A 144,179-nucleotide genomic window follows, 5' to 3' on the forward strand; every position below is an offset into this window, starting at 1 on the left:
TAACAAAAAAAAAATTAAGATGAGAAGTGTTCCAAATCTGCAATATTTTCTACCATCGATATTGGGGGTGTTCAGGATTTTCTAGGAGAGGGTAGAAGCTATGCACTTAAGGCTTCGTCTAAAATGTAGGACTTGGAGACATTGAGTATTGTATAGTTTGTGAAATGTGGTCCTCGTATCAGATCTTTAGTTAGTTAGGTGTTAGCATGTAGCTTGTGTCTTGCTTTCTTCTTTAGATATTTTTCTTTTTTTATATCTCCTTAGTTCTCATTTGCTTACGAAAACTTAGTTCTTCCAACTACATGTATTTGGCTGCTCGAGTCCTTAAGTCGTCTAAATCGAACGATGGCCTTTGTTAAAGGTTGTCCGAGCCTGGTTCAATGTTGTCACCATTATGATGCATTGCCACTTCAGGACTTAAGTTATGTATTTCCAACACGATCTTCTCGAAGCAATCCATGAAGGTTCTCAATGACTCGTCTTTCCTTGTTGGATGTTCACAAGTGTGATAGATGTTAGATGATGTGGTCGACTTGATGCAAATTATGCTTCGAACTTGGCAACAAATCATGTCGAAGCAGTCGATGAAACTTGTGGGTAGGCGTGTGAACCATCCGAGCATCATCCCTTTGAGAGAGGTGGGAACACCTTGTGCCAAACAACATTGTGAGAAATGTACAAGCCGATTTAAATTGCAAAGAAGCTTATATGTTCGTCAGGATCGATGGATTCATCATATTTTTTATATGTTTCTCATGGTCACCATGAGATTAAAGTAAACTTGGGTCCACAGTGGGTGCCAAAATATTATTGCACGACTACTCTTAATCCCACAATTCTTCTAGCTATGGTGTTATTCCTAATTTTCATTGTATAATTTTTGTCCACTCATCTTCTATGATGTCATCCGATCAGTTATATGCAAAAAGTGCTCTAACACTCAAGTAAGTGTTCGATCTTGATGAGATTAATATATACATGTAGTTCAAAAATATTAAATGTTTTACCTGCATGTCTTATTTATAATGTCCTTAATGAACTTTTACCTTTTGAAAAACTTAATTACGATGCACTAACCTTGTTCACTGTAATAATCTATGATTCGTTTGTAATTCTACTAACATGCTTACTAAATGGTTTATGAGAACGTTATCAACAACAACTACCTCCAAATCGATCAATCATATAGATAAACTAGGTGGTACGTGTACCTATTATTATGTTTATAGTTTCCATCTTTTTTTCTCAATAAATCCAAATTTAAAGTTTTCAAAATTTTAATCCCCAATCCCTATAAACTTTATCTTTACTTTTTTTTCCGAAACAAATACTTCATATATTACAAGAAAATTATTAAATAATAACTAATTTAAAAATAAAATAAATAATCATTATATTAACTAAGTTAAATATTATTTTATAAATTAAAATAAAATTTGTTACTAATAAAAATTTATAACTAATTTGTAGATTAAAGTCTTGTTACCAAAATTTCAGCTAATTATTATTATTATTAGATTCTATTAGTTTGTCACTCTTGAGAGAATATGGGTTATAACATTAAAAGAAGAAAAAACATATCTTTGATTAAGTTTGATTTTCTTAGGATCAACTCATTTTAATATTATTTTTTATGTTTTTATATTAGGTAATAAAGAAGGTAAAAATTAAAATTGAAAGAGATAAAAAGATAAACTGAAAAATTGGATTAAAATCCTATGATTGGTGTAGAGAGCTCGCATTATGTCAGCAAATTCATTACTCGAGTGTTGGGAGTTCAATTTTTAACATGAATTTTTTTATTAGTAACATTTATTACAATATAAAAGAATCAATTGAAACTCATTAAATAAGTTAAAACATGCACAGAGTTAAATTTCTAATAAGTTTTAACTAACAAAAGAGTATTTGTTCGTTAAATATTGAATAAAAAACTAATAATTTCACTAAAAATGTTTATTTTTTAAATGTGTTGATCCAAATCAAGTAATTGAAATTATAAAAAATTATAAACTTGTCCATTTTTCGAAATATATAACTAAATCACCGGCTAACTAAAACTATAAGGACAACATTAATTTGTCACATTAAATAAAACTGAGGCTTTGTCTCAAATAAATACTCACAATAAATGTAAATTAAAATTAAGAAAATCAGAAAACTACTCACAATAAATACGTTTGATTTTGTCTCAAATTCATTATCAATTGAGGACTTTACTATAAAAAAGTATTAATGTCTTTCTTAAATATTAATGTAAAAAAAGTTAAAATATTTAGTTTAATTAGTATTTTAATTTCAATATCTGTGGGACAGATATGTGATTTCTTAATTTCTTTGTTCTCAATTCAATTTTTATTAATATTCAACATAGTTTAACCATCATTTGAAATTGTCATTTTTTTTTACCTTCTTTCTCCACTTTCTCGACCATCCACCATCCTTCTTTTCTCCTTCTTTTTCTTCTCGAGAATCCATCTTCTACCATTCTTTACCCTTCTACCTTTTTCTCTTTCTCTCTTAAGGTTTCTTTACCCTTAATACTTTTTTCCCCTTCTACTTCAAGTCCCCTTTACTCTTTCTCTTTCTATTTTTTCCTCTTTTCTTTCGGATATTCTCACCTTTCAACCAAATAATAAAATTCTATTTTGAGTTCAACCCCTATCCGTAGGATTCCTTCAAAATTAAACTTTTCAATTTTCAAGTTGCTAGTGAAAAAAAGAAAAGAGAAGGTACAATGAGTGAGGTGTTAAATAGAAGAGAGGTGGTGGTAAAAGGTGGAGAAGAAGAAAACAAAAAAAAAAAAGTTTAAAAAAAATTGGAAAGAGAGACCACATTGAAATTTTTAAATAAAATGGGAAGTGAATTGATTATAAGAAAAATATAAAAAAAATGACATTAAATAAACTTCACAAATATTAAAATTAAAGTATTATTAACCAAACACATTTTAAAAAATAAAACATATTTTCTGAGTAATAAATAAATAGAACATGTAGAAATAGAAAAATTTGCTGCACTGTGCCACTAGTAATCTATAAAAATATTTTTTTAAATACTTCAGTATAAAAATATCAAATATGTAGGAGCAACTAAGAATATTGTACGATGCATGGGGTTTCTTTATTCGGAACTCAAATTTGCTTAAAGAAATAATGTAAAATTAACTTATAATGCAAAATTTAATCACTAGAACATTATTTTTTCATATAAATAGCGTTCCATATCAATTCACTGTGTGTCTTTGTTTTTACCAAATCGGGACAAAATCAATATCAAGATATTTTCAATTAAAGAGCTCTAAACTACTTGGAAACTTTTTCAATGAGGCTGACCACTAATCACGATTGAGTGGATTGTTGTAATTAAAAAATAATATGAAAAGTTGAAAAAAAATATTTTCCTCTTCTTTTTTGTGGTGCGTAATGAACAAAAAGAATCGGAAAATGCAGAAAAAAATATGCTATCATAGATTCAAGCGGCGCTTCACACTTTTACATTGATAATTATTAAGATGGAACCTAAAAGTTCTCTGTCTCTTTCGCTTTTGTTATATATATGAAAATAAATTTAATATTATTTTAACATTTTATAGATTTGTGCTTTAAAAAGCTTTGGGGAATGATTTTATTCTCTAAGAGTGAAATTAAAGAAAGAAAAAGGTTGATCATAAACTATGGTTTAAAGATTTTTTTTTGCATTATACCGGTATACATGAATGGATATTCTAGGAGGTTAGCAGCAATTTTCTGTAGTGGTAAGAGTTGGAAATTTTGCTACAACAATTCTAATTAATGTCAAAGATAATTAGTGAAGAAATGAAAGGACCATATTAACAACTTTTTATAATAATATTTTGATAATAAATTATGTGTTATTGTTTTATTGTTAAGAAAACATTTTCTGAAATGAAATATGAATCAAAATCAATTCATAGTATGAACTTTATATAATTGTAAGATGGCTAATTATTTAGTAAGAATCACAGTTATAAAAATTGTTGTCACACTTTAGGGTTTTTTTTTCATGTAAATGGGGTAGCTTTTCATAAATTCATTAATATGGATAAAATTTAAAAATCTTGTTCGGATAAGTGGAGTTAAAAAAAAATTGTGTTGTCAAATAAAATTTCAGCACTTTTATTTATTTATATATATACATACACATATATATATATATATATATATATATATATATATATATATATATATATATATATATATGAGACTTTATTTGGTGGTTTTTTTCTCTTTTATACTAGGAAGAAAGGATAACTTTTTTTTCCTCTTTAATTATGTACAGAGAAATGGTGCTTACATACACTAGTTATGTATTTATTTATTTATTTTTGGTATAGAAGTCAATGTGCCTCAAATTCTGAAACAAAGTCGTCGTATCTTCCATTTTTAGTATCTCACCTTGAACGGCAACATATGTTTCTGCTAACTGGAGTCATCATTAGCTGCTGTTTGATGGATGCTCATGTCAAGCTTTTATCTGCAGGTAGGATCGAAGTTCCTTGGGCCTGTTGAGAATATTGTACTGACAAATGTAGATGGTGCGAGGGGAACACAAAGTAAAACAACCCTACCAAAACCATTCTCTCCACTTTCTTCTGCCTTAGAAGTAACACTGTTTGAATTTTTTATCTCAGTGTTCTGTATGTTTATGAATATCATAATTTAAGAAATATATAGGCTAATAACTACATTTAATTAGCCAAACTTTGAAGGATCTTTCGAAATGAGATTATGATCACAATCACTTAAATTGAAATATTAAACACACGTTTAAATTAGATGCATATGTGTTGTTGGGTGAATAAAGACATAAGAAAAAGAAGAACAATTATATAACAAAAATTTATGGAATTACCAATAAAATTTTATTAAAAGAAATTGTCAATAAATTTAAATTATTTACGGATTTTATAGATAGATTTTAAAATTTTAATTACTGACTGATCAAGAACGACAACCACTTTCACTACTGTTACATACTATTGTCGACGATGCATTTACTACCAAACCACCTCCAGAGCACCAAAGCAGATCAGGTTGTGACCTTAGCACCCTATAAGGTTTTCCCACTTAAAAGTTGTCATTCTCATCAAAGAAACGCCGCACACCACAACACAATTTCTGGTGATTTTTCAACATGAAAAACCATAGCCACTCTTTTTTCTTTTGGGATTGAATCTTGGTTTCACTTGTAGCAAGTGGAGATTGGGTTAATTGTGTGAGGGGATTAATAGAAAAATTGGATTGTTTATTGTGTGATTGAAAGGAAGCTGTGTTTATGTTTGTTTTAATGGTTGTGAATTTGGTTGTTTTTAATGAGAAATTGCAATTTATTATGTCAAATATCGTATTAATGAGGGAAGCAACCTCAGATAAGGCTTTCTCTCGTAAAGAAAGAAATTCAAAGTTGGTGTAGAAACAAACCTTTCGGAAATCTTCAAGTACTTCCATTTCATCATCATAGCAGTTTCCCACGTTGCAGCATCACTTATTTCACTCCCAACACCAATTCATTCATCATCATCTTCACCAACCAACATATTGCTTGGAGTCCAACCTAGAAGTAAAGTAAATAATTCAGTTCAAATGGAAGAAGTGTAACATGAAAACATCTTTTTCCAAAAATAAAGCCCACACCATAAATATTTATCAATAGCTAATTTTGACAGGCACTGTCAATTACGAATTCTGTTACATGGTCAATATCTTAAACTAAATTATTAAACTAAGATTTACCTCTGAGATCATCAACCTACTACCTTAGACATATAAGCAATCAATAATATAAGACATATTAGATAACAGACGAATTAATGTGAGAAATAAGATGTGTGTTATATGTGTGAGTGTAGGAGGAGTTACTTAGCCACCTATTCTTTACTTCCAAGATTGTGAACTGTGTGTGATGTACGATTCTTATTGTGATTGCTTTCCGTTGTTTGTAATTTTGGCAAATTTAGAACACAGCACCCTTACGTTGTTGCATTTTTTTCTTGTGAAAAATTATAGCTTTACGTGGACCAATTAAGTGTTAAAATTCGAATGTACATGATAAGATGGATTTGTGATAGTAGAATGTAAAATTTACTCTACACTAATAGTTAAAAGTTAATTTGATTCTTTTTATGACTCTTAAACAGTAAAATGACTCTGCAGAAGGAAACAAACAAAGAGAAACATTTCTTTTATTAGTGATTTCAAATTTAAGGAAAATTCAAAATAATCATCGTCAAATTTTATACAGAATAAAAATTAATAATGAAAGAGGTTTATAAATTTCCATCGTTATAAATCCAATCAAAAATTTTAAAAAAATAATAAAATGATATATTATGACAGTCTTGGTAAGAACCGTCATTAAAATTGTTAGTGTTTTTTTTAATGTGATGGAAGAAACATATAACGATGGTTCACCGAGGAAACCTTCGTTGTTTTTCAATTTTAAAGTTATAATGATAGACATCTTTCAAACTGTTGTTATAACATTACACTTAATTATCATATTACCATCGCTTATTTTATTACTTCGCCTGTAAGAAAAACATCATTATTTAGTGTCGTTATTTAACATTTTTGCATTAGTGATAATTATAAAGTAAACAAATGAAGAAATTATTTGGATTATCATTGTATTATAGAAATATCTATTTCAATTTGGACAACAACTAATAATTCTTTGAAATTGAGTAGAGATAAGCATGGGATAAAGATTGGAACTAATGGTCAGTTCAAACACCTATGAACTCCAAAGATTGTATATTGTCTTTGTCCCTTTTGTTGTTTTTTATTGCTTTAACTTATCCTTTTATTTTCTTGTTTATTTTCTTGTTTATTGTTCCAATTGATATATTTGAATCTATTTGTCATATTTAAGGACCTAAAAAATGATAAAGTGGATAGTAATTCTTAAAAGATGACACTCGGTTTATTTTATTATTAAAATATTGAACAATAAATAGTTTTCTAATGAGTTTCATTTTATAAAAATTTATTATCTCTTTAAAACCACATTTAAAACATTATCAATCCTCTTTATAAACATTTGACCTCACTTTCCATCCTTTTTATAGTCAGAGACCACGACTAGAGTCTTAATAACAAGCTCTACAAATATGATTGAATAGAAACTTGAATAGAGTAAGTTCAATTTTGATATTATTTTGAGTTAGATCTTGATTATGTTAGTTTTACCTATAGTTATTGCATGTGTCATTTGTGTACTCAAAATGAATCTATGTTTTATTGAGGTCGAGTAAATGTTTAGATAATTGATTTGACCTTTTTTTGTGTTGATAGAGTTATTTGTGAGAGGTTAACCGACATAGGAAATCAACAATGAACCTTAGGAGCATCGTTCTCAAGTGAGGGAAACTAGTTTAGATTTAAATATTTATACTATGATGAGATAGAGTTGAGTAATTGTTAAATAGGATGCTTCTTTATGTTGAAATCTAATTTAAGTTAATTTAGTAAGTTGTATTGATTATAGCATGTGTTTTGAGCTATTTTTGAACTAATGATGATTTTGATTGGTTATACAACCTGAAACTACATCCAGTCTCTAAAGCAACCTATTTAAGAAATTTCATTAATCAACACTTTTGACTAACACAAGTATCAACCTTTTCAAGTTACCATGAGTAGTAAACTTTCTAGGTATCATAAGTTTAACTCTCTCTAGGAAACACAAGTATAAACTTCTTGTAAGTTACAACGAGTTTAACCTCTCCAAGTATCATTTCTCAATCACTCACTAATTTCAAGAACTTACAATCCTAATTATTAATATAATCTCTCACGTAAAAAAATATTCACAAGGTATAATACTTTACACACAACCAACATCACTGTATACAAAAATGAATATATCAATAATGCTCAAAGAGTTTGGTCTCTTTTCTTCTCTTGAATTGATTTAACAATGTTTTAGCACTTTAGTATTTCTCTCACTTTTTTTTCATCATCTAGGTCTTGGTATTTATAAGCAAGCTTTTTGCTATTTGACCGTTGATTCATACATAACTTAACATATGTTATGAACCCCCAAAATATTAAAGACAGCATATAAGGAAAAGAGGATTGCATTGAATCAAGAGTAGCAATACAATCGTTATTCCACTATTTCATATAAAGAATTGAAAAAGAAAAATGAGACTTTGACATATACAAAATTTTTATATTTATTTGAAATGATCTTTTTTTATCTTTTTAACATTTTTTTTAAGAAATATAAAAATTTAGTTTTTATAACTATTTAATTTTTGTAATGTATACCCCAATATTATTTCATAAATAAGAGGAAAAACTATAAAAGGGAAAGATGGATTTGATGAGAGAGAAAAAGTCTAGAAGTGGAAAGATGTTGGGCAGGTTTACCCCGTCCTCTGCCCATCTCTTATTCCTTTGATTTCCTCATTTTTCTCTCACCTTTAACAACTTCTTTTTGATACGGTTACTCTTCCTTGTTGGGTCACTAATTTTGAATTGCATATGAAATTACCCTCCCCATCAAGAGTGACCTTCTTGTTGGACCTCCCAAGAGTCATGAATTTTTACCTTACGCACATCCAAAACAGCAAAAAGGGGCGATCATTGGATGGCTATCAGAATTCAACAATGGAAGCAGAACATATTACGGCATAGAGCACCAATACAGCTTTTTAAGAGTGAAACTTGGAAAACAACATCTTATAAGCAACACTGCCAATGCGTTGAACAATGCGGAAAGGACCAAAATAACGCATGCCCAATTTTTCATTCTTCTTAAGATAAACTGAATGTTGGCAATATGGTTGTAACTTCACAAAAACCCAGTCATCATCAACTTTTGTCCGTTTTCGATCAGCAAGGCGCTTCATGCGGACTTGGGCATGAGAAAGGTTCATGTGTAGTTGAGCTACAATCGGTCACTCATGGAAAAAAAAAGTCAAAAACAATAATAACTAGTACAGTAGAAATTCAATCTCTCCGAAAATATGCAAGAAACACAAAAAAATAAATAGAAGACAAACAGAATCCAAAAGAGACAAATAGAAGACAATCACAATTCAAAAGAGACACACCAATTTTTAAGGTGGAACTCTCCTCAATGTAAGCGTAAAAACCACGAATCGTCCGAAAAAAATTCATTATGATCAATAATAAGGTACAAAAAGGGTTTCCAATAAAAATATCAAATGATGTTTTCAATTAACTAAACTAAGCATGAAAATTCTCCAAACCAAAGAAGATGAAAATTCTCTAAATCAGTGATGCGAAACTTTTTTCTTCCAAATTAGACTTCTGATTGACGATCCGAACGGTTAAAATGAAGAACCATACAACCCACTGTCCAAAAACCAACCCAATTCAAAGGTGAATGATTTCACAACGACGAAAATAACTGTACAGACTTTGTGTTATGTGGGAAAGACTTTCTCTCTTTTTTTTTCTCTTACTTGGCTTTCCTCTCTCTTCAAGTGACTCTTATGTGCCCTACTAATCTGATCTCTCTCCACTAAAACAAAGTGAGACATAATGGTCAACATTATTTCGGTTGTAGCTGAAGATCTTGCAGAAGAGGTGCTTGAAGCAAGATATGATTAGCAAGAGTTCGAATAACTCCACTGATGAGGTACATGTAGCATGTTTATTAACATGTGTAGAAGATGTAAAATTTAAAGAAGTTGTGCTTGATGAAAGATGGAGGAAAGCCATAGATGAGGAGATACAATGTCTAGGAAAGCTAAGTTGGATACTTCAAGAGCAAAATCTTAGCAAGGAGAACCACCATTATAGTGAAGTAGCCACTGATAAATCGAATTTTGGAAACAATAATGTTAAAGTTGCAATTGACCGTGTGGTAGCAAAGTTATTAGGAAGACAACCAGAACAAAAAACAAATTAGCAAATGTTTAGACAAGTTGGTCAAGGTCAAAAAGAGGATTACCACTACAAGAAATATTAAAATTATATACGGATTATTATATACGGATTTAAATCCGTCACTACAAAAAAGTATGGCATTACCGAAGGCCAGAAGCCTTCGGAAAATGCCAAAAGCCGTCGATAATGGGTGTTTACCGAAGGCCTATCGACGGCCAAAAATCCTTCGGTAAATTCCTTGTCGCTAACCATTACCGAGGGCTTTTGCCCTTCGGTAATTACCGAGGGCCAGAAGCCTTCGGTAATTACCGAAGGGCAAAAGCCTTCGGTAATGGGCATACGAGGGCATTTACCGAAGGGCAAAAGCCTTCGGTAATATGCAGGGCAGGTTTCAGCAAAATGGTTTTTGTTGTGCAACCCAGACCTGTATAACAAAATTCAATTACAACCAGACCTGCATAACAGTTTTCAAACACATACAAACATGCATAATGTGCATCTCAAAGATCTAATCAATGATCAATATCCAATGCACATCAAATAATCCACAGGACATCCATTAATGTATATAATGTTAATATCTTACACGTGATTCATCTATTTTTAAATTTGAACAAGTTTCTAAACATACTCTAACATTATCTGATGTATATATTACAAACCATGGTTAACTACTGTGGTCACATAATATGTTATGTTATGATATAGAAGATTGAAATGGGGAGAGATATATAGGTGGTTGATTTAATTTCATGTGTCCTACTCGTTGCTGTATCTGTCCCTAAGTCCCCAAAAGTGAACACAAATAGGCCAGAGACATTCCTTGAGTCTCTTTCATTGATTTCAAGTCCACATCACACATGCAGCTAGCAGAAATTTTCACTGCTTTTAGTTTTACTCTCTATGTGAAATATGAGTACTACCTCATGGGAATTCCAAAAAACATGTACCCTCATTAAAAGCTTTTAACTAGGCATTAGTTTTGGTATACCAACAAGACTGTAGTTTTGGACCTCTCTCTTACTAGTAACATTAGGTTCATGACCCTTTGTTTCCTAATTAAGAATGAGATAAAGTTTAATACTGCACTAATATTGACTTGTGCTTTAACGAAGCAATCCCTGGAATTGTATTTCCAAGCAAAATTTTAAAATAAAAATAACTATTTGAGAAGAGTAGAAAATAATTGACATCATGCGGTTGTTCCTTTGCAACATTAGGAACATTAAGCTTGTTCTCAGCTTCCTGAACCTAAAGCATTGCAAACACAACCAATCCTAACATGAATCTAACCCAGACAAAATCAAGCAACAGCTTATTGCAAATAACAATAAATATGAAGATATAAATAAAATAGAAATAGATGCCATCAAGAATGAATGCTATTAGACACAAAAAACAGCTTGAGTGAGAAACAATGTTTTGATGGTAAATTACGGGCTTATTAGCAATGGAGTGGTTATTTTTCTCTGCTGGAATTTGATCAAAGCTTCTTCCATGCATAAATGGACACAGATGACATGGTTGACAGCTGTTCATTTCCTACTTGAGTTTTAGTACGCCTATTCCTTTTGAGCATGTTTTTGAATGATTAAAATCATTTAATCATAGACTTGGCTAAGATTGGTTATTTAAACCTCCAACCCTCCTTGCTGGAAAAAATCTTACTTTGTTTCACAATTTTCCTTTTCCTAATTTCTTATTCCTAATGTTAAATGCTCTTTTTCAGTAATTCTTTCTTTTACAAAGCACTATTTTTCTGATGTTACTCTCTTAGTACAAATGCCACACGGGTCTCAAAAACCTAAGCTGAGAAGGGAAAAATTCAAAATCATCAACTGATATGTATACTAGATGATGAGAAACATGAATTGCATAAGAAAGGAACTCTACCACACTTGATTAACATAATAATGTCTTGATTAAAACAACGATAAAAGTACATTAATTAGGGATATTAAATTTCATAGTTTATTCATTTCTTAAGTATTATAGCATTTAAGAATAACAGTTAGTAGAATCATATCAGAATTGTATTAGAAATTAACTGTTTGATTTATGGTTACAAGGACTGGGGTGCACATCCCTTTGTGTTTGATGTGTTCTTCCAAGTTCTTGTTGAAGCAGGGTGGATTCTATAGGCTCGGAAACTGTTTGATAAATTAGTAAATTATGTGTTCTTGTTTCTGTAGATTCTTGTGATTTGTTTCTAGCTAGGCTATCTAACAGTTTTGATGGGAGAAAGGTGGCAATTAAGGTGTTCAGAGAGTATCCAGAAGTGGGTGTTTGTTGGAACACCATGTCATATTATATTATTCTCCATTCACTTTGTCATTTGGGTAGGTTAAAAGAAGTGCATAATATGCTCTTACAAATGGAGTTTAGGGGGAGCTTTCCTGATGTTGTAAGTTATAGTGTTATAATTAGTGGATACTGTTAGGTTGAATAGATAGAAAATGTCTTGAAGCTTCTGGAAGAGTTGTAGGGGAAGGTGTGTAAGCCAAATCAATACACATACAATAGCGTAATTTCCTTTCTATGTAAGACTTGTAGAATACTTGAGGCTTCACAAGTCCTGAGGGAGATGATAAACCAGAGGATTTTTCCTGATAAAGTGGTGTATACAACAGTAAATAGGAGGCTATATAGATAACAGAGGGCACTCCAACAGAGGGCACTCCAACAGAGGAATGTAACTAGGAGACTATATCTTTTAGTACTTATAACTTCTTTTACTACTTATAACTTCTTTTAGTAAATAGGAGGATATATCTTTTAGTACTTATAACTTCTTGGAATGTAACTTCCTTAATAACCCTCCAACAGAGGCCACTCCAACATCTCTTGTATGAAAATTCTCTAGAGGGGGAAAAACAGAAAATGCCAGCTTCCACTCTGTACTCAACACAATCTCTCAGCATAAATTGCTCCATCTCAACCCCATCAAAAACAGAACTGATTTTTCACCAATAGCGGGTACTATTCTATAGCACAAGGGAGGAACAGCAAGAGGGGTATCAACAGTGGCAGAAGCTATGTGATAAAATCTGCAGCAAGTGACCAACACACAGTGTTGATTGGTTTGGCTGCTGACTTAGGTTGTGGAAAAACTACCTTCATGAGGAGGCTTACCAGTGTGTTTGGAGGAGCATCAGAACCACCAAAGGGTGGCAACCCTGATTCCAACACTATCATCAGTCACACCACTACAGTCATATGCTTGGATGATTACCACTATTTGGATACAACTGGCAGAAAGGACAAGGGAGTCACTGCCCTTGACCCTAGAGCCAACGATTTTGATCTCATGTATGACCAAGTTCAAGCAATCAAAGATGGAATTGCTGTTCAAAAACCAATCTACAATCATGTCACTGGTCTCTTGGACCCCTCTCACCTCATCAAACCTCCCACAATCTTAGTCATTGAAGGTTTGCACCCAATGTAAGTTTCTCATTTTTTCATTTCATCGTTACAACAATTTCACTGAATTATTCCTTCTTTTATTGAACTTTTGAGGAAAGTTCTGTCACTCACAGTTTAACTTTTACATTAATTGAAACTTAGGAATAATGTTTAATTGTATTCCTCGTTTTCTTTCATTTTCCTATACTACGGTTAAAGTTTATTTAAACTTTCTAACTGGCATGCCAATACCTTGCCCCTCATTCCAATTACAAATCAATCTTTCTCAATCAAACAAGCACATACTGATGCCACAACAAAGTCATACAGATTTAACAACATTCTAACTGATAACCAATTTTTAAACGAACAACTTACCTCAACCGAGATAGCCTTGACAGCAACGCCCCACAACGGCCACTCCAACGCAGCCCTCAACCAAGTTCCTTCAACAACGGCCACTCCAACGCAACCCTCAACCAAGTTCCTTCAACCGTATACTAAGAAGTTAATGAAAAATAGATGAAGGCAGCAACACTATCTAAGCTTTACCAAAATGAACATGACAGTGTAATTCAAGTTCTGTGGAACTTACCTCCGACAAAGTCCCTCAACCTCCACACCACCACCCCTCAACGAAAGAACGAACCTAGGACGAACCCTAGCCCCGGACTCCCGAAAACCACCACGCACCGTCAACCAACACCGATGGACGCACCACTGACCACCGTGACCAACCACCGCCGGTTACTCACCGATAAAGTGACAGACCGTGAACCAACCGAGGCAACCGTGTGAAGAGAGGGAGGAACGCACAAAACGACGAGGCTGATGAAAATGATTTTGGGGGCACGACGAACCTAATTTCAAACTTAACTTAATGAGGTCCTTACCGATGGCTTATAAGCCTTCGGTAATGACCTCTATACCGACGGCCTTAAGGCCTTCGGTAAAAGGCCGTCTGTAAATCCCAATTTTCCAGTAGTGCGTATATAATTTAAATATTTTATACGGATATTACATACGGATTCTAAAATAAAATTATATACAGATATTATATACGGATTTTCCGTATATAAATTCCATACATAAACTTGGCGCGTGGCAGCGGGAAAATTTCATAAGGATATATCCCCTGGAATTCCATTACCTATATGTAAGTAGAATGAAGTATATTATATACGGATTTCAAAAATAATTTTTAAAAAAACGTACTTTTATTAATTAGAAGCTGAAACCTATCATTCACTCTTTGTTATCCCTCTCGAACCGTCGAGCTACTCTCTCTCTCTCTGAAAACCTCGAGCTATCTCTCTCCTCGAACCCTCGGGTCCTTTCTCTCTCGAACCCTGGAGCTCTCGCCGTCCCTCTCTCGAGCCGTCTTCGCTCTCCCTGTCCCTCTCTCCAGCCCTCTTCACAGTCCCTGTCCGTCGTGCTCTGCTTCTGTGTCCTCTCTCTCTGTCAAAGTGTCCGTCGTGTTCCGGCGTTCACCAAGCAATCTCCTTGTTCGTCGGGTGTCGTAGTTGGATGCTGAAGGAGTATCTTCATCTGGTAAGTAAACCCTAATCCTAATGCTTAGTAATCGATGAAATCGTTAATCGCGAACCCTAATCTTTTTCGTTGTTTGTTTTATTTGGCACATTTGTGGTTGGTCTCGCAAGCCGTGGTTGGAGTGTCAATCTTTTCAAAATATTTGTCCCTTTGTCTGATGTGAATATACCATCCTCTTTTATGTGTGGTTTAATTATTAGGACCTTGAAAGATTAATGTGGTTTCTACAACATCATTTTGATGTACTTATCCATTAAGCTTTATAGGACACTTTCTTGCCCATTTTGATGGCTACTCCTTTGTAACATCAGTTTTTCCTTTTCTTGTCTGTCCATATTGATAATTTCTTAACCAAGATTTTCACTTGACCATGGTAATATATGGTTCATTTCTCCTTGGTGAATAAATGACTTCCGTTTCATGTGAACATTTTACAACTTGAAAATCCATTTTTTTTAATTTTAATCTATATATTTTATGTTATGCTTGGATTAGCTATGTCTTGCTATTATTGATGAAGTCAGCTTGATCTGTTTAATTTTGCTAGGAAGAGGGTTGGAGGATTGAAATTAGAAGAGTTACCAGGCTTGGAGGCACTAAAGATCCCGGGTATACTTTTAACTGTTTTTCTCTTTAAATTCCATTTAGCATGAGCATTACCCCTTACCCCCACCATTTGTTTCTTCTTTTGGAGTGTTGGAATCGGGGTTGGGGAGACAGATATAATTTGCAAGTAATGGCATCACATTGGTTGAAGATCGCTCATCTTTGTAAAACAGATGCTATTTTCAGCTTTGAATGTCTTTTCAGATAGGAGAGCCGAGCTTGATTGAATGAAATTGTAGCATTAAATGAGTCATAACTTATAGGTTTTCCACAGTTCTGTTATACCTGTTGGCTAATGACATTCTGTAATTTATACATTTGCATGATACGTGGTTAGAGAATGAACATCCCTTCCTCTTTTTAACTATGTTATAACTTTCTTGCATTTCGAGCACTCGTCTTTGACATGGTTTCTGTTTTAAGCATCTTCTGGTTCTTAACAGGATCAACTGATAGCCAGACAAAAATAGTGAGAGAGGGGGATAATGGGGTGGCATATGGATGGAACAAGAGAGAACAGAAGTGGGATAAAGTAATTCCCTCTGTTCTATATTTTGTATTTCACTTAAACTATCTATTTTTGTTGCCTAATTGAAATCCAAGTTACAGTGGCAAATATAGATGATATTATAAGATTTTTTATTAACAACTCTCGTTTACTTAAAGATCGGTGAAGTTGTTGATGGACCTGAGGAATCAAATCGCCAACTGTTTGATGGTATTCAGTATGATTATGGTCAGTTTTCTTTGCTTCCCTGAACACTTAATTAGGTTTGCCTTCTGCAGATTCATTTCTTATAAACTTTGCCTGTGTTTATTCAGTGTTTGATGTGGATATTGGTGATGGTATGCCTATCCGTAAGCTTCCATACAATCGATCAGGTACATGTTTTTACCTACAGGCAGCATGTTTAATCCTGATTTAATAATGAACAGACTCACTTTCTTGTGCCACATCAGGAGAAGTTATCTTGTTGTTCTATGAATGTTTTCCTTGCATTTGATTTTCGCTTATGCTCTGAAGTCTGGAGTCACAGTACTTAAGATAGTAGAGACATATTTATGAAGAAGAGAATGTGTCAATCTTTTCAAAATATTTGTCCCTTTGTCTGATGTGAATATACCATCCTCTTTTATGAGTGGTTTAATTATTAGGCCAGCATATCATCTTTATAGAATGTTGCTCAATGGACGAGTAATTTGATTCCATTTGGAAGTGGATGGTACTTAAAGTAGTGTAATAGTTCTTTTAACACAATTTCTGTGAGGAACTTTGTACTTTTTCCCTCTTTGACTTATTATGTAATTTTTTAGCTCATACCCTGTTATTAAATTTTGTTGTCAGAAAGGGATGCTTGTTTTTGATGCTGCTCAGTTTGATGGGATTCTTAAAAAGATTATTGAGTTCAATAATGTATTACAATCTGACCAGGTAGATATGGTAGATGTTTTATTTTTCTTTGGTTATTAATTTGTTATAGATACAGTTAAAATCATATACTTTTGGCCAAAGGAACTTCAAAGTTGCCATGTTCAGGATTGGGGAATGTTTTAATCTTCCATGTCTGCTTTACCCATGATCATTTCGAACTCCAATGTGCTTGTTGATGATGATAACTTAAACTGCCTTTTGATTAAAGACTTGAAATCTGAAGTTTATGATGTCCTTTAATACGGACTTACACATGATTTCCAACTACCTATGAGAAACTCTGCATATGAACTATGTATAAGAATTAATAACAATAAAGCTGCACATTTTAGCAAGTGGGCTTCAACTTTTACGGAGCATACATGAATTCAAAAATAAAGTGTGCTGTGTAAATTGGTTATATTTTTTGAATCTCATGCAGGAAAAGCAGAACTTGTCTTTGACTGAGCTCCATGTTTCCATACTGGGTGCCATTGTTAAAATTCTGAAAGATACTTCACATTATCATTCTAGTAAATTTGCAGACTCTGATATAGACTCGTTACTGAATCTGCTTCGATCATGGCCTATTGCAATGATATTTCCTGGTTAGTTATTGTCTCTTGTTTTGCTCCTTTTTGTTGTACTTCAAGAAACTTTTGTTGCTAATTTGAGAAAATCATTGGAATTTCTTTTTTTTTCAATTTTTTGTCCTCATTTATAGTTTATGAGTACTGATGTTACTGCATAATGAGTTATACTGAAACTAATATTCCTACTCTGTATTTTGTATTATCAAATCTTATACTACACTTCATTGTTTTTATTTTGATGTGAAGAGACGAGAATGAAGGCTGGGAGTGTTGATTCAAATGCTACATAAATATTTTATTGTATTAGTTGGTTAAAATTTTGTTTAATATATATTTGTATAGTGTGGATGCAGGGCATATATATTTATTGTATGGGATGTTAGTCTTGATTGATATATTGTTATATATATTACATTTATTACGTTATATATTATATAGCAAGCTAAGATAAGTTTTCATTTCAAATTTTGGGTGTAAAATATTATTATATATATATATATATATATATATATATATATATATATATATATATTAGATGGTTTGTAATAAACTTTTTCCTTTGGGATTATTAGTATATTATATTAAAAGTATTAACTGGATTGCTGCAAAATTAATTATATTTGGATGTATGAACGTGTGAATATACCAAGAGGTTTGAACTAATATTATGCACCATACCTTGTGATTTTAGTATAATCTTGTTGCAAATTTGGATTCAATTGTTATTAATTAGTTGACTTCTTTTTCATAATATTTTAGATAAAAACTCTTAAGAAAAGAAAATAAGAAAAAAGTCTTCCTCGCAAAAAGTGACAATAAATTTCTATTAATTTAATGAGTTAAGTGCAGAATCTTTTAATTAATTTTTTAAAAGTATTAATTGTATTTCTTTTTTTCCTTATTATTGTAGGTCGGGGCAAAGTGATGGTATTGGAGCAGTTTGCTTTGACAACTATTGACACGGTGATAGCTTTTTACCCTATAACATTTCACATTATGCGAAATTGAGCAATGGACTAGACATCATGTTTGGAAAAGAATAGCGCAAGGCGACATCTTTTTCTATCTAGAGAAGATATTGTAGTTGTTGTAAACATCTTTCTCTGCCTTTAGACTTTGATATTTTACCATTTTGGACAGATTTTTTATTTATTCATTCAAGTATAGGATCCTTATATATTTTCTTGTACAACTTTTTTACTTTTGCATTGTCTTTTCTTGGATATAGAAACCATTTAGCTCGAAACTTACGTCTTATTTTTGATAAATGTTGAAAGTTTTCAGTGAATTATATCTTTTATTAAATAGTTATAAATGTTTATCTATATTAGATGATTTTTGGCAATTTGTTAGTTATGTTGACTTTTATCAGCTATTGAAACTCATAACTATTAAATGCAGATGCAGAATCACCTATTTTTTTTTATAAAATCATAAATTATATACGGATTTTTCCGTATATAATTATATACGGATTTTCCGTATATAATTATATACAGATTTTATATACGGATTTTCCGTATATAATTATATACGGATTTTATATACGGATTTTCCGTATGTAAATTATATACGGATTTTTCCGTATATAAATTATATACGGATTTTTCCGTATGTAAATTATATACGGATATATCCGTATATACCTTACCTACGCTTCTTTTATATACGGATTTTTGTCCGTATATAATCCGTATGTAATATCATTTTATATACGGATTTTGGAGGTTATATACGGATTTTGACCGTATGTAACTGTGATTTTTCTTGTAGTGTACCACAATGAAAATAAAGTCGGCAAAGGTAATTGGGAAGTCGGTCAAAGCAAAGCAGAAGTCAGTAATGAAGAAAAAGAAGAATCCAAATCTTATTGAAAAAGAAGGAAGCCTGATGTGAGGTGATACACATGGAAAGCCGAATAAAAAATGAAAAATTCAAGTTTATGAGAAAGTTTTGTTGGGATAAACTTAAATATTAGGGGTTTATTAATAATTTTGTTTAAATCTTATTTTATTAGTTTGGGCCCAGTAATATTTAATTTGATTTTTCATTTATTTAGGTATAATATTATTTTATTTTGAATTTGTTGATATTTTATCTTTAGTTTTTATTATTTGTTCCTTACTCTAGTTTCTGTAGGGCAAACACTGAGCATCTCTTGCTCTCCACCTCTCATGACTCATCTGGATCTCCACACTAGCAAGATATTCCGCTTTGGGCCAAGCCCTCACGAATTTGCTTTTTGGTACCACTCCAAAAGGCCTCTTACCAATGGAGGTATCTTATGTGTATATAAACCCATGTCCATCTCATTTTTATCCAATGTGAGACTTGGAACCACACTTGGATTCCCAACAATCTCTCCCTCAAGGGTGAGTCCCTTCCACATAGGTACATTCCATCTCTAGCGGAAGCATTCCAACCAACCACAACCACCACTACAGTAATGAAGGGCATTACCGAAGGCCAAAATCCTTCGGAAAACGCCAAAAGCCTTCGGTAACGGCCTATTATCGACGGCCTGGCGACGGACAAAAAGCCCTCGGTAAACCCCCTGTCGGTAACCATTACCGAAGGCTTACGCCCTTCGATAATTACCGAAGGCCATAAGCCTTCGGTAATTACCGAAGGCCGTAAGCCTTCGGTAATTACCGAAGGCTTATGGCCTTCGGTAATTACCGAAGGGCGGAGGCCCTGGGTAAAGCCTTCGGTACGGTGCAGAGAAATATCTGATTTAATTGTTTTGCTGTTCTACCACACATACCTGCATATCATATTCACAACACACAGACCTGTATAACAGTTTCAATATACAAACAAACAGACCTGCATATATATATTGTCCATCCCAAAATTTGATATTCATTGATGGAAAAGCATAAAGTACTATAACATTGTTATCATAATGTACTAACATCAATTATATTCTAACAATATCATAATAACATTTAAATGTACTATGATCAATAACAAAATGAAACTAAAAATCTACATAGTCTTCAGAAAGATGTTCATCCTCCTGGTCATCTGTAGATGGCTGGACTGGTGTGGGCTGGACTGGTGTGGGCTGGACTGGTGTGGGCTGATGAGGGACGGCGGGTGACAGGGAGGGTCGTGGCTGGGTCGGAGGGGTAATGGAAGGAGTGTCTGAAGTTTGAGGCAGCGCTCTCATGACCAGGGTCTTGAAGCTTGAGAACTCATCTCTCAAGTCACTATATTCTTCTCTCAATGCACGGTTTTCCTGGTCACGTTGGTCCAATAGCTGTGTCAAGCGCTGGATGGCCTCGTCAGCAGAAGAGGTGGAAGAAGAAGGTTGATGCTTCAGTGTACCTCCTTGCGATGCTGTATAGTTTGCAGCAAGTTGTCCTGCACCGTAGACTCGTCCCTTTTTCTTCCCACCAACGACATCGACCCAGCACTGTGTCCTACGGATGTCGTCATCTGTATTACTCGTATCATCCGGTGTAGGAGCTGACCCATGTTCGGATCTAACCTGTGAAAGTCTCATAGAAAAATCTTCCTGTTCAAACAATAAAAGCAATGTCAGAGAATGATGAAGATAACATAATCATGTGGATTACTAATACTAGGAGTGCTATTTCCTTACATGAGTCTTGCGAGACCTTTCATCAACGAATTCATTAGTGCCCTTCCGAACATGGGTCTGTGCAAAGACCTCGTCAACATGGACCGCTCGTCCAAGAGCTTGTGCCTGTAACATAATTTAGACTTAACATGGAATCCAATATTAATGTGGAAACCAAAGGAGATAAACCCAGCTTTTTCCAATCCAAATTCGAAATTTAAATGTGACTAAAAACCAAACAGCAACTAAAATGTACACTGCAGCAGCAAATTGAGTAGAAAGATGATGGTTTCAGTGGTAAAAATGAGTGGCAGTGGTTTTAGGGATCAAATGACACCTAAAGGAAGTTTATATCATCATATTGAACATGTAGAAGCAGTGAAACAACCAAGAAAAAATCTACTGCAGAATTTCAGTTGTGCACTTGGTAAAAGTGACGAAAATTTGGTCATGTAGCAAGTATATTTTGGTTTGGCTCAAAATTGACCATATGAACAATAGAAAACAACTTTCAATTCACCAAAAATGACTCCATAAGCAATGAAACACAACCAAAACAGTCAAGCTGTCAATACGAGGTGTGCAGTTGCAAATTTAAGGCAAAAGTGATGGTTCAAAAGGTGATTTGGTGCAGTGGCTGGAGAAAGACCAAACGAACAGTGCTAACAACTTTAAACCATCAAATTGAAAATGTTTAAGCACTAAGACAGTCAAGGGACACAATGCAGCAGAAAATCACAAGTTCACTTCCACATTTAGGCAAAATTTGGTGGTTTAATGGGTCATTCTGCATAAACACGTTTGGAAACATTATTTGATGGTTGGGGAAACTTTTATCATCAATTTGAATAAGTTTATGATGAACTCAACCACTCATTTTGCAATTAAGTGATTAATATGAGTTGCTACACCTTTAGCAATGCTTATCAACATCAAACATACTTGCACAATGCTTAAGAGACAAGAAAATCTGGACAGAGACAGCTTGAAGAGATTACCATACGAATGGCATGCTCGTGAATCGTGATCGACCCACCAGTATGCAAGGCACCACCCCTTTCAGACGATCTATTCTTCTGGTTTGTAGCAGACTTCTTACGAAACTCTACTGTGTTCCAATGTGCAAGCAAAGAGTTCCAAATAATTTCGCCCATCCAGTCAGGGCGCTCCCCTGCAATCCTGGCATCCCTAAACATCTCTGAGAGCCGATGAGATGCTTTCATGTGAAAATTTCTATGAATTTGACTTTCATGCTCAGCTTTCCACTGCACCTTCTTCTGTAATGATGAACAAAACAAACATTGATTAAGACATGGTAAGATATGAATGATAATTAATTTAAAGTGTTCTTGACCTTAAAACGCTCCCAGAATGGCTTTCTGTCGTCTATAGGTATGGCTCCCCAAGTAGGCCATGGAGTCAAATACTGTTGCTTAATTGAACGTGTTATGGCCTGGGAAGCAACTCTGGAGGGAATAAACCTTCATATAAATAAATAAAAGTCATTTCAGTAAAGAAAGTTTAAAACATCAATCAAAGTTAAAACTGGGATTAAAGTATTTACCCTTTTCCATATGGCTCAATCCATGGTCGATCATGGAAAGGCGGGTCAACATCTTCAGCATCACCAGCTGAAGGCGGTGTAGAAGATGAGGAAGCTATAGAAGTAGGGTCAGGGGGAGGAGTGGGGGTAATAACCTCAGGGGGAGGAGTGGGGGTAATAATGACAGGGGGAGGAGTGGGAATAATAATCACAGGTGGAGGCAGAGGCTCTTCTGCATGGGTAGGAGCAGGAGGGTGTACAACAGGGGTAGGAGGAGGAGGATGTACTGCAGGGGTAGGAGAAGGAGGGTGTACTGCAGGAGTAGAGGGAGGTTGTACTGTAGGGGTAGGTAGTGTACTAGGCACCCTAAGTACATACTTTGGGGCCTTCCGTTGCCTTTTTTTAGGCCTGGCTACCCCTTTTCCTTTATCAGGTTTATCTGAACCTTGTCCTGTCATTGCTGCATTTGAAATGTTTACACATAAAGTGAAACAATAGAAAAGAATAAGAAAGGATCACTATAAATTAAAGTGAATTTAAAATTACTACATGCATGACAATAACGAAGGATGACTACAAATGAAATATTGTATTTTACATAACTCAATTGAAATGATAGTTCAATTTGCTACAATATTTAAGATAGTCGAAATTCAATCATCGTCATCATGATCTTCATCTTCATCTTCATCTTCTTCATCATCATCATCATCATCATCATCATCATCTTCATCATCATCATCATCTTCTTCTTCTTCTTCTTCTGCTTCATCATCATCATCATCATCTTCTTCTTCTTCTCCTTCATCATCATCATCATCATCACCACCACCTTGTGCAGGTGCTTCTAATTCATCTCCATCACCATCAGGGTCGCGCAATGCGGTTATAGGTTCTACTTCAATAATTTGTTGTGGTTGTGACATTTGGTCAAGTTGGTAGGCAACATCCTCCTCAACCTCATTTGAGTCAATGCGACCTCTAGGCTTGGTTTGTACTGCTACAGCCCAACCACGCTTGTCTATACTGCGGAATGGTGGATATGGCACGTAATAAGCCTGTCTGACATTAGTTGGAAGAATGAAAGGATCAAACGGTCTATATTTGTTTCTCAAGTTGAGTTCGACAATGTTAAACCTAGGATCCACTCTAGTACCAGCTCTAGAAGGATCAAACCATTCACAATAAAAAAGTACAACTCTGTTTGGAGAAGTAGTGCTGTTGTACTCTAGCTCATATATTTTTTGAATGATGCCATAGAAATCATCATAACAACCCTCTGTAAGGCCCTTGACGTACACACCACAATTTATTGTTTTCTTTCCTTTAGACCATTCATGTGTATGGAATTTGTAACCATTGATGAAGTAAGTGTGCCATTCTTTCACACATCTCAATGGCCAATTGGAGAGATGTCTTAACTCTTGAACCGTTGGAGTCAATGCCTGATTAAAAACCTACAAAGATACCAAATTCATTTTTAAAGCAAGCGTCAAATTAACCTTGCTCAAAACATAGGAAAAAGTATGGACCTGATTTCTAAACCATTGGGGAAACTCTGAGTGTATTCTAGCAGAAGCATTTCCTTCTACGACTTCCTCAGCCACAAGAAATGAGCTGGTACAAATGAAATGAATTAGTGTATAACAATGTAAGCATTGCAAAGGTAAGAGTTGAATGATAACATACTCAAGGTACGGTTTAACTTCACTGCAATTGATTAAGACATGGACATGAGCAGAGTTTAATTCAGCATCACTTAACCAATGAGTGAATTCTTTCCCGGCATGACGGCCTAATTGTCGAAAAACTGATAATGAACCTTGACGTTGTTCAGCTTGCCATTGCATTTCGTTTCTGACATTAGTGGGGGACAACAAGAAGTTTTTGAAATAATGTGAACAAAAATAAGTTGTCTCTCTGTGCAAGTAAGCTGCACAAATTGAGCCTTCTACTCTAGCTTTATTTTTAACCGAACGTTTGGATTCTCCCATAAACCTTTCAAAGGGATACATCCACCTGTATTGCACAGGTCCCCCAAGCCAAGCTTCATATGAAAGATGGATTGGAAGATGCTCCATTGAATCAAAGAATGCAGGAGGGAATACTCTTTCTAATTTGCACAGGATAATTGGAATATTTTCGTCCATCTTTCTTAAGCAGTTTTCCTGTAGTGTCGTGCAGCACAGATTTTTAAAGAAGTTACTGATTTCTATCAGTGGATGTATCACGTGCTGTGGCAAACAACTAAAGGCAAGAGGGATTAAAGTCTCCATGAATACATGACAATCATGACTCTTCAACCCTTGAATAGTACCATTTTGAACATTGGCACATCTGGACAAGTTAGAAGAATATCCATCTGGCATTCTAAGCTCTTTGACCCATCCACACAATATTCTTGCCTCATCTTTTGACATGACGTAGCTTGCCTTTGGTTTCAAGAATCGACCGTTACCTTGCGCCTTCAACTCTAAGTCTTTTCGTGCACAATACAGAGGTAAATCTTTTCTGGCTTTGTCATTATCTTTTGTCTTACCAATAACATTCATTATTGTGTTGAAGATGTTGTCAAAGAAATTTTTTTCTATGTGCATGACATCCAGGTTATGTCTTAGCAAGTTGTCTTTCCAATAAGGAAGATCCCAAAATATGCTTCTTTTAGTCCAATTATGCCATTCTCCAAACCCTTCTATCCTATTGTGTCCTAATTCAGTGACTTTTGGATAGTCTTTCACTCTTCTCCAAACATGTGATCCACTCAACTTTGGCGGGGGCATATCCGTTTCAACTTGCCCTTTGCGAAATGCCTTTTTGTTTCTTCTAAAGGGGTGATCAATGGGCAAGAACCGCCGATGACAATCAAACCAACAACTTTTTCGACCATTAGTCAATTGGAATGACTTTGTATGTTCCATGCATTGCGGACAAGCTAATCGACCATGGGTGCTCCAACCAGATAACATGCCATAGGCTGGAAAGTCATTAATAGTCCACATCAAAGCTGCCCTCATAAGGAAATTTTGCTTCCTTGAAACATCATACGTCCAAACACCATTCCATAGCTTTTTCAGATCATCAATCAAAGGCTCCAAATAAACATCAATCCCTGATTTGGGATTAGATGGACCTGGTATTATACACGTTAAAAACATATAAGGCTTTGTCATACACATCTCAGGTGGCAGATTGTATGGGGTAACTATGACGGGCCAACATGAATAAGGTGATGCAGACGCCTGAATGTACGGCGTAAATCCATCAGAGCATAGACCAAGTCTGACGTTACGCGGTTCACTAGAAAAGGACGGATGTTTACGATTGAAGTGCTTCCAAGCTTCACCGTCAGAAGGATGACGCAAAACTCCTTCAGTTTTCTTACCATCATGCCATGTCATGTGTTGTGATGTTTGCATTGAAGTGAACATTCTTTGTAATCTTGGAATAATGGGGAAGTAGAACATTGTCTTTAAGGGAATTGCTTTTTTCTGCCTCCGTCCTGCATGCATCGTATGATATCGAGGAGAGCCACAAAACTTGCATTCAACCAAGCAAGCATCATTTTTGCCACTATCATTGTCATAGAATAACATACATCCATTAACACAACAATCAATCTTCTTGGCTTCCAATCCCAACATTGAAACACATCTTTTGGCTTGATAACAATTCTTCGGAATAGAATTGTTTGGTGGTGTCAGATCTAAAATCAATTTTGTGTAGTGATCCACTGCTTGATTGGGAACGTTCCAATTAGATTTACCAGCCAACAGTCTGATGGACACTGACAACTTTGACTCAGATGAACCTTCAAATACAGGTAGATTTGCCTCTGTCAGTAATTTGTAAAACCTCTGAGTGGCTTCATTTGGAGACTCTTCATCATGACTACCGTTTGCTTCTTGTTCGTCATGTCGATGAAGAGCATTGTTGACCATCTCTTGCATATAGGCAAATTGATCTATCTCAGATGTATGTACAACAGTATTCGAACCTGATGCAAGCCGATTTTGAACTCTATTGGAGGTCGAAGGATTTTCTTCACCATGAAATGTCCAAACCGTGTAATTAGGCATGAACCCTTTTTGGTATAGGTGAACTTTAATCTCTTCATCTTTCAAAATCCTTGTACATTCGCACTTCATGCATGGGCATCGAATCCCTCCATCAATGGCATAATAATGACTGCGTCGAGCCGTCTCCACAAACTCTTGAACTCCGATGACAAAAGATTCCTTCAAACCTCTCCTTCCGCTATAACAACGGTCGTACATCCATGCACGATGGTTGAGAAAATAGGCCATGTTCTGTGACAAGCCAAAAAAAAAAATCATTGTCAAAACAGCAACACTCCATGCGACATAAGTAATAAACCTATTACTATTCAAGTCGAACATGGAAGGCAATTTGAACACTTCGGTTACTTTAGGTGAATTCCCAATTTCTCACCTATTACTACACTTTTTTAGGTTTTACTTTAGAATAGTTTAAGACTAATTCTACTTAGTGTAGTTTAGTGTAGTTAGTGGAGTTTAGCCTAACTCATTCTTCAAAGTTTGTTTATGCTATTTTAGTTTAATTCAATTGGTGTGAAGTGATTTTCTTTAGTTCACTTTGGTGGAAGTTGATTGGTTAAAGTGATTTTCCTTTCAGCTATAAAATGGTCCCTATGTGGGCACATTCCTACACCTCTTACAAAGAGTGTGATGGGTGTGAGGGTTTTGGGTTTCTCTTCTTCGAAGTGGAAGAGAAGGTGGAATGAGTGAGGGTTGTGGGTTTTGTCTTATTTGGTTTGATCACATTTAGGGTAAAAAAAGTCAACCTGAGCAATCAAGCATGATCAATTTGAAAAATATTCTAACTCTAAAACAATTATATCATTAGCTTGGGAACTTAGAATGTCAATAATTGATACAAGTAAGAAATAACAGTTATGAAACACATAGGGAGTCAAAAGGAACGTAAGATATGTGGTAGAATAGATTTCAAAATGCAATGCCTTTGATGCAGCAATCAAAATAAGCTTTCTATATCACAAATCTGCAACTATACCACAAAAAATGCTGAAATATTGGTGGTTTGAATGGTCATTTTGCACAAAAGTGTTTATAATCATAATTTTATGGTTTTAGCAACTTTTCTTTATGAAATATGACTTGTACAAGCTGCCAGCACATGCTAAATATGATTAAATCAAAATATCACTGTTTCAATTGCTCTTTAACACCAACTTTAACCATTTTCACCAACCAAATTCAAGCATAAGAATCAAATTGGATTGTAATCATGTAATCTGACTCTAGGACAACAATTGAGATGTGAATAACACTCTAGGAGTGAATTCAAAGATGTCCAGAGGTGAGTTCTAAGCTGGATACATGAGAAAGAGACAAGATTGGCAAAATTACTTTTAAGCACGAGAATAGGGGACAAGAAAGTAGAAACCAAGAAACCAAGAAACCTATCACATGCTACCTAGGCCTCAGAACAATGAGGTTATGGACTTCTAATACTTTAGCAAGTCATGAATAAGATTAAGTTATCATGACAAATTCAGTAAACCATTGTTCTTGCAGCAACAGCCCAAGTTTATGGCTATTGGTGTCAAATTTGCTTGAAATATGGTCACACTGCCACAGTCAGAGGCTTTGACTTCATTGACAGAATAAAGACCCTTCTTGAGTTTGAATGCCCTGGACAGAATAAATTCAGTAAACCATTGATGTCACCATAGACACCATTGTAGCCACAGTATGAGCTTAATCTTTATCAAGAAAGCTGAAGTATAAGCACAAAACAGTTCTGCTTAGTCTCTATCTTGACACTTTGATTTTGATAACAAAAAAATACTCATTATGGAGGAAAGTTCCGACAGGTTGAAGAGATGGGGTAGTCTATATCTTGGAGGAAGCCAGAAATAACATTCCTGCTCCATTTGACAACATCACCACCCTGCAAACATTGTTTGCCAACCAAGGACTTGATTTGAAGGACTTGATTCTGCATCTGCAGTCACTGTACTCTATTTTATACTTTTATTTCAAAAGTTCAGACATTTCAAAGTTTGCTTCATGCTTTATTAATGCCACACCTGGATCCTTCTACGGAAGGCTCTTTCCCAGTAATTCCATAAACCTTTTTCATTCCTCCAACAGTCTACACTGGCTTTCTCAGGTTAGATAAGTTCACTCTTTCTTCTCCTCTAAACTTAATGATATGCTATAGTCGACCAAAACCATTTTTGTCTTAGGTTTGTTTTGTTTCAATTTCTCACTCTTGAGTGTATTTATCTCATATTTTGGTTGTAGGATCCATTATTGGGGTGTAAGGATGCAGCATCCCTTAACAAGGGTCATACTGAGGTATACAAAGCCTACCTTAAGCAGTATCAACAAGACTTAAAATTGTTTCTGAAATCACGTTCTGAGGAACTTGTGCCTGGAGGAGCAATGGTCTTGTTGTTCCTTGGTAATGAGGAAAATCCTAGAATAACAGGTTGGGAACTAATTACTATAATACTCAATGAGATGTTCTTGGAGGTAAAAAAAAGTTGTTTTTTTTGTTTATTAATTACTATTAGGGTATCTCTTAAGAATAATATTAGCTCTATGGGTTACAGCTTATAATTGAAGAGGTATTATATATAAAAAATGCAGGGTATGATTGAAGAAGAAAAATTGGAGTCCTTCAACATACCAGTGTACGAACCAACTGTTGAAGAACTTAGAAACGTGATTCTGGAAGAAGGGTCGTTCTTGATTCAACGATTGGAGATTTTAATCTTACCTTGGGATGACGGCATGAGTGAAGGGAGTGATGATATAAAAGCAGATTTGATTTAGTTGTACAGATTTTAATCTGATATAAAAGCAGATTTTAATCTGATAGAAAACTGCATGTTTAGTTGTACAGATTTGATTTTAGATTTTGTATTATTTTTTAAATTGGTAAAGTTAGTCCTTCGAATATTAAAAATGTTTGAATTTAAACTGTGGAAGACAAGAGGATGAAGTGTTTCTATGGTGTTGAACAACTATAAGCTACTGCTAATAGGGCAACTTGGTTTACAAAATTTAAACAAGGAAACTGATGAAATCTAATTGACATTCCAGGTCAGTGTTTGACTATACCAACCCTCCAAGTGGTGAAATCTACTTGAGATAACCTATAACTCCTACCACCAATGCTGTTGATAAAGTTAACTTGAACTTGGATATTTCTAGCAGATTTCCTCCTTCTAAGTGAGAATTGCATGTGTTTAAGTACCAGTCTCGTCTTAAATAGAGACTGCTTCTGTTCTATTAACAAAGTACACGGCTCAGAATAGCAGTATTTGGTAGTGTCATTCTACATGATTGTTTCAAAATAGTAAAATATAACACTACAGGACGAGGAACCCAAAATGGCAATGCAATTGAATGCTATGATAAATAGCTCTAGGAACATACATGTTCCGTATAGGCTTTAAGCTTTCCTTCAATTTGAAAACGATTTTCACCTTATCTGTGTTTCCTACACGCCTAATTAACTGATTAGTTGTGAAAGTGTCAATTTGATATATGGCAATTAAGGTAGATACCAAAACCAAAACATATCAACGAAAGTACCATGTTTGAAGCATAAAATCTAGCCACTTAATGCAATAGAGACACGTCTGAAAATACCATGTTTATTTTTACTATGTTTGGGACTCTATCTGTACTAATTAACACTGTTGAATTTGATCAGATTACAAACTAAAGAAGGAGAACGTATATTGTGCCACTTGCCCTTTATGATTACTTGGCGAAAATGCTGAGATGCAGCATCCAGCAGGAGCAAGAAAAGATGGAAAACTGAATGTGTGCAAGTGAAAAATTCCGACATGATAAAAGGATGAGTGAATGGAGACAAAGTGATGGAAAAATTTTGAGTTAAGAGGAAAAGTGGCCCACAATGTCTATTGGGGAAGGAGCAGGCAAACAAACGTTCACTGGTGTTGGAACTTGCGTTCCCTGATAAACAAGTTTAGCCTAAAACACTTTGGTCTGCTACCAGTCCCCACACCCACATGACTTTGGTTCTCTCTTCCACTGTAATATTCCAGGTCAGTGGCAGTGCAGGGATTTATTGGGTTCAGTCCAGGAATGCTATCTCTAGTGAAACCAGACAATGTTGTTATCACTTCTCTTCCTCTGGTTGCATACATTTTTACTTATGAATACATATGTCAAGTTTCACTAAATCCAAATAAGAAAACAAAGTCCTTGACTGTGACAAGTTACAGTGTCTAGTGTTTAACTTACATGTATATATAATGATATTTTGTAATTGAATTATCCTTACACTAACACAAAAAATTGTGTTTTACATCAAACGATCAAATTGGTACTATATATCTAACAATGGAATTCACACGGTACTCTTCTCTTAGAAATCAATCTCAACATTATAGCACCATAAAGAACATACAATTATTTTCATAACCAAATCACAAAAACACATACATATGAACTTAACTCAAATCAATAACAGAAACTAAAAAAAACTAAAACAGAAACTAAAACAGAAACTAAAACAGATACTAAAAATGAAACAATAGCATTCACGGTTTAAAATGAAACCAAATATTTTGCAGTTTGATAGGAAAAGAATGTCAGCAGAACCTGACATCATAATTTAAGAGGGCAGAGTGTCCATATCCAAGCAGGAATAGTGGGTTCATTTTTTGAATCCCAAGAAAACAAACTCTCATTATCCTTCCTGTCTCACCCTAGCTAGAAAGGGACACATCAACCCTAATTTTAGGTGCAGGTAATCATCATTTATATTCACCGCTTCAGTGTTTGATGTCTTATTTTTTTCATTTTCTTTTTCTCACTCTTAAATTTATTTCATTTATTGTTATGGACTGTGCTGACAGGGCTGAGTTTTTTCATTATATATAGCTTCCCTTACTCTCACATCTCGTGCCACTCTTCAAAGCTGAGCAGAACTCACAAGAAACACTCTTTCAGCTCAACTTAAACCACCTTTGTCTAGGTTTTCAACATGTCTTGTGTAATGCAGCACAAGCTCTTGAAGCTCTTGGACATGATTCTCCAACTCCTGCAGGCTACGGGAAGTCCACTGGAAAAGATACCAAGGTGTACTATAGAGGCAGACCTCCTCAAGGAATCAGAACTGATTGGGTAATGCATGAGTGTTGCTTCAAGTAGAGGACCCCAGCAACATTCCAAGAAAGAAATAAAATAATCCGAAAGATAATCACATATCATTCCAGCCAAGGTTTCAGTGTGAAATGAAATTTGTTTCATACCATTACTTGAAATTAATTACAGTGTGTTTGACAAAATGACTGAACAAAAGGAAACTGACATGGTTTGTTTGGTTTTTGTGATGAATGAAAACAGTGTCAAAGCATGGGAGCAGTGGAGAAGAAGCTTGAGGAAATGGACATAGAATACGCGCGTGGAACGGTGGAAGAAGGCGGGATCAAAGTGGATCAGTTGTTTTTTCATTACCCAGATGGGTTCATGCTCTATAACGAACCTTCAGATGCTTCAACAGAGACAGACACACCAAATTGTGAAACAGGACTCAGCTTTAATGTTATCTTGAGTATTTCACTAGTTATGCTTATTGAAATTGGCTTTTTAGGTGTACCAGTAGCATTTTACTCTGATCCAGTATTTGTTATCAGTTTTCATAATCAACACACATTAGCAATCAAAATGACTACTTTGAACAATATTTTCTATAACAAATCATATTGCACAATAAACTTCAGAGCATACATTCAACAAACTCAGAACAAATGCTTCTTAGCTTGTAAAGTTCATCAATCGAAATAACAACTGACCTCGACGGTAGCCCCTTCAATAGCCTCTGAAGCAGTACTGGAAGACCTTCTCACGCAGTGTCACTGCCCTGGTTACGCCGCCTCGTCTATGCCGCGTCCTCCAATATCCTCCCTCCACAATGGTAGCCTTCAACTCAGCCACCCACCACCTTCCTCAGCTCAGAACACTGCAAAACGCTAGAACAAAAAAGCTTCCACCATTAACGCGTAATCGAGAACAGAAACAGGAAAACAAAATGAGATGGGAGAATGGGACACTTCACCTATAATGGAGGAGAAGGGAAGAAGCGTATCCCGATTGTGCTTAGGGTGGAAAGCAGTCTGCACAAGCCAGTGAGTGAGTTCGTCGAGGGAGTTAGGGTACACAATCTGAAAATTGGGGAAGAACGAGTTTTCGCGAAATGAGGGGAGGGAAAGCTATCACTTTCTAATTCCATATACATCATTCACTTACCGAGGGTCGTTTGCCTTCGGTAATGACTCCTGTCCATTACAGACGGCCATTGCCCTTCGGTAAAGTCATACTACACAAGCCTTCGGAAAAGCCTTCGGTAAATTACATTTTCCGAAGGCCAGAAGGCCTTCGGTAATAAGCCGCCGGTAATAAATGTTTTTCCTGTAGTGCACGAGTAGCTCTTTTCAACCGTCGTTCATCTTAATGAAACTTGCTTACCTGAATACCCTTTACCCAAGTGTGAGTCCAAGTCCCACATTGGATAAAAATGAGAAAGTAGAGCAGTATATAAAAGTGAAAGACCCATTAACCCATTGCCTTAAGGTTTTGGGTAGAAAGTGGTGTCGATCCCTTATATAATTGGCTTAGATGTTATTGGTGTTTGTGTAACCTAAAGAAAACCTCTTCCGGCTGAAGTTTTTTTGTGCTAGGCTGAATGAATGAGCCTATCACGGAGCATTTCTTGAACCATTTGCTCTATAATATTTTTCTGGTGAAATGGGTAACGGTATAGTCGAACCATTCGCCACCTCCCCTTAGTTATTCAAGGTCACTCCATTGTTATGCTTATATGCTACCTGTTACGGGTGTTGATATCGTCCTTCCTAGGATTGGCTACCTTAGAACAATTCATGTTTTTGAGGTTCCTAAAGGTTTGCCACCCAATCGGGAACACAAATATTCCATTCCCTTGATAGAGCAAATGGTTCAAGAAATGCTCACGTTCGAGAAAATTACCATTTCGAGAAAATTACCGTTTCCCAGTACTACCCGAATGACACTTCTCTCAAAAACTACATTTTTATTACATTTTTATTAGTATAAAATGTACCATACATTCTTAATATAGACTTCAAATCTGTACTATATATATGTTTTCACTTTAAAAAAAATTGTATACTATAAAAACGGTCTTAAAATTTTTTAACAATAATATTTTCCAACAAAAATTGTATACTATAAAATTTTTGTCTGTGGTGTTCTAAGTTTCAACTTAACACTTTGTTTCAAAGCATTACTTTTTCTACTCTGCTTAAGGTTACATTTCGCGTTTTCAGTAGTCCAAGTCCAAGAAAGTTCATAGGATGATAAAGAGACAGCATGCTAACACTACTAGTCCAAATGTTCGAATTCCACCTATTTCAATATAATGCCTAAATATATATTTGCGTAATGCTGAATATGGAAAAACTAATGCAACACTATGAAGGTAGTCATTGTCTTTGTTTCTATTTTGGGGAAGAGATCTCATATATGTTAGAAAAGTTACAAGGTTGTACATCTCTAACACACATTTAAGATTGCTAAAAATGATTATTCTGTTAATATCACAGCGATTTTCTGTAATAATTTTTTATCCAAGAGAGATCATACTTCTTAGGACGTGCTTTTCTCAAAGTGCCAAATCTGCTCTATCCAATAACTCCTTCGTATGGCCCTGCATGCAAACAACAGTCAAAACAAAGTGAAATGGTTAAGCAACAAAAACAAATTTTGAAATATTATTGTTATCCACATGTCTCTGATAATCGTAGCGATTTCCATTAGCTTNCACATTTAGCAAGTGGGCTTCAACTTTTACGGAGCATACATGAATTCAAAAATAAAGTGTGCTGTGTAAATTGGTTATATTTTTTGAATCTCATGCAGGAAAAGCAGAACTTGTCTTTGACTGAGCTCCATGTTTCCATACTGGGTGCCATTGTTAAAATTCTGAAAGATACTTCACATTATCATTCTAGTAAATTTGCAGACTCTGATATAGACTCGTTACTGAATCTGCTTCGATCATGGCCTATTGCAATGATATTTCCTGGTTAGTTATTGTCTCTTGTTTTGCTCCTTTTTGTTGTACTTCAAGAAACTTTTGTTGCTAATTTGAGAAAATCATTGGAATTTCTTTTTTTTCAATTTTTTGTCCTCATTTATAGTTTATGAGTACTGATGTTACTGCATAATGAGTTATACTGAAACTAATATTCCTACTCTGTATTTTGTATTATCAAATCTTATACTACACTTCATTGTTTTTATTTTGATGTGAAGAGACGAGAATGAAGGCTGGGAGTGTTGATTCAAATGCTACATAAATATTTTATTGTATTAGTTGGTTAAAATTTTGTTTAATATATATTTGTATAGTGTGGATGCAGGGCATATATATTTATTGTATGGGATGTTAGTCTTGATTGATATATTGTTATATATATTACATTTATTACGTTATATATTATATAGCAAGCTAAGATAAGTTTTCATTTCAAATTTTGGGTGTAAAATATTATTATATATATATATATTATATATATATATATATATATATATATATATATTAGATGGTTTGTAATAAACTTTTTCCTTTGGGATTATTAGTATATTATATTAAAAGTATTAACTGGATTGCTGCAAAATTAATTATATTTGGATGTATGAACGTGTGAATATACCAAGAGGTTTGAACTAATATTATGCACCATACCTTGTGATTTTAGTATAATCTTGTTGCAAATTTGGATTCAATTGTTATTAATTAGTTGACTTCTTTTTCATAATATTTTAGATAAAAACTCTTAAGAAAAGAAAATAAGAAAAAAGTCTTCCTCGCAAAAAGTGACAATAAATTTCTATTAATTTAATGAGTTAAGTGCAGAATCTTTTAATTAATTTTTTAAAAGTATTAATTGTATTTCTTTTTTTCCTTATTATTGTAGGTCGGGGCAAAGTGATGGTATTGGAGCAGTTTGCTTTGACAACTATTGACACGGTGATAGCTTTTTACCCTATAACATTTCACATTATGCGAAATTGAGCAATGGACTAGACATCATGTTTGGAAAAGAATAGCGCAAGGCGACATCTTTTTCTATCTAGAGAAGATATTGTAGTTGTTGTAAACATCTTTCTCTGCCTTTAGACTTTGATATTTTACCATTTTGGACAGATTTTTTATTTATTCATTCAAGTATAGGATCCTTATATATTTTCTTGTACAACTTTTTTACTTTTGCATTGTCTTTTCTTGGATATAGAAACCATTTAGCTCGAAACTTACGTCTTATTTTTGATAAATGTTGAAAGTTTTCAGTGAATTATATCTTTTATTAAATAGTTATAAATGTTTATCTATATTAGATGATTTTTGGCAATTTGTTAGTTATGTTGACTTTTATCAGCTATTGAAACTCATAACTATTAAATGCAGATGCAGAATCACCTATTTTTTTTTATAAAATCATAAATTATATACGGATTTTTCCGTATATAATTATATACGGATTTTCCGTATATAATTATATACAGATTTTATATACGGATTTTCCGTATATAATTATATACGGATTTTATATACGGATTTTCCGTATGTAAATTATATACGGATTTTTCCGTATATAAATTATATACGGATTTTTCCGTATGTAAATTATATACGGATATATCCGTATATACCTTACCTACGCTTCTTTTATATACGGATTTTTGTCCGTATATAATCCGTATGTAATATCATTTTATATACGGATTTTGGAGGTTATATACGGATTTTGACCGTATGTAACTGTGATTTTTCTTGTAGTGTACCACAATGAAAATAAAGTCGGCAAAGGTAATTGGGAAGTCGGTCAAAGCAAAGCAGAAGTCAGTAATGAAGAAAAAGAAGAATCCAAATCTTATTGAAAAAAAAGGAAGCCTGATGTGAGGTGATACACATGGAAAGCCGAATAAAAAATGAAAAATTCAAGTTTATGAGAAAGTTTTGTTGGGATAAACTTAAATATTAGGGGTTTATTAATAATTTTGTTTAAATCTTATTTTATTAGTTTGGGCCCAGTAATATTTAATTTGATTTTTCATTTATTTAGGTATAATATTATTTTATTTTGAATTTGTTGATATTTTATCTTTAGTTTTTATTATTTGTTCCTTACTCTAGTTTCTGTAGGGCAAACACTGAGCATCTCTTGCTCTCCACCTCTCATGACTCATCTGGATCTCCACACTAGCAAGATATTCCGCTTTGGGCCAAGCCCTCACGAATTTGCTTTTTGGTACCACTCCAAAAGGCCTCTTACCAATGGAGGTATCTTATGTGTATATAAACCCATGTCCATCTCATTTTTATCCAATGTGAGACTTGGAACCACACTTGGATTCCCAACAATCTCTCCCTCAAGGGTGAGTCCCTTCCACATAGGTACATTCCATCTCTAGCGGAAGCATTCCAACCAACCACAACCACCACTACAGTAATGAAGGGCATTACCGAAGGCCAAAATCCTTCGGAAAACGCCAAAAGCCTTCGGTAACGGCCTATTATCGACGGCCTGGCGACGGACAAAAAGCCCTCGGTAAACCCCCTGTCGGTAACCATTACCGAAGGCTTACGCCCTTCGATAATTACCGAAGGGCGGAGGCCCTGGGTAAAGCCTTCGGTACGGTGCAGAGAAATATCTGATTTAATTGTTTTGCTGTTCTACCACACATACCTGCATATCATATTCACAACACACAGACCTGTATAACAGTTTCAATATACAAACAAACAGACCTGCATATATATATTGTCCATCCCAAAATTTGATATTCATTGATGGAAAAGCATAAAGTACTATAACATTGTTATCATAATGTACTAACATCAATTATATTCTAACAATATCATAATAACATTTAAATGTACTATGATCAATAACAAAATGAAACTAAAAATCTACATAGTCTTCAGAAAGATGTTCATCCTCCTGGTCATCTGTAGATGGCTGGACTGGTGTGGGCTGGACTGGTGTGGGCTGGACTGGTGTGGGCTGATGAGGGACGGCGGGTGACAGGGAGGGTCGTGGCTGGGTCGGAGGGGTAATGGAAGGAGTGTCTGAAGTTTGAGGCAGCGCTCTCATGACCAGGGTCTTGAAGCTTGAGAACTCATCTCTCAAGTCACTATATTCTTCTCTCAATGCACGGTTTTCCTGGTCACGTTGGTCCAATAGCTGTGTCAAGCGCTGGATGGCCTCGTCAGCAGAAGAGGTGGAAGAAGAAGGTTGATGCTTCAGTGTACCTCCTTGCGATGCTGTATAGTTTGCAGCAAGTTGTCCTGCACCGTAGACTCGTCCCTTTTTCTTCCCACCAACGACATCGACCCAGCACTGTGTCCTACGGATGTCGTCATCTGTATTACTCGTATCATCCGGTGTAGGAGCTGACCCATGTTCGGATCTAACCTGTGAAAGTCTCATAGAAAAATCTTCCTGTTCAAACAATAAAAGCAATGTCAGAGAATGATGAAGATAACATAATCATGTGGATTACTAATACTAGGAGTGCTATTTCCTTACATGAGTCTTGCGAGACCTTTCATCAACGAATTCATTAGTGCCCTTCCGAACATGGGTCTGTGCAAAGACCTCGTCAACATGGACCGCTCGTCCAAGAGCTTGTGCCTGTAACATAATTTAGACTTAACATGGAATCCAATATTAATGTGGAAACCAAAGGAGATAAACCCAGCTTTTTCCAATCCAAATTCGAAATTTAAATGTGACTAAAAACCAAACAGCAACTAAAATGTACACTGCAGCAGCAAATTGAGTAGAAAGATGATGGTTTCAGTGGTAAAAATGAGTGGCAGTGGTTTTAGGGATCAAATGACACCTAAAGGAAGTTTATATCATCATATTGAACATGTAGAAGCAGTGAAACAACCAAGAAAAAATCTACTGCAGAATTTCAGTTGTGCACTTGGTAAAAGTGACGAAAATTTGGTCATGTAGCAAGTATATTTTGGTTTGGCTCAAAATTGACCATATGAACAATAGAAAACAACTTTCAATTCACCAAAAATGACTCCATAAGCAATGAAACACAACCAAAACAGTCAAGCTGTCAATACGAGGTGTGCAGTTGCAAATTTAAGGCAAAAGTGATGGTTCAAAAGGTGATTTGGTGCAGTGGCTGGAGAAAGACCAAACGAACAGTGCTAACAACTTTAAACCATCAAATTGAAAATGTTTAAGCACTAAGACAGTCAAGGGACACAATGCAGCAGAAAATCACAAGTTCACTTCCACATTTAGGCAAAATTTGGTGGTTTAATGGGTCATTCTGCATAAACACGTTTGGAAACATTATTTGATGGTTGGGGAAACTTTTATCATCAATTTGAATAAGTTTATGATGAACTCAACCACTCATTTTGCAATTAAGTGATTAATATGAGTTGCTACACCTTTAGCAATGCTTATCAACATCAAACATACTTGCACAATGCTTAAGAGACAAGAAAATCTGGACAGAGACAGCTTGAAGAGATTACCATACGAATGGCATGCTCGTGAATCGTGATCGACCCACCAGTATGCAAGGCACCACCCCTTTCAGACGATCTATTCTTCTGGTTTGTAGCAGACTTCTTACGAAACTCTACTGTGTTCCAATGTGCAAGCAAAGAGTTCCAAATAATTTCGCCCATCCAGTCAGGGCGCTCCCCTGCAATCCTGGCATCCCTAAACATCTCTGAGAGCCGATGAGATGCTTTCATGTGAAAATTTCTATGAATTTGACTTTCATGCTCAGCTTTCCACTGCACCTTCTTCTGTAATGATGAACAAAACAAACATTGATTAAGACATGGTAAGATATGAATGATAATTAATTTAAAGTGTTCTTGACCTTAAAACGCTCCCAGAATGGCTTTCTGTCGTCTATAGGTATGGCTCCCCAAGTAGGCCATGGAGTCAAATACTGTTGCTTAATTGAACGTGTTATGGCCTGGGAAGCAACTCTGGAGGGAATAAACCTTCATATAAATAAATAAAAGTCATTTCAGTAAAGAAAGTTTAAAACATCAATCAAAGTTAAAACTGGGATTAAAGTATTTACCCTTTTCCATATGGCTCAATCCATGGTCGATCATGGAAAGGCGGGTCAACATCTTCAGCATCACCAGCTGAAGGCGGTGTAGAAGATGAGGAAGCTATAGAAGTAGGGTCAGGGGGAGGAGTGGGGGTAATAACCTCAGGGGGAGGAGTGGGGGTAATAATGACAGGGGGAGGAGTGGGAATAATAATCACAGGTGGAGGCAGAGGCTCTTCTGCATGGGTAGGAGCAGGAGGGTGTACAACAGGGGTAGGAGGAGGAGGATGTACTGCAGGGGTAGGAGAAGGAGGGTGTACTGCAGGAGTAGAGGGAGGTTGTACTGTAGGGGTAGGTAGTGTACTAGGCACCCTAAGTACATACTTTGGGGCCTTCCGTTGCCTTTTTTTAGGCCTGGCTACCCCTTTTCCTTTATCAGGTTTATCTGAACCTTGTCCTGTCATTGCTGCATTTGAAATGTTTACACATAAAGTGAAACAATAGAAAAGAATAAGAAAGGATCACTATAAATTAAAGTGAATTTAAAATTACTACATGCATGACAATAACGAAGGATGACTACAAATGAAATATTGTATTTTACATAACTCAATTGAAATGATAGTTCAATTTGCTACAATATTTAAGATAGTCGAAATTCAATCATCGTCATCATGATCTTCATCTTCATCTTCATCTTCTTCATCATCATCATCATCATCATCATCATCATCTTCATCATCATCATCATCTTCTTCTTCTTCTTCTTCTGCTTCATCATCATCATCATCATCTTCTTCTTCTTCTCCTTCATCATCATCATCATCATCACCACCACCTTGTGCAGGTGCTTCTAATTCATCTCCATCACCATCAGGGTCGCGCAATGCGGTTATAGGTTCTACTTCAATAATTTGTTGTGGTTGTGACATTTGGTCAAGTTGGTAGGCAACATCCTCCTCAACCTCATTTGAGTCAATGCGACCTCTAGGCTTGGTTTGTACTGCTACAGCCCAACCACGCTTGTCTATACTGCGGAATGGTGGATATGGCACGTAATAAGCCTGTCTGACATTAGTTGGAAGAATGAAAGGATCAAACGGTCTATATTTGTTTCTCAAGTTGAGTTCGACAATGTTAAACCTAGGATCCACTCTAGTACCAGCTCTAGAAGGATCAAACCATTCACAATAAAAAAGTACAACTCTGTTTGGAGAAGTAGTGCTGTTGTACTCTAGCTCATATATTTTTTGAATGATGCCATAGAAATCATCATAACAACCCTCTGTAAGGCCCTTGACGTACACACCACAATTTATTGTTTTCTTTCCTTTAGACCATTCATGTGTATGGAATTTGTAACCATTGATGAAGTAAGTGTGCCATTCTTTCACACATCTCAATGGCCAATTGGAGAGATGTCTTAACTCTTGAACCGTTGGAGTCAATGCCTGATTAAAAACCTACAAAGATACCAAATTCATTTTTAAAGCAAGCGTCAAATTAACCTTGCTCAAAACATAGGAAAAAGTATGGACCTGATTTCTAAACCATTGGGGAAACTCTGAGTGTATTCTAGCAGAAGCATTTCCTTCTACGACTTCCTCAGCCACAAGAAATGAGCTGGTACAAATGAAATGAATTAGTGTATAACAATGTAAGCATTGCAAAGGTAAGAGTTGAATGATAACATACTCAAGGTACGGTTTAACTTCACTGCAATTGATTAAGACATGGACATGAGCAGAGTTTAATTCAGCATCACTTAACCAATGAGTGAATTCTTTCCCGGCATGACGGCCTAATTGTCGAAAAACTGATAATGAACCTTGACGTTGTTCAGCTTGCCATTGCATTTCGTTTCTGACATTAGTGGGGGACAACAAGAAGTTTTTGAAATAATGTGAACAAAAATAAGTTGTCTCTCTGTGCAAGTAAGCTGCACAAATTGAGCCTTCTACTCTAGCTTTATTTTTAACCGAACGTTTGGATTCTCCCATAAACCTTTCAAAGGGATACATCCACCTGTATTGCACAGGTCCCCCAAGCCAAGCTTCATATGAAAGATGGATTGGAAGATGCTCCATTGAATCAAAGAATGCAGGAGGGAATACTCTTTCTAATTTGCACAGGATAATTGGAATATTTTCGTCCATCTTTCTTAAGCAGTTTTCCTGTAGTGTCGTGCAGCACAGATTTTTAAAGAAGTTACTGATTTCTATCAGTGGATGTATCACGTGCTGTGGCAAACAACTAAAGGCAAGAGGGATTAAAGTCTCCATGAATACATGACAATCATGACTCTTCAACCCTTGAATAGTACCATTTTGAACATTGGCACATCTGGACAAGTTAGAAGAATATCCATCTGGCATTCTAAGCTCTTTGACCCATCCACACAATATTCTTGCCTCATCTTTTGACATGACGTAGCTTGCCTTTGGTTTCAAGAATCGACCGTTACCTTGCGCCTTCAACTCTAAGTCTTTTCGTGCACAATACAGAGGTAAATCTTTTCTGGCTTTGTCATTATCTTTTGTCTTACCAATAACATTCATTATTGTGTTGAAGATGTTGTCAAAGAAATTTTTTTCTATGTGCATGACATCCAGGTTATGTCTTAGCAAGTTGTCTTTCCAATAAGGAAGATCCCAAAATATGCTTCTTTTAGTCCAATTATGCCATTCTCCAAACCCTTCTATCCTATTGTGTCCTAATTCAGTGACTTTTGGATAGTCTTTCACTCTTCTCCAAACATGTGATCCACTCAACTTTGGCGGGGGCATATCCGTTTCAACTTGCCCTTTGCGAAATGCCTTTTTGTTTCTTCTAAAGGGGTGATCAATGGGCAAGAACCGCCGATGACAATCAAACCAACAACTTTTTCGACCATTAGTCAATTGGAATGACTTTGTATGTTCCATGCATTGCGGACAAGCTAATCGACCATGGGTGCTCCAACCAGATAACATGCCATAGGCTGGAAAGTCATTAATAGTCCACATCAAAGCTGCCCTCATAAGGAAATTTTGCTTCCTTGAAACATCATACGTCCAAACACCATTCCATAGCTTTTTCAGATCATCAATCAAAGGCTCCAAATAAACATCAATCCCTGATTTGGGATTAGATGGACCTGGTATTATACACGTTAAAAACATATAAGGCTTTGTCATACACATCTCAGGTGGCAGATTGTATGGGGTAACTATGACGGGCCAACATGAATAAGGTGATGCAGACGCCTGAATGTACGGCGTAAATCCATCAGAGCATAGACCAAGTCTGACGTTACGCGGTTCACTAGAAAAGGACGGATGTTTACGATTGAAGTGCTTCCAAGCTTCACCGTCAGAAGGATGACGCAAAACTCCTTCAGTTTTCTTACCATCATGCCATGTCATGTGTTGTGATGTTTGCATTGAAGTGAACATTCTTTGTAATCTTGGAATAATGGGGAAGTAGAACATTGTCTTTAAGGGAATTGCTTTTTTCTGCCTCCGTCCTGCATGCATCGTATGATATCGAGGAGAGCCACAAAACTTGCATTCAACCAAGCAAGCATCATTTTTGCCACTATCATTGTCATAGAATAACATACATCCATTAACACAACAATCAATCTTCTTGGCTTCCAATCCCAACATTGAAACACATCTTTTGGCTTGATAACAATTCTTCGGAATAGAATTGTTTGGTGGTGTCAGATCTAAAATCAATTTTGTGTAGTGATCCACTGCTTGATTGGGAACGTTCCAATTAGATTTACCAGCCAACAGTCTGATGGACACTGACAACTTTGACTCAGATGAACCTTCAAATACAGGTAGATTTGCCTCTGTCAGTAATTTGTAAAACCTCTGAGTGGCTTCATTTGGAGACTCTTCATCATGACTACCGTTTGCTTCTTGTTCGTCATGTCGATGAAGAGCATTGTTGACCATCTCTTGCATATAGGCAAATTGATCTATCTCAGATGTATGTACAACAGTATTCGAACCTGATGCAAGCCGATTTTGAACTCTATTGGAGGTCGAAGGATTTTCTTCACCATGAAATGTCCAAACCGTGTAATTAGGCATGAACCCTTTTTGGTATAGGTGAACTTTAATCTCTTCATCTTTCAAAATCCTTGTACATTCGCACTTCATGCATGGGCATCGAATCCCTCCATCAATGGCATAATAATGACTGCGTCGAGCCGTCTCCACAAACTCTTGAACTCCGATGACAAAAGATTCCTTCAAACCTCTCCTTCCGCTATAACAACGGTCGTACATCCATGCACGATGGTTGAGAAAATAGGCCATGTTCTGTGACAAGCCAAAAAAAAAAATCATTGTCAAAACAGCAACACTCCATGCGACATAAGTAATAAACCTATTACTATTCAAGTCGAACATGGAAGGCAATTTGAACACTTCGGTTACTTTAGGTGAATTCCCAATTTCTCACCTATTACTACACTTTTTTAGGTTTTACTTTAGAATAGTTTAAGACTAATTCTACTTAGTGTAGTTTAGTGTAGTTAGTGGAGTTTAGCCTAACTCATTCTTCAAAGTTTGTTTATGCTATTTTAGTTTAATTCAATTGGTGTGAAGTGATTTTCTTTAGTTCACTTTGGTGGAAGTTGATTGGTTAAAGTGATTTTCCTTTCAGCTATAAAATGGTCCCTATGTGGGCACATTCCTACACCTCTTACAAAGAGTGTGATGGGTGTGAGGGTTTTGGGTTTCTCTTCTTCGAAGTGGAAGAGAAGGTGGAATGAGTGAGGGTTGTGGGTTTTGTCTTATTTGGTTTGATCACATTTAGGGTAAAAAAAGTCAACCTGAGCAATCAAGCATGATCAATTTGAAAAATATTCTAACTCTAAAACAATTATATCATTAGCTTGGGAACTTAGAATGTCAATAATTGATACAAGTAAGAAATAACAGTTATGAAACACATAGGGAGTCAAAAGGAACGTAAGATATGTGGTAGAATAGATTTCAAAATGCAATGCCTTTGATGCAGCAATCAAAATAAGCTTTCTATATCACAAATCTGCAACTATACCACAAAAAATGCTGAAATATTGGTGGTTTGAATGGTCATTTTGCACAAAAGTGTTTATAATCATAATTTTATGGTTTTAGCAACTTTTCTTTATGAAATATGACTTGTACAAGCTGCCAGCACATGCTAAATATGATTAAATCAAAATATCACTGTTTCAATTGCTCTTTAACACCAACTTTAACCATTTTCACCAACCAAATTCAAGCATAAGAATCAAATTGGATTGTAATCATGTAATCTGACTCTAGGACAACAATTGAGATGTGAATAACACTCTAGGAGTGAATTCAAAGATGTCCAGAGGTGAGTTCTAAGCTGGATACATGAGAAAGAGACAAGATTGGCAAAATTACTTTTAAGCACGAGAATAGGGGACAAGAAAGTAGAAACCAAGAAACCAAGAAACCTATCACATGCTACCTAGGCCTCAGAACAATGAGGTTATGGACTTCTAATACTTTAGCAAGTCATGAATAAGATTAAGTTATCATGACAAATTCAGTAAACCATTGTTCTTGCAGCAACAGCCCAAGTTTATGGCTATTGGTGTCAAATTTGCTTGAAATATGGTCACACTGCCACAGTCAGAGGCTTTGACTTCATTGACAGAATAAAGACCCTTCTTGAGTTTGAATGCCCTGGACAGAATAAATTCAGTAAACCATTGATGTCACCATAGACACCATTGTAGCCACAGTATGAGCTTAATCTTTATCAAGAAAGCTGAAGTATAAGCACAAAACAGTTCTGCTTAGTCTCTATCTTGACACTTTGATTTTGATAACAAAAAAATACTCATTATGGAGGAAAGTTCCGACAGGTTGAAGAGATGGGGTAGTCTATATCTTGGAGGAAGCCAGAAATAACATTCCTGCTCCATTTGACAACATCACCACCCTGCAAACATTGTTTGCCAACCAAGGACTTGATTTGAAGGACTTGATTCTGCATCTGCAGTCACTGTACTCTATTTTATACTTTTATTTCAAAAGTTCAGACATTTCAAAGTTTGCTTCATGCTTTATTAATGCCACACCTGGATCCTTCTACGGAAGGCTCTTTCCCAGTAATTCCATAAACCTTTTTCATTCCTCCAACAGTCTACACTGGCTTTCTCAGGTTAGATAAGTTCACTCTTTCTTCTCCTCTAAACTTAATGATATGCTATAGTCGACCAAAACCATTTTTGTCTTAGGTTTGTTTTTGTTTCAATTTCTCACTCTTGAGTGTATTTATCTCATATTTTGGTTGTAGGATCCATTATTGGGGTGTAAGGATGCAGCATCCCTTAACAAGGGTCATACTGAGGTATACAAAGCCTACCTTAAGCAGTATCAACAAGACTTAAAATTGTTTCTGAAATCACGTTCTGAGGAACTTGTGCCTGGAGGAGCAATGGTCTTGTTGTTCCTTGGTAATGAGGAAAATCCTAGAATAACAGGTTGGGAACTAATTACTATAATACTCAATGAGATGTTCTTGGAGGTAAAAAAAAGTTGTTTTTTTTGTTTATTAATTACTATTAGGGTATCTCTTAAGAATAATATTAGCTCTATGGGTTACAGCTTATAATTGAAGAGGTATATATATATAAAAAATGCAGGGTATGATTGAAGAAGAAAAATTGGAGTCCTTCAACATACCAGTGTACGAACCAACTGTTGAAGAACTTAGAAACGTGATTCTGGAAGAAGGGTCGTTCTTGATTCAACGATTGGAGATTTTAATCTTACCTTGGGATGACGGCATGAGTGAAGGGAGTGATGATATAAAAGCAGATTTGATTTAGTTGTACAGATTTTAATCTGATATAAAAGCAGATTTTAATCTGATAGAAAACTGCATGTTTAGTTGTACAGATTTGATTTTAGATTTTGTATTATTTTTTAAATTGGTAAAGTTAGTCCTTCGAATATTAAAAATGTTTGAATTTAAACTGTGGAAGACAAGAGGATGAAGTGTTTCTATGGTGTTGAACAACTATAAGCTACTGCTAATAGGGCAACTTGGTTTACAAAATTTAAACAAGGAAACTGATGAAATCTAATTGACATTCCAGGTCAGTGTTTGACTATACCAACCCTCCAAGTGGTGAAATCTACTTGAGATAACCTATAACTCCTACCACCAATGCTGTTGATAAAGTTAACTTGAACTTGGATATTTCTAGCAGATTTCCTCCTTCTAAGTGAGAATTGCATGTGTTTAAGTACCAGTCTCGTCTTAAATAGAGACTGCTTCTGTTCTATTAACAAAGTACACGGCTCAGAATAGCAGTATTTGGTAGTGTCATTCTACATGATTGTTTCAAAATAGTAAAATATAACACTACAGGACGAGGAACCCAAAATGGCAATGCAATTGAATGCTATGATAAATAGCTCTAGGAACATACATGTTCCGTATAGGCTTTAAGCTTTCCTTCAATTTGAAAACGATTTTCACCTTATCTGTGTTTCCTACACGCCTAATTAACTGATTAGTTGTGAAAGTGTCAATTTGATATATGGCAATTAAGGTAGATACCAAAACCAAAACATATCAACGAAAGTACCATGTTTGAAGCATAAAATCTAGCCACTTAATGCAATAGAGACACGTCTGAAAATACCATGTTTATTTTTACTATGTTTGGGACTCTATCTGTACTAATTAACACTGTTGAATTTGATCAGATTACAAACTAAAGAAGGAGAACGTATATTGTGCCACTTGCCCTTTATGATTACTTGGCGAAAATGCTGAGATGCAGCATCCAGCAGGAGCAAGAAAAGATGGAAAACTGAATGTGTGCAAGTGAAAAATTCCGACATGATAAAAGGATGAGTGAATGGAGACAAAGTGATGGAAAAATTTTGAGTTAAGAGGAAAAGTGGCCCACAATGTCTATTGGGGAAGGAGCAGGCAAACAAACGTTCACTGGTGTTGGAACTTGCGTTCCCTGATAAACAAGTTTAGCCTAAAACACTTTGGTCTGCTACCAGTCCCCACACCCACATGACTTTGGTTCTCTCTTCCACTGTAATATTCCAGGTCAGTGGCAGTGCAGGGATTTATTGGGTTCAGTCCAGGAATGCTATCTCTAGTGAAACCAGACAATGTTGTTATCACTTCTCTTCCTCTGGTTGCATACATTTTTACTTATGAATACATATGTCAAGTTTCACTAAATCCAAATAAGAAAACAAAGTCCTTGACTGTGACAAGTTACAGTGTCTAGTGTTTAACTTACATGTATATATAATGATATTTTGTAATTGAATTATCCTTACACTAACACAAAAAATTGTGTTTTACATCAAACGATCAAATTGGTACTATATATCTAACAATGGAATTCACACGGTACTCTTCTCTTAGAAATCAATCTCAACATTATAGCACCATAAAGAACATACAATTATTTTCATAACCAAATCACAAAAACACATACATATGAACTTAACTCAAATCAATAACAGAAACTAAAAAAAACTAAAACAGAAACTAAAACAGAAACTAAAACAGATACTAAAAATGAAACAATAGCATTCACGGTTTAAAATGAAACCAAAATATTTTGCAGTTTGATAGGAAAAGAATGTCAGCAGAACCTGACATCATAATTTAAGAGGGCAGAGTGTCCATATCCAAGCAGGAATAGTGGGTTCATTTTTTGAATCCCAAGAAAACAAACTCTCATTATCCTTCCTGTCTCACCCTAGCTAGAAAGGGACACATCAACCCTAATTTTAGGTGCAGGTAATCATCATTTATATTCACCGCTTCAGTGTTTGATGTCTTATTTTTTTCATTTTCTTTTTCTCACTCTTAAATTTATTTCATTTATTGTTATGGACTGTGCTGACAGGGCTGAGTTTTTTCATTATATATAGCTTCCCTTACTCTCACATCTCGTGCCACTCTTCAAAGCTGAGCAGAACTCACAAGAAACACTCTTTCAGCTCAACTTAAACCACCTTTGTCTAGGTTTTCAACATGTCTTGTGTAATGCAGCACAAGCTCTTGAAGCTCTTGGACATGATTCTCCAACTCCTGCAGGCTACGGGAAGTCCACTGGAAAAGATACCAAGGTGTACTATAGAGGCAGACCTCCTCAAGGAATCAGAACTGATTGGGTAATGCATGAGTGTTGCTTCAAGTAGAGGACCCCAGCAACATTCCAAGAAAGAAATAAAATAATCCAAAAGATAATCACATATCATTCCAGCCAAGGTTTCAGTGTGAAATGAAATTTGTTTCATACCATTACTTGAAATTAATTACAGTGTGTTTGACAAAATGACTGAACAAAAGGAAACTGACATGGTTTGTTTGGTTTTTGTGATGAATGAAAACAGTGTCAAAGCATGGGAGCAGTGGAGAAGAAGCTTGAGGAAATGGACATAGAATACGCGCGTGGAACGGTGGAAGAAGGCGGGATCAAAGTGGATCAGTTGTTTTTTCATTACCCAGATGGGTTCATGCTCTATAACGAACCTTCAGATGCTTCAACAGAGACAGACACACCAAATTGTGAAACAGGACTCAGCTTTAATGTTATCTTGAGTATTTCACTAGTTATGCTTATTGAAATTGGCTTTTTAGGTGTACCAGTAGCATTTTACTCTGATCCAGTATTTGTTATCAGTTTTCATAATCAACACACATTAGCAATCAAAATGACTACTTTGAACAATATTTTCTATAACAAATCATATTGCACAATAAACTTCAGAGCATACATTCAACAAACTCAGAACAAATGCTTCTTAGCTTGTAAAGTTCATCAATCGAAATAACAACTGACCTCGACGGTAGCCCCTTCAATAGCCTCTGAAGCAGTACTGGAAGACCTTCTCACGCAGTGTCACTGCCCTGGTTACGCCGCCTCGTCTATGCCGCGTCCTCCAATATCCTCCCTCCACAATGGTAGCCTTCAACTCAGCCACCCACCACCTTCCTCAGCTCAGAACACTGCAAAACGCTAGAACAAAAAAGCTTCCACCATTAACGCGTAATCGAGAACAGAAACAGGAAAACAAAATGAGATGGGAGAATGGGACACTTCACCTATAATGGAGGAGAAGGGAAGAAGCGTATCCCGATTGTGCTTAGGGTGGAAAGCAGTCTGCACAAGCCAGTGAGTGAGTTCGTCGAGGGAGTTAGGGTACACAATCTGAAAATTGGGGAAGAACGAGTTTTCGCGAAATGAGGGGAGGGAAAGCTATCACTTTCTAATTCCATATACATCATTCACTTACCGAGGGTCGTTTGCCTTCGGTAATGACTCCTGTCCATTACAGACGGCCATTGCCCTTCGGTAAAGTCATACTACACAAGCCTTCGGAAAAGCCTTCGGTAAATTACATTTTCCGAAGGCCAGAAGGCCTTCGGTAATAAGCCGCCGGTAATAAATGTTTTTCCTGTAGTGCACGAGTAGCTCTTTTCAACCGTCGTTCATCTTAATGAAACTTGCTTACCTGAATACCCTTTACCCAAGTGTGAGTCCAAGTCCCACATTGGATAAAAATGAGAAAGTAGAGCAGTATATAAAAGTGAAAGACCCATTAACCCATTGCCTTAAGGTTTTGGGTAGAAAGTGGTGTCGATCCCTTATATAATTGGCTTAGATGTTATTGGTGTTTGTGTAACCTAAAGAAAACCTCTTCCGGCTGAAGTTTTTTTGTGCTAGGCTGAATGAATGAGCCTATCACGGAGCATTTCTTGAACCATTTGCTCTATAATATTTTTCTGGTGAAATGGGTAACGGTATAGTCGAACCATTCGCCACCTCCCCTTAGTTATTCAAGGTCACTCCATTGTTATGCTTATATGCTACCTGTTACGGGTGTTGATATCGTCCTTCCTAGGATTGGCTACCTTAGAACAATTCATGTTTTTGAGGTTCCTAAAGGTTTGCCACCCAATCGGGAACACAAATATTCCATTCCCTTGATAGAGCAAATGGTTCAAGAAATGCTCACGTTCGAGAAAATTACCATTTCGAGAAAATTACCGTTTCCCAGTACTACCCGAATGACACTTCTCTCAAAAACTACATTTTTATTACATTTTTATTAGTATAAAATGTACCATACATTCTTAATATAGACTTCAAATCTGTACTATATATATGTTTTCACTTTAAAAAAAATTGTATACTATAAAAACGGTCTTAAAATTTTTTAACAATAATATTTTCCAACAAAAATTGTATACTATAAAATTTTTGTCTGTGGTGTTCTAAGTTTCAACTTAACACTTTGTTTCAAAGCATTACTTTTTCTACTCTGCTTAAGGTTACATTTCGCGTTTTCAGTAGTCCAAGTCCAAGAAAGTTCATAGGATGATAAAGAGACAGCATGCTAACACTACTAGTCCAAATGTTCGAATTCCACCTATTTCAATATAATGCCTAAATATATATTTGCGTAATGCTGAATATGGAAAAACTAATGCAACACTATGAAGGTAGTCATTGTCTTTGTTTCTATTTTGGGGAAGAGATCTCATATATGTTAGAAAAGTTACAAGGTTGTACATCTCTAACACACATTTAAGATTGCTAAAAATGATTATTCTGTTAATATCACAGCGATTTTCTGTAATAATTTTTTATCCAAGAGAGATCATACTTCTTAGGACGTGCTTTTCTCAAAGTGCCAAATCTGCTCTATCCAATAACTCCTTCGTATGGCCCTGCATGCAAACAACAGTCAAAACAAAGTGAAATGGTTAAGCAACAAAAACAAATTTTGAAATATTATTGTTATCCACATGTCTCTGATAATCGTAGCGATTTCCATTAGCTTTATTAGCCTTTGGATGTATCACGATTCATGCACACGACACATGAGTAATTTCTTTTATGCATATGCTAGTTCAAGTTTCAAGTTTCATGTTTCAAGTTCCAACAACATCAAACCCTTCTAACATCACTGGTAAAATCTTGGGGAAAGAGTCTAAGACCAAGATGAAAAGGTCATAGAGGCTAATGAATCATGCATAATGCTATGCTAACTGCTGTTTCAAGTTCCAAAACAAAATTTCACAATGGATTTTTTTGAGTCAATTACAAATCAAAACAAAAAATTTAATATTATTTGGAGATTTCATATTTAATAGATTTTCTGTGAGTCAATTACAAATCAAAACAAAAGATTTAATATTATTGAAAATTCTATATACATTATAGATAAAACAAATTTGATACAAATTTTACATAAGTTTTTTTATAAAATTGAATTAAATTTAAATTTTTTTTTAATATGTATGAGAAACTATCAAAACCTAATTGAGTGATGTTTATTATTTATTAAATTTATCGTATCATTATTATTATATTATGATTAATTTTCAAGTTTCATATTAATATATAAGTACACGTTTTACTTTATAAATTGATTTTATAAAATTAAATTAATATTTAAAATCACTTAATAAAAGATAAAATATGAATATTGTGTATTTCTGACAACAAAAGAAAGATGCCGTCAGAACTCATGCTAACAGTGCATTCTAATCATACTAGAATGACAAAAGGACTAAAACTTCAAGCTCACACACACGTGAACAAGATGAGAGAAGCCTTCAATTTGTTTCACAACGAAACAAGGTGCTTCAGAATTCATGCTCAGACATACGCCAACAAAAGTGGAGGCTATTATTTTTAACAACAGCAGACACATAAAACCTTGTGATGTAAAAGGTTCAAATTCTTGAATCATAGAACATGGATTTCTTTTAGTTTCGGATTTTTATGTGGATTTTATTTATTAATTTTAGATTTTTGGACCTTAGTTTGAGTACTAGTAAAGTAGTCTCCATTATTCTTCAAGTAATTTGTTTATAAATCTATATAAATATATTTTATGACAAAAAAGAGAGTATAAAATAGCATAAAAGTATTGACATAGTAAATCATAAAAATGTTTTTTTATCTGGTTTAAGTTTGTACTTAAATTTTATGTATAAGAAGATGTATATGAAACTTAAATCTGTCTGTGGAATTTATGTAAGTGTCTTAACTAATTTTTACATGTAGGAGTTGGTTTCTAAAATTATCTTCAATAATAAATTTCTTATAAAATCTGTTTAAAATTCAATATATATATATATATATATATATATATATATATATATATATATATATATATATATATAAATTAAAGAGATTGTCATGTAAAGCCAGAGTTCTTCAAATTATAAACAAGTTCCTTTAATTTATAAAGAACTTTCTTCAATTTATAAATAACTCTTTAAATTTAAGTAACTTATATTTGTAGAACTGACGTTAAATAATGTTTTTATTCATGAACAAGAGATGCTAGGAAACCTCCTAAAAAACAAAATAGTTAGAACTAGGGAAAGTTTAGGAAGCAATAAATTATTAGTTAAAGAGTAGAAGATCAAGAGTGTAAACAAAGGTGTTTTCGGTAGGAACGATTGAAGAAAAATCAAATCATTTGTATTAGCAAGCATTACTTCCAACCATTTTCAATGGAAATAGGATAGAAAGCTAAATAAGTGTTGGAATTGATACACATATGTTTGGGTCCCTTTGAATATATGTCTAAAAAGGCAATATAGAATAAGATCCCATTTAGTGGGAGAAGACTTTTATTGAACCACGTTAATTAAAGTGCTTATTTTTGTTAAAGTTCCCAAAGAAAGCTAAACAACAAGAAATGTGTCTTTTTGACTATACTTTCCATGTCAAAATTCTAAGGACTTTACAATTGAAGACTAAAGGTTATACTTATGGACTTCAAAAAGAAAGAAACAGTGGTTCAACCCTCAACAAAGTAATTTTCTTAAGGAGAATATGGGAAGACTGTAGACAAAATACAAAACTTTTTTCCTTTATTGTACCAACAAATCAACCATTTCTTATCACAATTGCATCAATTGCATCAAACTCATTAATACATAATATTTCTTATCTACAGTGACAAAGTTAGACATATCTCTTCTCATCATAAGTAAGCCTTTCACAATTGTTAAGATTTGGAGAATTTAAATCAATGGTTAATTTTTCTTCTTCTTTTTTTCATTTCCCTGGTCTTTCTCGATTTACCCTTATTTGTTTTTTCTCTTTCCATCCTTCACTCATAACCATCATCAGTGCTTGACCTCCTTATGATAACCAACAATTCTTCATTCTACACAACCAGATTGAAAAATCACCAATACCAAAAAAAAATTATTTTTTCAAAGTGGGATGTGTCTATAAATGTTGAAAGTATCAAAACCAGATGTTTTTTATCCACCCCAACGAGAATGGATGTATAGAAATAATCATTTTTAGGAATACTAAAATAGATATAGTAAAAGCGTTTACTTAGCACAAATTAAGTTTTGAGTATCGAGAAGTAGTAAATATCCAAAACTTTCATGTTCCAGATTTGACCAATAACATGTTTGAGGTCCCTGATCATCTTACTAATCTATCCTTGCATTAAATCATACTTACAAATCTTATGGTTGTGGTCAGCGAGTAATTATTTTTTTTAAGTCTCTGATATAATATGAATAGTCTTAGAAAAATGACATAACATTGATCATAGGGAAGCATAAGAACAAGGAGTAAAAAACACAAGAACAAGGAGTAAAAATGTAGAAAACGTTCTCTCTACCAACATTAGATACAAGGCTATGAATTGAGATTGGGAGAGGAAAAAATTAGGGGGTGGAATAAACGGATAGGGAAAATAAGTTTTGGAAACTTGTAATGGCTACTGCCTAGCATATTGTGCAGGTGATTTTAAAGATGATAAGGCAGAGCATATGCATAAACACACACATACATGTTTACTTAAACTGGACCCTTGAAAATGCATAATAATAACAGGGTATGAATGCATGTTTCAATACCATTTTGTCGTGTCTTTTGATAAATATCTACAGTAGGTTAAAATGATAAAATGATATACTTAGCACCGTTAGTGGGGGTTTTCTTTTTCTCTGTTGCATGCTCTAACTTTTCTCTAAGACTCTATAGTTTAGAGTGTTTTTATTGTATAATGTAGCAGTTTCGTGCCATTCTAAAAGGGTACAATACTATGTTAGTGCAATAGGAGTGAGTGTAACAAGACTCTCATATGAAAAGAAGAGTTGAAAACAAATAATAGAAGAACAAAATCTTAGATGAAAGGTGTAGAAAAAGGTCAGAATGCAAAAATACAATTTGTAGAACAGATGGAGCTACCACTGCAAAACCTAATTTTTTTAGAATTTAGAAATAGAACCTGCAATATGGGAAACAAAATATTGTACCTTCTAATTCAAATCATGAATTGTATAGGTTTTGATACGTTCCACTAGGTAAGTTTTGTAGGGATTTATTAAAATGATAATATATGGGAGGAGTAGGGTTCTCTGTACCAAAGTTTTATGTAGTTGTAATTTTGTATTTTTTTAGCTTTTTTTTTATGCTTTGTCGTACGTAAGATTGCTTTTGTAAAAGAGTTTAAATACCTAAATGTTCCTCTTTTGTCATATATAAAAAAAATAATAATACATAATAATATTTATATATAAAATAAAAATTAAAAAAATCCAAATATATTCACTACATAATAACTTCCATCCAAATAATTTAAATTTATTTTAAATGATCTAAGATTGGATTTTTAAAAAGTCCAAAAACCAATGTTAATCTAGTTTAGTCAAGACTGAGTTTTTGTTTTTATATGTGTTTTATTTTATATGTAAAATGTAAATGTGTATTTAGTTTAGATTAAGATCAAGACATTGTCAAGTATTATCAATTATAGCACAAAAGAGAAATATCTAGCAATTGTAAAGGTAAGGAAACAACAACTCTATCAAACAAGTCTATAATATGATTAACTGAGACCATGAAGGATGAACATCTGTTCATAATATCAACACAACATTAGTGTATAAGCAGATAAGATTTCGTTGTCATTATAAAATAACTCTAAAAGGATAATTTGTGTTTTATGGACTCTAAAAGGGTAATGTGTGTTTTATGATAGTATTTTGTTGACAACCTACTTTTGTGCGTATTGGTAGACTTTAGAAGTACTTAGAATACACTAGGAGAGTTCAAGTACATGTTTCCTCTTCTATAACACGACCTATAATTTCATAAATGTATACAAGTTAAAGTACTCTAAATACTACATTTATAAATATTCCTTTTCTAATTAAAAAAAAGTATATATAAAAAATAGTCTTATTTATAAGACAACTTTCTTTTTAAAGAATAATATTAGAGGAAATGATAAAATTCTATTAAGTAATAAGACGTATTAAAAATGCGCAGATAATATAAGCATATATGACACGTCTTTTATATGATCATGATAAGAAAAAAAATTGCTTAAAAAATATAAGTAACGAGAAAATTGATATACAAAGAAAAAAAATCAATTAGAATTATTAAACATTTAAACAACTGTGCTGTTATAATCCATGATTTCTCTGTCAAAATTAATAATTTAATCTTAAAAATGTCTTAATTATCTAGTAAAAATAGCAACTATGAATTAATTTAAATAAAATTTAATTTAAGTTTACCACACATAATAACCTCAATTTTATTCCAATTAAATGGATATGAATTTAATCTAATTTAAATCCAAATTTAAACTAGATTAAAACAATTCGATCAATTTAAGTAATATAAATTTAAAACAGAATGGAACTTTTAAAAGTTCCATCCTTGTCATCATCCCTAATGAAAACAATTGTTTGGACTTCTAATTATTCATGAGCTAGCAAACTTTTATTGAGGAACATTTTGACCACGAAATGCAGCTGTGAGTTGCCTAATACAAGTTCCAGATGAGAAACTTCAAGAAATAAAGGAAGAAAGTCAGAATTGGGCGCCGTTTCGGAGATCTTAAAAGATATTGCACCACATTGACATGATTGGTCATTTTCTGCATCCTAGAAACACCCAAATGTTGTTTTAGGACGACATAATAAAGAGAGTGTGAAGTGAATTATGTCTCAAGGTACCAAGATCCATTTAAGGGGTGAACATTTCCAAGAAAATATTTTTAGAAGTTGAGTCCGTGATCATATGCTTAAGGGACTAGCTTATTATCTACAAAACAGTGGAATATGGATGAGGTTATAGGACATTGGATTATTGACTACTTGGCATGAACTCAAGAACAAATTATGGTGGAGAAATATCTAACTTTCAATCTTATATCTGATGTCGATATGATAATGAGCATGATCACGAAGACAAGAAGCAACTAATGTGTTGACAAATGTTTAATCAAATATTTAGCTAAAATATTTAAGAATCTACAATCACTTTTCAATCTATAAAACATATAAACGTGTATGTATTTAAAAAAGACCAGTGAAGAAAACAAAGAAAACAGAGAATAATATTCAACCTTCTTGTTATAATTTGGTCTGATTATGATTTTAGAAAATTGAATTCTAAAACTCGGACTGCGAAAGTAATTTCGTGTAAGAAAGCATGGTTCAAAACGATAGAAGGAGAAGCACTAAAAATGAGGCAATATGTACCTATTAATTTCTTTTAGAAGCAAACAAAATAGTATTATTGATAAAATGACCAAGCTAGAGCAAGAGGTGTGTCTCCATTAATTGATATCCATGTGTAAATGAACGTCTGTTTCTTTATCTTACAAAAAAACACTAAAACTTATCTAGGGAGAGTCACTATTAATCCTATACTTTTAATATATATATATATATATATATATATATATATATATATATATATATATATATATATATATATATATATATATATATATATTAAAATATAATTCTTGTTTCTGGATAATGAGCCCTAAAGTGAAATATTACTTTCTCTTTTTCTAACACAATCCTTAATAACTTACTTTCCCTGTGATAAACATGATCTTTGTCAGAGTTATTTTAGAGACAAATGGACATTTCTGGTAGGGCCAACAAATTATTGAAGCCTTTGTTGGTATATCCATGTACACATATAAAGCTTGAACATAAACACCGGACTTGAATATTAATTATCCTTCCCCTCACAAACCTCAGATAAGTTTAAGTGATCGGTTATCGAGTTATTTATCTATCTACGCTACTTTTTTGTTTCCTTTTTGTTAATTTAATAAAAACAAATGTACCATTTCACTTTCTCTTTCATTCTTTTCTGCTTTAGAAAATAATTCCTTTTTGCATTTTTTGAGCTCTATCATATCACGCTGTTAAGAAATACAGACATCATTAGATAACTATGACAAAGTACTGGAGTCAGCTTCCACTAATAAGAGACAATTAAGTAGTATATAACAATCTAGAGAAAGTCACAAGACAAACAAAAAGGGCATGTCCAAGGCCACTTGTCTCTTCACATGCACAGACAAATAACCATTAATAAAAGAATGGCCAACATTGAATAAATGTGTGTGGAAAAATAATTAAGTTTATGCTGTTAAACCACCAATTTCTGTGTCGAAGGAGAATTGTTTGTCATTAATAAAAATATGAATATGTATTTCTTTAATCTCTTGTAGCCTTTAACTACGTCAGATTGTGTATGTAATCACATGCAACGTATGATATATAGATCAAGCTCACACATCCATGGGGAGCACAAGAAATCTCGCAGAATCACAAAAGGGTCAAATTTCGCATAAAGCAAACACCTGAGAGTATTTAATTAGGAAACTGCAATAACAGTGTTTTGAATGATAGGAGAGAGAAAGAAGGAGAGGAGGAGGAGAGAAACACTATTCTTTCTATTCTAATCATTACTCTTACTGTCTTAGCCAGTAAAATATGTTTCGGCCAACCCTTTCCGATCGACAATGAAATATTAGGGTTTTTATTCTGCTTCTAGGGTTTTGTAAGCTACAAATAGCATCTACGCAAACTCCAAGTTTTTTATCTTGTTTTGTAAAGGCTTCCAATTTCCCTATAATAACCTGTTCCATATTAATGGATGTAATCAAGCCGCGAGTTAGTTTTGTAATTCAATATTCTAAAGGGTTTTGGGGCTTTCATGAATCAAAATTAAACATATATATAAATCAACAATCATGTGCGTCGTATATAATATGAAAAATTTACCGTCCATATATGGATATATAGATATATATTGGCTCAAGAAGCTTGTTGCTCAATATCTTTTGCACTCTGAGTCCCCTTAATGATTGTGTTTCTCTTCTTCTTCTTTTTCTTATATGGGATCCCTCTGGCCTTTGCTTGACACTCCTTCACCTCACGAAGGTACACGCGAATAGCTCCGCCTCCAAAGGGATTAGTCTCCGGCGAGCCACCGTGCTCTTCATAGGCGGCACGAAGGCGGCCGATGAGGGCATCGAGACTGCCCCATGCCTGTCTGAGAGGGCAGGCACAAGGTGCAGGAGGGGTAGGTTGACCGAAGAAGATGCAACCGTGCAAGTGGACCTTGGTCTTTCCGAATTGATCAAGGTAACGAAGGAAATCCAGCACATGGTTGAAGTTGCACTGTGAGAGAGCAACTGGGGGACTCTGATTCTTCAGGTACTGCCCGAAGGTGTTCCAGTCTCGCCGTTTTTGTGACTCATAACGGCTGAGCGGTTGGTGATTGGAGGGAGGGTGTTGCGATAAAGATGAGGAGGAGGAACCATGGTGAGAGGAAACGTTTTGAATCTGGGTAGACATGGTTGATCGGTTACTATGTATGCTACGGGGAAAGATATATATATATAGTGATGGATATGGAGTTTAGGGAAGAAATAAGAGGGTGAGGGAGTGAGTGAGAGAAGGAATGAGTTGGTGCAGTGGAGAAAGATGAAAATCACGTCTTGTGGTCTTTTGAGAGGACAGAGTGTGGGCCCTTTTGAAGGTGCTTTTCTTCTCCTCCTCCATTTCTCTCGTATTTGTATTTCTACCTTGTACTCTACGTACGTGTTTCTGTAGATAGGAAAAAAGATGCTTGTTTGTGCAATTATATTGGGTATGGAATCATCAATAATACAATCTCACCAATCATCATTTTTCCCAATAGGCATTATTGTTACTTGGTAATGGTTTGTGTTGGACCCTCTTTTCTTGATTTTGTCTAATCCAGTGGGAGCCGATTAGAAATCGCTTACTCATTAGTCGGCGACTTGGTGCTCATAGTCCAAATATTGCTTGATTTTTAGGACTTTTCTTTATATATTACATACATAAACAAAAACTCTGGTAATTCTTCCAGTTGCTTTTGGTGTTTTTTAATAAGATTTGAAATTTTATGCAGAAAATTGGTGAATCCAGATTCTATCTCTATCAGTAAGATTAATCCAGTCCACTGATCAACTTGGTTATTATCCGCAGTACTGTTTCAAAGTAATAATGACCCACAGTATAGGGTTTGATACTTTAATGGCTTATTTTTTAGTGTTATCTGTTGTAAGTGCCGTAGTGGTGCAGTATAAATTGGGTGTAATTATTGTTAGTGAGATATATAGAATACATGGGCAGAATAATTTGGTAGAAAAAGTAATTGTTAATATTAATTTGAGACTCTTGTGAAAGTTTGCTATAAAATGTAAGCAGCAGCTGCAGAGATACCTTTGACCCCTGTTTAGAAATTTTCAGCTCAAAACAATGTCAGGTTTGAGAGTACATGTCCATGCATGAATTGACAAATGGCTATAATCATGCTGCCTGACCCCCCCAACTTACAACCAGTTACCTTTTAATAAAAGTGATACACATATATTACATTTCGATTAGCCCTCAAGGGTTAACTTTACTCAAAAGAATTTCGAAGACGATATATAGATTTCATCTTCTTTCTTTCTTCCCCTTTTAATTCTTTTGTATGTACAAAACCATGTTTTGAAACTACCTACACATGAAAGCAGACAAATTCATAGTAATGAGCTATAATGATTAGGTTAGATTGTGGCATATGTATGGTAATTATCTCAGCAACATAATATTCAAATGGATAATGATGTAGAAAGTGGGCATATAGTGTTTTAAAGATTGAATCACACGCATAAGATCTATATATATTGAGAGAAAGTGATGTAGAGAAAAATCTTTCCCTTCTGGTAAATTCTCGTCTGAAGTGAGGCGCTGCTAATAATTATACCCGTACATACGTATTCCGATTAATTAGCATAGCCACGATCAAATCAAATTAATATACCGATTTGCAATTGCAGCAAAAAGGAAACAATGAAAGATTGAGGATGGGAAAAAGAAATTCCGTCTTCATGTTTATGATCAAATCAAAGAATAAAAGGAAACAAGACACTGAAAAGAAAGATTGGTACAAAATAGATAGACAACTTTGTGTGATGGTCCATGACTCCCGGAGATGTCCTTAACACATTATGGTGCTTGTTGAAGTTTTTACACTATACATTAACTCTTCCACCCCTTGCTGATCTAGACATGTATCTTCATGAATCAAAAATGAATTTCACTGATTGGAACATATGAAAATACTAACAATAATCATACAATATATGTGGTAAGGAATTTAGACTTAGAAGAAGTCAAAAAATGAATATATATATATATATATATAACTTCAAAAAATTTCATATTTGTACTTGGCATGCTCTAACTCGTATAAAAGAAATATCCAATGTATTAAGATCCAACACTCAAAGAAACTCAGAATTCTATATCAGATCCTATCAATCTAACATACTTTAAACAACAGAGCTTAGCCATGCTTCCCTACCTAGAACTAGCCTGATACTAACACTGCCAACCAGACACAAGTATCAGATTTGCAGATACCAGGTGGTTGGCAGCTATTATGTGGTGATCAGTTTGTGTTGAGCTTCTACGTTTACATGTTAGAAATGTGCTGGGGCAATAATGCAAATGATCCAAAAAACTTCATGTTCCCGACCAAGCTAGATACAATATATATGACCACCCCTTTTTGTTCTTTTCCTAGGGGATTCTCATTTTTTTTTTCAAAAGCTTTTACTAGCTAGCTTATAGGCCATTGATTCATCATCATAGCTCATGACATATTCCAAGTAGACTCATAGGTTAGATACTAATAAGAGGGGTAAATATCGTAACATATTTCAAGATTGTTTCCAAAAATGCATGTTAAAAGTAAAGAAAGATAAACAAACTAAACATTCCAAGTGTTGAAAAAGTTAAACTACTAAAATAGAGTAGTGTATCAACAAACTTACTTTGGTAAATCAACTAATAATTTAGTCAAGCAAAGTTATAACTTGTTAGATGTTGAATTGTTAAACGCATTTTTAATCAACCATTCTTATGAATTTTTTTTTCGTTTGGCATACTTATGAATCACTTTGTTGATGAGTAATGAAATCTAACCGATGAGGAAGTTATTCTTTTCTAATCATCTCATTCCTAAAAGCTCAAATTTAATTTTTATATTTAATCGTTTCACTCAACATGATAATAGTTTCTATTTTGTGTTTAATGAAAAAAAAATGTTTTTGTGTTTAATTTTAAAAAGACTGCAAAATGAAGTAAATCATAACTCAAAACTAGTGCAGAATTGACTTTTAACGTCACCCCGTAGACGTCGGACCACAAAATAATTAACGTAAATTATTGATCGGTGGCATTTTCATAAATAAGTTGGACACATATACGTCTATTAAAGGGGGCACCGACGACTATAACATTATAGACGTCAGTGCCCCTCCTAACAGACGTGTATATGTCTGACAGGTAGATGAAAAGTTTTTTTTTTCGCCAAATAGACGTCTGATCCCGCCACCCCAACGTTTATATACGATTATAGACGTCGGCCCCATATCATCGACGTTTATATGCCTGACAGGTAGGTGAAAAGTTGTTTTTTCCGCCATATAGACGTCTGATCCCGCCATCCGATGTCTAAATGGCCTGACAGGGTAGGGGAAAAGTTGTTTTGGACGTCATATTAGTGAGAGCCCCAACATCTAGGCGAGAATAGACGTTGGTGCCCTCTGTGTCCGATGTCTTGGTTCCTATTAAATCAAATCGAACCCGCGGTTACGCGCACGTCATCGTCTTCCTTCTCGCCTTTTCTCTCCACGACATTGCATTTCTAGGTGCGTTTTGTCTCTTTTTGAACCGTTTAAACTTACTTTTACTTCGATTAAATTAGTCTTTAATGGATTATCTTCCATTTGAACCTATTAAAATGAGTTTTCGTTGTATTTTGGTGTAGTTTTTCTCGTGTCTTTGGGTAGCGTAGTAGCACATTCTCCCTTTGCCAGTTTCCTCGTAAGGAAAGCTTGCGTCTTTTGGATGTCTTATAGCATTTCAACCCAAAACCGAACCTGGGTCCTTGCCTAGTTCTCATGTCACCGTATTCGTTTTCATTGCCGGTTGGAATGGAACTAGGTAAGGACCCAGATTCGGTGTTCGGTTCAAATGTCATAAGAGGTCCAAAAGATGCAACCTTTTCTTATGGCGAAACTAGCAAAGGAAGAAGGTGCTACTACGCTACCCAAAGACACGAGTTGTAGTAGACGTCGGTTAATGTCATGCCCGACGTCTATAAAGACGTCGGACCTGTAGAGTCTGACGTCTCATTAACGTCACCCATAAAGACGTCGGATCGGGATCAGACGTTAAAAACCCAAAATAATAGACGGTCTAAAGTCCTTTCTGCACTAGTTGTGTAAAGACCTAAATATTTCTTACTTACAAACAAAGGAAATAACTTCTAATCTCACTCACACCATCTAAATTAAATTCCTTAATGTGAAATGAAAGAATTGAATAATTCTTTATTAAGATGATAATACAAATAAATTAAAGAAAAATCACTAATATTAATTAAGAAAACCATATTGGGATTCACTGGATGAATTTTATCTAATTCATCTATTAATTTCTTTTCCATGAATAAATATTCAATTTAGTTATAAAAAATAATTGTTTTTATGCAAATGGTTTTTTTGTAATTAACTAAATAGAGTGAATTGAATTTTACATATCATAAAAAAAAAATCAACTTTAATTAGGAGTAAAAAAATTCTATTATTTTGATCAAATTTCTCATCGTCTATTTCCAACAAGGTTGTTTATTTTGAATCCGTTGTTTTACTTTCAAAACAAACTACTTAAGTTGTACATCGATTCGCAAGTAATAAATTGATAGCTAGAAAGGAAATTTGTGCTCATGAATCCATTTAAATTATGTTATTATGCTTATGCTGTTTTCAACAAATGATGAAAAGTATAATTTTTTAGTTCTTATTTATTTTACTTATTTAATAAGTTTTTGTTCTGGCCATTATCGTGTACAAGAATAGTTTCCATAATCTCTCTGTAATTATCTTTCTTTCTTAATGAAATTATTTTTAACATGATTTAACTAATTAACCTAAATGTTATTCCTTAACCAGAAACCTTAATGTCATGAAATTATATATATGTATAGCTAGGTTTAGCAGAAAAAAAATTATAAAGAGCAATAAAATGCAAGGACATTTAAAACAGAGCAGATTTACCTAAGTAGGCTTTTTTAATCATGCTAATAATCTAAACAACAATTTAAACTAATGCTTTGTAGTAAGATATTTTCTAGGGTAAGAATCATACAAGGATAAAATTATAACCTCTCATCACTTTTTTGCCGTGTACAACCATGTAAGTGGTGGTGAGTGCTTTTTTCTGTGCATGCACCCGTTAAAATCATTTCATAACAGAAATAAAAATGAAAAAAATAAATTGTTGATCATGGGTACTAATAAAAAGATTATTACGAATTCACTAACTTTTTATTACAAAATCGTTTCAATAAACTCAGGTAATTACCAAACTTCCATCTTCTTTGTCTGGAGGCAAACAATCAAATATCACGTAAAAAATATTTAAAATATATCTACATTTGTAGTTTCTACTTTTACCAAAATTAATGTGATTTAATTATTTTTTAAGAATGATAATTTTTTATTACAATATAAGAATTTAAAATATTGTATAAGAATAAAACAATTGTATAGAAATTATACTTTATCATCATTTTTTAATAACGTTTATATTTAAATTTGTATCTTACCACAATGTTAATTCATTATATTTGATAATCTCTGAAATATAAAAATCTTATATTTAAAAATATAGAAAAGTAAAAAGAGTTATGCAGTTTCTTTTCTATTACTTTGGGTCCCACACTGACCTGGTCAAATTCCACCAACAACGTCAACCTCCCTTTAGAAAAAGATTCAAGTGTTCTTAAACCAAAAACACCCTTAGAAAAAAAGAAAAAAACCAAATTGCAGTGCTAAAAACATGAGAATTTATATCACTCTCCATGGGTCTACTCTGAAAGCAAAGATGAAAACGAAGAATTACTAAGTGAGTACAATTCCTGAGAACATGAACTCATGATGACCCTGCTCCACGAACCACCATTAGCTGTCACACTCTTCATCCTCTAATTACATCACTAAGCAATCAACCATTGCTTTCTTTTTCCTTTTTCAGAAATATATGTTTTTTACTATTTTTTTTCCTTTCCTACAGTCAATGGAAGTCATTTCAGAAAAATAGTGACAAAGGTTTGGAGTTTAACCTTTGGCTCTTCCTTTGTCTTATACCAGGATTCCTTGTCTAATTTTTGGCAGACAATTCCATGTTGTACCAGGTTAAAATGCTGGTAATAATATATCTCTGCTTTTCACCATCCATCAATATTATTACATCTTCTGTTCAGTCTAATTACAAGTAGCTAAATGCTCCTTTTTGAAGGAGTTATATCACTTGAAACGCATATGTACCCTAACACAGAATCAGCAGCAAAGCAATGTAATCATTTTCAATTTGCAAAATGCCATTAATTAACTTTGATTTGTCCTTTCTCTCTATATATTTTTTTCTCTCTTTTTTGTTTAAAGTAAGGAAAAATAAATGAATGATTTGAGTTTAGACAACCTAGCCAGCCAAATATGAATGGATGTCTAGTCATTAAGAGTACAACTTTGGACCCCTTTTTATAAGCCCTATAGATTAGCCATCTTTTTCGTTAGTTACTCCTTAGTACTGTTATTCTCTGCCAAAACCTCTTTAGCAGAGATACTTCTTGCAGCCAGTGGACCCATTCGGTTTTGAATTTCTCTGCATGTGTAAACAAAAACACTGATTCAATTTTATAGTATCCAATAACGAATATTACGTAGTGTCCAACAATAATACAAGAGATGGTGAACATTGGTAACTAAGCCTTGTTTTAAGGAAAGTTATATACGAGGCTTGACATTATTACCTTGGTGATTCCGAGGTTTTAAAGATAGAAAATTAGCATTTATGGCCAAGCACAACATCATCATAATAATTCACCTTTATACGGAAGAACTCATATCAACTTGTGATGGTGTCGTGTCTAATCGATGCTAAAATTTCAATTTTTTTCTATAAGCCTTTTAATTTGTCTTTCTTTATGTATTTGTGTAGGGCTTATTTGGACTAAGATAATCGGTTGGATTACTGTCCTAGTATAGTAATCAGGTTTAATTAGTTAGTTAAGGTTTTCTAGTTTTATGATTTTCTCCTTTTTCTCGAGAATTCTATAAATAGAGTTTTTCCCTTTCATTTTTAGTTGTAACACAGAATATTGAGAATGCAGTATTATAGAGAATAAATAAAGATTGTGTTTTTCTTACCTCGATTGAAGACCCTCCGTTGATCTTCTTCTTTTCTTCTCCCAACGTCCATGCTTGTGCGCTCCAAGTGAAGCTTCTCTTCTCTTCTCTCTCTAAGCCTTCAGAAGAGCCTCGAGCTCTTTCTCTCTCTATCATCTGAAAAGGATGGCTTCTCTGCAAAAACTGAGGCAAGAGATATTTTTTATCTTTCGCATGCTCAAGGAGATGGGCCTCTCGTTTAAAGGCTATTAGGCATTGTTACCGAATATGGTATCAGAGCAGGTTTAATACCTGCTCTGCTTCCGCTGCCCCATAATTCTTTCCTATTGTTTCTTGGTTCCTTTCTTGGTATCTTCTTGCTTTTTGCTGCAATGGATCACATGGATCAATCCATAAATCCTGCAAGTCCTTTCTATCTGCATCCTGGGGAGAATCCAGGACTTACCCTCATCTCTCAAGTCCTAAGTGAGACTAATTACTCTTCGTGGAGCAGAAGCATGAGAAGAGCTCTTCTTTCCAAAAATAAGATAAAGTTCATTGATGGGTCAATCAAGAAACCTCAAAGAAGTGAGGTTTTATTCGATGCATGGGAAAGATGCAATATGATGGTTCTTTCCTGGATTATAAAGACACTTTCTCCACAAATTGCAGAAAGTGTGATATATGTTGAAGAAGCCAAAGAGTTATGGGATGAATTGAAGGAAAGATTCTCTAAAGGTGACTACTTTAAGATTTCTGACTTACTTCAAGACATTTATTCAATCAAACAGGGAGAAAGAAGTGTTAGCCAGTTTTTCACTGATTTAAAGATTCTTTGGGAAGAATTGGAATTCCTTAGACCCATACCCAGCTGTACGTGTGACATCCCTTGCAATTGTGAACTCTCAAAGATTTCTCTGAAATACAGAGAAATAGAACATGTTATATGTTTCTTAAAGGGGCTGAATGATACCTACAACATTGTGAGAACTCAAATCCTCTTAATGGATCCCCTCCCCAACATCAATTGTGTTTTCTCACTCATAATGCAGCAAGAAAGATAAGAAAAACCAGATTCTGGCACTATCAACCATAACTAGACTGCTGAGACTAAAGTTCTAGCCAATGTTGCTGACAAAAACAACAATTGAAGACCTGACCAGACCTAGAAAAACCAAGGGCGTGATGCTGGATCGCGTGGCCAAGGAAGAGGAAGAGGAAGGAATCCTAACTATGGAAAACAATGTTCCTACTACAACAAGATGAATCATACTGTGGATGAATGTTATTCCAAGCACGGTTACCCACCTTGGTATAAGAAAAATGACAGCAATCAAGACAAAAAGGTTGACTGGAATTCAACCAATGTCTGCCAGAGCAGTTCTGGCCCACACAGTGTTCAAGCCACTCATCAGGGCAGCACCAGTGCTGCCTTCAGCTCTTTTGTCGTAGAACAGATGTAGAAACTTCTCAAAATGATAGAATAGGTTGATGAATCTACTCATATGATCAACCAGATACAGAGAAATAACACAGAAGACAAACAAGGTAACTTTTCTAGGATTATTGACACCGGGACCACTGATCATGTGACCCATGAGAAAAACAACTTTGCCACTTTTTATAAAATTAAGCCCATTTTTGTTAGACTCCCAAATAACTCTGTTATCACTACTGAACATGCAGGGACTGTTCAATTCTCTAAAGATTTTATTCTTTTTAATGTCCTATATATTCCTGATATTTCCTTTCACCTTATTTCTGTCCAAAGTCTTATCAAAGACTTAAACTGCAACCTAACTTTTTCGTCTAAGGTTTGTCAGATAAGGGAGAATTCTACATTGAAGATGATTGGGTGTGCTAATCCTTACAAAGGTCTCTATTATCTACAAGCTTTTCCCAATCTGAACCAAAATTTTGTTTCAAAGTCTGTTTTCTCTTATAAACAAGTTGATGTAAATTTGTGGCACTATAGGTTAGGCCATCCTGGACACAAGACTGTTAAACAAATATGTGAAAGTTTTCCTTATGTGCAAATGAGCCCTGATATTGTTTGTGATACTTGTCACTATGCTAAACAACATAAATTGCCTTTTCCTAGAAGTGTTTCTTTGACCACTGAATGCTTTGAAATAATTCACTGTGATATATGGGGTCCTCTTTCCATTTCTTCTATTAATGGCCATAAGTACTTTCTTACTACAGTTGATGACTATAGCAGACATACTTGGGCTTTTTTAATGAACAATAAGGGTCAAACTAGATATTTACTACCGAATTTTATTATCAAAGTTAAAACTCAGTTTGATAAAATGGTCAAAACCATTAGGTCAGATAATGGATATGAATTAATTGTGTTAACTTGTATGGTTTGTATGGCATCAACCATCAAAAAATCTATGTTGAAACTCCTGAACAGAATTCTGTTGTGGAGCATAAACACCAACATATCCTTAATGTGACCCGTAGCCTTCTTTTTCAATCTAGTATGCCTAATGTCTACTGGTCCTATGTTGTCAGTCACGCAGTTTACTTAATAAATAGGTTACCTACCCCCATTCTCAATATATAACAAAACTCCCCATGACCTTGTTTATAATACTCCTCCCACTTACTTGAATTTGAAAACCTTTGGGTGCTTATGCTTTGCTTCCACTCTTGAAAACAGCAGAAATTAGCTTTACCCAAGAGCTAGGAAGGGAATTTTCCTAGGTTACAAGAGTGGTGTCAAAGGTTACATTGTGCTTGACATCAACACTAGAGAATTTATGAAGACATATTTCCCTACAAAAATCAGCAAACCAACAGAGAAACCAATGATAAAGAGGCAGACAAAACTACCTTTCTTAATGATCTTCTAGGCAGCTACAATTCTATTGATGATGGGAGACTTGTTAAACCGACACTAATGATCAAAGGCAGACACAACAAACTGCCATTGACACTAGTAGCAACGATAACACTGTTGATAGTGAAGAAAATCCCAGTTGCAGGAGATCTAATAGAGTTAGAAGGGCTCTAGGGTATCTAAACGACTATGTTCATCAGGTTAATCAATCCTTATCTATGAAAAACAATTTTAAAACTCCTTATCCCATTTCTGATCTATTGTCTTGTGATTCTTTGTCAGAGAAACACTTAAAGTATACTATGGCCATAGTTGCGAGTAATGAACCTCACTCTTATAATGATGCTAAAAACTTGTGTGAGTGGGCAAAAGCTATGCAGAGAGCGATCAAGGCCTTACAGGACAATAATACCTGGTATTTAACACAACTACCTTCGGGAAAAACACCAATTGGTTGTAGATGGGTGTACAAGACTAAATAAAACGTTGATGGCACTATAGAGAGATATAAGGCTCGCCTAGTAGCAAAAGACTATACCCAACAAGAAGGGATACACTATTTGGACACCTTCTTCCTTGTTGCAAAACTCACTAATGTTAGATTACTTATTGCTCTTGCAGCCTCAAATAATTGGTTCCTGCATCAACTTGATGTGGACAATGCCTTCCTACATGGGGATCTAAATGAAGAGGTTTAAATGGAGCCACCACCTGGTCTTAATGTCCATGAAAAAGGTCAGGTTTGCAGGCTTACTAAGTCTCTATATGGACTAAAACAATCTAGTAGGCAATAGTTTGAAAAGTTATCTTCTTTTCTGATTTCTGTCAATTATATTCAATCCAAATCAGATCACTCACTTTTTATCAAAAAGACATCTACAGATTTTACAACCTTACTTGTCTATGTATATGATATTATACTGGCAGGGAATTCCATGACAGAAATCAATCACATAAAAGGTCTCTTGGATAATAGATTCCATACAAAGAATCTGGGAGAACTTAAATACTTCCTAGGCTTGGAGGTGGCCAGATCTAAGAAAGGGATTCATTTGTGCCAAAGAAAATATGTTATAGACATCCTTGAGGAAACAGGGATGTTGGGATGCAAACCATGCTCTACCCCCTTTCTAAGTGATATCAGCTCATTGGATAAAATGGACAACCACTTGGATTATCCTAGCTCCTATCGAATACTGATAAGGAAGTTACTCTACCTCACAAATACTAGACCTGATTTATGTTTCTCTGTTAATTTGTTAACTCGGTTTATGCAATCTCCCACTAACTATCATTATCGGGTTGTACAACATATTCTTAGGTACATAAAATCTAAGCCCTCGGAGGGATTATTTTTTACAACTGACTCTCCAATACACCTAAAGGCCTTCATTGATTCAGATTGGCCAACATGTCCCAATACTAGAAGGTCTACTACAGGATTTTGCATCTTCCTTGGATCATCCATCATCTCATGGAAATCCAAGAAGCAGAGCACTGTTTCCAGATCCTCTACCGAAGCAGAGTATCGTGCTCTAGCAGCCACTGTATGCGAAATTGGATCCATTATCTCTTACAAGATCTTCAAGTTCAGGAAGCTGGGACTCCTACTCTCTATTGTGACAATAAATCAGCAAGGCACATAGCTCATAATCAGAGCTTTCACGAAAGGACCAAGCACATAAAGCTCAATTGCCACGTTGTTCGCGAAAATATACAAGTTAATCTTCTACATCTCCTTCCAGTTCGCTCGGATCATGTATGGTTCAGATCCATCGTCCCCAAGCTTGGATTAGTGAGTATACACCATCCAGCTTGAGGGGAGGCTATTGGGACTAACATAATCGGTTGGATTATTGTCCTAATACAGTAATCAGGTTTAATTAGTTAGTTAGGGTTTTCTAGTTTAATGATTTTCCCCTTTTCCCCAAGAACTCTATAAATAGAGTTTCTCCCTTTCATTTTCAGTTGTAATACAAAATATTGAGAAGGCAGTATTATAGAGAATAAATAAAGATTGTGTTTTTCTTACCTCTATTGAAGGTCCTCCGCTGATCTTCTTCTTTTCTTCTCCCAACGTCCATGCTTGTGCTCTCCAAGTGAAGCTTCCCTTCTCTTCTCTCTCTAAGCCTTCAGAAGAGCCTCGAGCTCTTTCTCTCTCTCTATCATCTGAATAGGATGGCTTCTCTGGCAAAGACTCAGACAAGAGATATTTTTTATCTCTCACGGGCTCAAGGAGATGGGCCTCTCGTTTAAAGGCTATTGGGCCTTGTTACCGAATAGGGATGAGTAACCTTTCCGCATTTGTCTTCCTGCAATCTAACCTTTCAATCTCCTACTCCAAGTCCTTCAAGTCCAATTCAAGGGAGAGGTACTTGTTAAAGGCACTTTGACGCTCAAGTCAGTGATCGACATGAGAATAATGATAATATTTAATAGAGATTGTATACTCAGAATTCTGTCAAACTTACGTACCTTTGCGGTTTAGCCCTTTATTTATGGGATATCTGATGGACCTTAAACTATCACGGATCCAATAAAACTAACTTATCTTCTTCTTGGTCTGTTGCTTAGAAACTTTTTTCTTATTCCACAATCAATATATTTAATTATTCTGTTATTATTTTACTAACTGTTAGATTATCAGCCCAATAATGTTAATTATTGGCCCATCAATCACAATTGAAGTGTTAGCCCTTTTACAACCCAAATAACTTAGACGTTGGCCCAATTTCGGCTCATCATAAACAAAATCATTTATTCTGCCTGACTTGCGCTTGACATATCAGATGGACCCAACCATTCCACCATTAAACCGTTCGGTCAATAACACATACCATACAATTTGTATCCTTATAAAATTTATTTTATTAGTTTTTTTCCTTGACTTTTATTTTTAGTGATCAGACAAAAAATAAAAATAAAATAGATCCAAACTGTAAAAATTTATTATAAATTCAAGTGAGTTGAAATTAGGTAGAAATAAGAAAGTTTAACACTTTGCAAGAAAAAAAATCCTTATTTACTATTTTTAATTTTTTAAATTAAGAGTGGTATCAATATTTTATGTAGATTGAATTTATGTCTCATTTAATATTATATCTAATTAATCATGGTTTTGAAAGACTTATCACTGTCCAAAATAAGATTATTTATCTTGATGATTAGTTAAAATGGTATTGTTATAATATAGTTACATTGTGGTTAAAGTGTCATTTATCATTTAAGGATTATACATTAAATATATATGTCATTCACTTTTCATACTATCAACTATAGAGACATCAAAATGGATTAAAACTCACGAGTCAATCTGACCCACCACGGGGTTTGAATCGAGTTAGATTAAAAAAATTTACAAATTTTGGTACGAGACTAAAATGGCCCAATCCACTAAGAACTCAATTCACCTAGGTTGTACCTGTGGTGAGCTAGGTTGACTCACCAACCCTTCCATATATTCAAAATATTAAATTGTATTAAAAAACGAATATCCTAAATGCTCTCATCTTCTTGATTACTGATGTCAAGATGAAGTCGTTGCTCCTCCAATTGTGCTCTGTCTTCTTACACTGCCACCGTGAGTTTTTGTAGAAAGTATTCAGTATTTAGGAATGTTATATTTCTCCCACTAATTGTTGTTAATCTTCTAGTGTTTTCTTTTGTACTTCATAATTCTTACAACTATTTGATAATAGTGATATAGATTGAATATCATATGCATGTACAAATTATTAGACATTTTCCTCTGTATTTTTAAAGAATATTATTAGAGGTCTTAAGAGATGATATTTCTTCTTGTATTGTATTCTTTTTGTCTATTATGAGGAGTTAAATCTCATAAAGTGTTGAAGCAAAGATGTAACCGTTTGGAACTGTCTTAGGTTGGTGATGTTATATCTATCAAAGTATGTTTTTATTACATGTTTGTGAAATTTTTTTATATTTATTGTTTGATGAACTGATCACTCATCTTATTTCACTGGTTTGGGATTGAAAGGGAATTAGTTCAAAGTTGTGGTCCAACTAATTATCTTTCTGCTTGTAAATAAATTTAAGGCTCTAGTTGGTTATAGAGTATAATACAAGTGATTCATTCAAGCAGTCACTCAGGAATCATACTAAACTCTGGTGATCTTATGCTGTCAGGAATGAATCTAGAGTTATGTTCAAATATAACTCTCAAGGCATGATTCTTTGCGTCTTTATATATTATAATTGAACCTTTACAAAAAAGAGAAAAAAAATAGTGAAATGTGGCTTCAACACGTCTTTATCATCCTGAAGTCAACCCTTTTTAATCTCAAATTATTTTGTAACTTACTATTTTGAAAAAATAGCTTTCTTTTCTTAAATCAAATATGTTTCCACACTTTTCATGCACCTTGTTACTGTTTTATTCGAAGTCAAGCTAGTTTAAAATATTTTGTATTCTGTCAAATCTCTATGGACACGACACTTGTTACACTACAAACTATCCAGTATACTTGCAGAAAAAATTGATTACTTTAGAACATCAATAAGTTTTTGGTCTTGCTATCGGAATTTGTTAAGAAAACCATTATTTCAAACCAATTTGACAATTGTACAAATTATATTAAAGTTTGTTTCACTATTAATATTATAATAATTTATATAAGATGAATAAAATAGAAAATATTTTGTTATAAAATATTGTATTTATCATTCATAAAAATAGGCTTTCTTTTCATAAATCAAATATGTTTCACACTTATTACTATTTTATTCGAAGTCAAGCTAGTTTTAAACTTTGTATATTCTGTCAAATTTTTATACATACAACACTTATTACACTATAAATTATTCAATATACTTGCGGAAAGAATTGAATGCTTTAGAGCATTAACAAGTTTTTAGTCGTGTTTTCGAGATTTGTCAAGAAAATCATGTTTCAAACCAATTTAAAGTTTGTTTCACCATTGATATCTATAATAATTTATATAAGACGAATAAAACGGAAAAGTAGTTTGTTGTAAAATATTGTATTTATCATTCATTTTCATATATTTGATTTCAGAAAAAAAAGATTCATTAAAAAAATCAATAATTTATTTAATTCTTGAAATGTAATGACTAAAATAGCCACTGATATTAATGATCCACATAAAAGAGTTGTATAACCCAATATCATCATACTTACGTGCATCATTAACCAATAGATTATAAAGAAGACACTGATTTTAAGGATTCATGCATCTCACCCAAAGTAACAAAGTCTTGGGTAAAAAGAATATTTGATATTAGTATGGTATTGAAATAATAATTTTTATTTTTTGGTTTTGAACAAATTGTAGATACCATCGATTATGAGTTAATATATGCTCTAAAGTGAAAAAACATAAAGAATAAGATGTCACTGCTCAAGCTCGAACCGAAATGCTGTGGAATTGTTTCCTACGTCTCTACCAACCAATTTCACCGTAACGACTTACTTAAAGTCATAATAACCAAATTTTAGTCAATTGTCGAGATTCAAAGAATCAATTAAAACACAATATTTGCTTACTAAACATTCAATAAAATAAATTGAAATAATTCTATTAGAATCTATTAAATATATAATGTAAAGATCCTAAATTAATAACTGAATCTTATATTCTATATAATATTTATATGAATATTTTTGTATTTAAAAAAGAGTCATTAAATCAAGGTAGTTGAAATTATTCGTTATAGAAAGCTTTTTAATTTTCCGAAAGATTATCATGATGAAAAAGCTTTTAATGCCGTAAAATATCCCTTCTTCCATGAAGTGTTTGGAATAAAAAAAGTTATATAGACGTGCGCTTTTTTTGGGGTAAATTAAAATTAAGTTTCTTTTTAATTAAATATATATTTTATATATTTGAATTTCCAATTATTTTCATTAAATATTATAATAATAATAATATAATATCTTTTACAAAGTTTTCTAAATATCGTTATAATAAAAATTGAATAAAATAAACTAATGTTCAAAAAAGATTGTCCAAAGAGTCAGAATAATTAATAATCGATTATTCTATTTTATTAAATTCTATGTTTCTTTGTTATTAAATTCCATTTTATTAACCTCTACTTTACAAAATAAATAAAAAATTGAGAAACAAAATTCATTACAGTCCTAATTTTTTTTCTTTATTATATGAAATATAAACGTCAAAATGTTCATGCATCATACTTTTTATTATTTCATTTTCAGCCGAAGTTAATAGGAGTGGACTTTTCTTAGACAAAAAATATTTCTCATATTTGGAATTTTCTTAATATATTATGGTTAACTATGATTATGATTTTTTTTCGTTTGATTTGTCTATTTATTAGACCAAGAATAGTTCAACTTTTTAATATATATATATATATATATATATATATATATATATATATATATATATATATATATATATATATAGTTTTGGACCATAAATAAAAATAATGATATTTTTTTGGAGTTTGGTTACTTAATCTATTCACTTATTTCTATTATCTCATTATTAATTATTACTGTTGACATTCACATTCTTAATTATAGTAATAATTATAGGTATCATTACCAAGGATGAGGATGTTTGAGATTTTTGTTTGACACTTTTTAAAATTACAATGTTGAGATTGTCTTACATTCCATATATCTGAATTTCATTATATCTGAATGAGAATAAAAGAGTAAATATTGGCCCTCGTCAGTAACTATTCTCTCCTTTTCTTCTTTTAAGAGTTATATGATTAAGCTTTTTCATTTTTATTTCTTCTAGTTTATGGTCTAAATAGTGTTTTAACGAGAATCCGATCTGTTAATCACCTCAGGCAGAGAAAACTTTTATTTCCTCTTCAGTGACTGATTTTGCGTATATCTTCTTTGGGGCTCAGATAGAAGATATACCTATGTTTCACTCCATCTTCTTTTGAAATCATTTTAACTTTTGTGTATGCAGTGGCCATAGCTATTATTCCTTAATACATCTTATTAAGTCAATGATGAGAGTGATCACATCATGTTATCCTTTTGAGTGGATAAAATTTGCTGGAGAACCCTTTTAATACACTTCTTTTTTCTTCATGGTAACCCATAACGACAAAGCTCTTTTGTCCCAACCCTTAAGTCTTAAACAAAGAAACAATACAAATTTCTTAAATATTCTTACAAAAACTTAACACAATTCACAATATCAATAATAATAACGATTTATTTCTTTGTTCAAATAAGTTTATATATATATATGAGACTTTAAAAATATAAAAGGCTATGATTATAAAAGCTCGTTATAAAAACAATGAGATAAAGTCATAAATATAAGAGTTGAATAACAATAATATTTCACAAAGTATGATGCATTTATGAAGGGGAGAATAGAAACCAAGAGGTAACTAGAAGATCAATTCAAAACAATAAGAAGAGAATAAGAAAAACATGAAGATTGTAATGGGAAAGTGAAATATGTAAATATATGTCCGGAATATTATTTAGACACTTAACTAAGGCATTATGTATAATCTAAATGACTTGTGGAAAAAACTATTCTTAAAAATGAGGAGGAGTAAGTTGAGTAGAAAACAGATAGGTAAAAGGTTGATTTAGTAGGTTTTAATGGAGTGTGTCAAGTTGTAGGATAGCCCAGAAAATTATTTTTTATGATTAATTGTAAATCACAATCGAAATTTGTTTACACAATCATGGAGGTCTTATCCGGGAATAACAAATTGTAAATGTGAATGAATTTAAATAAGTTAGCTATTCTTTTTTTCTTCAATCATCAGGAAAGATTGGAAGCATGGAAATGGGTAACATTTAGGTAAATGAAAGTAGATCCAAAAGAAATTTTTGGTTTATTTAGCTCAGATAAATGCATGAACTTCGATGAAACAAAAGATTTCTAATATTAATTTCTCTTATAGCAACTTGTATATGTGTCTTTCTTTGTACTTAAAGTCATTGGAAATTAGTAATCTAAGTATATAAGTGTTCAAAAATAGTATCGGCTACTACTACAAGTTACTTACCCCGAACATGATTTCATTGATTTGAAACTTGATCATTTTCGAAATAAAGTTGAAAAACAGAAACCAGAAAGCTGAAGGGGTCAGCAATGTTGCAGTGCCTTTTCTTTGAGAAACATGGTCTGCTTCGGAGGAATCATGTTGTCATCCCTTATCATTTCTAACAACAACTCACACTGCCAAAATGCTTTCTTTTTCATAAAGTGCTATTACAATTCTCAATAACATCATTCCACATACATTTTTCTTTCAATCATTCTCTAAGTTTACTCAATTAAAACAGACTATACTTAATCTTATCTCTTATATATTTAATCATCTATTACTTTCTATGCATTAACTCATACTGCATAATCATCTAATACTTCATAAGACATATGCTAAAATGCTTTACACCGAGGATTCTTCAGTTATTCTGATTTTATTTTCAATACTTATCATTATTTGTTCGTGTCTAGAATGACATTACTATTTTTGTTAGTTTTATGAGTTTCGAACTGATAGTTAGTTTATAATGGTAACAGGTAGTTTCATTAAACACATTATCAACAATTCCATTTTTCACTGTGTTAATGGTGAAAGCTTTATTCAAAACCCGTTCTAATTATTTCTACAAAAGATTTAGTTTCAAGCTATCAGTTATATAATGAATATTTTTACTGAAAAACAAAAACAGCAAGCAAAAGTTTTAAATTTAAATTAGATAAAAAAAATATAATTAACCGAAGAAAGTTTCATACCTTAATTTTTCTTTTTTCTTTTTACTTTTTTACTTCAGAATTATCACATTACTTTAATTTATTTCCATTTTTAAATATGTTTTTCAAGAGTAAGGAATGTTTTTACTATTTCCTAAACATTTGAAAATAAAATAAAAAGGTTGATTTTGTAATTATAAAGTAAAAAGTAAAGACAATATAAATAAACCGATAAATTATTATTCAATTTTTGTTTTATTACTATTTTCTGTATTCAAATGTAACACATCTCAATGAAATTTTGCTAACATTTCATCTCTTATTTGAGTTATTAGGATATCGGTGAAATCTGAGTATTTAAATAACTAAATGCTTAGAATAATACTACTTTTTTTTAATAGTAAATCCATCATTATCAATCATTCACTTGTTATCATGTTAATATTTATCATTCACCTATATTTCATTACAGTACATTTATCACTTATTTACTTATTTGTGATTTCTCATAAATTTCTATTCTCGTTCTTCATAATTCATGTCACATGCATCATACCTCCTAAAATCTTTTCGTAAAATTCATTAAGTTTTAAGTGAAACAAGAACTAAAGAAAATTCTAGAAATAATGATGATTGTTTGAACTATGTGTGTTTATTATTTTAAAAGAGAAACAATTATCTCAACCTCTTCTTTATTCAAATAGATAATTGAGTTTTATTTGATAGGTTGACCTGTCAACCCATTACTACTATGATAGCTTAGATGATAGCAGCATGATAGAAAGTTCATCATTCCTGGTGAGTATAATTATGCAAAATATTTTACTGTTAGAAATTGGTAAAGTTTAAGGAGAACTACCCTCTATCTCTTATTAGGTTTTTCTTCTAGTAATAATAGATTATTTTTAGCATACAAGAAATTACAGTGATTTAACAACAGAAAATGAGTGTTTCACAGGAATTTTGGTTGAGTTATATTTAAACTCGATCGATCTGTTTTCAAGCCTTGTCAAGTTATAGGTGAACTGGTTGAGTATTTCAAAACTTGATCGATCTATGTTTTGACTTGGCTGAGCTATTCTAGACCTTGACAAAATTATTTTATTAAACATGGATTGAATTGTGCTAACATTAGTCGACTTGTTTAAGACCTCGATTTTATTTGAAACTTTTGTCGAGCTATTGAAGTCCTCGCCTAACTTGTTTAAGACCTCGATTGAGTTATTAAAGATCTTATCGACTTGTTTAAGAGTTATGACGAGTTGCGACCTACCTTGGCGAAGTTGTGGCCTGCTTTAGCCAAGTTGCTGCCAACCTTAGCCGAGTTGTGATCGATCTTGGTCGAGCTGTATCAGAATTTTGCTTACCTAGTTACATCATGTGATTCTGTGATATAAGTAATGTTTTATGTTGAGACCATTACATTCGATGAAATACGGTGTGAAATCATGTGTAGTGATATTGTTGGTTTGATAACATATTTTGAGTTAAAATATGTTGAAAGATATTATGTGATGTTTATGTTGTATGAAGTAATGATATGTAAGTTACGTGGTTATTCTATAATAGAGTAAGTGTTATTATAAATGGGATGCTTGTATATGTGACGTGATCGTACGAATGAGAAAGATATGACTCAGTTAGAGGTGAGGGGACTCAATATAACAGTTTTGAAAGTGTACTTGCCCGAGAAAGCCTTCTAAAAGAGTGATAGGGAGTAGCATTGTGTATTTACCCAATGAAGCTTTCTGAAAGAGTGGTGGGGAATAGCATTGTGCACTTGTTCAGTGAAGCTCTATGGGAGAGTGGTGGAAAGTGTGTACTTTTCCGGTGAAGTTCTTCTGGAAAGTGATGGGGATGTACTTGTCCAGTGAAAAATTCTCAAAGAGTTGTGGGAAGCGACACTTATATGTGCGAAGATTATTATAATGTTGACTAAACCTATTTGGCTAAGACTAGATGTAGATTCATTGTTGTTGGATGATGCAATAGTAATTTCTATTTAAATGTGTTATTGAAAGATGGAGGCACAATGTGTTTTATTATTTTTAGTTATTACGTGTTTTTTCAGTGAGTTTACTTTGTGGGTGTAGTTTATGCTTATAATAATTATGTTATATATGAATAAATAATGTTGTAGATAATAGTTTGAATGCACAACCATGAAGAGAATTACGTGGGGAACACATTGTTTTCTATTTTTCAGATGTATTTTGAATAATTATTAAGTATTGAATTATCTTTACAGGTTCTTAACAATGGAAATGAATTTACTCTGTGTCAGATTTAGTTGATAAAATAAATGACCATTTTCAGTTATGATGAAAAAGAAATGCATTCACAAAAATATTTTAAGTTTTTAGTAGCATCAGTGTTACAAAAATTAAATGAGAGTAACTCTTTTTGTTCCTTATACTTGAGTGTTCACATGTAGTTAGTTACGCACATTGTTCTTTACAATCAAACTCTTAAAAGAATAGAGATTATTGAATACTTTTCTCCTATTTGAGTAGTCATTCATTGTCAGAACAACCAACTTATAAAGTTAGAAAAAAAATATATGAAATCTCTCATACATGAGTTATCATGGCTTAAGCTACATCCATAGCTTGACTGATGAAATTTTTTCTTTAACGACGTACAATCACTTAAACGAAATAAACATACAAACTTTTAGAGTTTTATTACAATTAAACAAAAACAAAACCCTGTTTTATGTAAAACAATTTCTTCATTAGTTATTTAACCTATAAACATATAATATATAATATATCATAGTACTTACAGTTAATCATCTAAAAAAATCAAATAATAATTTAACAACAATACAATCATAAATTAAATTCACATGTGTCTATTTTAGAATATAAACTCTCAATATTACATCCTCACAAATTTTCAATTCTTTTTAAAGTAGGAAATCAAGATTAGTTGTATTACCTTAATTCATGTTTTCTTCAAGGGAGTGCTCAAAAATCTCAGAAAAATTAAATTAAAAGTGTAACTCAATCTTATAACACTGTTAAATTAGGCTTACAAACATTTAATTAATATGGACTCATATCTTACATATAACTTGAATTGTGAGACATCCATGTAAGAAGAAAGAAGAAAAAAAACTCAATCAAACTCATTTTTACTCCTAATCCTAACGTACTTTATATATGGGAGCTTTAAAAATTTGAACTTTTCTTAACCTATTCATTTGATGAATTAATAAAAAAATATTTTAAAAACGAATTAGAATTGGTCACTGATTATTAGGCAAATTAACCGCTCCACTCCTCAATTAATAAAAGCATACCAAAAATCCCTAATTAACTCCCTTCGTGACCAAGTTTTTGCCCTATGGGTTTGTTTGATAAAAATAAATGATAAGTTTTTTTTACAGTGAAATGATAGCTAATTAAAAACTATAAAAAAATAATTTTATCGTATTAACTTATCGAAAACAAATGTAAAAGTTATAATTAACTAGTAAAATTAGATTTTATCAAATAATTTTATACTTTTAAAATGAATTTGTAAATAATTAATAAAATAAAGTATTGGCTAACAAAAGTCTTCATTTGATGTGGAAAAAACGAGCATTCAACAATTTTATCATCAACTCTCAAACATTCTGCCATCCCTCTTCTGCAAGCTGATTCAGCATTTGGGCTACTCTAAACGACTATACAAGGCCCATTACTAAAATGGCAAATTTTTCCTCCTCAATTCGAAATGAATATGAAAATTCTCCTTTTATCTTTTATGAATTGTGAAATCTAAATATATAGAAATGTATATTATAGAAAACTTCCGGATTGGATAATTAGAAATAATTTTCAATTTTCAGAAAGTCCTTTAATTGTGGATTGTATAATTCGAAAGTTAATTGATTTTTCTAACATTTATATAGTAGTTCCTAAAGGACTAAAGAACAAATATTCAAAATTGATTTATGGAATCACAACAAGCTATACAGCAAATGTTGGTGTTCCCACATCATGTCAGATCATGTTCAAATATTTTGTCAGAAAGGGAATGGCTGAAAAAGCTTAAAAAGAAGACAAGCATTACAGCTTGTGTGGGTCGACTTAAGGATCTAAAATTTCATCACAATTATGGAGGTTCTGACGAAACCATATATAAGCTAACATAATTAGATTCTGTGGGAACACCACGTTCAAGAGAATGACAAAATTCACCAGAACCAGTAATCAGAGTGTGTGAGGTTGAAACATGATAAGAGAGTGTGCTTATGTTATATATATCATTATGTTTTGGGATTGTTCCAATATACTGCAGTTAAGAAGCAAAACATGTTCCTGATTGAAGATCAAACACAATCATTTCTGATATTCCAAAGATCCCAGCCCTTATCCTCGTAACTACCCCTTAGCAGGGACACACAGTATCTCAAAAAGTTTTAAACATGCTAATAACTCTCACAATTCTTGTTAGTTAGGTTGCAAACATTTTTATTTCAGAAGCAGCATTAAATGGTTTTGGTTTTAGGTAGACGAGACATTAATTTAAATTTATATAAAAAAAATTAATATAATTTTTAATTGGTTTAATTGCTTCCTTTGTCCCCAGTTTGGTTGAATTGTGTCAAATTCATCCTCATTTTTAAAAAAGTTTCATTGTCGTCCTCACGTGGTGTAAAAGTTTCATTGTCGTCCTCACGTGGTGTAAAAGTGTCAATTGAATCCAAACATAGAAAAAATTTGTGTCAAAGTAGTCATTTTTCCTATATCTCTGTGTCTTCCTTTCATACAATCAAGTACAGATATTCATTTTACCTTATCCAATTTAAGGCTTTTCATAGCTCCAGAGAAGTGACATATGAAAGGAAGACACAGATATATAGGAAAAATGACTACTTTGACACAAATTTTTTCTATGTTTGGATTCAATTGACACTTTTATACCACGTGAGGACGACAATGAAACTTTTTTAAAAATGAGGATGAATTTGACACAATTCAACCAAACTGGGGACAAAGGAAGCAATTAAACCTTTTTAATTCAAAATCTTAAGATAATATATTTGTATAATTTAATTTTCTTATTTTTACTTTATATAAAACTTCAACGCACTTACATTTCCAACTACGCTTGATTGCCAACATATTTCATAGTCCTTGATTTCCTTTCCATAATCGGATGAATCCTAAATTTGGAACTTCAATTGTTGTAAGTTGTACTAGAAGGTTGAAAATGTTTAGAATGATCTCAACCCAAGCCAAGGGGTGAAAAATGTGGGCTTTTGGGAATTAACGCTACATGGTCTCTTGGACCATTTCTGTCCGTAACTCTGCCAATTGCTAATGATGTTGGTTGGACCACTGGGTAGAAATTGGGCCTACAAATAGATGTCAGGAAAGTTATCATTGTAATATACACTCACTTTAATTTTAAAATTACCTTTCATCTAATTCATAATTCTCTTATAATATTTTTTTATTATGAATAATTACTTGAATTTAAAAAATACATAATTATTAAAAGGTAAAAAAAATTGTAAAGAAAAAAAAAATAATCCTCTTTATAGTATAATAATAATCACATTTGAACCAATGAATTTTTATAAATAATTAATTTTTTAATAACTCTGTAAATAAAAGTGATTACCAATCTATCATTACTCTAAAAGTAAAAAAGTAAAATCAATTTAGATATAATATTAAATTTATTTTATTTGAGGAAAATAGTTTATTTATTCATAATAGAATTAATTTGATTTTTTTTCATCGTTTTACTTGACTATATATATATATATATATATATATATATATATATATATATATATATATAAAGTGTATAAAAATATTTAATAATGAGATTCAATTGTTAAAAATAGAATGAACGGGTTTTAGTTAATTTCCTTTATTATTAACAACATATATGAGTTTATGAATATACCTTTATTTGAGTCTGCTAACAATATAACTATTAGAATATACCTGAGTTTTGTAAAAATAAATTCCAAATTGAAAAAAAAAAAGTAATAAGTCTATAAATAGACTATAAATGTTTACCTCTATAACTTTATCTCTCAAAACTTAAATATATTTTAATTCTCATTGAGATCATTTAAATATTGTTATGTTAATATATAATATATTAGTTATATTATAGTTTTAGGGAAATATCAAAGCGATGATTATGATTAGATTATCTGATATTTTATTTAAGTAAGTAGTTTATATTTTTTATGACAACTTCAGTTTCTTTCTTTTTCTTTTTGAGTATTTTGTAAAGATATGTGGTATTGATGTAAGGTTTAATATTTGAATATTATTAACAGTTGAAAGAATTACTAGAAGAGATAACTTGTTAAAGATATTGTATGGTCACCTATGAAAAATAGATTACACATTTATGTAATGGTTGTTTACCATTAAAAGTAATGGATAATTTTTTTTAAAATTATAAACTAATTTGTTTTAAAATTTTAAATTTAATATAATATAAAATTTAAGTTTATCCGAAAATCTTCTTAAATGTACCATATCTTGGAAGCCAACCAAACTCTGGTATAAATTTTGGTGGCTTATTAATTTTTTATATTAGAAAAAATGTCTTTGGAAACCTCCACATTAATTTATTAATAGAAATGAAGATGTATTATCTTTATTGGTGGGGTGAGTATGTAGCTCACGTGGATATCATGTGAATCTGTTATCTCTGTCTGCCATTTATTTAATATGTATATTTTTCTTCAGTTTATTTAATTTTAAAAAAAATATTTAACCTTTGACCTAATTGACTTCGAATCTTATTTGAGACACAAACTAACAAACAAACTCAAGAAATATCGAAACGTCGCACCTATTTTAAAGTGATTTATCATATGCTTTATGAAAGCCTTATATACGAATAATACAAACACAGTAAATTTCAATTTTGATAAAATTCGATTTTCCAAGAGTTTGTGAGTTTGGGGTGATCAAAATAGAAAAACACAGTTGGTAGAAGATATTATTGATTAATGTAGACAGAAATTATCAGAGACAAGAGTGAAATAATTACTATTATTCAATTTCGAGTTTCATATCCAGCTAGATGTAGACAAAGATTAATCAAATTAATGCTTTGAGAAGAAGTATTTGTACAAAAATAATTACTATTATTTTATTCTATTTGAGAATAATTACTTTAAGAAGATTTCACTTTATGGTACGCTTTAGGCACACGAACATGTTTAAAGATGATTTAAAACATAAAGAACAAAAACAACAAACTTGTTCTTAATTTTCTTATATCTCATAAGATTTTAAAACATATTTAAACCAATATAATCTATACTACCGATGATGAAAGTATAGTTAAATTGAATAGAATGGTTTTTCTTTAAAATTCGTTCTACCCTTTGTTATGTAACACTTAAACACACCTAATTAATCACAATTTACAATTTGACTACTTTTAAAATGGACATTAAAAAACAAAACTAACCCAGTTGCAATATGAATTAGTAAATATGATTTTGGTTTGGGATGCGTATAGTTTTAAATAAATGAGATAGCACAAGATGTGGTTCTTCCTGCACCTTTTTTTTTATTTACAACTCTATCCTTCTCAAAAAGAATATTTTATTTTAGAAAAGGTGACTCATTTAATGATTAAATTGAAAAAGCAGCCCTACACTCCTTTCTAATTGAGTTCAGCCTTACGCATCTCAGATTATTTTGTAAACCTTACACCCATTCCTCCCTTCCTCCTCCTTGCCTATTCTTGTCGCATTTCATTTGAAGCTCACATTTTTTTTCATCCCGCACTCCTCTCCTTCTCCCTCATCACCAACTTTATTTGTTTTTAAGTTCTTCTGGTGCAATAGTGTAGATCTTCTTCTTTTTAGAGATTTAACTTCAAGGGCAGATTTAGAAATTGGGGCCTTAACCGCACTTGGAATTGCGGATCAGGCATCGTCGCACATGGAATTGCAGTCGCAGCACATGGAAGTGCGGTAGGGAGGGATGAGAACCGCACTTGGAGTTACGGTTGACGAGTCGCCGCAGTTGGACCTGTGGTTGGCATTCGGCAGTTGAACTGCGGAGACTAGCCACACTTCGACTTGCGGTTTACAGTGGCTGCATTTGGAGCCGCGCTGCTTGTGTTTTTAGGGTTTCTTTTATTGTTTTATTTTCTTTTATTATATTTAATTAAATTTGTTTAAAATTTATAAATTGTATTTCCTTATATTATTTATTATTTAGTATTTTTTATATTTATTTATAGTATTAAATTTTGTTTTAAAAATATATGTATGGAATATTTTATGTTTAGTATATTTAATTTATTTTGGTTAATATTTTATATAGTTTTTTGTTAATATTTTACATTTATATATTCTGTAAATTTTATTTTTATGTTATATTTTATGATTAAATAACATTGAATATATTTTTGGAATATTTTTTCATTTTTTGATTTGTTTGTTATTTTATTTTAAAGTCAAAAAATAAGAAGAAAGAAGGGGTACATATAGAGTAACAAAATGAGATTTAGAGTTGCCCTTCTTTCTATGTGCTGCTATATTTGAACAAAAATAAACAAGAAAGCAATGATACATTAATTAAAAAGCAGAAAGAAAAGATAAAAGAAATGAAAAATTGAAGTCCTCCAGCTTAATGGAATAATTAGATAATTAATTGAGCAGTGATGGACCCTTTAATTATGGCAAAGATTCCTAAAGACATGTTAACACCTTGGCTTACTTCTCTATACTGTCACACATTATTATATTTTCTTTCACATACTTTTTCCAGAGTCCAATGACTTGAAGATCGATCTCATTTATGATAAGTAAAATATGAGTTCTATCGTTTTGAATATTGTGAAACCTAACAGATAGATTTGAAGGAGTAATCATGTTATGGGCATTGATTAGTGTGACGCAACAGCGTGAACTTTCCACTATGGCAGAGTAGAGTGCCGTTGTGGCACTCTTTTAGAATAACGATAGATATTACTATATAATAAAGTGGACTTGTACTATCTCCCTTTTGAGTTTCCTAAGAGTTTTGATCAGGTGATTCAAGAGTTTAACCTATATTATCTCTATTTCTAATCCATAACTTTTAATATTATATTTTAAAAAATAATTCATTTATTTGAAGAATTAATTTTTTATACTAAAATAACTAAAAAATTTGAAAAGTATTTTAAATGAATAAAATAGAATAGTTGTAAATATTATCAAAATATAATAAATTTAAAATTTCATTTTCTTTCACTCCATTATCATTACAATCACGGAGGTCGAGTTGAATCAGTCTAGGTCAAAAGTCAAGTCAAGTATTTCTATGTTAATTTGTTGAGTTGACTTAGTTGGTGTTAATGGTTGAGGTAAGTCGGTCCGTGTCAAAGGTGGAACGAAACAACTCAGGCCTTAGGTGGACTCGAATCAACTTGAATCGAAGGTCGAGTCAGGTTTGCCTAAGTTGAAAGTTGAGCCTTGTCAGCTTAGATCAAAGTCGAGTCGAGTCAACCTAAACCAATGGTTGAGTCGAGTTGCCTAGATTAGTGGTCGAGCCAAGGCATGCTCGATGGTAAAACCGAGTCGCCCCAAGTCGAAAGTCAAGCCGAGATGGCTTGGGCCAAAGGGCAAGACAGGTCAACCTGTGTTGATGATCAAGTCGAGTCGTCCATTCCAAAAGTGGAGCCAAGTTGGCCTAGGCCGAAGGCCGTGTCGAGTCAGCTTGGACTGAAGGTCAAGATGACTCTGCCTAAGCCGAAGGTGATCTAAGTCGGTCGAGACCAAAGTCAAGTCAAGTTCGTCCAGGTTGATTGTCAAGTTGAGTCAGTCTAAGATGACGGTCAAGCTAATTTGGCCTAGGCCAAATGTTGAGCCAAGTTAGTCCAAGCTAAAGGTTGAGTTGAGTCAACTCAGGTTGATGGTCAATTGACCTTAAAAGAATTAGTTTATAAGTCTTCAACCTTATATGGTAAATTATACATGGACAATTGAAAGTCAAATTTTATGTTGGTTTATCGATTGAAAGCCTAACTTTATGAAGATTGAGGATGAAAGCCTCACAAGATGTCATCAATGAAGGACACAATTGCCTTCTAAGGGTATTTGAAAGTTGTCTCGTGCATTCTAAGCCTCACTATATTATACAAAGATGACATTTTTGAAGGAAAATTTTACCAAGTATTTCTTTATAAGATGGATGTCATAAGACAGACATATAAATCTTTACAAACCACTTAGTTGTCCTTTGTCAAACATTGATCAAAGGAAAATGTGAATCGAAGATATCTATCGATAACAAGAAACAAACCGAGAAAACAAAGCAATAATTGAGTTGAAGGTTTAGTGAATAATAACTACTTTGGTCATGTGAACTTTGATACCACTACGAGTAGGGTAGTTACTTATAGTTTATTCAAATTTGAATTCAAATCTTATAATCATTTAAAGGAAGGGTTAGAATTTGAAACAAATCATACAATATGAAATGCTACAAACAAAAAAATAGCTAAACTAGTGTTGATTGTTGGAATTTGAATCACCACTTTCATTGATTTTTGTTACAAGTTTCTTTTCATTTTTTGGTAATTTACTTGTTCTTCAATTTACTTTGGTGATGTTATTGTTCTAGTGTACTTTCATCATTAATCACATCCATCCTTTTGAATTTAATCATTTTTATTTTTTACTCCACCCATTGGTGAATATCATTGTTGAATATATTGCACCTGCATATTCAAAAAAAAAATCTAAAACAAAAAAAATATTGACTTGTTATTCGTGAGATTCTTGTGGAAATCCACACAAGAAAACAATTGAATTCATTGAATGTGTGGGTGAAATTGATACATGCTAAAACGTTGTGAACAAAAAAATGACTAAACCAATGTTGATTATTGTAATTTGGGTCACTATTTTCATTGTTTTTTATTACAAGTTTCTTTATTTTCTTTGGTAGTTTATTTTTTCTTCAACTTCGGTGTTCTTTTTGTTCTACTGTACTTTCATCTATCGTCACATCCATTCATTTGAATTCAATCATTTTTCTTATTTTGACTTCATCCATTGTTGAATATATTCTATCTTCATATTCATCAAAAGAATTTCAAAACAAACAAAAGAATTGACTTGTTACGTGTGAGATTCTTGTGAAAATCCACATAAAAAACAATTGAATTCATTGAGTATATGGATGAAATTGGTATATGCAATTAATATGAAAATACTCCAATTAAAATTGAAAAACTTTAGTTCGATGATCTAACAATGAAAAATTCATATTAAAGTGATTTAATTGTAACAAAGAGTTGAATATTGAGTGACTAAATTCCCCAAAAACAAATGGTATTGCTAAAAAAATTATTTTATTATACTATATATAAGGATGTATTTTTATTTAAGATTATATTTTAAATATTTTGAATTATATTGAAAATTTAATCATTTGTTGACATAATTGTTTTCAAAGTTAAAGAGGTGTGCACTTCTTCTTAATAATTTGGAGACTCGATTATTCTTAAGTATTATCATGTAACTCTAAAAAATGAAAGTTATATGTCAACGAGTTTGTTATCAAATCTTATCACATTTTAAAATGGAAGAATATATATATATATATATATATATATATATATATATATATATATATATATATATTTTTTTTTTTTTTTTTCTAATATTTATAAATGGTACTTTTATAGATGATAATACAACTTATTTTAAGCTTATATTTTCAAATAATACCTTGCCACTTTTAAAAATGTTGCGTAAATATCACCATGGCCTCTACATGAGTGGTTTTGGACAATAAACTTTTAAAAGATATGTTATTATTAGAAAAAACAATCTAATATATACCTTTTTTTTACTGTGGTTTTATGTACTTTCTATAAACATACCTTTTACTGATTAAAATAATAATTAATATTACATTTTTTTTTCTAAGATGTAGATAAATTCAAACAAAATACTATTTAATACCATTTTAAAATTTGGAAATAGTAAATGGATTGAAGTGATTTTCTTAAAAATTTCAGGAAAAAAAAAAGTGCATTCATTGCCTACCAGAATAGTCACCATTGAATTTATTAAAGGATTCCTTTTTATTATGTACACTTATGAACACACTAACTTGAAACATTTTCTTGATAAAAAATGTAAAATTTAAAATTTAAAAGCTATGTATATTTTGGAGAAAATAATGTATATATTATCAGTATTCTTTGCACACCATATAATTCATGCAATAAAAATGTATTATGATGAGTGTTTCGACCGGATCCAGATCCTGTTAAAACACTCACTCACAAACGGAAAAGACTGGCGGATGGATGATTTCGCATGCAACGGATCGGACGGATGCTTGATGGCGGACGACTGATTTCTCACCTGCTGAAGCAGATCGAGCGGCTCTGGCGCTTGGGAGCACTAGGAGCTGACGAGAACCGGACGGACACTGCTGAATCCCACCAACTGAAGAAGACCGGGCCAAGACCGGACGGACGGTTACCTCTTGGCCGAGGGTTGGACGCGCTGGGAAGGGTTTCTCCCTATGCACTCCAGGTGGTCGTCCTCCTACTCCAAGCCGGGCGGTCGGGTACCTGCCAAAGGCACTCCGACGCTCAAGTCAGTAATATGACAGAGCGGTCTGTGATGCATGAATATATTGCATCGTAAGGAATCTGTCCAAAACTCATACCTGGAACCTTTATTTATACTGATTGTAATGGGCTTTTACCTTTCGTGGGCCTGATAACGGCCCAATCATACCTTAATCTTTGTTAAGGGCTTTATTGAGTCATTAGCGTTTAACCGTGTAGTCGACCAAGCGCGGGTCGGTTGGGAAGGATGGTCGGCCAGAGATGTCAACCTGGGTGGGCAGCCATCTGGCTCTGCTGTCCGGTCACACTGGACGCCCGGTCCTGATTGCCCACCTGGGTGGACGTTCGATTTATGAAAGGCCGACCTTGGAGGGCCACTCGGTCCATGTGTGGCCGGACAGCATTAACTTGGACGCTCGATCTCAATGGTCGACCCGAATAGACGTTCGGTTCATGAATGGGGAGGACCGGACGATACAATAAGTTTCAATTGATACAATGAGTTTCAATTGACACCATGTATATTGGTAGAAACTATACAAACAGAATGAGAGAAGAAAAATTAATAATATTTAAGTGTGTATAATATAATGATAATTTTGGTACTAATCATAATGAAATGGCACCTGTTGTTGGGTGAAGTGAAAGCCAATAAAGATTCTTGGTAACTGTTCTAAGTCAAACCTTTCACCAAATTCTTAACCTCTCCTCCAAATTTCTTTGTCAACTCTTTCGAACGACAGAGACTTATCCTCGTTTTTTATGCCTCAAGAATTTGCTGAGAATTTCTCTCCTTTTCTTATTACCGTTCACTGTTTCACCAATCATTCATTTTTGGAATTTGCATATTTTGACCTTAATGTCCATAAAAACCAGCTCACATTATCACATACCAAAATATCTAGTTTTTGGTATATCACGCCACACCATTCAAAATTACGTTTCAAGAAGAGACAGATAGTTTTGAGAGAAATGGATTTCTCTTTAGCTTCTTAACAACTCCAGAAAGAAAGCAAAAATCTGCATTTATGATGTAATGTAAAGGACATAAGAATTTGTTCGCTCTTTTCCTTACTGTTATTAATGACAAATCTCTTTCTTTCTGTCACTTTCGTTTTCCTTCTATTACCTCTTTCTCTGTCCCTCCTTATTAGTACCGAATTAATTAGCAAACAAGAAAAGATTACAGAGAGTACCATTACTTAGCAGCTGAAGTAAATAACTTCACCTGTTTTCCTATTATTCATTTATGAATCCAGTATCTAGCCTCTATGTACTACTCACTATTCTTCAAATCCATCAACTTTCCATTATAATTAAATTCAAACAAAATTCTTAATACCATCTTTTGCTCACTAATCTCGTTTTAGCATTCAATATTTAACTAACTAAGCCTCTAGCATTATAGATATGCACATCGCACCACATAAAACAAAATGTCGATCTTACCATTAAATCCTTGAAATTGAAACATCGAAAAACCATTCCATCCGTAATTGTTGTCACTCCAGACACTGTATTTTCACGTTCATAAACATCACTATCTTGCATTATCCACATACGTAGAGTTCTAGTAATTCTCGCTATTATCAAATTTTGGTGTTTTTTATTTTTTATTTTCACAAGCTTGTTCTTTTACGATAATAATGTTTCAAGTTGAGCAGATAAAAATTCGAAAACAGAACATGTTCGGATTCATGTCCAGCATTAGGGTCCGTCTGTGTTTTACCATTTTGACCAACCCTGGAAAAGAATGTGGTACCCACGTCGAAGGGGAGCCACAGAAAGGAACAGTTTTGTGACAGTTCGCAGACCCAAAACGGTCATTTCAACACACAACACTTTCCGGACACGTAAGGCATTTACAGAAAGAGTGAGGGTGTTATGGTAGTTTTTGTTGTTCACATATGTTTTCTCAGACAATGATTTCCGTTCAAGAATGGCTTGCAGAGTTGGCAATGTCCTTCTTCTCCCTTACCTCAACGATCCGTACACTTAACCTGATTTCTCACTCTTTGTCTCTTCCCTTTGGCAGTTAAGCTGCTCCAATCCACACACCCACCTAATTTCTTTCTCTAAATTCTAATACCTCTCAAAAAGTAAACAAATACTACTCTAACAACAATCTCTATTATTTTCTGTTACTGGTTTCTCTCATAATTCGTTCATTTAATGCTTCCCGGCCCACGCGCACATTCATTGCTTTCGGCAGGAGAGTTATCAAGCAGAAGGGAGTAAATAAAAGAGGAAAAAAAGTAACTTGTTTTGGGTTTTGGCTGTTTCAGTGTGAGGAAGATGCCTCTGGTGAGGTTGCAGGTGAGGAATGAGTTCAGTTTAGGGCAGCCCGAGTTGTACAGAGAGGCCAGCAGAGAGGACCCTAAAGCTGTGTTGGATGGTGTGGCTGTGGCTGGTCTTGTTGGGATCTTGAGGCAACTCGGTGATCTTGCTGAGTATGTTTTCTTTCAATATAATTTTTTTTCTATCTGGGTATGTTTAAATAGGTGAAATTTGCAACTTTTATGCTTATGCGAGTTGTTTGCGAAATGGGGTTGCTTAATTTCTGTAGTATACCGAGTCTATAATGAGGTACAGAATTGGAGGTTGCTGAGAATGTTGGTTTTAGATGTGACAGAATAAGGTTGGATTTCATTTAGGGTGAAAGGTAATTAGCCGTTGGAATTGAGGTCGGGCTTTTTCGGTATTTGGGCCAAATTTCAATTGGTAAGTAGACAAAATACTCTTTGACTTTTGTTTTCGGTTGAGCTTTGTGTAGAATCTTATAGGTTGTGTAGTGTGTACAGCTCGACCTTGGTTGCTCTCTGGATAATCCCTCAAACTCATTTCGCCTTTTAGAGTTTAGTGGTTCACGAGTTGCAATGATTTCGTGGAATGGATTGTCAAAAAATGCTTTCTTGTTCCTTCTTGTGAACTAACTTTTGATTCTTTCTTCCATTTCTTCTTGAGGTTTTCTATGTTAACTAAACTTATAATGTCATCCTTAAGCTAAACAGCTGTAGGTATAGTCCATAATGGAATTCAAATGGCATTGTGAAAATTTTAGTTTTTTGGACCCTCATAACTTATTTTGATTCGAGTTACAATCCAAAAAACTTATATTTTGATTTAGATTTCAGTGAAATTGGACTATGGTTGGTTCTAGAAGAGTTAGATTTTAAGTTGCCATATTTGCCTTAAGCTTGACGACAAAGCTGGACAATGGAGCAATTTGATTGTATTTTTATTTTATTTGAAGAGCGGAACGAATGTGGGATCTTGTGTGTTATTTCTCAAATATTATCCTTGCTGATAACTGAGACATTTACTCTATGCTTGTTGAAACCTTGTTCAATACCTGTGTGATTTTAGTCGAAGTAATTCTATTTTTCCTTTTTTATTTATTTGTATGATGTTCATAAGTAATTTTTTTTTTAAATGTAGTTTTGCGGCAGAGGTTTTTCATGGTCTGCAGGAGCAAGTACTGACAACAGCTTCCAGGAGTCATAGATTGATGGTTCGTGTTCAAAACATTGAAGCTTCGCTACCTGCCTTGGAGAAGGCTGTTTTGGCACAAACAAGTCACATACATTTAGCTTACACTGCTGGTATGGTTATTTTAAGCAATGATCTCAAACTATGTGCTTACTGGAGAGTCTGTTTTCTTTATTCTGAATATGTTAATTTTGAATTCTGAAAGTTATTTCTTTAGAAAATAGAGTTTTGGTATTTTGCCTGATGAAGTTTACAAACCAAATTTATTTGAAAGAACAATGGAAACCACAAAATACATTTTTTTTCCCCGAAATTTTATAAAGGGAAGCCTAATGGGAGTCAGGAGGCTATTCTAAGATTTGAACCAATGCCCCTCTTGAACATATCTTAAAATAAATTTGGACAAAGAAAATGTGTTATGTTTTAAATTAATACAACCTAAATAATTTTGTGGAATGCAAATTACTACTGGTTTTACAAGTTCTGATATAAGCCTATCGATGCCTTAGTTAATAAACAAGAGTAGCATTTGAGATGGTTATTCCCATCTTATATATTGGAGCATATAACAAGCTTTCTAGATTTGTTTCCTTGAATAGAATCTTTTGATATATCAATCATCACTAAAGACTGACAGTTTGACATACTATAGTTTGTACCAATGAAGTGATGTGAAGGGCTTTCATGGGTTTGTCTAGTATTGTACTGATCAGGCAGCTGAATCATATTGAAGTTATGTTGTTTGATATGAATTTTTCAATTTCTTTACATGGTTCGTGATATCCACTTTAGTTGGGGTTTGCTCTTTCTTTTTCATTTGTCAGAGGGAAATTTCTTTGAGAAATTTCGTTTGTCTTTGTATTTGCCACTGTTAAAATATAGATCTTTGTTAGCACGCAAGCCCTTAATTTCTTAAAAAACCGAAACTTTAAGAAAGCGGAAAATGCCATGGTTGGTTTAGTATTCATGCCTTCAATATGTTCAATGAGTCATTTTATTGTTATTAATTGGAGGCTGGTGATTGTTGAATATGGTCATGATTTACTGTACATATAATATTATGTTTAGTATATATCAATTTTGTGTGAAATGTGAGTTGTTTGGCATGCCAGCTGATCTGCGAAAGATGCTACACCTCAAACTTGTAATGAATATAATTTTGAAAGTAATGTTTATTTTAGATTATTTTTAACCTGATTACCGTCAAGTGACACTAAGCTAGATTTATGAACTTTCTAGATAGCATATATCCATATATTTTTATTTTAAATTGTGGAATACTACATTATTTATGATCATGGTTTCAATGTTCAAAGATTATGGTAGTCCTTAATACTGAAGTTTCCTTTCAGGTTGTGAATGGCATCAACGCATAAAACCTGCCCAAAATCATTTCATATACAATGACTTGCCTAATTTTATTATGGATTCATATGAAGAATGTCGTCAACCTCCACGTGTACACTTACTTGATAAGTAAGTTAAATTCCCTTCCCCCATTGTCTTTTTGTTTGAGAATAGCAATATTAGTTAGGTACTGAAATAAAAATTTACAATCTTGTTCAAACTCTAGATAGTGGTGCATAGCGGCCAGCCCTGAAATTGCCATAGTGGAATAACAGCTATTTTAAATTTTTTATATTGTTTATATAATGTATACTATATGCATATAAATTCTGAAAAAAGATAAAAATTACTCAAAATTAATGACATTCATACTTAACAATAAAACATCATATCATAGGTTTCTTAAACAAAACATACAAGTAAATACCAACTACAGTCGAATAGAAATTTCTTAGATAAGAATCATGATCAACATCTTCTAAATCCAAGTCTTCATTACAATTTTCACTGCTATGACAGTTATAGATTTCACTTTTGGAATTACAATTCCAAAATTAGCCGCCTGAAAAGTCTTTAATGCCTCTGTTTTTGGCTGCGTGAAGATGTACCTCCCCTATAGAGCCAGCTATTTAGTCTGCTACAACTACTCACTAAATTGCTCCACTATGGCAATTCCTGTAGCAGGCAAGGGCACCACTATCCCGTTATATAACACCATTAAAAACTACGAGCAAGATTAGTTTATACTTTATCTTAGTCCCATGCAAATTTGGACTGGTACCGTGCCTGTCGCATTTGCCATCTCTGTTCAGTTTTGAAAGAGTTGAGTTGTGTCAACTAATCATGCTTAAATCAAGTGTGCTGTACTGGCTAATGAAACATTCCATGTGTCAATCAGATTTGATACTGGTGGCCCAGGATCTTGTTTCAGGAGATACTCAGATCCAACCTTCTTTAAAAGAATATCTGCTTATTCAGATGAATCTTACACTGAGAAGACTGAGAAAGCAAGGAAATCTCATAAAAGCAAGGTACTATAATGATCCTAGCCTTTAAGTGAGAAGATTATCATTAACCCAGTTTCTTTCCGATCATATGCATTCATTGATTTCTTTGCAAACAATTCCTTGGTGCTTAACAAAAAATGTTGGACAGAAGAAAAGGTCAGGAAGGAATGGAGAAATTTTAAGGGGTGAACAGAGACATAGCACTAGTGGCAGGTATTATATATCTACATCTATAAATGTCTATTCGATAGTTAACGTCAGCATACTAGTTATTCATTCAAAATCAACACTTACATATTGTATGACTACCCAGAATGCAATCTGTTTCTTCTGCTATCAATGGGCGGACTTCTTCCTCACAAACAGCCTCTACTATAGATATGAGAACGAAGTCAGATCTAGAACATTATTCAAATTCTTTTGATTCAAAGTCTGGTGCTGGCTACATTGAATGTGTTTTCCATCCAAGTGATTCTGTGCGTTCTGATGTGCCAGATTATAAAGAACCATCATCTAGTAGGTTGACACAGAAAACTGATACTCTTCCATCAGTATCTTCTCATATAGAGGATAGGATTTCACATGATTTGTTGGAAAAACGAGTTGCCTCTAGCACATCTGGTGTTACTTGGGATGAAAAGGAAGAGATAGTAGAATCTAAAAGTCAAGCCAGTGATATAGATAAAACTCCAGAAGAGAGGCCTGTGGAAAAACATGACTCAGATATGAATGTGAACGAGGATGTTACCATGACAAATATTGACCACAATCATATCCTATTTAATGAAGAAAGCAACCCGAAACTAGTCTTCAGCAGGGTTCAAACTGGTGATATTGACAGTGAACCTGATAATTACGAGGATGCTCTCAACACTATTGAATCAGAATCTGAAAACGATATTGATTATATAACAAAACGAGAGGTTCAACAATTCACTTCAAATGGCACTCATGGAAACACTGAATCTCCTCCTAATTTACTGGACAATAATGTTTCTGATGTCATTTCCCAGACTGAATATACTGTTCCCACAAATGATGAAACAGCCAAGGATTTAGTGGAATCACTGAAAGAGAATCATGTTCTTGATCTTGTATCAAAGCCAAATGCATCTAATCTGGTATCTGTAAGCCCATCAGATTTCCTTGATAGCGAAAACTTAACAAGAGACGCTGCATCTGTCAACAAAGAAGCTTTCAGGGATTTGCCCGAGTCACTGCAAGATACTCTTCTTACATCAGAGCCACATGCATCTAATTCAGCACCTGTTAGTCCATCAGATGTTTCCTATAGTGAAGAAATGACCAGAGATCCAGTTTCCTTCAACAAAGAAATGTTTGGGAACTTGCCTGATTCATTGCAAGAAATCCTTCCTCTCACATCAGAATCAAACGCATCTGATTTGGGACTGGGGAGTTCATCAGATGTCCTTTATAGTGAAGAAATTACTGGAGACATTGTTTGCTTCAACAAAGAAACGTTCAAGAATTCCCCCGAATCGCAAGAAATTACCCCTCTCACATCTGAGCCACATTCATCTAATTTGGGATCTGGGAATCCATCAGATTTTACTTGCAATGAAGAAACGACCAGAGACACAGTTTCCCTAAACAAAGAAATGTTCAGTAACTTACCTGACTCTATGGAAGACGTTTCTCTTTGCACATCAGGCCCACATGCATCTAATTTGTCATCTGTTACTCCATCAGATGTTTCTGTTAGCAAAGAAGTAGCCAATACTATAACTGAATCACATCCTTCTAAGACTCCTGCCAGTGAACAGGTTCCTCACACACATGGAAATTCTGTTTTGGATCACTCAGTATGCACCAATAACTATATTGGTCCGACTTCTGTTAATGATGCTGTGTCAGTTCCAATTGAAACCAATGTATCATTTTTTGGTTCTAATAGCACTACTTTGCCAGATGAGGAAGCAGGTAAGATCAGCTCCAATATCTGCAAATATGAAGAGACACGTAAAGAGTCTTTGTCTGATCACTCAGTTAGATTCTGGACCAATGGTGGATTATTAGGACTTGAGCCATCAAAACCTCCTGATTTTAACAAGTCAAATTCTATTAGTCAAGGGCCTTTGAGCACAAAAGGTGAACCAGACGGTGCTTCAGGTCACAATACAATGCAAAAGAGCGATGTTTATAAAGAGGAACAGGAATCAACGTCAGAAGAGGTTGCAGAACAGATTCTAAAGGGGCGAACTTCTAGATTCGTAACATGCCATGATGATGACCAAGCTTGCACCTCTGAAAACACAAATGGCAATTCTCTGCAGAGCAATGGGTTTGATCAGACCGAAAGGAACGGGTCAGGGGAAATCAGAGTAATTGCTCCTGGAAGTGGTCTTCCAGTGGCCCCTGATACAAAGGACAGCACTGAAACCGACCAAGGAATTGGTGAAAACTCATCACGAGTGTTTGGACTTAGTCGTAGATTACTAATAAATAGTTTTCAACGGAAAGTTTCATTTGATGAAAAATCAGAACATTATAATTCTCTGAAACAAGTTCTATTGGAACAGAGTGGAGAAAATGGTATTGTGGGACAGTCATTTCCTGAGACAACCACTTTCAAAGAGAAAGATGGTTCTGTATATCCTATAAAGTCACTTCCCCCTTCACCTCCACTTGAACATATGAAAATATCTTTCCATCCCATCGTTGGACTAGAGACCTCCAAACTAAAACTTAAATTTCCTGATGGCAATAATCGTCATGAAAGCGTAAACGATATATTTCCTTCTTTCCAGTTGGTCCCTGAATCTTCTTCCATTCCTCTGGATGGCTCAGTTTCTCACTCTGATGATGACGACACTTTCTGTAGATCATCTCCGTATATATCCGATGATTGTCGAAGCCCTCGCTCTGACTATAACTCTGATCAATGGGAATCTGATGAAACTCCTGGAAGCAGTGACCATGGGGTACATGATTCTCCTCGCAGAAAGTCATCAACTGAGTCTGTGTCCAATGATGATACCAATGTCAAAAGTGGAAACGGTACTTATACGGCTAATGGCATGGAGCATTCTTTATCCAGGCCTTTACTTGATTTTCCAAGTTATGATAATGTTAATCCTGCACTTGAGAAAGAGAGTAAAATGCATTCCAAATTCAATAATGCTGTTATGCAACATGGGCATGCAGAGCCTACAGCGCCTCCACCACCACCTCCACTTCCTCCAACGCAATGGTGGGTCTCAAAACCGCAGTTGGATATGACAAACGAGACACTGCATTGTATATATGAAGATGTTGAACTTGTTAATGATCACAGTCTTTCAGATTCTACTGTCTTCCAGCAACCTAGGTTCACCAAGGTTGAGCAAATACAAATTAATGACGATGGTCATGAGTCTTATGAGAACATTATATATAACTTGAAGAACAAGGTAACATTTTGTTATTACCTTTTTCTTGAACATTTTATTTATGCAACAATGATGAACATTGGAATCTAACAGCGCATTCGTCTCATTCAGCATTTCCTGCAGCCGGATCAGCAGATATTGAAGGGTCAGAAAGAAACAAACCAATTGAGAATGGGAAAGGAGACTGATGAAAGAGAAGATTTCCTATATCAAATCAGGACAAAAGTATGTAATCATGTTATAATCTCATATATTCAACGGTAAAAATAAACATTTTGGTCATCCACACAGATATAAGTGTCATCAAGTTTGTCTTTCTCTATAAATACATCAAAATGTTCATTAAATACTTAAATTTTTCACATCAAATTAGTCCTCAAAATGACAATTTTTGACTCTGGAGTCTACATCACATCAAACCAGAACATGATCTTGCAAATTTATCTATAAACAAAGTAACAGTGTTTATTGTTGTTAACTTTTGCATTGTTGGTTCAGGCCTTCAACCTGAGGCCCACAGTAACAGGAAAGTCAAATGATGCAACTGGTCCCACTGCCAACGTTAAAGTTACAGCAATTTTAGAAAAGGCAAATGCAATTCGTCAGGTATTTGTCAATACACTCTTGTTATCTATTATGTAATTGGTTCTGCACTTTGCATCTGATCAGTATCCACTTTCAGGTTGTTGCAAGTGATGATGGTGAAGATGATGATAACTGGAGTGATACATGACAATTTTTTTTTTGTTTCATACATGAGCTGCCCCTTATGTTTTTTAGCCTCCTGAAGTGAAGTTGCATGAGGCTTTGTTGTATGTACGCATGTGTGAATAAATCTTGTTTATTTGTTATTAATTTTAGTGCAATTTCTTTTATTATCGTATGATGAATGTGTCTTCGTTAGTTTTTGCTTTGAATCTTTATACAGGTTTATTTCAAATGGTTCTTTCAATGGAAAACATGTTCTTGAACAAATTTTCTGTTTGTGCTACTAATCTTGAAAATGTCTAGGTAGCTGTAGTGATTACATTTTTATATCATGGTATTTATACCTATCATTTATTGTTGGAAACAATGATAAATTCCATTGGAGATCATGAAGGTGCATAAGATGTGTATTCTATTTCTAATATACTTTGTTTCATACTTAAAAAACGATATTACAAGAATTTGAATATTCAATGCATGATAGTCATCATATTGTTCTAGTAATATTTTAATTTTAATGTTTTTAACTAATAGTTAGAAACTAATTTTAGTTGTAAAGTGTAGAAATTATGGAATTGAATTTTGTCAATCTCTAATTCTTTTTATGGATAAATATTTTAAGTGAAGGTGTTGAAGCTTCATATTTTGCATATAATTTAATTTAATTTATGGATAAATGTATGTATAGTGTGAGAAAAGTTGTAGAAGAAACAGTTAAGAGCAATTCAGAAGTCTTTTCTTTTATAGGCATGACTTAACACAATAAATTATCATAAATTTGGTTAACATATGGGTTGTGCTATTCAGTCATTATTAATAAAATCATCCTAAGAAAGAAAGTGCGTTAAGAATAAATTAGATAAGATAAATTAAAGTTTTCCTTACATCTTCATTTTCATTACACAGTGTTACTATTCAATGAACAGTTATATTAATATAACTTTCACTAAATGTTATACCATTTAGGCTTAATAACTTCATTGAACAGTTATATTCAATGAACACTTTAACTAATTCGATTAAACTTCATTAGACAATTTTTCCAAGATGGCACATTATATTCAGCAACCCAAATTCACTTAACAAATTAAGATTCGCTTTACATGTCGGCGCTCGAAGTCACCAAGAGTAAAGTCGCCTCCGCCACCCTTCGCTAATGCCGCAGGAGGAGTAGCTTCTGCCATGGTGGCACAGTTGGTGTGGACCCCAGTCGATGTTGTTAGCCAGAGACTCATGGTACAAGGAGGTAAAATTGAGTAATTTAAATTTAATCCATCATCTCATTAATCCTAACTGTTTTTATGCTGTGTTTATGGTCCATTTTTGTAAAATTTAATTTGATTTCATTGACCATTTCTTAGAATAAAAAAAGAGAGACAACTTTTTTATTTAAAAGAACTAAATAAGATATCTTGCCTGAAATAAAAACTAATATTTACTCGAACCTTAATACTGCAAGTACTTATTATAAAAAAAATTAATCACAATAAATTTTATACACTCTTTCTTCTCCCAAGCTAAGAAAAATATTAAGAATAGTAATTTAGAAAAATGAATATAATATGATTAATGCTTGATTAGTTAACATAAATGAATTCTCTCATTTATACCATGTCCCAGAGAGAGTACTAACCTGTGAACAAATGGGCATCGAACACTGCTACTGATTCTTGATCTTTCCTTCTGCAGTGTGCTACAGAAATGGTTTTGACGCATTCAGAAAAATTCTGGGTGTGGATGATCCAAGAGGGTTCTACAGGGGATTCGGGGTTTCCATCGTGACCTACACTCCCTCCAACGCGGTCTGGTGGGCTTCGTATTCGATGGTGCAGAAGCTTATATGGGGCACATGGGTTCAAAGAGTTAAATGTAGGTGAGGTACTGCCATCATCATGTAAGAGTTAAAATGCATGGCTTTTGTTATTAAAAGATTTATTTTGAAGGCATGTGTGGGAATTGGAGTGCAGTGGTGATAAAGTGAGAATGTTAGTATGTGTTTTTGGAGAAGTGGTATATGTAAATAGTATTATGGGAGAAGAGAAAGAGGAAGAGAAGGAAGAGAATGGGTCGTTGAAAATGAAAGAGAGTTAGAGAAAGGGTGCAATACTAGTGAAGAGAGGTTGAGGAGAAGGAGACACTGGCTGTTAGAGTTGTAGGAGTTATAGGAACTAAAGTTGAAGAAGAAAATAAGATGGTAACTAGGAAAAAAATAAGTGTGAAATGGAAATTCTCGGACCAATGCAGCAAGGAGGGAAGGAGTGTGTGATTTTGCATGGGAATGATTACGTAACTTTGGAGACTGAATTGGTGTTTATAAAGTGAGGAAATGTAAATGAAAGAAGAAAGAGATGAAGAAATGTGTAGGGTGTGTGAACGTGAGAGAACCAGAGAGAGAATCTCACAAAAGAAAAAGAAAGTGTGTAGTGTTGGAGAGAATCAGATGAGAGAGAAAAAACATATCTAACGGAAGGAACAATGCAAAATTTATTAAACGAAAACTAATTTGACACATTTTAAAAAAAAACCTAATTGAGAAAAATAAGCAAATTTAGGGAAAAAAAAAGACTATTAAGCCTACTTTTTAATATTTTTTAATGAGTTCTACTAACCGGTGTTCTAAGGACACTATTTAAAGTGTAACTAAACAATTAATTTAACTTATGTTGAAATCTGAAATAATTAACTTTATTAGTTAAAATTGATTATATAACATTTATGTTAAAATTTGGAATAATTAATTTTACTAATTAAAATAGTATAAATTCATATAACTGATCTTCTAAAAATAAAAATATATTCTTTTTTTTTTCTGTTATGCTTACAATTATTCTCTAAACACAAAATAAGAATGATCTTCTAAATGTTATTTAGATTATAAAAATGTTTATAAGTGTTATACAATTGTAATTGATAATTTATTTGAAGCACACGTAAAAATTAGGTTAAACCCCTTCTGATGAGGTTGCTCCAACAAGGGTGATGAATGGAATGCAGCGGAAGATGGAAACCAGATTGGGGCAGTGGAGATGCAGAGGTGAAATCAATGGTGTAGAGGATGGTTGAAGAGTTGTTTGGTGTGGGTGGAAGCTAGCTTAGGCGGCCTTCCACTGAAAGGAAGCTAGATGGAGAAGGAAAGCTCATAGAAGTGACTTTTGGACAAAGTATAGGGTATTGGAAATGCATCAGCAGAGTAAAACTCAATATTCTTCAAAAGTGACTTCGTACAAGATGATGGGTGTGCTTTTATAGCACTTTCAACTACCCATTCAGTGCTTCTAGGTTGAGCTTATAATCAGTCGTGTATAATGGATCACAAGCCATGTGTCCTTGTGTGCAACTCATGCTGAAATATAATTAAGCACCTAATACACATGCTACAAAGTGAAGATGGGCTAAGCACTCTTAGGGCTTGCGTTGGGCGCACCTTCATGGACTGCAATTATGCTTTCCTTGGCTAGCTTCTATTATTTGGGCCTTGATTATTTGATGGGCTTGGGCCCAAGTCATCATCCCCTCCCCCTTGGAAAGGATTTGTCCTTAAATCTGATGGTTTGTCTTTGTGAGGACTTATTTTTGTTGGCTTCACAAGAGTCCCTCCTGGATCAAATATCAATCTGCAATAATCATCAAACATATCTCTAATTAGTTTTATTTGACCCGATAAGATGCATATAAGAATATGTTTAGAAGAAGATTTTCTTATGTTAAAATTTTTAATTTTAATACAACAAAGAAACCTTTGTTCAATTGAAATTTTATTTTTGTTTTGAGTTAGTGGTAACCAGAAAGGTAACCATAACTCAAGTTTTGATTTGCCACGTGTTGAAAGTTGTAACATTTTTAAAGGTGAAATGGCAAATTCTTTAAAAGAAAAGTGAAATTTTTGAAACTCAAAAATAAATGGAGAAAAGTGAAAGGATAGAAAACCTCCCCTTAATAGTCTAGGTTTTATTGAGAGTGTAGGAGGAGAGTTGTTCGTAGTTGCTCTTTTTCCTTTTCTTCCATTTCTTTTCTTTCAATTTCTTCCTTTTCTTTCTTTTCTTTTTCTTCTCTTTTCTCCTCTTCTCGTCTCTCTCGCTCTCTTCTTTCTTCTTCTCTTATCTCTTGCTCTCTTGCTCTCTTCTTTCTTCTTCTCTTCTTCTCTCTTCATCTTCTCTTCTTTCAAGCTTTTCTCTTTCTCTCTTTTCTCTTCTTCTCTCTTCTTTTCTTCTCTATTTTCTTCTCTCCATCCTTTCTATTTTTTCTTGTATTCCCTATGTTCTCTCTCAGTTCTTCGTGTACTTCCCTCATTCAAGAATGTCATAAGTTTTTCTCTAAACTCTCTTTCCATATGATGAAACTTGTCTATATTTTTAAGAAATGATTTTCCCTCTTGAATGCTCTCTCTCATTAGCTTTAGGTTTTGTTTAAATGATAAAGGCACAAACATTCTTCTCATGCAAGCTCTTAATTCATACCAATCATGAATGGAGGATTTTCTACCTTGTCTAACACTAATTTGCCTTTGATCGCACCACTCTCTTGCATACCCTTCATACTTAGAAATGTATAACCTAGGAACACAATTTTCATTTGTTTTAGAAAAAGCATAGGATTTACAAGGATCATTAATTTTAGCCAAAACTGGATGTATTTCATTAATTTTCTTTTCCCAAGCTATGTAGGTTAATGCACTTGTGTCTCTACCAAAAAATGGAAGTTCCCTATTAGCTTGACCATATATATCACACTCAATCTTATCTAATTCCCAAAAGGTACAATATTTCATGGTTCTTTCAAGTGTTTCAATCATTTCTTTGAAAGTATGTGGTTTGTCAAAACTAAAATTACAACTCCTATAAGACCTATAACTTGACATCATTTGTTCTTAAAAGTTTTTTTAATCTAAAGGGTTATAAGCTTCACCTAGACAAGTTCCAAGTAAGAGAGGTGAACCACAAGGGTTGCTTAAGTACCAAGTCTTACCTTGCCAGAGATGTCTTAGACTAACTAATTACCCTTTAAACTAAATTCACCTTTAAAATCAATGGATAAGATTCAAACAAAATACAAACAATCAAAACTAGACTCCTAATATTCGGACTCTAATGTGACCAGGCTTAGATTTTAATCTTTTATAGCCTAGGTCAACCCTAAACACGCAAAACAAAATTAAGCACAAACAAGAAAAGGTTTGCCAAGAGTTGAAAGAGCACCAAGAACTCTTCCAAAACACTTGGAGTTTGAATGACCAATTACAAGTGCTTTACAAATCAAATGAATTGGAACAACAAAGAAATGGAACATAAATGATGTGTGGAAGCTTTGGCTTCTCTCAAGGGAAGTGAATTTGGTTGACTCACACTAATCTCACAGTTGACAAGAAATGCACTCTGCTGTTACAACAATCAGAGACTTGTGCAGACCCAAGGACGTGAACTGCTGCACCAGAAATCAACTCCAAAGTTGATCTTTCCTTGCTCCACTCCACTTCCTAGGATGCTACCAGTGTTGGAGGACTGCCTGGATAATTCTGCACCAAAAATAGAGCTCAAAAGAACCACCTTCAAGTGATTAAAACGTAAGAAAATCCAACCCTGCTGCTGCCAGAAACTACTAAACCAAAATGCACAACTGAACTTTCATCAAACAGTTGATGTGCAAAATTTTCAAACAAATCAAATCAAACAATTAAGTGGTTTTCAATGAAAGGTGGCACTCAATATGAACTTAGGAGAGACTCTAGAGTGGAGTTAAAAGCAAGAAACAATTACAAGTTGTAGAGATGGCTAATTCGAACTCAATTTTAAAATAGGCAAAACTGTTTGAAGAAATGCCTAAGAGAGCTTCTGTAAAATGTGCATCACATTTGAAAAAAATTTTATTGGCATTGGTTCACACAACTTTTTAAAATGCAGTCTATTGTGAATTTTGACTTGTGCACTTCTTTTTAATCAAATGAACCAAGCTTTTGCTACCAATTGAAGATGTAATTTGATGCAATAATCACAGCAAGCAAAGATTCACAAATTTCTGCAACTCATATCAGAAAAAGTGTTGGAAAATTGGTGGTTTGAATGGCCATTTTGCACAAACAAGTTTGGATACTTAATTTTATGATTTGAGCAACTTTATTTTACCAAATATGACTTGTATAAGCTGCCAGCAGAGGCTAACTATTTGCAAATCAAAATTTCACTCTATGAGTTGCTCTTAACATCCAAAATTGGTTCAATTCACCAACCAAATTTCAACAGAAGATTCAAATGGAACTGGAAACAAGTCTTATGACTCCAGAACAACAATTTAAATTTGAACAAGACTCTAGGAATGATTTTAAAGATGTCCAGCAGAGAGTTATAAACTGGACAGATTAAAAAATGTAGAAACTCAAACAAAGAAGGGTGTAGTTTGGTCAAGCTGCTTAGGCACTGAATTTTGGATTCTGCGGGATGGTAAAACCAATTGCTATTGTCTTGGACAATGTACTGTTCATTTGGTATGCACTCATCATACTTTGCAGCAACTCAAATATATCCAGATTTCAATTTTACACGTGTAGATTCAAACAAATTGAAATCAGATTTGGTTACTGTGAAAATTGGTACTGCACTTGATGGAACCAGGTTGCACTTGAGCTCTTTGGATCCTTGCTCTTATAATGTGCAGCTATCGAATAACCATTCAAGTAACACAAATTTATCCAAGCACTAATTTACTTCAGAATTTGACAATTTGAATTAATTGGACATGACTAAACATGACAGATCAGATTTCCAAAATGAAAATACTCAAAACAAATGAATAAACCGATTAAAATGATGAAATTAAATTGAATAAAATTTGGAACAATTAAATGACTCGATTGAAAATCTATTGAAACCCAAAAATCAATGTAATAGTGCACTAAAGCAAAAAGCGTGTGATGCAGAACAAATCGGAGCTCTGAATACCACTTGATGAGGTTGCTCCTACAAGGGTGATGAATGGAATGCAGCGGAAGATGGAAACCAGATTGGGGCAGCAAGATGCAAAGGTGAAATCAATGGTGTAGAGGATGGTTGAAGAGCTGTTTGGTGTGGGTGGAAGCTAGCTTAGGCGGCCTTCCACTGAAAGGAAGCTAGATGGAGAAGGAAAGCTCATAGAAGTGACTTTTGGACAGAGTTTAGGGTGCTGAAAATGCATCAGCAGAGTAAAACTCAATATTCTTCAAAAGTGACTTCATACAAGATGATGGGTGTGCTTTTATAGCTTCTAGTATTTGGGCCTTGATTATTTGATGGGCTTGGACCCAAGTCATCACCTTCATAATATTTTATCGGTTTCCCCAATTTATTCCTTATAAGTGAAAAATTGACTCAATTAGATCCCTGCCGTTAAATTGGCTTAACGAGATTAAGTTAAGTTTGACGTGAAAAATGTTTGATTAAGAAATTAAAAAAAAAAGTCATCTTCCATTACAATGAAGCACCACCCAAAAATCATCTTCCCTATCCATCACCCAGAAATCTTCTTCCCTATGCATCAAGCCTTTGAAAAGAAATCCAAAAATCAATTCCAAATTACATTTGAATCGGGCCTCACAACAAACCTACATAGAAATACCAAATTTCACAACCTGAAGAGTCCTAGACGCTAAACGCAAGCCATACTCGGTCGCCTCTTCTTCCAATCTCATACTCTATATCTTCTTTAATAATCTTCTTCAATACCCTAGACAAAAAACTTTGATTATCGTTTAAAATGTTCGGATACAGAATAAAAATTAAAATGTGAAAAGGTTATCAAGATTGATTCACCTCGGCAGGAGAAAATTTCCTGCCATTGAAATAGCTGTAAAATTCATCGGCGGCGAATTGATCGACAAATTTTATCAACACGCTATAGCGATCTTCTGTGCCGTCGTTCCTGCATGAAACAAGAAAATGAATGGTTAGTTAGGGTTTACACGAAAGGGGGAGAAGGTGGAAATGAAGGGAACCTGATGAAGAAAAGGTTCTCGCAAAATGTTTCTTTTTCCCATAATTTTTTATGTGGGTTTCTATGGTGCCCTATTCTGTTTTTGATTTATTGGTGGATCGAATTGGTTCTCCCATCACTTGTGCTGAAAATCTAAGCTTTGACTGACTTCTGGGTTTCTGTGGATTAATTAGGGAGCTGTGAATTTGGGAATGTTTGATAAAATCTCCTTAAGTAGTTAACTTTCGCTATGTTATGGTTAGAGTTTTTTGTTAGTGATTTACTGGGTTGGTTAATGGAAAGATACACGCTTTCTATTTGGGTTTTGGGGGAAAATATGTGGAGATGTTGTCTAAAAGAGAGGGTGATTTGGATTTTTTATTTTATTTGTGTGGTTCTCGAAGATGAAGAATTTTCTTTGAGCATTAGTTGAATTAGGGTCTTTTAAGTTGACAGTGTTGTCTTTCCATAATTATTTTACTGGGATTTATGAACCAAAAATTCGTGAAAACCAAATTTCACAATGAACCTGAACATCGCTAGGTTGAAGATGGTGAAAGGTAAGGTTGAAGATGATAAATCTTAATTTGGGTTTCAATTCTCAGAATTTTTTATAATTATATATTCCACGTACAAAGGTATGAGAATGTCACGTTTCAAAACTGGCCACGTCAATGTCACACTTTATAAAAACTTAACTTCATTAAGTCAATTTAAAGATAGGAGCTCAACTGACTTAAATTTTAATTTTTTAGGACTAAATTGGATAATCCAATAAAATGGGATCTGAGAAAAATCCACATAAATAGGGGTTATAAAGGGTTTAACCTAAAAATTAAAAATAGTTAAATAATGAAATAATTTTAACTTGTATTATTTCTCTTATTTTTAATAGTTTGTCTTTCATTTTAAGGTTACTAAAAGTTAAAATATAATTAAATGTAAAAAAAAATATTAAATTAGAAAAGACAGAAAGGGTATTTTAGAAAATCACTGTCATTTTGAGTTTAGAAAACGGTTGTAAACATAAAAACAAAAAAATGTATTTTTGTTTATAGAAAATCTGTTATATAGATTTATATTATTTAAATTAGTAAAGTTAACTATTTCATATTTCAACATAAATATAATGAAATCAATTTTAATTAGTAAAATTAATTATTTCAGATTTCAACATAAATATAGTGAAATTAAGTATCATTAATCATACTTTAAACAATATTCTTAGGACATTGTTAGCATTCTCATTTTTCTATTGAACATGTTTTCTCAAAACTTATTATTAGACTTAAATTTTCATAAGATTAGGTTAATGAAAATTATTTATACCTCGTTTATATTTATTAAAATAGACATAATATGCAGTTTTAAAAAATATATTAAAATATAAATAATTTAATTATTTTTCTATTATTATTGAATTAAAAATAAAAAATCATAATTATAATTTAATCATTAGATCGATAAAATTCACACACATATATATTAATAATAATAATAATAATAATAATAATAATAATAATAATAATAATAATATCCATAGCATATGCGTTCCTGATAATAAACTGATTTGGGTAAGATATGTATCGGAGAAGGGACAAAAACATAGATACAATTCACATTGCCAACATTATTTTGTTTATAGAGTTAGTCTCATTTTACAGCTAATATTTTCTCTGTCACTTCAGATTCGTAAGATATTTGAAGATGGACTCAAAAAAATAGTAAACTTCCTGTGTTTAGTCCATTCAAATTAGAAAACTAGTTCACAATACAATCTATCTAAAACATAGGTAAAAAAAAAGAAAAAAAAATTAAAGAATCAATTTACAAGGTTATTTTTATTTATTTTTTTTAAATGAAAAAATAATCTGAAATATCTGTCGTTTTTATTTTTATTTTAAATTGAATTTGATTATAATTATCAACAAATATTATCGTGTATAGTTGAAAGTTAGACTAAGTATTCTCATATATTTTGATTTTTTATGTTTGTTGAATGTCAAAACTGAAAATAAGTGTTATTTTAATTTTGTATTTATATAATAATTACTATTATTTCATTAATATCAATTCAATAACAATTGAGCTGCATTTAACTTGTTAAATTTTAAAGTAATGTATACCATGTATTTACACTCTCATTATGAATGATATAAGCGTGCTATGCTAAAAAGAAGCATTATCATGAATTCAATAAAACCTTAAACGTCAAGTACTAATAACATTGTTTATTTACGTAAGAATATAGAAAATAGAGTATTAGAGTATATTTTTATATTAAAATAATGTGAATACTTTATTATAAAATAATTTTATAATATAAATAGAATTTCTTAAACTCGTCTTGTTACTTAAATCACACTCTATCTTTTTATAACTCTTTCTCTTTGTTTTCTCTCACTTCTTTCTAAGATTTCTTACTCTTACGTCATTTATTTGACGATCAAGAGGTGTCTAGGCAATCCTTATGACAAGGACTACATATCTAACCAATCAATTTGTTGTTTAAAGCAAATAAGTTTTCATCCATTTTCTTGATCTTTGATCATGCAAAGAGAAACTGCTTTGCATGTATCAATTTATCTTCTTTATTGGTTCTTGGTTGATTTAGAGTTCTAAGGACTCTGTCCATTTCAAAATTGGTGTTTCGTAGGTTCGTTTAGAAATCTCTTACATTGCAAGCAATTGGTGGAGTGTTTTGAGAAGTTGGGGTAGTTGGTTTAGAGGTAAGGGAAGCTAGAGTTTTCTTTAATTGATGTTTATGGTGTAAGTTTGATGTTGTATATGAATATTAAATTGTTTAGGTGAAAATTATGCAATGTGCTAGTTGTAACCAAATTAATTGAGTGTTTTTGTGTATGTGGTGATGAAATGTTGTTGAAGAGTGTATGGGATGATGATTTGACTGGAAATTGAATGTTAAGGTATTAAAAGTCTATTTGGATTGTGTGTTGTGAAATTTAGAGAATAAAGAGCTGAAAACTTAAGGATGTTGATAGTGTTTTGAAGGAAACATGAGATCTTAGGTAGTGAAATTGTGAGAGAGGGATATTAAACTAGTTTGATGTAGTTGGGGTTTGTTATGAGATGTTTTGTGACTTGTTCAAACATTTAAAATGGAAGAAATATGAGATATGAGTGTGTGGTGGTGGATATGTATATTTTACCTTAGTTTAAAACTAGTTTTTGGGAGTGTCCAGTGAAAACTTGAATTATGGATTTTGTGCTCAAATGGTCAGTTTGGGGAGTGTTAATAAGTTATATGGGACTTGTTAGAGTCCCTAAGTTGTTTGAAATTGTGCCATAACTGGTGGAATTCAATTTGAGTCTCTAAAGTGAGGTTTTGATAAAATTTAGTGTAAAAGCTAGTGATCTTTGAGTTTAAAATGTGTTTAGGTTGGTTTAGATGTGTTTATTTAGTTACATTTGATTCTAGAATACAATCAAGGAGTCTTGGAAGTTGGGAAAGATTTATAGAATAGATCAATATTGGGTAAGGGTGCAAATTATGCAGTTTTGATGATGTAAAATTATGCAATCTCGCTTAGCGAGTTGGGTCGCTGAGCGAGAGATGAAGGGGTCTGGACCACTATCTCCGTATTCGCACAGCGAGTTGGGTCGTTGAGCGAGAGGTTAGGGAGTTTGGACCACTATCTTTGTATTCGCACAATGAGTTGGGTCGCTAAGCGAGAGCTGAATGGGTCTGGACCACTGTCTCTGTATTCACATAGAAAGTTGGGTTGCTGAGTGAGAGGTGAAGGGGTTTGAACCACTGTCTTTGTATTCGTACAACGAGTGGGGTCGTTGAGCAAGAGGACTCTTTGGTCGCCAAACGAGCTTGGTCGTTGAGCGACTAGTTCAGGATTTGTTTGTATTTTATATTTAGTATAAGTCTCTGATAATCCTGGGTATGTTTGATTCTTTGAATGGTTTAAAAGTTCCTCTGTTATTATATATCTTGTAATATTATTGGATTGGAATGAAAGTATGTTAAGAATGAATGCAGGGAGCCCAGTCTTTGGGGTTATCCTGAAACTCTAATGGTCTTTCATTCTCAAGTAGAGAATATTGATACATGTCGTGAAGAGTAGCTGGAGGTCTTAGTCTTGGGTGTTTCCAATATGATCAAAGGCGTGGAACAAACTAACCTTGTTAGTGTGGTAGGGTGAAACCCACTGGCAATGACTTTGCAAAGCAGTAAAGGCCACCACAAGTGCACAACCCGCCATAGCTCAAAAATCATTCTAAATCCGAAAAATCTAGTCTAAGTCTTAACATGTTTAGGATGTTTGAAGTTTATTGCTATATGTGAATGAATTAAGGTGTTAAATGTATTATAACATTGTATGAATCTTTTTATATCTAGCTTACCCTTTTGTTTGTGCTTGTGTTTGTATGTGGTTGTGTTCTTTTCTTGGCTATGATAATCCTGTGGTGTGAGCAGAGGGAGATGAGGTTTCATTGGAGCAAACACTTGATGGAGGAGACATTGTCGTTTAGTTTTCTTTAGATTAGTATTGTAATCAGTTTTGTATAGCTCGTTTGTATACAAAGTTTAAAATTTATAGTTGTTTTTTAATAATTGTAAGTTTTTACTTTATATTCCAGTTAACAATGGTTCTATCTTATTAAATCTGTGATGACTATTATATAGTTAAATGCATTATTTTGGGATGTTTATAGTGTAAAATATTTTTTTCAAATAACTAAACTATTTGTAACATCTTAAAAAATCTAATATACATAATAATTTAAAATCATAATTACTCACTAAGATAACTTAAAACAAATTAAAGTAATTTCCTTACATTTACAATATAATAATAATAATAATAGTTAACGATAAATCAAGATTCTTTTCTTATTTTTACTTTAACAAGTAATAACATAAAATCTTTTATCAATTTTTCACCTCTGATATTTTAACCTATATGTAACTTGTAACATCCCATTCACATAATACAAATAATATAGAGGAATTGTAACATAACTCATAATATAGAACAGTTCGTAGTATGAGTAATAAAAAGTTGTATTATAGTCATCTAATATAACCATAAATTAAAACTTTATATACAAGTCATCTAAAGAAAAACTATATACTTTGCAACTAATATAAAGAAAACTAAGCATTTGTTAATCCTCCCTTCAAAGTTTGCTTAACAAAAACATCATTAACCTCTGCTCACATCCACTGGATGATCATAGCCAATGCACAAATAAACAATTATAAAGTTTGAACACAAGAAAAAACAAACAAGGTAAGATAATGATACAAAACCAAACATAGCATACTAATATTTCATATATTATGTTACACATCAAAGTAATTCACACATCTTAATCATGCAATTAACCTAGACTTGAATTACATGGATAGATGTATTGATGTCAGATTATGACAAGTTTTGCACTTGTAATTGTGAAACAACTGCCTCCAAGCTACCACACAAGATTAATCTGTCTATCACCACCTATGGATAAAGAACATCAAACCATAGACTAGGATCTCCTGCTACTCCTCACTACATAATCTCCTTCTCTATATGAGATGACGTGATTATTGTAGCGTCATGATAACTTCCAAGATTGAGTCCTTACATCAATACATCACTTACTTGAAACCACCACTAAGAATTTCACCTTAGAAATTATTTTCCAAACAAAATCATCAATGAAATCATCATAGATTATACTAAACACACATTAAATCATTAATGAAATCATCATTCGTAGAAACAAAAGGGAAAGAACTCAAAAATCATCAAAGGAACATGGCGCTTAGCGCTAGACAACCACCGCTCAGCATCAAAGCCACTGGAAGGTGGTGCTCAGCACCTAGAAAGGTGCGCTCAAAGCTGGAGTCACTAGAAAGTGCGCTCAGGTGCCTAGAAAGGGGTGTTCAAAACCATATCATTTTAACACAATCAACACCATTCATTAGTTTCATAAACTATCAAATATCCTTTCATACTCAATAAATCAATTATAAGATAACATTAGCTTTCCTTACCTTAAAGGATGGTACCAAGTTCTACACGGTACACTATCCTTGTTTCGAGCTCAAGGAACTCTAGAAACCCCTACAAATTACCAAATTGTGATTGGAGTGAGTAATTAGAGAACATGTGAAGGGGTTCCTAAGTATGATCATAAATAGAGAACAAAAAGGAAAATAAGTAGAAACTTACTTGTTCTAAATCAAAAACTGATCGGATAAGAATGGAGATTACTCAACTGTGATCTTCTAGGCACTTCTTGATCGTCAAACAAATGATCGAGAAATTAGATTTCTTAGAGAAAAGGTAGAAAAACTCAAGAAACGAGTTTTTAGAAAAATAGTTTATGTTTTAGATAATAAGACGAGTTTAAGAAATTATATTTATATTATTAAATTATTTTAACTTTAAAATATGCAGCCTCGTTATTTTAAAACAATAATAAATTCTAATACTCTATTTTTTAAATTTTCACATAACTTAAATATTAATAAAATGTTAACATCTTATTTCTAAAATTACTTAATCAAGTGGTCAATTGTTAAAAAGAATGTAATTATTTTTCACATTAATCCAATTCATTTAAATATAATAAATTCACAACATAACTATCACTAGGATTATCAAATCAAAGTAAGGTTCTGGCAAGATAGTTGGACACAATTGCAATGCATAGGGGTTGATACTGAGTTTTTTTTTCTCTTCTGGAAAGTGAAGCCCTACTAGCGGCACAACACTTGGCATGGAAGAAAGAGAAGAATGGAAAATGGAATAGATAATGACTTTTCTTTCAAGCTTTTGTAGTGAAAAATAAAACCCTTCTACCATTATGATTATGTACAACAAATAACATAATACGTTTGTAAATTAAATTACACGTACAATGGATCCCACTCGAAAAATCTTAATCCTTGCACTACTGATCGTTAGATTGCATCATAAATTAGTTATTTCAAATACCTAAAATAACTAGGATATGATTTTCTCAATATTATCGAAGAGTGATGTCAAAAAATATGTGTATTCTGTAATAAAAACCCGTAACAGAATTTTATACTTTAAAAAGAATAATATTTTAAATGTATAGTGGTTATCTAATAATATTAATCGAGGAACTTGGTTTAAAATAAAATGTATCCAGGAGCAAAAATATTTGGTAATTGGCAGATCTTGCACATATAATATTAGCGAATCTAATATTTCATTGATTGCACAATTTTATTTGATTTCACTTTTTCTTGCGTAAAGGAAGAAGGAAAGTGGAAAAGAAAAAAAGTAACAATGAACAACGAGTTCGAATTCTGTGACCAGATTAGATAAAGAACATGAAACTTTTCCGTTATTTTAATGAAAATCTATGACTATGATGTTTTGCTCCGATAACTTTATGTGGTGATTGACTTTAAAATAATTCCCAGGAAAAAGCTTATCTTTTATCGATAAAGAAAGTTAATTGATGCTTCCTAATCTTCATTATAAAAACAGAGTAATGAGTTGGAAATGGGATCACTTTCCAAATAAATATTATGAAAACCCCTTTAGTTAGAAAAAAGGCATATAAAAGTCTCTTAAGATAGAAAACGTTGTTGGCGTACTAAATTTTATTCAATATTTTTAAATTAATTACACACTTGTATAGTGTGTAGAAATTCTTGAAGAATATTTTGTTAGATTTTCTATTATTAAGGAATTAATTAAAAAATTTATTGGCAAAGTATTCTTTTTTAATAAAGAAATACATTAAAACTCTATTGGTAGCTAAAAAGTTGGCTTTTTTTTTTGTGAAAAGTGCTACCAAATGGCATTAAAGGATGTGACTTTAAGAAGCAATATATCTAAATGCAGATAGAAAAAATTGCACGATGTGTAATAAAATATGATTGGTGAGTGAACTACGATATCCTTTTAAAAGACACTAAAAGTGAAGCCTAGATCATTCCGACTCACGTGTAGAATATATGTATCCCTATGCTTTTCTAACACTTTCAAGGAAGTGGAGTTTCTTAAATTAATTTCCTTCCTTTTATGCAATTTTCTTTTACATTAATTTCCTTTCAGACAAATATTTTATATATAAACTTAAATTTCAAATTATATGTTTTTTTTACTTTATGTATTTTACTTTATTTACTTCTGCTTATGTTTTAAAGAGACTAATTTGAATTTATATTTAGTATGTCATACTTATGTTTTAAATGAACTAATTTCAAAATAAATTTATGTTTTTAACTTTTATATTTTATGATAAAACATGAAAAATAATTATTGATATTCTTATATTAAAAGTTTTAATAATTTTATTTTACAGAAAAATTTATATATTTTATTATAACATATATTGTTTGAACAATAAATTTAGAAAAGAATTGAAAATTTAGAATTTTTTAAGAATGGTTTATTTTTTAAAACTATAGAAATCTAAATTTTAACAAAAAGTTAAGAATTTACAATTTTTTATATTTTTAAATTTATGTTTTTTTATTCATAATTTTTTCCTTTCAAATTTTGGTTAGAACATTGTTAATTTTATTATAGGCATAGATATTGTTGGAATTAATTTTTTTATTCTATTTTTTTTAGTGGTGATAGAAGTTATTTTTTATTTAAATTATTAATATTATTTATTGTCATTGTTGTAGGTCAATGTTATTTATTTGTTCTCAGATATTGGATAAGGTTTTCTCAACCAATATTGAGGAAGTTGTTTTTTGACAAGTACTATTTATATGATTCATATTTATTGTGATTATTATTTTTTTGTTTGTGGATATTTATAGTGATAATTCTTTTTATCTTTCACACTAACATTATTCTTGTCAATGTTAGGACCTTTTTTTCTTATGATGAATAAGAAAATTTCCAACAAACATTAACTATCAATTATTTTGTCAATGTCGTCAATTGGGAAAATTTTTCCATTGACAACAATCAAAAAGATTGTAAAAGAATCCTTCAACTGCACGTAATAAAAAATAATATTGATTAATGTTAACCTAAATAATTGTAGTTGATATAAACTGAAAATGATTTTGGATAAAATAAATTAAGAGAAAGTTATGTTAACATTTTTTTTACTAATATTAAACATAATTTCTTTTAGTTAAGATAAACTAGGTTTAATTTTTAATTGATATAGGTCGTGGTTATTTTTTTCATTTTATATTTTATTAAGTTTTCTTTTCATGTTTGCAAAGTTTTATTTTTTATGCATATTAGTAGTGTAATCTTTCTTCCAAAGTTGGTCATAAATTTTTTCTAATGTTGGTTGTGGAAATTTTCCGTCATCATCGTTGATCGTTAAGTAAGATTTGCCGATAAAAAAAATAATAACTAAAATTTGTGGATAAAAGGAAAAATAGTTGAGTAAGATGTTTTTAACAATGTTAGCAAGACAAAATTTTCAATGTATATTCATCCTAAAGTTGGAAAAGAACCTACCACAATTGTCAACAAAATAACATTGACTAAGGTAAGCTAAAATAATGATGGTCAATAACGAGAAATTCTTAGCTAACATTGGTCAAAAAGACTGTAAAAACAGTAATCTTGATTAATGTGAACTAAAACAACTGTGATCAATATTAATAAAAAATAATCTTACATTTATTCAATTGTTTAATTTAAGCCACTTATGGGTAATTACATTAAAGAAGACTTTATCTTTTTGTGTAAGAATATATATTATGACAATTCTTTGAATAGTGGCTTATTATTTAGTAATAAAATATTAAAAATGGATAAATTTAATTTTCTAAGGGACTGGTAATTAATAGAGACAAACACAAATTAACTTGAGTAATTAAGAAAAAAATTGAATCATTAATATGAAAACAATTGCGAGAGAGTACAGAAGACGATGCAATTTACATTTTGTGCTATGTATATGCCTCACACCACGATCAATAACTTATCTAAACAGTTGCCGAATCATACTCACAGCATAATCAATTACTTAATTATTCATTATCATAACCTACCAAACATCCTTATTCTCCAAACTTCAAAGCCAAGTTTCAAAGATCAATGAATTTAGACGTCCAAAACAAAAATAATCATATACAATATTCCTTGGCTTCTCCTCTGAACTTTTTATAAAGAAGCTATAAATAACACAGAATCCAGACCCTCTTTTGGCTAACATAATATTTTCGAGCTGGCTTACATTTGAAAATGGAATATAAGTATATATAATAAAATTTGATGACTTTTTCAATAGTTCTTTTGGTTCTCTTTGTTACGAGTACTTTTCCTCTTTACAAGATTTATAGTATAAAATGAACATCCCTTTTACACATAGCAAGAGATCTACCTGGATTGGGCCTGCACTGTATGTATACATTTTAGCAGTGCATGGTCATGACGTAGACTACTAACGTGTACAAAAAGTTCATCCATAGCTTTTCCAGTTTCTACTCTTCCAAAACCCTTTTAACTTTTCTTCTTTTTCTCTTTTATTTAGTTTAATTCGCAACGCACTTTATATTCCACCTACGTTTTGGCGTTTTTCACATGGACTTTCTACCAAAAACCCATGGTTTATCATTCGACTAACTATTCTTTTGCATATATAAAAATACCTTGGTATTTTTCCTCTTCAACACCAACCTAAACATTCTTCACTACGAATAATCATTTTCTCTCTCTCTCTTTTTCTGTGCTCTCCCTGAGAAAATGGCCAAAGTACAGAGTGGCCAAGCGAGTGAAGGGATTAAGCTGTTTGGAACAACGATCACCTTGCATGGTAGAGAAACAAGAGAAGATGATAAAGAGAGTGAAGAAGGGACAGAAGAGAAGAGACCTGATAGGATCATACCATGTCCAAGATGCAAGAGCATGGAAACCAAGTTTTGCTACTTCAACAACTACAACGTTAATCAGCCAAGGCATTTCTGCAAGGGCTGCCAGAGGTACTGGACGGCCGGCGGAGCCCTTCGCAACGTACCCATAGGGGCAGGTCGCCGGAAGGCCAAACCGCCGTGCCATGACCCTACAGGATTTCTCGACGATGGACTCGCATCCACGGTTCAACAACAGTTTGGTTTGGAAGATAGGTTGATCTTGGATCAATGGCATGTTGCCACCATCACTCACGGCGATTTCCGGCAGTTTTTTCCTTCTAAAAGGCGGAGGATAAACTCAGGTGGTCAACGTCAACCTTGCTAAACTGTCTTCTTCCATTGTTTTTCTTCTTCTTGTATTATTACTTTGGAGGCATTTTAGTTCAACGTTGCGTACGAAACTTAGGTATATCTCTTTGATTATGTAAGTACGTTGCTGTTTCTAAATAAAAACACAACGTGTAAAAAAAAGTGATCATTTATGGAATATAACGCGCTTGTAATTTGCACATATTGGATTTTTAATTTATTGAAAAACCCCAAAATTATGCATATTTTTCTTATATCGTATTCATTAAGCCTCTTTTTCTTTTCATGTAGACACAGAGACTAAAACACCCATAATCCTGTAATATATTCATCTCCTACTCATCATGTAAAGCGATTTCAGAAGAAAAACATGTTCCATGCACCAAGGGAAAGAGTTTGTTTGTTTATCTGAACAAGACATCCTTAAATATGAACACGGAAGTCAGAATTTCTCATTTTCTGGAATAATGATGACCCAATTGTTTGATTTCTCTATGGGAAAATACGATTTGTCGTAGTTATTGTATATTATATATGAAATGGAGCAAAGTATCTTATAGAAAGGCTTGTGATTGCAGGTGAGCATGAAAGTCAAAAAGAGTTTGTTATGAGGCACGAAATCACAGAACATAGGAATGAGATAGAAAGGAAGGAGGGTTTAAAAGGCAGAGACAGTGTAAAGCTTATCTGAATAAGAAGTTTGAATGCTCGAAAGGCAAAGGAACAAATGGTGTTCTAATTATTGGGGACGTGAACGGTTGAGATGATTTCTGAGTTAGCAAGATGTTCTAGAATTGACACAAAATCTATATATATAGAATTAATTGAAGTAGATTAATTGGTTTGGTTTGACGTTGATTGATGTAAACGTGAACGCGGAAGAAACGGTCAATGAGAAAGAAAGAGAGAAGTTATTATAAAAGAAAATACTAAAATTTTAGGTAAATTGCACTTTGATTATTATTTATTTCCTCTCTCTTCTTTGAAAATTAAGGAATTTATCCGTCTTTTGTTCACAACTTGGTTTAGATGCCGGCCGAAACGTCCAATCCACGGACTATTCCTACGATATGATAAACCTTTTGAAACACAACTCAAAAATATATATATGCTAGTTATTTGCCTTGCTTCAATTGATATAAATTGTGTGTAATAAAAATAAAATTATTTCATTCATTATAACTTCATTCTATTGTAACATGTCATGTCGATGAAATAATATATATATATAATACAAGTTAACAACTCAAATCAATTACTATTAATTTGTTGATATAAATATTATTTTTTTAAAACTGAAGAAAATATAAAAGTAAGAAAAATTCAAGCATAGAAAAATATATCAATTTATCTCTCCTCTGACTCTTCACTCTCTGTAGTCTATTTCTTTCCATATATTTATTCCTTCTTTTTCACCTATTCGTATTCATATTTGTTTTTAGTATATTCAATTATTATTCCTTAGTAAATAATTTAATAATTTAATCTACTTTAGTATTGAGTCAGAATTATGTGTGTGAACAACTCAGTTAAAGCACACAAAAGTCAAATTATATATGTAAATCACATATCTTTCAATGAACTAAGAAATAAATAAATAAATATAATACTAAAACCTAAAAACAAAGAAAATTAAATATATTGTTCTTATATGTCCTGTTGTGACTACACTCCGCATTCATTTCATGACATGCTTTTTCACACTTATAAGTTTGGACAAATAGTAAAATAATGAATTTATATTTCTCCTTTAGGTTTATAAGGAGAGAAAATAATTCCACGAAAGGAGAGAACTTTGCAGTATATATTTATTCGTGCTAATATTTTTGTGTTTATGACCTTTTATTATATGATGATTTCAATTTTTATTTAATATATATATATATATATATATATATATATATATATTTATTAATAAGGAGGAGAAAAATTACACTAATATTAAGATGCTAAATTTAAATTGTAAAATGTTAATTCATAGTCTAAATAAAATAATAATAATTAACATTATTTTACTATTAAATATATTTGTAACATTTTATTTAGAATATAAGTTTATTAAAATAATATCATTAAAGTTAATTATTGCATTCGATGATTGTTCCTTTGGAGTTCAACTCTTCCTCGTTATTTTAGTTTTAAAAGATATCTCAAAAAGTTAATGAAAGAAGATGTATTTAAATTGTTCTTGGTGATGTCAGACTATTGGATATACTAAAGAAAATAAATATTTGATTTTGAAACTATTTTTCTATTTCCTTTGGTGAGGACTTGAGGGTTACAATTCCCTTGATAAAAAGGATTTGTGTTTGGAATCTCGTTTCGTTCCTATAATCAATGTTAATTATAACATTTCGATTTTTGGGATATCTTGATTACGAGTAAAATTTAAAAAGTTTTAAAATCATCATACCATCACGGAAATCCATTTACATAATACCGAAATTTGTAAAATAAAAACGAAATAAAATAAACCCGATTACATTGTCTCTAACATTTATAGTACAAAAACTTTAAATAACACAAGTCTTATTTTTACTCTTGCGTCTCTATCATGCATCTGGAGCATCTGCAACATCTGCTAACCAAAAGTTATACGATCATCGCAAGACACACACAACCACAAACACAAACAAATATAGGTAAACTACCATAGCACAACCAATAACAATAAAATATGTACATAGTAAGCAAACACAACTTAATAACAAATCAATCATCTACAATGTTATCCTACTAACAGAATCATCTATACACCATGATCATCATCAACATCCTCATCAACTATATCATTACTATACCATCAACGTCATCCTTATCAACATCGTCTCCAAACACATCGTAACTACAAATCATCATCACATGTACCTCAATCAGAACTAATGTCATCATGAATAAAACCATGAGTCTCCACAATATCATAACTCCATATTGAAAAGAATCAGCCACACTCTTGTACCATATCTCAAACCTGTAGCCTCTCCTACAGGTCTGCTCGAGTAGTCCCGCCTACCTGGCTAAGGAACATGTTTCCTGCCACACAAAGACAAAGCAAACATCGTCAACCTCATACAAAGAATGTTCAATACCCGAGCACCCCCTTTTCGCACACAAGTGATAACACTCTAGATTTACATATTTTTCTCTGTTAAAAATCATTTCTTAGATTTCTTTAGTTTTTAATTTCTTAGAATTAGGCTAGTTTTATGTTTTTCTTTTAATACTTTAGAATTGTAAAATTTTAGTTAAAAATAGGTTTTTAGATGTAATTTTTAATCTTCGATAATAATTAGGAAATTAGTATGTTTTTGAAATTCTTTTAATAAAAATGTTTGGTTTTAATTAGGTTTTAATCTCATAATATTTTTTTTCTAACTCTTTTATTATTTTAGGATCTGGTTTGGGCTTGAACAGCCAGCAGAAACACTGGGCCCTGATCCATCTTTGGGCTATTTTGTGGCTGAATCTATTGAACAGCAGGGAGCAACAATTGGGCCAATTCTCCTTTAATGAAACGTTGCGTTTCAGAGGCTGTCATTGGGGTCTCAGATTTGCAAATCATTTTGGCAAAATGAAGAAGTCTTCGTGCATTTGAGTAAAAGAAAAGAACCTTCGAGCTAAGCTAGGGCTCCCATGAGTGAAGAGAGTTGAAGAGAGGAGCACATTACCTGCCCAAAGGAGAAGAGCTTCCTGGATAGCTGACCGGTGAAGATAAAGAGGAGAAGATGATTGGAGCTGACCAGTGAGAAAGAAGAGCTGACCGGAGCTGCCACGTGGAGAGATCGAAGCGTCAGCAAGGTTCTCCATCTCCCATTTTTTTCGTTTTTCCCCTTTCCTTTTCCATCTTTTGTTTTCTTTTGTTTTTCTGACCCTATAAAAAGGGCTTTCACCTTGTAAATACATACTTTACACACTTTGAGATACACTCTCTGTTCATAGTTCTAAGCTTTTTAGGTTAGGGTTCCTTTCCGCTTTCGTAGAAGTAGAGTTCTCGACTTTTGGATTTTGTTGAGACGATCGCGAGGGTGACAGGCCGCGAGAGTCTTGGTGATTTCCGGTAGTTTGTAAAATTTTCTTTTCATGCTAATAAAGTTGAGTCTTGTGTTCTTGTTTTGTTCTTGTTTATGTCTCGATTTTGTTCGTTGTTTTTTTGATTTCTGTACTTGTTATGTGTTGAGAAAATGAATTGGACTCTGATTCTCTGCATTCTGTGATTCCTTTATGGAATTAATTGACTCCACAGTGAGTATTCTTTATCGAGATGTCTTCTCGAGTCGGAGATGAATCCAATGCATAAAGATTGATTCGGTTTTGTATTTCTATTCTGTTTCTTTCTATTTTCCAGTATGTGTGATTTCAATTTCAGTGTTATATTCCTGTTCTTGTGAAAGTGTGCATTGATTGAATAATTGAGTGAGAATTTCCATTTTTAGTTCTGAAATATGAACTCAAAAGACCCCAAGGAGGGCTTACATTTCTCGGAATGTCTTTCTGAAGAGGAATTGAGACTCTTTCATTCAATCTATTGCACATTTGTCTCTGTTCTTTGTTTTTAGTAATTTTGTAAAACTATTTTAGTGTTTGTTAATTTTCTTCATCATTGATTACTTTCCAGATTAGAATAGCCACTTTATCCATGCATCTCATATAGGTTCACATTCAATTGACTCGTAGGATCTGTTTAGCTTTTAATTTCCAAATTTAATTGTTTCTTTCAATACATTACAGTTTTGGTTTTAAATCATTTTAGTTACATTCACTTATCATGTTAGTTTAGATTCTGTTCTGTTATACATAGATTCTATAGTTTAGCTTAGGTTTTATTTTCTTCCATTTTATTTTTTTGATTTCTCTTTTATACAGATTTGATTTCTTTATTTTCTTATTTTCATTGTTTCATTTTTTTTTCCCCACCTTGCTTTAGTAGTTATTAGATAGTAAATAAATACAAGATTTAATTCTACACTTTAAGCTTAATTTTAGCCGAGTCTTTGGATTGATACCTAGGTTGTCCCTATACTTCATTAGTGGGGAAACTTAGTTTGTTCTGATTTTAGGCGACAAAAATCGGTTTAACAACAAGGCCAAAGGGAGTCGTTATCTCGTATCAGACGATCGATAGTCTCAGGCTTTACTAGGTACAACAAGTAGACCTATCTTCCACTCTTATGCTCATCAACCATACACTCAAGTACATCTCAACACTCACACATTGCAACATCACTCAAAGTTCATCATATACATAAGGAAAACAACAATTCTCATTCTCTATCTAACACTATTCACTCGTCATTATCTAAAGTCTCATTCAAAACCCAATGTATCTAATATAAACCCCTCATGAGTTCCGCTCTAACAATAGATTAGAAAATAAATAAATAAATATTAGTCAATAACAGACAAAAAATAATAAACCATTTATTAATCTAATTAATCATTATACCCTCATTAACTTCCTTTTTATTCTTCATAGAACAAAAACAAAGCTCAATCGCAGAATCAAGAACCCTAAAAACGCTACAAACAAGGGGTCTTCTTCTTCACGGCACACCCCCAAATCGTAAGCAAAAAATGCGAGAACAGAAAGCCTCAGAGCAACACACCACTACGAGCCTTGCCGCCATGAAGATGCTGGAAAACGACAACCCTCGCACCGCGGTAACGTCGCTGTTGTGATACCCGTCACCACCAAAGAGGTCGTCGCGCATGAGCCACCAAACATGAGCCCCCTCGCTTCCTTTGGAAAACGCGTCAGAACCAAAGTAATAGAAGGAGAGGAAACAACGCCTCCTTGTTGTGAAACGAAACAAAGCCTAACGATTGGAGAAGAAAAGGTTCTCTGCAAACTGAACCAGAGAAACGAAGAGCACAAAAAACCTCCTCCCTAGTAAAAAAACGCAGAGTCCAAGAAGAAACATAACAAATAAAAGGAAGGAAGCATCCCTCCTTGCGATGCGGCTTGAACAGAGCAAAGGAGAAGGAGAAGACTCTGTGCAACGAAGAACCCAAAGTTGGGTTTTATTCGAGAATTAGAATCTAAGAGTTTCAAACGAAAACTCTGATTAGGCAAAGTAACCCCTTTGGGCTTAGAAAGAACATAAGGGGATTTAATTAGGGGTTAGGAAAAACAAATCAAATTTAGAAATTTAATTAGAACCCTAAAAGATCAGACATTCATTAAAAATGAATTCTAATCCTATTCAATCTCTAATTATAATTAGGAGAAAACCATAATTCCAAAGATGATTCTAAATATAATTAGGCTTAATTTCACATATTCATGAAAAAGAAGAAACCATTATTTAGATGGTCATAAAATAGAGTTCCATGGTTACATATACTTTTAAAAAGCACAAACATCACACCATCTTACAAAACTCTTAAAATTAAGATCAGTAATTAAGGTTAGCTTCCCACATCTTAGTCAATAAGAAAGCTCTAAGAGTGAAGACAAATCAATCACGAACGCACGTTTCTGCTATCTTCTAAAAATATTTTCTCTTCTTTAATCTCTCTGTCTCATTGTGCTCTCTCTTCTTTTTTCTCAATTTTTACGTACCTCTTTCTTTTACGCTTCCTTTCTTTTTATTTCTTGTTCAATAAGTTCTTATTTTATTTTTGAAATTAAAATATTTTATAACTTAAGAGTAACTGTTTAGATAGTGCTACCTTTAAAATCTCAATCAGTTTTATAACGGTTAGATTCCACGTTCTATTTTCTAATTTTCGACTTATAATTTTTACACCTCAATACACAGGAAAAATACACTATTGCCCTTTGGCAAAAATATAACTAAAAAAAATATAACTAAATAAAACAAAGGTTTCTCATAAACCTCTTTCTTTTTAAACCCTTCCTGAAAAATCCTATATCTTAGTTTCTATTTTTTCCAACTTAGAATCTTTCTGCCAGATAATCTTTTATTGTATATAATATGTAGTGAACAAAAAAAAGAAAAAAATGAAATTTTTTGAAACATCGGAAAAAGTAGTCATTTATATGAAAAAAAAGTAGAATTCTTAAGAACTCAAGGGGGATCCACTTGCATTCGTCAAAGAAAGAGTGGATCCCTGTTCAGTTCTTATACTTTCATTTCAAAAACCAAAATAGAATACGATTACTAGAGAGATGAGCCCAATCCGGAATATGAACCATAAAAGAAAATACCAATTAAACCGATCACAGTAATACCAGTTACAGTACCTATTATCCAAAGAGGAATTCTTCCAGTAGTATCGGCCATTTATCCCACTTTTCTCCACATTTAATCACGTATTTGAACTCACTTTCATTCAATTCTAAACACACATCTCTACCAACAAGCCAACACATCACATTGAAAGTATAGAACCTCATAAATTTAACAATCATACAACAACATGTGTTACACTTATATCAACAGAATAAATAAATAACATAGAACTTTATGTTTTATTCAAGACTTGCATACCAACTGAGTTACACAACACCTTGTGAACTCATGCAGATTTTAATAAAATATACTCAAGTCTTATTTATAAGTTCTACATTTTCTCGGTCTTACATTAATGTTGCAACTTCAAGTTCATTAAAATAACATCATTAGGATCAAACATTATATAAAGTATTTTTTGCTTTGGAACTCAAAACTCCATAGTAATTTTATCCTTAAAAAACATCTTAAAAAATTAAAAGAGAAAAATGTATTTAAGTTATTTTAAATCTCAACTCCTGAACGATGTATGACTATTAAATGTATTAAAACATAATTAATTTTTCAACGTAATTCTTGCACTAGTGCAGAACGGGCTATAGACGTCCGTTCTGTGGGCCCTTTGACGTCCGACCTCCAACGGACGTCTATGCGGGTGACGTCTATGTAGACGTCCGTTGTGCCAGGCCGGACGTTTATACAAACGTCCGCTATGTCAGGCCGGACGTCTATATAAACGTCCGCTATGTCAGGCCAGACGTCTATATAGACGTCCATATAGACGTCCGGCACCTCGACCCTTGACGTCTACTTGGCTGTATTGTTAGTGGTAGGGGCTGGGGGGTTGGACGTCCGTTTGTGCACTGCCGGAACGACCTAAGAATGTAGCCCAGAAACAGTCAAAGGGAGGGAAATCGATCGATTTTTAATCCGCCCAAAAACGTAGCCCAGAAACAGTCAAAGAATCCGCCAAAGAACACGCAAGAGACTGCAAAAAAAGTACCGAAAACGATTTTTAATCGGTTCAAATCAAAGGTATTTCATCACAGAGCAATGTAATCGGATTGAAAGTTAATTTAAACGGTCCAAAAAAGAGAAAACGCACCTGGAAAATCAATGGAGCAGACAGCGTTCGCGGGGAGAAGACGAGCGTAACTGCTCGCGGGTTCGCGTTTACAATATTAATACTGTTATAGACGTCCATCCCCTCCCAGGACGGACGTTCAAGTGGCTGACACATGGAGAGTTGAAACGTTCAGTGTTCAGCCTAGTGAACGTCCGCGCCCTCCCAGGACGGACGTCTATAATTTTATAAACGTCCGCGCCCTCCCAAGACGGACGTTCAAGTGGCTGACACATGGGGAGTTGACGTTCAGTGTTCAGCCTAGTGAACGTTCGCGCCCTCCCAGGACGGACGTCTATAATATTATAAACGTCCGCGCCCACCGAGGACGGACGTTCAAGTGGCTGACACATGGGGAGTTGAAACGTTCAGTGTTCAGCCTAGTGAACGTCCGCGCCCTCCCAGGACGGACGTCTATAATATTATAAACGTCTGCGCCCTCCGAGGACGGACGTTCAAGTGGCTGACACATAGGGAGTTGACGTTCAGTGTTCAGCCTAATGAACGTCGCGCCCTCCCAGGACAGACGTCTATAATATTATAAACGTCCGCGCCCTCCCAGGACAGACGTCTATAATATTATAAACGTCCGCGCCCTCCCAGGACGGACGTTCAAGTGGCTGACACATTGGTAGTTGAAACGTTCAGTGTTTAGTCTAGTGAACGTCCGTCCTGGGAGGATGGACGTCTATAAGATTATAAACGTCCGCGCCCTCCGAGGACAGACGTTCAAACGGCTGACACATAGGGAGTTGACGTTCAGTGTTCAGCCTAATGAACGTCCGCGCCCTCCCAGGACGGACGTCTATAATATTATAAACGTCTGCGCCCTCTCAGGACGGACGTTCAAGTGGCTGACACATTGGTAGTTGAAACATTCAGTGTTCAGCCTAGTGAACGTCCGTCCTGGGAGGACGGACGTCTATCATATTATAAACGTTCGCGCCCTCCCAGGATGGACGTTCAAGTGGCTGACATATGGGGAGTTGACGTTCAGTGTTCAGCCTAGTGAACGTCCGCGCCCTCCCAGGACGGACGTCTATATTATTATAAACGTCCGTCTCGCCCCAGGACGGACGTTCTAACGGCTGACCATGGGGACTGAAACGTTCACTTGTTCAGCCTACTAGACGTCCGTCCCCCCCAGACGGACGTTCATAGTATTATAAACGTCCGTCTCGCCCCAGGACGGACGTTTTAAGGGCTGACCAGGGGGACTGAAACGTTCACTTGTTCAGCCTACTAGACGTTCGTCCCCCCCAGACGGACGTTCATAATATTATAAAAGTCCGTCTCGCCCCAGGACGGACGTTCTAAGGGCTGACATGGGAGCCTAGTAGACGTCCGTCCCACTCCCACGGACGTCTATAATATTATAAACGTCCGGCTCGACCAAGGACGGACGTCTCGAGTTTTACTTATTTACGAATATGCCACCTGTCAATTATATACGTTGGGGCTTTTGTGGACGGACGTCTATGGAGGGACGTTAAAAGCCAATTCTGCACTAGTGTTGTAAACTCTTTTTCCCTTAAACCTTTCAAATACTTAACCGTATATATTGAAATATGTAGACTCTTAAGCATGTAATACTTAATCATCCAATCTTAAGCAACGTAATGCTTAATATTGTAGCTAATGATAGATAATTATCATCATAAACTTTAATTAAATGTCAAGTTTTCCTTATAAATTTGGATATTTGTAATTGTTTTTATTTTTTTTATCTATTAAGCATTTAATTTTTTATATTTTTCAATTAAGTTATTGTTATTTAATTCTTTTGTTATCTAGATAATGTGACAACTACATCTTGCTTATTTGTCTCCACTTGTTAAAAAAAGGTTTGATTCTATATAAGATTAATATAAAATTGATAATACACTTAATGCAAAATGACTTTTATTATTTTAGCCAAGAAGTTATTGGATATTAATAGCTAGATCATCATGCTCTTGAATGACTCTTACCTCATTACTTACAATGATTAAGACATTATCCTTATTACCAGAACTGATAGGACCATTCTTATTATCAAACACATTTTTAATGAAAATAAATAAATAAAAATCACTTTTAACTTTTTACATTATATTTATTTCATCACATAATAAGATAAGTAACAAAGATAAACCAACGCAGCAATGTAATAACTATATTATCCAATCAATAAAAAAAAATAAAAAATATCTAAAAGGTTTAAATACTCGTTAGAGATATAACAGATTAAATTAAAAATACACAATTTTTTTATAAACTTAAAAATTAAGTCATATACATACTTTAAGTTGAGTCGATTCATAATACTAAAAATCAGGTCTCTCTTCCATCGTTTTATTGTGCCATGACATTGATGGGAGACAAATATAAAACATACATCAATATAACATTCTTAGAATTTTCCACTTTTAAGAGACAGAACGAATGAATCAAATGAAGAAGCCGATTTTTTTGAAATGTGGTGCAGTGGCCCATCTTTTACATCACATTTTTGTACCCTAAACCAACCTCTCTAGTCATCAACTCTGTAACAATGTCGGCCTCTCATAATTAACTTCATTTTCATTTGAAAAGATGTAACGTGATTTAAAAGGAATGGACCATTGAAATTAAACTCAATAATATTTCACAGATGTAATAACTTAAATCTTCAAGAGATTGTATAATAGAGAAGATTCTCATGACAGATAAGCTAGCCAACATCATGATTAAAGTCATTCCACCTATATTCAAGCATTGTTTAGATTTACTCGTTGTTGCAAGCACCTGTTTAATTAGAATAAAATTAAATGGGTCAATATATATAGAAAATGAATGACAAATTATTTAAGTAATTAAATCCAACTTAGATTTGCAACTTTCGTAATTTCAGTAAATATATTAATGGTTTAATGTTCAATGATCTATGATAAAGTTTAATTTAAATATAGAATGAATATTTTTATTATTTTAAAAAATTATATACACACACACACGCATATATATTATATATTAAGAAATAAATAACCATTTATTTATTTATTTAAAATATTTCACTGTTCATAACTTTTAAATTCTTTGTATTACCTTTTATCTTTCTAAAATAATGTTCATTCTCTTTCTTATTAGAGCATAAAGATTGGAAGGTATCAACAAAAAATTTGATCTGATTTTGTATTGAGTAATTTTTTTTCTCGAATATAAAGTTCTTTGTTTTTATTTTGCTTGCATGTTGGGGTTAAAGTAACCCAAGTCTAATATGATGGGAAACATTAATGTTTGTTCGGCTAGATTTGTAATAATGTTTTTGGTTTTGTGAATTAAACTTTTGAATGATAATAAGTTGTAACTTCTTTAACTGTCATGAGTTTTTGAAATAGTTCTTTGAAAACCACATCAATTACATCAATTTCTGAATTCTTAGATTTATATGGAATTTGAAGGTTTTATAGGAACTGATTTAATGTAAAAATATTCAAATTTCTATAGATTTTTAACTGTAATATTTTGAGCACTGTTTTTGTTGATTTAGATAATAGATTTAGAATATTATCGACAAGGACTATTGGATGGGGAAATTTTTTTATGTAAAATGACTAATAATTCTTAAAAGATAGATATAATTCTTAAGAATGAAATGACAACATAAAACCTATGAAAAGTTTATTAAGATAGAGAGAAAGGTCGTGTTTATAGGGCTTATGTCATTTTAAATTATCTTTCATTGAATCAAATTAAAAGCAGGTTTCTTAACAATGATGTAACATATAATCACAAATTACATTTTTCAAATATGAAACAACTTATGCAAATTGCTTCTAATGGTGGTGTCCTGATTTATAATTTTGATGGATTAAATGAAAATAGACCAACTCCTCTTTTTTAGAACCCATTTCTATGTTTTTTAAAAAGATTAAAAGACCAATTATGTTGAGTTGAGGAATTAAAATAATTTTTAACCGATTTTATATAATTTTTGAATAAAAAGGTTTTACAACAAAAGTGCATCTCTTTCTTTCAGAAAGCAGAAATGGCTATGGTGAAGAATGTCTTTCTACAAGGGTAAAAAGTGCCCATTGAACATTACAACAGGAATTACTGACATTTGAAGTACAATTTATTTCTATAATTTGGTTTACAAAATTACTTTTTTCTTTTTTTCAGTTTTACCTACACTATGTCTTCAGTATTATTGCGAATTTACAGACTGAGTATGATATTAAGCCCCCAATAAAAATAGAAAAAAAAAAGTTAGTAAAAGTATTTGTTGAGATGGCCCATTCAATCATGACCACATTGCAATAGTGTTGGTAAACGGTTAAACTCCGGTCAAACACCAAGAAAATTTTAACCTGAAATCTGATGGAAATCGAACCATAATTCAATTTTCTTGAGGAACAATGATTGGCATAATTTTAAATAAATATTATGTAAACAGATAAAAGAATGCAAGGAAGCATCCTCTTAGAAAGATGAAGTCAACAAAATGAAGCAATTCACTAGATTACAGCGAAACACCATGCAAATCGTCTGCAGTAACAGAAAGCACACGCATAGAATAAAAGGATCACAAAGCTCTATGGTGATTTTCTAGAGACCAACAACATGCTCTATTGCAACATCCTAAATGTAAACTATCACGACAGAGGCTAGCCTTCTCGTATGCACACCAATTCCTAGCCAATACCTGCTTCACTTCATTGCAAAATGTAACTTTGTTAAGGTAAAAGGTAAAACCCTATATCATTTGCTTACACGGTAGACAACCTACCTATGCCTCTTCACCACCAGCAGCTCGGACAGAATCCACCTTTTGTTCTTCTGTTAAAAAAGAATATTTAATTAGCTAGGGAACCATAGATACTAGTGTTGGGTTGGCAGGATCACAGAACAACGAAAGGAAAATAGCTATAAAATCAAAATGAGAAGGAATAGCCAAGTCTAAAAGAACAGAAAAATAAGTATATTTGTCAGTAAATCAACATCAAATATGATAACCAATAGAAGGAATACATTAGTGTAAACAAAGATTGAAAAACAAAACTGGGAAAACATCACCTTACGAAAAATTTAAGTTGCCTCTAGGTTGCAAGAATTTGTGGATTAAGATCACATGGAAGATGAAGTTAAACATTTCTCAAAGCTTTTCAATGAAGTCAACATTTTTTAAATTTGTTGCTTCAAAGCAATTTAACAATAATATCTTGATCAGATTTCCCAAATCGTCCCTAGTTTATTTTCAACTTAGAGTGTTACACTGCGAGGTACAGGCTTTTCTTCTATACTCTGGAGTTCTAATAAACAGGATTATTCAATTATTTGCAAAGGAAAGTATTGACTTTTTTCGGAACAAATCAATTCCAATTATGTACAAGTTATTATCATCTCATTCTTTCAATCTTGTTTGGAGACACAACAAAGTAAGAATCGATATTTACTCAGCTGAAAAATGTAGTGCATTGATAATAACAGGCATAGAGATCCACCAAAAACTTGTGTAGTAAATTTCTCTCCAAATAAGCATAACATCACATAAAAGGAAGTCACAACGACCACAAACGAATAACCATATCAACCATAAATCACGACAGTATCCACTATACCTGAAATGGACTTTCTATATCAAATAAAAAAATAAAATCGGACAAGTTACACTATCACCGTATATTTCAAGAAATTAGTGACCCAATAATATCCCTCCCTCTTTTTACATTACTTTGTCCTTCCTTAATCTATGTAACTACATAAAAAATAGGATATTTGTATTAATGGTCAGGGTATGTGGTGTTACGAATCATAAATAAACAAAGGTTTGCGAAGGGTAAAAAAAAAAGGAGGGGTGTCAGGTGAAATTTTGTTAAACCTCGGAGAATGTGTAATTTACACTAAGAAAAATCATCTATGTAATTTACATTGCAGACAAAGTCTAGCTAACAAAGTGATAGAGAACATTAATTTCCATTAATCACTACCTCCATCTTCAGGGATGTCAGAAGTCCACAAGGTGAGGTTGTCCCTCAGAAGCTGCATAATTAGGGTGCTGTCTTTGTAAGACTCCTCACTCAGAGTATCCAACTCAGAGATTGCTTCATCAAATGCCTGCTTTGCAAGGTGACAAGCCCTGAAATATAAGAGTACAGAGTTAAACTTGTTAAACAGGCAAACTTAGACACATAGTATATTAACAAGGAGGGGAGCCAATAAACAATAATACTCAGGACAATAAAATATAAAAACAATACCTTTCAGGAGAGTTCAAAATTTCATAATAAAAGACAGAAAAGTTCAAAGCCAGACCCAGTCGGATAGGATGCGTAGGAGGTAACTCAGCCTCTGCAGTAGTGGAAGCTGTCTGAAATAATTAAGAATTGTTCAGATCAACATGAAAGGCCGAAATATACTTTGGCAAGTTAGCAGCCAAATTCATATCAGTGATGCCTACATCTAAATAAATGTTACAGTGCCACACTAGTAAAGCTGATAAAAAGTCACAAGACAGAAACTTGGTATGATGAAATTATGCCTGAAAAACAAACACTAACCTACTGTATCCATACTCCCTCGCTCCCTCATTTAATTTTTCCCTCATTACCGTGTATACTACAACCTTGATGATAAAGAACCACTAGAATCACTATTTCAATATTCACATGGCCAATGACTATGGCAAACAATCCATCAACATAAGCATACATATTAACATTAGTGTCGACAGTATTCCAATCATATGATTTATATTACAATAATAGATGGTTGACTAGACAATTACCTTGAGGGAATTTTTTAAAAAAGTCAATGACTCATTGACATCATCAGATTAGCAAAAGGAAAAACCAATAAGCAAGACTTGCAAGTTAACAATAAAGGAATGCAAAACATATCGTTTCTCCTCTCTGCCCTTGGTTACTGGAGACATGCTAAGAAGCAAAGCAACCAACAGCATACATCATGAATCACCAGGCATCAAAGATCAAGACATTTTAAAATTGTAACCACAACAGATGCAAGAGGTCGAAAATACAAGCATACCTGATACGCTTTCATGGAATGATCAGCAGCCTCTTTTCTCTCTTCACCGGACTTGAACTCCGCGAGATACCGGTAATAGTCACCCTTCCTGCAGCCAACAACAGAGACATGAACACACATGAAACTCTAAATCCACAGTGAGAGACAAAAAAGATAAGTCAGCACTCACATTTTGTAGAAAAAGACACTAGGTTCACCAGTAGTGCTAGAGGGGATAAGGTGCTCATCAATAACAGTCATGATATCACTGCAGATATTGGACAACTCAGACTCCACCTTCTGCCTATACTCCTTTATCCGCTTCACACTCACATCGTTCCCTTTCGCCTCTTCCTTCTGCTCAATCGACGAAAGAATCCTCCACGAAGCCCTACGAGCACCCACCACGTTCTTGTACCCTACCGACAAAAGGTTCCGCTCCTCAACCGTCAGTTCCACGTTTAGCTTCGCCACATTCTTCATTGCATCCACCATTTCTACCACATCAAACACTCTAAATCTCAGAATTCGTCTCCACGAAATTCAAATTCAAAACAAATTCAAATTAAACCAGAAAAAGTGATTTCCAAATTAAACATCTAGGTCAGCACAGTAGTGACTCTCAAATCTCAACGCAGAAAAATCGGTAGAAAAAAAAAACCGACAGCGTGGAAGCATTTAAAAGAATGGATTACTACAAACTACCTTCATAGCGTTCGGCTTGTTCGGCGAGCTTGGCAACGTAGACGAAGTTATCGCGTTCCTTGGTGGAGGCCATGGAGGATCTGCAACTTTCTCTCTCCTCTCACTTTCTCTCTCTAGAAAATTGTGTGTGTTGTGTTGTGAGTGTTTGCAAGTTGATGAGCGCAGGGTTAGTTGTGGAGAGACAGGGCACGACGGCACGGGTTGGTCGTGGGCGATCACGATTCCGCACGCGTATCAGGGAGAGTGTTTGTCACGCGTTTGTGTTCATGCAAAGAGTGGGGAGGCTGTGATGGTGACGGGAGAGGTAGGCGCGTGGGATTGGGAGGGAGGCAAATTGATTGGCGTTTGGTGGGCATTGAAATTTCAAATTCACTTTTTTTGTCTTTTTGAAAATGAGGGGTTGTTGTTCACACGGAAACATTAAAAATTAATACTATATTTCTGTGTATGATGGAATTCTTCATTGGATCATGATATTTTAACAACTATTTTTAACAACTTTTTGACAATAGAACACTTGTCACCATTTTATTAGTTTGCTTGAATTTATTTTTAAAATAATATTTAAAACGGATCAATCATAAGTCATCACGTTGTCAAAAAATTGTCAAAAAAAAGTTGTCAAAATAACTTTTTCCTTCTTCATTTCGGTCCAGTTCCTCCTTCTTCACCCTTCGATATAATCTAACGCTCAGGATGAATTGATGTATTAATTTCAACTGTACAGTCGGTTACATAATGGTACCTCTAATATTTGAATGAACTAATATGATACTGATTAAAAAAATGATTTTTCAACTAAGCGATAAATAAATTGATTCAATCATTGACGAGTTGGTGTATGTTTAGTCTAAAATAAATCGAAAATATATACAAAGTGCACAAATCCAACTCAGCACACATTGAAGTATTTTGATTTATATGATAATTAGTATGGTCAAATATAACTCGAACCAATGCGTGTGTAGACTTCTAGAACGACTCTTGTGTGATTTGGCTTTGTTAGGCACTAGCAATATTGTTTTGAACAACATAATATTATGTTGGATTATCCTTTTTGGTTTTCAAACATAGTTTCAAAATTAATTAGACATCTAATTAATATTTAATGAAGATGATAAATTACTGAGATTACTTTTTGGCTTGACAAGAAGACAAGACCAGTTTTATAATGATTTAAATTAATATTATTTTTTCTGAATTATTCATTGAAGGTGGAGACAACATTCATAATCTTATTCTATCTTATAGTTTCCATACAAGAATATTTTTTTCAACTTCTTCTAAAACCGTCATAAGACAGCAGGGATCACCATAAAACTATTGTCATCTGACTTCAAACTTTGGAAGTTAACAGTGTTTACATTTCTCAAATGTGGATTGTCGAGCAAGAATATTATTTATCTTTTCTATATCATGCTATTAATTTAATAAGGATTAATGTCATCTCAAAATTTGTAAGTATTTTAAAAATAAAAAGAATAGAAAGACAGATAAAATAAATTAAAATAGTAACCAGAAGTATGTAAATATCAAACTTAACACCATGCATATTTCACTGATGTAGAAAAGACCTTTAATGTCATATCTTAAACGTTTGACCACCAAATGTCCAATATAAAAAATGATTGTGGTATTTTCGTAAATAAGATAACTATTTAGATGTCGACTATGGAGACCCCAACGCCTAAATACGCAAGAAAAAAAAATTTAGACGTCGGTCCTAACATTGGATGCCAAATTGGTTTCAAAAGTCACTTTTTGATTTCACGTTCAATCCTGCCACCCTAGTGTTTAAAGTCCTATTTAGACGTCGGACGCCAAATAACCTGCAAAAGTGATTGTTCCATTGCCCTTAAACATCCGTGGGTCAATCCCAACGTCTAAATAAGCCTTAGACGTCGGTCCCCCCCAACCCGAACGGCAAATGAGTCCGCTAGAATTAATATTTTAAACCCCTTACACATTGGCTAGGGAGGGGACCGACGTGTAAAGGCATTTAGATGTTGGCTAGGATGTGGGTCGACGTCTAAATATATGCTATTACCAACCCGTGAACGCGAGACAACAGTTACGCACATTCATTGTTCATCGTCCTCCTCGCGTATTCTCTCCACGACCTACGCTTTTGAGGTTCGTTTTCTCTCTTTTGTACCGTTTAAAATTAGTTTTACTCTGATTACATTACTCTTTTATGAATTATCTTCCATTTGAACCGATTAAAATGCGTTTTCGTTGCGTTTTGGTGCAGTTTTGCACATGTTCTTAGGCGACGATTTTGAACGTTTTTGGGCGACGATTTTGAGCGTTTTTCAACGGTGCACTCCTCCATTTCCCTCCATTGCGTTTTTAATCGGTTAAGAAGGTTAGCTTTCTTATTGAAAAGTTTTTTGTGTATGCATGTTATTGGCTTTTGGATTGTCCGATTAGACAGTTTGAAAAAAATTATTTTTCATAATTTTCTATAACATGTACGTTAGAGTTTATTGATAAGATTGATAAAATTTCGGTTTATATTATCTGTAATGTTCTTCGGATGCATATTTGATTGTGATCATATATGAGTGGAGACCAATAGAGTAATTAAGTCTTAAATAAATTAAGTAATAATTTGAATTGGTGAAATTATTTTGAATTGAGATGTGGTTGTTTAAAAGCAAAAAGACACAATAAAAAAATAAAGTTGCTCAATCCCTCAAATCTATTTATGCAAATCATTTCATCGAAACAACTTTGACACCTTTTTCTTTCCTCCACTACACTAAATCATCTAAACAAACACAACATAAATGATGTATGTATTTTCTTCAATATCCATCATATAAAAATGATACAAAAGTTTATATAGAAGGAGAAAGAAAAAGTTATTAAACTATATCTATGTAACAAAACAACTCATTATGTTGTGTTAATTCCATCTTTTAAGTCACACCTATCTTAATTTGTGTCCTCCATCTTTATTTTTGTTTTATTTCAATTCTAGTTCGTGTTTCTATGCATTTCTGTCAATACTATTCTATGTCCTTTTCGTTCTTATATTTTAATACTTAATGTAATTAGTTATTGATGTTGTCTTGCTCGTTGTTAGAATCCTTAAAGTTTCTAATGTCATGTAAGTACACTAAGTGGGATAATGAGATTTGACTTATTTTTGATATTTTCTTTTGTTTCGTGTAGTTATACAATTTTAAATATGATTTGATGAACTTTTCAATAAAGACAATTTTTTTAATCATTCAAAATACAGTTAGGAACTGTGTGGACTTTGTCAGTAACTTTGTCATGCTGCTACTTCGACAAGGTTCCAACTAACACCGAGAGGTCAGACAACAAGAACATTAAACATATGCTAATAACAAAAAATTAGAAATAAAAAAAAAGTTAGTTGCTATCCAAATTTGAAAGCATTTTCGAGAATGAAATGGACAAATATTAAACATTGTGCTTTATATTATTAATTTATTATCATTTTCCGCATAGAAACTAGTCTCTAATTGAACGTGATTCTCAACATTATCAAGCACCATATAAAAATACCACATATTGTTGTCACTTCGGCAGAGTCATTTGATCAAACAACACAGCCTCAAACAACGTACTAGAAAGTTGAGACTGTAACGAAAGACTGGGTGTTAGTTTCTGTCAAATTCACTATTATTGTTTTAAATAAGATACCACATAATCCGACTTGTTTGGATCAGTTCAAGTTAAAAATATCACATCCAATTTCTACTCGGAAACCCTTATTCCCACTCATCCATTCCCTCTTAGACCAAAACACTTTTTTAACATAAAGCCAAGATTTTAACTTATTACAATAAGTAGAAACTCAAATTTTCAAGATTTTGTAACATATAACAGACAAAAATTAGTGTAGATTATTTTCCAATAAGTAGAAACTCAAATTTTCAAATGTGTAATAATAACCCTCGCTACACAAACTATTTTCCATTGGTATGGTAATGTATTTTTCTATTAAGTTGCATGATAATCCTGTTAACAACTACTGTATCTTTATATGAAATATGCGTAAAAAAAATTGTAATTATGTTGATGACTAACTACTATAGTAAGAATTTTTTTCCAGCTAGTATTGTGAAGTTAGACGTGTCCCAGGAAAACTGAGATTACGTACAGCAGTCACAAGCTAGCAGACAATACTGATGATGCTTCTTGCTGTTTTAAGCTGTCAGCCACATGAGCAATTACTCCTACACCAGCATTGTGAAGCCATTCGTTTTTCACCTGAAATCAAACAACCACTCGTGTTACGAACTTTGTATCAATGATATCATCATCATCGGACATATTAAAGGGATGCAGTACATGAATGTTGTTATGAGCAAATAAAGGCCAGAATGCCGAGTGAAAGCTGACATCAACTTTTTTCCATCCCAACAGCTGCAATCCCCGAATCATCTCCTCTGTTAAAAAGATTAGTGGCTTTAGAGGAATATCAATAGCTGAAGATAATTGATACATATTCAGTTATTTTGGGAAAAAAATTATCACCTTCTACAATTTCATGATATGCTACAGTACTATGTGTATTGGGAGCATTTTGTGCAGCCTCCTTTGCTTGCACTGCTTTTGGAGAAAATTTAGAGCCATCAGAAGGAACTGGGGGACAATATTCCACATCAACTACGTGCTTGTATCCATCTAAAGATTGACGAGGAGGCTGCCAATACAAAAGAAAATGTTAGTACCACAGAAAGATATTCACATTATTTTCACAATCCAGACGTTTCCGTTTTCATATATTAAACAATCACTCCTTCAACTTTCAGAATAGGACCAGCACTAAAAAATTAATGTTACAGCATTTTTTCCTTTACTCAACATCTATAGTTTCTTTTTCACATTTGCAACACAGAAGCTAACACTAAACTAGGATGCCAGAATTAACATCCCTTGCAACATTTTAGCTGCCGTATATTGATCCATTTAATTTAATTTTATTCGTTTCAGAGGGATTAACTAACACAGATCACTAAGAGCCAGTGCCACATCCCCTTTTTCTTTCACGATTTCGTAGTTGACAGGCTGTGACTCAATTGGAATTCCTAATTAAGAAATTATGAAGGGTCAGTATAAATTAAACCAACAATTATCTGAGTTAATACACTGCAAAGTATATATAACCACCCCGATAATTGAAAATGTGAAGAACTGAATATCTCAATCAATAGTCAAACATGGCACGCTCTTCAAGTGAAGTTCAGTAGTACACAAGTATTTTTCAAAGAATTAGAAATTTTTTTAAAAAAAGTCAATTTTGATGGGATACTTAACTGTTGGAGTCGAATTTTATAAATTTATATGTTTTTCCACAATTGGCCAATTGAACTTCGCCGCACTTTTAAACCATTTTTCTGTTGAAATCTAATACGTTGTTATTATTATTATTATTATCAAGTTTTGTTGTTGTTATTATTGATAGGAGAGGAGAAAGGAAATTTGATCTAACAGTTCTAGTTCACCAAGTACTCAAATAATAATAAATCTCTTTTATACGTCTATAGTTCTATTATTTTCATTACTTATTTATTTCGACATAAACAAAATTTTATCCTATTAGCATTAGCAATTGTAGAATTGAAATTATAAATTACATTTAAGTCATAAATCTAAGAGTTGAGACAGGAAAACAGATTATAGATGCCAGACATAAACACATTTAGGATGTTAAGTATAATTCTAAGCATCCAACAAGATTCTAATTTAGTCGTAATCTAAGTATAAATTATTAATCTTTAAAATTGCATATGTTAAGAGATCAATAACCAACAAAATAAGATAACCCAAAAGGATAAATCATCAATATTCACCTTACTGAGCTCAGTTTCCCTCCTTATAGAGGAAGTGCGCCACCCTACCATATCTATATAAAGTTGAAGAAATTACAAAAATGGGAAGAAATGAACCATGAATTATTGATATGCCTAGAAGGTAGTAAAACAGAAAAAACATACTGAGAGGATACGATCATATGAAACATTAGCATAAATGATGCGACATCTAAATGTTCCAAGTGCAGACCTACATAAATATAAAATTTAGTATTAGATTACTTAATTGAAAAAGCGGAATATAAAGTAGTACAAATAGATTCCTTTACTTACAGAAACTTTCCATCATCACAATCAGAAGCCATTCTCAATAGAAGAGGTGGTTTATCAGGTTTACCATCAGTAAGGAACAACTGACTACCTGTTTGACCAACAAAAAAAGGAGCTATGGGAGCAGCTAGCTTTTCTAGGATTGGGACACCCAACAGAAATGGGAGCTGAAAAATATGCAGGGTAAACAGTCAAACTCTTATGGCCTGAAAATTTTCAGTACAAATTGAGAAATACCACGTTCATTGACAAGACATATATAAACAAGGCCGGAAGGATGGTTTAGATATTCAATTCCTTCATAGTTTCATCCATTTGAATTGAAATTCCAGTTTATAAGCATCATTTTCTAATAATTTTTTCATGATTGTAATATAAGTTTCTCTAGTAAAATTGAAATTTTAGTGGGGCCTGTTCATGGATAATGCAAATCTTATTCCAGTACTTTCTCCATCAGAACTTCTATTAGAAGAAAAGTTATGCACTCTACTCTTTCTATTTAAACATTTCTTCATAGGTTGCATCCCTTTATAAAAATGAAAATAAAATCTCAAAATACAAATACGGGAAGGTAAGATCTACCAGAAACTATTTCATTAAAGAGAATAATTAAGACAATTCTTAGCCAAGAGATAATAAAAGGGATAACAAAGAAATTTATTTGATGGATAAAAACGTGGGTTAAATAATTTACAAAACAATGTAGTTCGTGTTGTCTTGAGGTATCAATCCTTGATGATAAAAACTGATAGATAAAATAATGAAAATAAACGTAATGATAAAGAGGTGCATATAATGAAAAAAAAAGAGAGTAATTTTTGTAATATACTTGTTAATAAGAAAATTATAGGTCATCGATGATGAAAATCCATCCAATAAATTAGTTTTGTCCAACAATGTTTATGTAGATTTTGTACAGTAATCAGGTTAATAGAAAATGGTACTGCAGAAAAAAGGGTGGCTGAATTTAATCCTACTTTCAAACTGCAAGAGACAATACAGAATATTCAAACAAAAACTAAAATATTCTTGAGCATTTTAAAGAGAGTAGGCCCTGCCAAAACACTAGTTGTTAACATGTATGGTTGAGTTCGACCTATATTGAAATTCTTAAACAATCAAAATATTCATTTTAACAATTCTTGAGGACCTATCAACCATCCACATATGTTTCCAATCGTGCAACTTTCACCTTCAGAGCGCTCACTCTTTATTGCTAAAGGTGTGTGTTACAGATAGCACATCAACTGGAAATGTTTATGTATATAAGTGGAAGGAAACTCAAACTCATGAGCTAACTTTTAGGGTTGAATTAGGTCCAACCCCAAATTGGCAAATTCTAAGAGAGAAAGCCACTCGCTATTGTCCACTCACCATGTTCTGTCACAAATTGCATCTTGCTATGTGTTTGGCATCCAACGAGACTACACTTTCTTCCCTACCCACAAAGCAATAGAAGTAAAAGCTGGGGTTTTTCCTTATAAGGGTATCATTAAATTTGCATCTTAGTGCGATTCATTTTTCTTTAGTGACTACATTTACAGTTGATGCATCAAGCTTAGTTGCAAAAAAGGGATTCTGTTACGGTATAAGGTAGGGGGTAATAATAAGGTTTGGAAAGTATATGAGAAGGAGAAGGAAGGTAGGAGGGAAGTGAGGCTGAACAGTATTGACCGTAAAGGCCGAACGGTAGCCGAACGGTAGCCGAACGGTGGAAGGCGAGGAGCGACCAGGCCGAACGGTAGAAGGAGAGGAGCGACCAGGCCGAACGGTAGAAGGCGAGGAGCGACCAGGCCGAACGGTGGAAGGCAGAGAGCGACCAGGCCAAACGGTGAGAAGGAGCGAAGGACCTGAGCCGGATGGTTGAAGAGCTACCATCCTAACTGTCATAGCGGTTAGGATGGGCGGGAACTAATTACAGTAAAGGGAGTTATATTTGGGGAGAATATTCAGTATAAGATAACTAGACTAAATAAATATTCAAGGGAAATATACAATATAAAATATTTATAATTAATGATATATGTTAGGGAAATATAGGGGGGAATATTTACATTAAATATAGGGATATTTATATTAAATATAGATATATTCTAGGGAGATATTTAGTATGAGAGAAGCTGGAGACAATTAGTATAAATAAAGCTAGAGTCTAGGGTTAAGGGTATGCTTTTGATTATTGAGTCTTGTTGACAGGCGACTATGCGTCCTGTGAGGGAGGTTATGCTCCCAATTATTGTTTACTTTTGTTTATTCAGATATTTCCATCAATAAAAGAAATTCTTTAGTTCAATTCCATTCTTTCATTATTATTTTGCTTACTTTGAGTGTGTGAGAGGTTGTTCTGGTTAAGTTTCGTACTCAGGTACGTAACAATTGGTCTGACCTGCCGGATCTTCAAAGAGGAGAAAAGGGCGTGAGGGAGGAATCTGCCGGATCGTCAAGGGATGAAACTGTCGGATCCTAATGGAGAGGAGTGAAAGACATCATGGAGGGAAGAATGAATGCAGTTGAAGGGAAACTGGAGAGCATGGGGCAGAGACTGGAGAACATGGAGCTGTCCATAAGGAGGTTGAAGGCAGAGTTGGGTGGAATACGCCATGAAGTGCAACCCA

The 144,179-nt window shown here is 33.4% G+C and overlaps 9 protein-coding genes, 2 long non-coding RNA genes and 2 pseudogenes across 18 annotated transcripts in view; 5 read left to right on the forward strand and 8 right to left on the reverse strand.

Annotated features, from left to right (window-relative positions):
- Nucleotides 1-12,764: 12,764 nt before the first annotated feature.
- On the forward strand, nucleotides 12,765-13,332 carry LOC148205648 (phosphoribulokinase, chloroplastic pseudogene; annotated as a pseudogene).
- A 2,569-nt stretch (nucleotides 13,333-15,901) lies between these two features.
- On the forward strand, nucleotides 15,902-16,331 carry LOC148205649 (uncharacterized). The gene is made up of 3 exons (XR_015783122.1): nucleotides 15,902-15,978; nucleotides 16,113-16,182; nucleotides 16,269-16,331. It is a non-coding gene; the product is annotated as an uncharacterized LOC148205649 (long non-coding RNA).
- A 3,952-nt stretch (nucleotides 16,332-20,283) lies between these two features.
- Nucleotides 20,284-23,037, reverse strand: LOC148205650 (uncharacterized). The gene is made up of 6 exons (XM_088104932.1): nucleotides 22,938-23,037; nucleotides 22,601-22,694; nucleotides 22,391-22,517; nucleotides 22,035-22,313; nucleotides 21,058-21,162; nucleotides 20,284-20,970 (listed from the first exon to the last, which is right to left on the reverse strand). Exons 1-6 carry the CDS (start codon nucleotides 23,035-23,037, stop codon nucleotides 20,431-20,433), a joined length of 1,245 nt encoding a protein of 414 aa, XP_087961058.1. The 3' UTR covers nucleotides 20,284-20,430.
- A 195-nt stretch (nucleotides 23,038-23,232) lies between these two features.
- LOC148205651 (uncharacterized) lies at nucleotides 23,233-26,882 on the reverse strand. Its single transcript, XM_088111630.1, has 3 exons — nucleotides 24,269-26,882; nucleotides 24,112-24,196; nucleotides 23,233-24,036 (listed from the first exon to the last, which is right to left on the reverse strand). Exons 1-3 carry the CDS (start codon nucleotides 26,851-26,853, stop codon nucleotides 23,233-23,235), a joined length of 3,474 nt encoding a protein of 1,157 aa, XP_087967756.1. The 5' UTR covers nucleotides 26,854-26,882.
- A 10,545-nt stretch (nucleotides 26,883-37,427) lies between these two features.
- LOC148205652 (uncharacterized) lies at nucleotides 37,428-40,181 on the reverse strand. The gene is made up of 5 exons (XM_088104935.1): nucleotides 39,745-40,181; nucleotides 39,535-39,661; nucleotides 39,179-39,457; nucleotides 38,202-38,306; nucleotides 37,428-38,114 (listed from the first exon to the last, which is right to left on the reverse strand). The coding sequence occupies exons 1-5, from the start codon at nucleotides 40,179-40,181 to the stop codon at nucleotides 37,575-37,577; spliced, it is 1,488 nt and encodes a 495-aa protein (XP_087961061.1). The 3' UTR covers nucleotides 37,428-37,574.
- A 195-nt stretch (nucleotides 40,182-40,376) lies between these two features.
- On the reverse strand, nucleotides 40,377-44,026 carry LOC148205653 (uncharacterized). The gene is made up of 3 exons (XM_088103623.1): nucleotides 41,413-44,026; nucleotides 41,256-41,340; nucleotides 40,377-41,180 (listed from the first exon to the last, which is right to left on the reverse strand). The coding sequence occupies exons 1-3, from the start codon at nucleotides 43,995-43,997 to the stop codon at nucleotides 40,377-40,379; spliced, it is 3,474 nt and encodes a 1,157-aa protein (XP_087959749.1). The 5' UTR covers nucleotides 43,998-44,026.
- A 7,118-nt stretch (nucleotides 44,027-51,144) lies between these two features.
- LOC124820251 (protein LIGHT-DEPENDENT SHORT HYPOCOTYLS 10 pseudogene) lies at nucleotides 51,145-59,540 on the reverse strand (annotated as a pseudogene). Of its 2 annotated transcripts, none has more exons than XR_015783308.1 (2): nucleotides 58,825-59,534; nucleotides 51,145-51,459 (listed from the first exon to the last, which is right to left on the reverse strand). The product of XR_015783308.1 is annotated as a protein LIGHT-DEPENDENT SHORT HYPOCOTYLS 10 pseudogene, transcript variant X1 (transcript). The 2 variants fall into 2 exon arrangements; XR_015783309.1 differs by lacking the exon at nucleotides 51,145-51,459 and adding an exon at nucleotides 57,569-58,679 and having other exon boundaries at nucleotides 58,825-59,540.
- Nucleotides 59,541-66,688: 7,148 nt separating this feature from the next.
- Nucleotides 66,689-67,562, forward strand: LOC148205654 (uncharacterized). Its single transcript, XM_088104942.1, has 2 exons — nucleotides 66,689-67,169; nucleotides 67,450-67,562. The coding sequence occupies exons 1-2, from the start codon at nucleotides 66,689-66,691 to the stop codon at nucleotides 67,560-67,562; spliced, it is 594 nt and encodes a 197-aa protein (XP_087961068.1).
- Nucleotides 67,563-92,336: 24,774 nt separating this feature from the next.
- WAVE2 (SCAR family protein) lies at nucleotides 92,337-100,522 on the forward strand. Of its 2 annotated transcripts, none has more exons than XM_047325276.2 (9): nucleotides 92,337-92,857; nucleotides 93,846-94,009; nucleotides 95,249-95,372; nucleotides 96,142-96,274; nucleotides 96,402-96,463; nucleotides 96,564-99,660; nucleotides 99,751-99,864; nucleotides 100,138-100,245; nucleotides 100,322-100,522. In XM_047325276.2, exons 1-9 carry the CDS (start codon nucleotides 92,703-92,705, stop codon nucleotides 100,370-100,372), a joined length of 4,008 nt encoding a protein of 1,335 aa, XP_047181232.2. In that variant the 5' UTR covers nucleotides 92,337-92,702; the 3' UTR covers nucleotides 100,373-100,522. The 2 variants fall into 2 exon arrangements, with proteins under 2 accessions (XP_047181232.2, XP_047181231.2); XM_047325275.2 differs by having other exon boundaries at nucleotides 92,338-92,857; nucleotides 96,399-96,463.
- Nucleotides 100,523-103,242: 2,720 nt separating this feature from the next.
- On the reverse strand, nucleotides 103,243-108,672 carry LOC124847721 (uncharacterized). 2 transcript variants are annotated; one of them, XR_007029644.2, is made up of 4 exons: nucleotides 108,308-108,672; nucleotides 108,126-108,234; nucleotides 105,690-108,039; nucleotides 103,243-103,961 (listed from the first exon to the last, which is right to left on the reverse strand). It is a non-coding gene; the product is annotated as an uncharacterized LOC124847721 (long non-coding RNA). The 2 variants fall into 2 exon arrangements; XR_015783310.1 differs by lacking the exon at nucleotides 103,243-103,961 and having other exon boundaries at nucleotides 105,358-105,859; nucleotides 107,280-108,039; nucleotides 108,308-108,660.
- A 10,006-nt stretch (nucleotides 108,673-118,678) lies between these two features.
- On the forward strand, nucleotides 118,679-120,403 carry LOC124847722 (Dof-type zinc finger DNA-binding family protein). Its single transcript, XM_047325271.2, has 2 exons — nucleotides 118,679-119,427; nucleotides 120,013-120,403. Exons 1-2 carry the CDS (start codon nucleotides 118,959-118,961, stop codon nucleotides 120,123-120,125), a joined length of 582 nt encoding a protein of 193 aa, XP_047181227.2. The 5' UTR covers nucleotides 118,679-118,958; the 3' UTR covers nucleotides 120,126-120,403.
- Nucleotides 120,404-132,133: 11,730 nt separating this feature from the next.
- On the reverse strand, nucleotides 132,134-135,610 carry LOC124847723 (14-3-3-like protein C). Of its 3 annotated transcripts, none has more exons than XM_047325274.2 (7): nucleotides 135,443-135,610; nucleotides 134,928-135,234; nucleotides 134,759-134,846; nucleotides 133,972-134,081; nucleotides 133,702-133,850; nucleotides 132,501-132,550; nucleotides 132,134-132,419 (listed from the first exon to the last, which is right to left on the reverse strand). In XM_047325274.2, the coding sequence occupies exons 1-6, from the start codon at nucleotides 135,513-135,515 to the stop codon at nucleotides 132,501-132,503; spliced, it is 777 nt and encodes a 258-aa protein (XP_047181230.1). In that variant the 5' UTR covers nucleotides 135,516-135,610; the 3' UTR covers nucleotides 132,134-132,419. The 3 variants fall into 3 exon arrangements, with proteins under 3 accessions (XP_047181230.1, XP_047181229.1, XP_047181228.1); XM_047325273.2 differs by having other exon boundaries at nucleotides 132,134-132,416; nucleotides 135,443-135,606; XM_047325272.2 differs by having other exon boundaries at nucleotides 132,134-132,424; nucleotides 135,443-135,606.
- A 3,687-nt stretch (nucleotides 135,611-139,297) lies between these two features.
- The window catches only part of LOC124847727 (Hydrolase-like protein family), a 17,489-nt gene continuing 12,607 nt past the window's right edge, over nucleotides 139,298-144,179 (reverse strand). For both annotated transcript variants that reach the window (XM_088103624.1, XM_088103625.1), the window contains 6 exons: nucleotides 141,568-141,731; nucleotides 141,429-141,484; nucleotides 141,274-141,326; nucleotides 139,955-140,123; nucleotides 139,769-139,866; nucleotides 139,298-139,687 (listed from right to left, as the gene is read on the reverse strand). In XM_088103624.1, the coding sequence (XP_087959750.1) occupies nucleotides 139,583-139,687; nucleotides 139,769-139,866; nucleotides 139,955-140,123; nucleotides 141,274-141,326; nucleotides 141,429-141,484; nucleotides 141,568-141,731 (645 nt within the window). In that variant the 3' untranslated portion in view covers nucleotides 139,298-139,582. The remainder of the gene's footprint in view (nucleotides 139,688-139,768; nucleotides 139,867-139,954; nucleotides 140,124-141,273; nucleotides 141,327-141,428; nucleotides 141,485-141,567; nucleotides 141,732-144,179) is intronic.

Source organism: Vigna umbellata, chromosome 1 (assembly GCF_029865625.1).
Source record: "Vigna umbellata cultivar VRB3 chromosome 1, Vumbellata_1.0, whole genome shotgun sequence".
NCBI lineage: Eukaryota > Viridiplantae > Streptophyta > Magnoliopsida > Fabales > Fabaceae > Vigna > Vigna umbellata.

What these genes read in the sequence shown, in the direction of transcription:
- LOC148205650 (XM_088104932.1), bottom strand. Translation starts at nt 23,037, where the DNA reads ATGACAGGACAAGGTTCAGATAAACCTGATAAAGGAAAAGGGGTAGCC. An exon ending in ATTGAGCCATATGGAAAAGG is followed by an intron (nt 22,518 to 22,600) that starts GTAAATACTTTA and finishes ATTTATATGAAG; the next exon opens with GTTTATTCCCTCCAGAGTTG. An exon ending in CATTCTGGGAGCGTTTTAAG is followed by an intron (nt 22,314 to 22,390) that starts GTCAAGAACACT and finishes TCATCATTACAG; the next exon opens with AAGAAGGTGCAGTGGAAAGC.
- LOC148205651 (XM_088111630.1), bottom strand. Translation starts at nt 26,853, where the DNA reads ATGTACGACCGTTGTTATAGCGGAAGGAGAGGTTTGAAGGAATCTTTT. An exon ending in GAAGTTAAACCGTACCTTGA is followed by an intron (nt 24,197 to 24,268) that starts GTATGTTATCAT and finishes CATTTGTACCAG; the next exon opens with CTCATTTCTTGTGGCTGAGG. An exon ending in CCCAATGGTTTAGAAATCAG is followed by an intron (nt 24,037 to 24,111) that starts GTCCATACTTTT and finishes GTATCTTTGTAG; the next exon opens with GTTTTTAATCAGGCATTGAC.
- LOC148205652 (XM_088104935.1), bottom strand. Translation starts at nt 40,181, where the DNA reads ATGACAGGACAAGGTTCAGATAAACCTGATAAAGGAAAAGGGGTAGCC. An exon ending in ATTGAGCCATATGGAAAAGG is followed by an intron (nt 39,662 to 39,744) that starts GTAAATACTTTA and finishes ATTTATATGAAG; the next exon opens with GTTTATTCCCTCCAGAGTTG. An exon ending in AAAGGTCTCGCAAGACTCAT is followed by an intron (nt 38,115 to 38,201) that starts GTAAGGAAATAG and finishes TTGTTTGAACAG; the next exon opens with GAAGATTTTTCTATGAGACT.
- LOC148205653 (XM_088103623.1), bottom strand. Translation starts at nt 43,997, where the DNA reads ATGTACGACCGTTGTTATAGCGGAAGGAGAGGTTTGAAGGAATCTTTT. An exon ending in GAAGTTAAACCGTACCTTGA is followed by an intron (nt 41,341 to 41,412) that starts GTATGTTATCAT and finishes CATTTGTACCAG; the next exon opens with CTCATTTCTTGTGGCTGAGG. An exon ending in CCCAATGGTTTAGAAATCAG is followed by an intron (nt 41,181 to 41,255) that starts GTCCATACTTTT and finishes GTATCTTTGTAG; the next exon opens with GTTTTTAATCAGGCATTGAC.
- LOC148205654 (XM_088104942.1), top strand. Translation starts at nt 66,689, where the DNA reads ATGGATCACATGGATCAATCCATAAATCCTGCAAGTCCTTTCTATCTG. An exon ending in CCTTAGACCCATACCCAGCT is followed by an intron (nt 67,170 to 67,449) that starts GTACGTGTGACA and finishes CAACAATTGAAG; the next exon opens with ACCTGACCAGACCTAGAAAA.
- WAVE2 (XM_047325275.2), top strand. Translation starts at nt 92,703, where the DNA reads ATGCCTCTGGTGAGGTTGCAGGTGAGGAATGAGTTCAGTTTAGGGCAG. An exon ending in CGTGTACACTTACTTGATAA is followed by an intron (nt 95,373 to 96,141) that starts GTAAGTTAAATT and finishes TGTGTCAATCAG; the next exon opens with ATTTGATACTGGTGGCCCAG. An exon ending in TATATAACTTGAAGAACAAG is followed by an intron (nt 99,661 to 99,750) that starts GTAACATTTTGT and finishes CGTCTCATTCAG; the next exon opens with CATTTCCTGCAGCCGGATCA.
- LOC124847722 (XM_047325271.2), top strand. Translation starts at nt 118,959, where the DNA reads ATGGCCAAAGTACAGAGTGGCCAAGCGAGTGAAGGGATTAAGCTGTTT. An exon ending in AAGGCGGAGGATAAACTCAG is followed by an intron (nt 119,428 to 120,012) that starts GTGGTCAACGTC and finishes TTGTGATTGCAG; the next exon opens with GTGAGCATGAAAGTCAAAAA.
- LOC124847723 (XM_047325274.2), bottom strand. Translation starts at nt 135,515, where the DNA reads ATGGCCTCCACCAAGGAACGCGATAACTTCGTCTACGTTGCCAAGCTC. An exon ending in ATTCCATGAAAGCGTATCAG is followed by an intron (nt 134,082 to 134,758) that starts GTATGCTTGTAT and finishes TAATTATTTCAG; the next exon opens with ACAGCTTCCACTACTGCAGA. An exon ending in TGACATCCCTGAAGATGGAG is followed by an intron (nt 132,551 to 133,701) that starts GTAGTGATTAAT and finishes CTTTTTTAACAG; the next exon opens with AAGAACAAAAGGTGGATTCT.